We start from the raw sequence: 112,036 nt of genomic DNA on the forward strand, positions 1-112,036 counted from the left end.
AATTAATAATTTAGATCCCAGCCCTGCAATGAGAGCCATCTGGCCAGATGCCTTTACCCTTACCAGAGCCCCTTGGAGTAGCACACCACGCAGAAAGATCTGTCCACGTGCGTCTCTTAATGGCCTGAGCCTTCGGTCCCTGCCCTGGAACAAGCAGAAATGGAACAAAAAGGACTCTTAACACTTGGATTCCTAATTTAGCGTCCTCTGAAATTAAGAGAACAAATTAAACCTACAGTGGCTTTGTAAGTGTAGGCATATGTTTACTGAGCCCTTTGGTTCCAGAGCGTTACACCAACACTAATTAATCTCGGCACTCCCGTTAATTGGCGGCCCCAGCCCCTCTCCGAGCACTGGGGCTGGGAGCAGGGCTCTGCCGGGGCAGGGAGGGGTTCCCCTGGCAGGGACGGGGACGGGGACAAGGATGGGGTCGGTGCAAGGGGACGGGGCTGCAACAGGGAGGGGAGTGCAGGATCCTCAGAAGTTCTCGGAGAGCTGGAAATCTGAGCTTGGTGAGGGCAAACCAGGCCTCTGCAGCCCCAGCCCCTGGGCACTGCTGGGTGCACGGGTGGGCTCCGAGCTCGTGCTGCCCCTCGCGCCCCTCCTGCCCCAAATCTTTGCTTCAAGCAGGGGAAAAATGCCCGGAATTAGAGATGTTTGCCTACGGCTGTACCTCATCCACAGTGGTGGGGTTGAAATGCTGAGACAATTCATTATGCACATAAAAATTAATTCTCATTTCCACCCTGTGGGGCCCTTCATTTACACTTCAGTTGTTGGAGTTGTTGCATGAGATGTATTTTCCTTTGCCTCTGTCTGAAATCAACGTGGATAGTCAATTGCATTTTCATAAGAAACGTTTTTACTTCCTAGCTACGTATTAAATCCCTCTCAAGCAAGAGAGATGAAAGCAAGTCACCTCTGTATTTCAAGCAACAAAGGGGCTACAGAAAATATTACAGCGTGGGAACGGTTAACTGGCCCACCCACAGCACCGGGGAGATAAATCAGGGGTAAATCCTGATCTCAGCACAGCAACCAAGCCACGCTCACGCAGCACCTCTGCTCAGGACCGGGTTTCCCATTCAGACCCGCAGCGTAACCGTGCGCAGCCTGGCACCCCATGCAGGTCCCATGGCTCCAGGACAGAGCCCACTCATCCCTGTGGCCATGCCCAGGTTCCCCGTGAAGCACGGGGATCGAGGCCAAGGGCAGAGATCGCCCCATGTGTGGTGGCAGCATGAGAGGGAGCAGGATGGGGCTCCGGAGACCCCACGAGAGCCTCCGCGAGGGGAACGTGCAGCCAGGCACGGGCACGCGTGATGCTCGCTGCATCTCCCGGGGAGGAGACAACAGGGAAGGAGTTGGAAGCTGTCTGCAGGAGGAGAACAAAAACGCTATTACACTCGTCTTGCTCGCCATGCTCATCTAATTACGTTATTTAACAGGATACCCTCTCATTGATTTTAATTACTCATATAATTTGGGACGTTATTCACAGTACATCCCTGCAGGGCGCACGAGTCTTGGCTGGGAACAATGTGCTCAACTCTTCCTCCGACATGAAAGCAGAAGCTGGGGAGGCCGAGCCCGGCGTGGCCGGGCGCGGGGCAGAGGCTGCCCTCCGTGGGAGGCCGGGGCTCGGCGCTGCTTCTGTGCTGCTGCGGGACACACCAGCGAGGCTGCGATCGCCCTGAGGTCGGACGTTATCCCCTGCGTGTCTCGCTGCGGCTCCACTTCTGGGCATCTCCAGGCTCCCGTGCTGCCAGCCGTCCCTGCAGCCCCAGTGGCGTTTGGGGGATTCCTCGCCTGTACCCGGGGCTGGGGTCGCGTGGCCCAGCTGCTGCCTGCGGGGTGCTGAGCGCAGCCCCTCGCCTCCCCCGCCCCTCGCCGAGCAGCTGCGCATTAATTGTGCCTTTGATATCGGCCAAGGACGACGCTCGTGCGTCGCCGGCGGGGAGCTCGCCCCTGCCTGCGCCCCCCGGAAGCCGCCCGCCCCCGGGGCTCCCCCTGCGAGCACTCCGCAGCAAGCGGCCACCGAGCCCCGAGGGCCGTTAATCAGAGCCCCCGGCCATTAATCAGAGCCCCCGGCTCTGCGAGAAATGCTTCCAACCACCAGTGTGCTTTTTTGGAAGACGATTGCACGCGGTTTAGCAAAATCGGGCTGTGCATCCCCCAGCATACACTTGTCTGGTTTCTTCGCCCGCTTTTGTAAGTTCGTGATTTAATTAGGATGCGAACAATCCCAGAGGAATGTTTAATTAATATTATAAAGCAACAATGGGATGATTAAGCAAGTCTGGGCAGCTGCTATTTATGCACAGGGCATGTGGCACTTGTTGGGGGCGAGCATGTCAAGGAAAAAATCATTCTAGACTTCTCTGTGCAATTTTATTTTTTGTTTTAATTGTCTGGTTCAGTCCTTTTCTCCTCTTTGTGTTTGCTCAGGCAGAGCGAGGGGAACAGAGATTTAGCTCAGAGTCTCTTGTTCAGCTTAATTATAGAGTGAAAGCTCTCAAATGAGGAACCGCTCTCCCACCCCTTCTCCTCCTTCTCCAGCCGTGAGGTCTCCAGAAACAACCCAGCAGCCGCTTTGGGCAACGAATGCCCTAAAAGTGGTCCAGGAATAGCATCCAGGAGGTGGGGGGCTTGGCCAGGGCGCGCCGTGGGCACGGCTCTGTGCTGCGCTGGGGTGCCTGGAGCAGGCAGCACCACCTCCCTCCCTGCTTGGCCCCATGAAACTAAATGGACTCCTCAAATGGTTAAGTGAAGCTCTCCTTGCGTGATGCCTTCATGGCATTTTAGGCCAGTTGCTCTTGAGAAGATTTTTCTTGCTTCTCAGAAGCCTGCTAGCAACCTGAAGTAATTGCATTTGCCTTGGGTTGAATTCCTTTTGCAGCTTCTAAAAATAAACCCTTGATTTCTTCTATTTTCCATAGAGCAGACTGCACTGAAAGCAGCAACCAAACAGAGTGAAAAAAAAATATTAAAGGAAGCGGGAAATCCAACAGATGCGAAGCGAGAAAGCAGCAGCACATCCCGAATCCTATTAGGAACGTGCCGCTCAGCACAACAGCAGCATGCCAATTAGCATTTTCTGGGGGAGAACACACGGTGTGCACGGGCAGGGCGCAGCGCGGCCACGGATGGGTGCCTGATGCTCAGCGGGGAGCTGGGGTGGTGCAGGGCTGTGGGCAGGGGGCTGTGCCCAGAGGCTCCAGGAGGGCAGCCGAGGGGCTGGGAGGTGCCCCTGGGAGCTTTTCCCCGCTGCCCATGGGCAGCGGCTCCGCTGCCAGCTGCCCTGACTCATCCCTGCGTGCCTCAGGCGCTGCCTCGCGCTTATTCAATTATTGCTCCAGTCCTGCCCCCGCTCTGGGAAGCTAATCTCATGCCGAATGCTTCTCGGTCAAGCCCTAAATGCGATTGTTTCAGCGGGAGAGGGCCAAAGCCGCCTGTGATCTGCTCACCAGACAATGGCAACGTGTTGGGCGCAGAACAAAGGGCAGCACCCTGTGCCCAGGCGTGCAGCAGCTCTGGGGCCTGGTCTTCATCTTCATCTGCACCACGTCTTCCAGGACGTTCAGTTCTTCTTACAGCTTGGGGACGGGGCAGAAGAGCTCCAAAAGTTCACAGACGATGAGAAACCCTCTAAACAACTGCTAAGCAGCAGGACATCGAGGATTTCTTGGAGAAAAGCTCTTTTGGGGGAGTCTTTTCAGTTGAGAACCAGTGCGGAAGGAGCCAGCAGCGCAGGTCCCACGCCGTGCCCTTGATTTTCCGGGCACAGGCTCCCGGCCTGAGCCAGCTGCAAACCCGCGGCCGGGAGCTGCCAGGCTCGCTTGTCCTCGCCGTGCATCAGGGCCTTAATGGCTTTTTATGTCAGACCCAAATTGATGCATTTAGAGCAGAAACTTCACTCCGAGGCCAGTAAAACATGTATTATCGTTTGTTCAATTGCAGCATCTGATACCCTGACAGGACAAATAAATATCTCCCTGCATTAGAGTCCTGCAGAAAAGGGATGCTTTCTGTTGTTCCCATTGAAATTCATGGATGTTTCTAATGGGACTTCAGAACGCAAGAGGCTTCTGTTTGCCTTTTAATATGTTTAATTTTGCAGATTTCTGGTTCTTTGGCACTAGACAATACTGAGAGTCAGTTTGACCAAGGTGCACGTTACTGGAGAGAAACCTGTGGCCATGCACGTGCTGCCTTTCCTGTGTTGAAGAAGGATGCTCCCGTTCCGTCTGTGCTTGCAGTGCACTCAGGGCTGATTGCATCTCAGATTTAGCTGTCGCTTTGTCAAAGTCCAGCCTTTGCCCTTTGCTCCACATATCCGTGATTATGCCGTGTCTTTTACCGTTCCTGCAGATTAACTGTGACTGGTATGCGAGATGGCCAATATCGGGTCTCCCTCATTTCAAACATCATTTATCATAAAGGATTATCCCACAGGGGCTCCTGTGCAGTCATATTTAATAACGTATAGTGCTTCCAACCAAATGACTTCTGCTGTGAATTTAAGCCACACTGACACAGCAGCTTGACACTGCTTATTTCCAAAGCTAAATGAAAAACTGTAGTAGGGTACTGGATATCTGTGGCCCTGAAAATGTTACATCCACATGCTGGCCGTGTGGAAGGTGGAGTGAAGGTATAGCCCATCTGAAGTTAATTTGTCTGATGATTTGTAACAACCCAGGTAGCAAAGGGCAGCAGAGCCACAGCGCTGCTTGCTTTCACTCAGCTCCACCACCGTTCACTCCAAATGGGTTACAAGAAACCTGATTTATATGTAAAACGCTTGGGGAAAGAAGCGAAATTACTGTCAGCTTCATTCTGCTGAGAGGAGCTCGGATCGAGGCGCCTGTTGCTCTCTGTGTGGCCATCCTGAGTGACACCCAGGGCTTTTCGGGTTCCCAGGCTGCAAAGCAGGGAGGGCACCACGGAAGCGATTCCAGGAGGCTCCGTTGGCACCCTGCAAGCAGTGCTGGGCCCTGGCAGCATCGGGTGCCCATCCCCTGGTGCTGGGGCGCTGGGTGGCTGCGGGGACCCAACCGGGAGCTTGTTTGAAAAGGCTTCCTCAGCCCGCTCCTTGGCACAGGAACTTTGGAAACGCTTCTCTGTACCTCTGCTCCTGCCTTTCTGAGCCAGGACTCGGCTCAAGGCAGCGCTTTGATGGGGAGCGGGCGAGAGGCTGCCCGGGGCTGCCCACTCAGCCCCATAATGCTCGCAGTGTGCTCGGCCGCAGAGCCGCGCTCGGCCCCGTGAATTTGTCCTTTGTGGCTCAGCCTCCAGCCGCAGCCCCGGCGAGCAGCTGCCGGCTGCGGTCCTGCTGCCACCCTGCTCCGTGCGGGAGCGCAGCCAGGGCCAGGAGCATCCCCCCGCAGCACAACGGGCTCCTTATTCCCTTCCTCCCCCCGCCATTGGGGCTTTTGGCCTTACACATCCCTACCACACAAAGAAAATACCACCAGCGTGAGAATTCAGCATCGAGCCAGAGGCTGGCAGGGCCAAGGCAGCCGGACGGACACCTTGGGCTCATGCACGGGGCTGTAACTCCAGCTCCGAAACCTTTGACAAATCATTTACTTTTCCTCTACTCTCTTTGAAGCATGGCTAATTAGCCCTGGCATGGCCTCTAATTAAGGCAGTTTCTGATGCTGCCTCCAGGCTCTGCCCCACACAGCTCCTGGTCCCGCTCACAGCAGCCACAGGCTCTGGAAGAGGAGCTAGTTTTGCAGGTGATCATGGTGTGAAACCATCACAAACCGCTGCCTGCTGAACGCCTCCACTGGTAGCTAACTCAAACTCAAAGTCTGGGAAACCCCAAAGGCACCAAACTCAGCCAGGCGCTGCTTTTACTGCTGGGCCATCTTCTCTCCTCGGGTCTCAGTGAACTTCCCCGTAACAGGCCTCAGGACCTGTTTGTTTCAGCTTCTCTCAGGTCCGTTGGTCTCTGCAAGTGGTCCCGGGCTCTTCTGGAGAACGAGCCAGGCGGTGGTGGAAGGGCTGCCCCACACGGGTGTTCAGAAGTAGGGCAGCCACTGGCAGTCGGGGGGATGCTGCACCGGGCACGGGGCCTGTCACGGCTGGGTGAGGCCAGCAGAGCTCCCCCGTCCCTCAGCTCGCCAGCTGCGACGCGCGTGCAGGCCCAGCCCCGAGTTCCTCCTGAAGCAGCTGTGACGGCCCAACACGAGCAGCATGGGAAAACACTGAAAACAGGCAGTGCATGCCCCAGGAGACCCCGGAGAAGCCCACGTGGGTGTTCGAGACCATCCCAGAGCACGTTTTCCCACGACTTGCCCCTGAGCGTGCACAAATCCCCGTGAGATCGCCCAGCTGCTTCCCCAGCTGTTTGAGGATGCTGACCCGAGCACCAAGGCCACGTGAGGTGGAGGAAGCTGCTGGTTCCAGCGCCCCGTGAAGCCTCACAGGGACGTCACCAGGATGAGAAGGACCAAACTTCCTTTAGCATCCCCTGAGAAACGCAGCTGTAAGGAGTCGCAGCAGCACAGGGCTCCCGGCGATTTTGCGCTGCAGCTTCGTGATGCTGCCGGAGGGCCTCCAAAGCAGCTCCTCTCCCTCATCCTGCACAGGAGCTCCGGAGAGCTCTCTCTGTAATTTGGGGGGCTCTCCATGACACAGGACGGGCGACTGCACGGCAGCTGAACGCCTTCGCCCCGCTCCGGGTCCCAGGGCAGATAAAACAAACACCTGGCTCTTCACTGAATGGCAACCGGCCCATAGCAGAAATGAATTTTGCTTCTTTGGTGTCCAGCCCTGACAAAACAGATAAAACACTCGTTAGTTTGGGTGACTTTTGCAAAGGTCAGCTCTGAAGCTCACGTTAATGAGGTGTCTCGCACCGCTGCCGGGTGCGCTCCACAGCAGCGGGCACATCTGCGCAGCTCAGGGGCTCGGAGCAGATCACGGCAGCAGCACAGATCCCTGCAGGCACCGCAACCCAGCGCCGCCTGCGCAGCTCCCTCCTCGGCCCTGCCTTCGAATCCAGCTCAAACCTGGCGATTTCAGCTCCCCAGCACATGGGGCTCACGGCACCAGGGAGCTGCCCTCCGGTCCGACCACCTTGAGGTGGGAAATGAGTTTTAGAGTAACCTTTGGAAACACAGAAACGAAGGTGACAAACGCAGGCCGCAGGGAGCTGAAAGCACGGCCATTTGTACAACAGGCAGCGCTGAACGGCTCTGGGGGAGTTTGTGCGAGGCTCGGCTCGAAGCGAGGGCGCTGGGCCTGTGCCGGGCCGGCATGTCAGCGCGCTGCCTCCCTCGGCCGGTGCCAAAACCAGAGAGGCGCAAGGCCCCTTGCAGAAGATTTTAATTTTCGTCTTTCTTCAGGGCTCTGCTGGCCAGGCGCCCCCGAAGCCCCCCCCCAGCCCCGGCGGCTGCAGCCGGGCACGGGCCGAGGCCGCCCCCTGGCGGGCACCGAGCGGAGCCGCCCGGCCCCGGCCCCAGACCCCGGGACCGAGAAAAGGCGGAGGAAGGAGAGGGGCGAGGGGAACGCAGCCCCGGGGGGGAGGCACAGCCCCGGGGGAACACAGCAAGAGGTGGAGGCACGGCCCCCGGGGAACACAGCCCTGCCCGTGCAGCCTGGGCTGCTCCGTGTTTTACAAACAAAGCGCTTGCCATTTACAAAAGGTGAACCAAAGCAGCGCGCTGTGTCTAGAACATTGAGGTTAGGTTTCCGTTTTTCATAGAAGAGACATCTAGCAATCAAGACGTACATTAAAATTACTTTATTACTAAAATATTTTTACATTTAGTAAAGATAACCAACCTGCAAATACCATGCTTCTGCTCCTCCTGAAAAAGGAAGCGCAGCGGTAGGTTGAAGACAATCAGCTACGTAACTAAGTTTGTCCTAGCAACTTGTAAGTAGGCAGATGTTTTCACATTATTGTCATCCAAATATTCTCATCCAGTCTTGTTTGGGCTGCATTTAGAAACTGGGATCTCTGTATAATTCAACAGCTGCATCAGTAACAGTTTTAGAAAAACACATTTATAGAGATTTCTCACCCCTGGTTTCCAATAAAACTATACAACTCCAGGAACAAATGTTCACCAGCTATTACAACTTGATTTCCCATTTAAACAATCAGGACAGAGTCCGTCCCGAGTTTTCTCCACTGTGAAGATACATTTCTCTTCTCACTTACTCAGAAGTGAAGCAGGAGCAAATCCTCCAACACTGAGGGAATTTCAGCAGCATCAAACTGAAGATGTGATTTGGGTCCATCGGGTCCCAAAGGCAGTTCTTTTACTTGCATATGCACAGGAGGATCGAGGCTGAGCACCCAGCGGTCTCTTCATACCCTGCTCTTTTAAACTTGATGAAACCAACAGGTATTTAAAAACAAACCAAACAAGTCAAAATGGAAAAAAGAAAAACAAACAACCCTTCATCTGACTGCAGATCAGGTAACGTTAGCCACATTTTACCTAAAAATGCAAAGCAGCTGTTTGCGTTGTTGAAATCGTATCTATTCAGAACCAACATTCAACTCCCCAGTTTCGTCTCGAGATGCTGACCGTATGTAACATCCCCCGTGGGCTCCTGCCCGGCAGGACGACGCTGCTAAAGTAAGGATTCTACTGGTGAAGTACACAGCTGTGTGAAACTGAAGATGACAGTGAAGTCAGACCTTGATACAGTATTAAACCAAATTTGTACATATAAAAATAATTGTACAGAGGAAATATTTTCAGCAGAATACAATCTTTAAATATTCAGAAGAACATATAAAGCTAATTAAAAGTAGCCTTCTGTACTTTAGTGTGTAATATGATTAAGTACATCCAACAAGGAGGGTGCGTGAAGACATCGCATTGGCGTAACGACATACTGTTGGTATCTGTTGCAACAGTGATCTACCAGAATGGAAAAAGAATTCACAAAACATTGATAAAAACCAAAGTCTGGAAACCATAACAAAAACACAGAAACAAAATGAAAATGTACTAAAATTTAATCATTCATAAAAGCTGTAATTTAATCTGTGACAGTAAAACACAAGAAGCAATATTAGAGTTGGTTTAGTATATTATATATTTTTGCTTTTAAAGCCATAGAAATCAGTTATCCCAGTTTTTTCCTATAAAAGACCCATTTTTCCAAAGCATTATGCACAAACATTTTTAATTAGAATATAATGGCAGAATGAAAATAATGATATTCTGTAACCTTTAAATATAAAATGAAGTCAATGACTCAAAAAGTTATTTGTTGCTGTGAGTTCAAAGGGAAATTTTAGGTAATATATATCTATAGTTATAGATATAATATATAATGGTGGAACATTTTAGTGCTTGATGGGGAGAAATTATGGTAAAAGGGTCAATATGAAATTTTAATTATAGTAGCAATATCTAACATTTGAAATGCATCCATGCTCCTTTGTATAATCATACACTAGAGTCAATTATATTTATTTTCACATCTGTTAACTGCTATTGCAAAGGAGAAATACTATTGTCTTAAATTTCCAAGAGATATACACAGAGCAATTTGTTTTTCCAGGGACTGTGTGCAAACCATTTTAAGATCTAAATTCTTCTCATGGTATATAAAAACAGGAGAAGCGTCTTCAGATATGTTGCTAATTTCCATAAGGTTTTGACGTCGGGAATGCTGGCACTTTCCATTTAGGCAACAGTTCTTCATTCCTGCAATCTAGAAAAAGTAAAAAAACAAGGTGATGGTGGGAACGTTTCTCATCCTACTGACGAACAACCTCAGACAAAGGCCTGAGAGCTTCCCCAGACAACTGCCTCTACACGTCTGTAGAAACACGCAGATTTCAGCAGGAAGAGGTTATCATCGAATCATAGAATATCCCGAGTTGGAAGGGACCCGTAAGGATCATCAAGTCCAACTCTTCCTTCGCTGTTGTGGTTTGCTCCTACTGTCCTTTGAACTCTGAGATACAGAGAGAGAAAAGCCTTTGGAAAACAGAACCGTTTCAGAAACAAGTTCTTGTTTTGTCACGAACACAGCAGCAGCGACAGAGAGCTGCCTCCCCATCCCGCTGTCCTAACAACAGTGCCTTACGAGGCAGGTAGCCTCTGCTCCAGGCTGCGTCCGGCTCTACTGGGTGTTGAATTCAGCAACGGCAGAACAATTTATGGGAGGGCAATTTCATCTTTTATCTCTCTGAGATGCTGCCCAAGTATAACGAGTTGGAGACCGCCCTGAGCCCTGTTCCAGCCGTAACAAGGAGGCAATCGGTTAGGAAGAGATTTACAAACACCAGGGGAGGCATTGCGGAGTATTTCAATCATCTGGAGCAGCTCTGGAGGCACAGGTAGAAGCAGCCAGTGTTACAGGAGCCCCATCAGCAACTGACTGAACACAAGGACACCGGGTGAGCCGCCAGCAGCTGCTGAGCCCTTCAGCACTGCACCGAGGCCGAGCAGGCACCGCAGCACAGCTCAGCTCAGCTCAACATAGCTCAGCTCAGCTCAGCTCAGCACAGCCAGCCTGGCAGACAGTGCGTCCCCAGGGCTGGGGGTGCCTGGCTCCGAGAAGCCATCCTGGCTGACGCCACACTAGCTAAATCCAGATATATCGCCTGAGGAACAGGAAAAGCCACTTGAGATATACTCTTCAGTTTCTTTTCCTTAAACCATTGTTTCCCCACAGGACTAAGCTATTATTTTACGACATTCAGAGCTCAGGATAAGAGACTCAATCAATAAATAAAGCACAAATCATCAGCAGCCAGGTTAACTGCATAGCTTCACTTGTCCTGCTCAATCACAGCTAGGCTAAAGAAACATCCGCCCACAGCGTGCCCTTCAGGTCTGGCAGAAAGGCAGTTAACCACCAATTCCAGGAATTCATCCTTGAAATTCTTCCTACCTAACCAGAAGTTTGTTTTAAACGCTGCAGGATAAGGGCACTTGGGCTGCTTCGCCAGCTGCCATACCTAAGAGAACAGCTTTTGGGGGGTCACAGCAATGACCGGAGGCTGGCAGCCTGGGCACCTGTGGGACATCGACGGCCGACGCGCCGCGAATTAACCCGCCCTGACCCAGCCTGCAGGGCTGGCCCGGGCTGCAAATCTGCCCCGCTGCGTTTCCAGCCAAATGCTCTTTGCACAGCCAACACCACCTGAGATGATTTGTTTGCTTTCTGACCACTTCCTGCTTCCCAGTGCCGAGCAGGGCTACTGCCCCTGCACACCTCTGTCTCGGCACCGCCACGCAGCACACGTGTGTGCTGAGATGCTGACGGTTCAGAGGCATGGCCTGGTGGTATTCCTGTCCAAAATCTGAAGCTACAGAAATGCTGCTTGCTTCCAGGAGTGCGGCAGAACAGCTGTAAGCACACAGAGTGCCCTGCCAAGATACACAGGAAGATTATTTATAGCATATGTCCAACCTTGTTTTTTGTTGTTTTTTCCCCCCTGGCGGTCAGCTTTTCATTTTTCTGCCGTTGAAATCCATGTCCCACCCAAACCAACTTGCAATTGTCCTTGTATCAGCTAGGGCTGAGACAGCAGCTGCGACAACACTGCCAGTTACCCGAACGCCACTGAACTTCAGTAGAGGATAAAAAGGAAGCAAAACTGACCCAGGATGGCTCCAACTATGCTGTCACATGACAGAGGGAGAACCTACACGAGCGAGAAGGCAACACCTCACCCATCTCCATCAGTTCCTGCTCTAACTGGTGCATTCATCAACCCAAGCAAAAGGAGAAAGGGAGCAAGGCAGGTATTTCTCTGCCAAGTCAGTCAGTGGAACTGGTTTTCAAAGTCCAACAAATGCCGCAGACAGGGAAGGAATTACATGTTTTGGAGCAGCTCAGGGTCAGATTACCTGGGCTGCAGGTGTAGTTCAGACACCTCTTACCTGGCTCAGAGCTGCTGCACGATGGGAGTCTAAAGCAGCAGACATGATTTCTTTTTAGGCTTCTTCTTTTCCACTGGTGTTTTTCTATTTATCTGTCTGACCAGGTCATAAAAGATCTGAAAATGAAGAACACAAACTGAGTATCAAAACAATAAAACGTTATGCAAGTGTCAAAAATTAGGCACGCTGGCAAAACGATAGATACTCTTTCCTGGTGGCTGCAGTCTTACAAATTCAATCAATCTGCTTGCATTTACCTAAATGTGTTTCTCAAGCAGCTGCTTATGAAACAAGAGAGCACAGAGCTCACACCAGCATGCAGAACGTAAGGAGCTGTAAGCTCCTGCCCTGCCACATACACGTTTCCCCCTTCAGGTTACGTATGACCAAAGGCTTCAGAAGGGTAAAGCAATGAAACGGCAAAGAATCCCTTGCTTCAGACACCTGGAAGAAAACTGGGAAACAACAAAAGCTTTTGGGTTTTGTTTTTAAAAGGACAGGCATAACATCCTGAAGGACCGCTTTCTCCCTGGTGCTCCCTGGGCTGCTCAGTGTCTCTGCAGAGCACTGCGTCCTCCCAGGCAGCCCTTCTCCCTGGCTTTCACCTTCACGAGTGGTCTTCACTCACCCACTGTGTACATACACTCTTAGTTCTCCTCTTTGCCATACAGGTCAGAGCTGTTGTTCACTCACTTCTGATCTAATTTGCCTTTGTCCTTGATCTGATCTTTTGAATTTATTAATACAATCAGCAAGGAAAAACAAATCGTCTGCCCTGAACTCAGACTTTTCCAGAAGAGGATGACTACAGGGGCCTCTTTCAGCTTCAGAAATTTCTTGTGAACGCTTTTGCTGTGAGTTGTTTTCCCAGTAATAACCCATTTATAGCAAAATGAGCTTTGCAAAAATGCTTGGAGCTGGGTCATGGTACTGAGCAGAAATATTTAGACCTCCAAAAAGCTCCACCCTTCTCCTTGTTTACTTTTTTCCTTCCCAGAGTGGCTGATTGCTCACAAACTCTTGTTGATTCAAAGGAAATTCAGCAGACAAAGAAACAGGTTATAACAAATTTCAACTACTGGAAATCTAAGATTTTCTGGCTATTACATACATGAAAGCACTCGTGCCTCGTCAAATAGTTCCAAACAAAATGAACATACAGTGCCTTTATCAAGCTCTGATGTAAAATATTTTAACAGCATCTGATAGGTGCTCAGGCACCTCCTTCACTAAGCTTATTGTTGCAGCTTTCTGTCAGCCCCAGGCAAAAGCAGCAGTTTGGACTCTTCAACAGACACAACCAAGATGTTAAAAAGCATACAGATGACATAAAAATAAAAGGTTTCTGCAGAAGAAACCAATTCTCCTTCTTCTATGCTGATGCAAACCACCTTTCAGTATTTAAGCCTTTACAAACAAGAGCCAAGATAATTCAAAAGTGATTATGAAGTGCTGAAGGAGCCTGAATCTGTGAAGGCACCAACCATCTCTCTCTGGCAGATGAGGTTCTTGACTGCTTTGGGTAGACCCCTCATTCCTCCCTGCTTCTCAGGGCTAGGGTAGGGGAAAAAAAACCTTTGAAAAATCTAAAGTTCTGTCATTTAAGTGTTTGTACCGACAGTGACTACAGAAGTGAAGTCTGCAGCAAGGTTTCAGGAACGCCACTATCCCTAGGAGAAGTCGGTGCACTGCAAGAGCATCACACAGGTCACCAGAAAGAAATCTGAAGCACTGCTACTGAGGTTGACTCATACCTGTATTAAAAACATCCTATCTGTAGGAAAGGTTTAACTTTCAGCAAACGCAAGCAGAAATTTATCAGCCTTTAGCCTAGACTTCAACAAAGTCAGAAACTCCAAATGTAGCTCTACAAAAACAAAACCAAAGAGTAATGTAAACTCTTCCCCACTCCATGAGCCAGCAGAACAAATAACCAGCACAGCGAGTTGCTTGATTCATTGTGTTCCTTCTTGATTTCCTTAGTTTTTACGCTTTTCATAACCAGACAATATGAACTAGCAGAAACACAGAAAACTAAGATCACAATAAAAACAGAAACTAATCTTTCAGATAATCATTTTCCTGGCTATGATCAAGCCTGACTGCAGGCAGGAGACATCACAGGGAAATACAGATACACGATTCACTTGTTAAGGATGACCACACATAAAAACTGCAGGTGTGTATTTGTCCCAGCCCAGTTCTTTGGAGAACTTTAAAGCACCTCTGGCTACTGAGAAGTCAGTCTCTGTGGAAATCCAAATAAAACAGGACTTGGTATACTCCAGGGTACCTGTTTGATGACTGAGCCACTCATTTCTTTGTTAGCTGCCACAGCTTTACTACAGCTCAGAGACACACACAAAGCCCTGTCTGGCAGGAGCCTGGCTCAGCGAGCTATATTTACCAGGCTGGATTAGCGAGCACCGCAGCCAGGCTAATCCCAAGCACAGCAGCCTGGAGCTCCCGTCCCTCTCCACCCGACGGATGCTGTGCTGGGCATGTCACGCTGGCTGCCAAGAGAGCTCTGGGTCTAGTCCAAAATCCTCCTGCTTCTCCTTATCACGGTCTCCTAAATGGTCCCAGTTATCTCCTGGCACCAAACCAGCTCTGCTCAATGGGGTCACCTTAGCGTTTGTGACTGGAAAACCGGCCTCTGTCACTGTCAGATAACTCACAGCACAGAATAAAACCTTGCTGCCGGATGGCAAGCGGTGCCACACGACCTCAGGCAGCAGCGACATGCACACCGACTTCCGAAGGTGTTTCTCGTTTAAACATGGGAATGGCGTACACAGATAGGTGTTTGGACGTGCTCTCAGTAAATTAGCGGCTTACCAGAGGAGGACTGTGATGGGATGTCTGCTTGAGCAGCCAGATGTAGCAGGAATGTGAAAAGCAAATACTTTCAAAACCAACAATCAACACTAAGCAACATGACAAGTAATACAATGGGGCATAATCCACGTTCTGAATAGTAGTAGTTGCTATCTTATTAAAGTATGTTTTCCAGATAAAGTTTTACCTAAGGTAAGAGTCATCCAGTTAACTGGGCTTACTGATGACCCTCTGCTATCTATGCCCTCTAACACAGACCACAGAAAGCATTTGCCTGGGGATGTCACCCACCTCTTAATTAAAAAAGGAGCAGATATCTTTAAAACAAATAAAAAAACAGTAACTAAATAGACTCGTCTTAGCCGTTCTCAGACTGACACCTCAGAACCATTCTAAATCTGCCTGATAAAGGAGCGTGAGAAGGACTGCATGCTGGTCTAATGCGGTACTCATGTTAATGTAACACGGGCAAGGAACAGCTGATACTTACCTCATTAACATTGATTTTAGACTTTGCAGACGATTCTAGAAAGGCACAGTTACACCACTGTCTCGCTAAGTTTTGACCCTGTTCTTTGCCGACAACACGTTCTTCCTCCAGGTCACATTTATTGCCAACCAGAATCATTGGAACCTGGAGAGAGAGGGAGCAAAACCAAGAGATATCAGCAAATTAACATACAACACCTACTGCCCAAGTGATGCAATAGCTCGCAAAGGCACACGAAGAGGAGGAAAACAAAACAAACAAAATAACATAGTCATGTATAAACAAAAAACAAACAAACAAAAAAAAACAAAAAAAACGGAAGTTCAGCAGAGCTCACCAGCTAGGCTGGATTTTAGTAAGTCTTCCAGTAAAGATTTGTTTTCCAGTATTTACATCCAACACCATTCTATAGTCAAAAGCACAATTTACTAAAATGCATTTCAGGACATCTATGTGACATGAGGCTGAATTGCCCATCAGCTTAACCTCTTTTAGACAACAGGACATACAGCGTGTGTTTTAAGAAATACATTATATGTTTCTGACGTTTTTACCTCTCTTGTCAATCTGCCGTCAAGCCAACAACAAGTGGAAGCACCTCAGCAGAGCGCTGCCCTGGACACGGAGTAAGGAGGAGCGGTTCTGTGCGGGTAAGCATTCCCACAGCCCCATGCACATGACCATCTGCCTTCCTCATCACAACACAACATCGTACTACTGACATGCTTTACGTACAGAGACGAGGATGTCCACTACAAAAGGCACAGACACTGAGATCAATATTAACTAGTTCAGAGTAATTGAAGTTTCCAACTAACGACCGCTCATCAGCTCAGCTCCTGAAGGGACATCGCTTCCAATAAATAGCCTCATGCTGTATCAGAATAAACATTTGGTACGGGTTCAAAATATTCGTCCTACGCCCATGACGCAAATACAGGCACATCATTTGTTCGAGATGAATGAAATGAATGATGAAAGGGGATCTACCCTTCTCCTTCAGCTGCTGGCTTTGCTTTCTGAAGCATCTGGGTGAGTCAGCGTCCCACTCCTTCAGAAGGACAGTGCCTTGGGGAAGCCACATTCCTTGTGACATTCCCTACAGAAAACACTACTAATATATGAGGGCATTATTTCCAAGATGCCTACTTTCAGAAGGCTTTCCCTGTTTCTCAGTCACAGCCTCTACCATGGCTGCAGCCCACCGAAAGATGTTAAAAATGGCAAGTAGAAACAACCTTCAACAAGCAAACACCAGAAGCACCCCAAACACCAACAACCTACATCTCATACGGGCCTTGGGGGACAATGCAGCCAGAGCTCAGGTGCCAGGCGCTTTGAGGACTTTGAAGGCCGAGATCGCAGCGAGATCTGCAGTCCCTCCTGCGGTGCTTCACACGCACCCGGCAGCCACAGCATCCTGTTTCCCTCATGCTATGTAAAAGTAGAAAAAAAAAAGAACCAACAACCAAAAGAACTGCTGATAATGGGTGTGTACCCTGTTCTATTTCCTGAAGCATTTAATTCTTTGAGCAGAAAATGAGTACTTTCCAGCTGGAAAATAAATCACAATCCACTTCCTTTGATAATTTACAATGCACTGCACATTTTCTAATCTACTTCAACATTAATATTTGCAGTCTCTTCCAAATTCACCTAGACAAAATAAATTTTCGTATTTAAAACTCACAGCCATACTGATTAAAAAATGACTGCAGTTTTATTTTTGAGAAGCAAGTTTTACTTATTACATCAAAAAGCTGAAGGCTCAGAACAGATGAGGCAATCCCCCAAACAAGTTTATTTCACAGAGAGTAACAGGATATTTACAACTACACTAGTCTAGTCTATTCTTTACAGTTTTCTAGATATTTAAGAGAATTCCAAAACATTAAAATGTGTTTTGAACATGATGAAACATGTTGAACGTGAGGAAAAAAAAGGGGAAATGAGGATGTAAAATAATAGGAAAAAAGCGATACTCAGTTAAACAGTGTAGGTTTGAAAGGCATGCAACTCTGTATGGTTGTTTCAAAAGGTAGCGATTACTTAACCCAGAGCAGAAAATGGAGTTGGAAGAACTTGCTTGACCATTTCCTATGTCATGTAGGAGGCTGGAATTTAAACTTTGTTGGACATACCTTCATGGTTTAACTACTGGGATTTTAAAAGACATATTCTGAAACTAAATACAGGAAGCAGCGCCTTTTTTTTTTTTTTTTTTTTTGACTTAGCGTAACAGTTCGAAAGGTTCTCAGCCTTGGATTCAACAAGTAACATCCCCCAACACAAAATTCATAAATGCTCTTGCAGTTAAGCCAAGGAGGGCTCCGAAGCCATTCTGAGGTAGTTGGGAACAGGGAGGATGTGGGAGGAAGAAGAAACGCGAGGGGACTGCCTGCCCCCTCCGAGCACAGGAGCAGGATGTGTTGCTCAAACCGCACTGCCCTGCGGGGCGATGTAAACCCAACGCACACGGATAAATGCGTCCCGGCCCCGCGTGTGACCACTGCACGCGAGTTGCACGCAAAGGACGGTGGACACAAGGCTGCTCCTGGATTCAGTCCCCATCGCAAGAGCCACGCGAGTGATCCATGCCCATCGAAAGCCATCAGCATTCGAAGCCTTGAATGCACTCCCAGCTGTTAGGAACAACATTTATTTTCAGTGTCCTCTCGAGGAAGCCTACACGAGCAGAGGTCCCAAACCTCTGCACCGTTCACACGGCCAACATGGTTAAAGCCACCTGCACGCCCTGCTACACCACATATCTAGAAATTCAAAGCCCACGGATAAATTCTAGCTATAGCGGTCGGCGCCTGGGCTGGGAACATGGTAAGTGATTTTCTTCTGCCATAAACAGGACTGCATGCACCATCTATCTTAACGTAATTTTTTTCTCATTTGAAAAGGGGCTTTAAACAACAATTACAAGCTCAGTAAGAGCTCTGAGCACTAACTCTCCTCTCCACAGAGACAAACTCATGCATAGGATTTCTCTCGAAGCTAAGAAGAGGATAAAAAGCCCCTCTCCCCCTGCTCTGCTTTACGCTCCAGCCAGGAACGAACCTGAGCAAGGCGCGATCTGACGGTCCCACGAGACACCTTGCAACACCGCTGGTCCTCACAGAGGATGGGTTTGAATGAAACAGAGATTACCAAGAGACGGGGCAAACCAAACGGGCACAGATACAGCAAGGGAATCTGCTCTGTGCCCCTCGACCAAGGGCTCCCCCGCCCAGGGAGAGAGCCCTGCAGGGCGCAGCACTGCCCTGCTCGCCGGGGCAGCCCGAGCTCCTGCTGTCCTGTCCCCCACTGCCCGCTCACACAGCGACAAGAGGGCAAAGTCAAAGGGACGTTTTCAGCTACTTTCAAAAATTAAAAATAAAAAAGGCTATTAATACTAGTGACACTTAAATTACGGAGCAGGAATCCGGTCAATAAGCTGAACACGTCCTTTCTATTTACAGTTCAAGATCATCAACTCGGACTGCTCTGGTAGGCATGGGTGGCACGGAGGGCACAGCTCAGCCCCACCGCGGGCTGGGACTTGAGGCTTTGCAGCTGACCCTCAGGCCTTGCCACGTCTCTCTGTACTTCAATTTCCGCCTCCCAAATCTGGGAAAAACAACATTAGTCTCCATGGCAAGACAGCTGGAGATCTATTAAAAATATCATTACTGGCTAGTTCAGATATAATTTTTCCATAACTTTGAGGGAAATAAAGTACTGCTGAAGCACAGTATGAGGAAACTGAAAATACTGGAAAAGAAATAAAATGAAAGGGAAAAATGTTTTCTTCAATCAACTCCTACCATTTTTCTATCACTTCCCATCAAGACTGTCAGCTTTCCAGCAAACTTGAAATGTAACACTGAAAATAACAAATAATGCTAAGGAAATTCATTTCAACACAAAACTTTGCTATACAGCAAAGAATATTCCTGGACAGAAATTTTACTCACATACAAATTCCTGTATGCTTAGTTCCAAAAAACATTTTAATCATTTTCAAAATTAAAAAAAAAATATTTGACTTACATCTTCAGTGTCCTTAACCCGTAAAATCTGTTCCCGCAGGTCCTGTAAGTCGTTAAACGTGGACTGTGCTGTTATTGAATATACTAGTGCAAACCCTTGACCATTCTTCATATAGAGATCCCTCATTGCTGTGAATTGCTCCTGTAATCAAATAGTTAAAAAAGTACTTAGGTAGTGAATGACACTAAAGAACATTTACAAAGGAATACTTCTATTGTAATGGAGACAAGAAGGTAGTAGAGCACGGGTCATATTTACGTATTTACCCCTCAGAGAGGTCCACTGCAGCGTGAAAATCTAATAAGAACATTAACACATCTCTTTCCCTTTGCTTTTTCCCCCCTCCTAATAAGGAGAGCAAGGCTCCTTCCAAAACCAGGAAAAGGTGCAACAAAAACAATAAAAACACATGCACAGGTATACTGGGGTATGCCCCAAACCATAACACAAGCCGTTAGCATTTGGTCGACGCATTCTGTACTGATCTTCCATTTATTTCCCGATACAGCGTTGAGCAGGAGCCTGCTATCAGACCAGTTCCCCAGGTGACAGATCTGGGCTATCACTTCAAGTTCTCTAACTGCACAGACAGGCCCACGTGTCACGCGCCGTGTGGCAGTTTGTCACGAGCACGGCCGCGTGGGAGGGCAGTGCCCTTAAGAGCCTGCTGCTTAAGAACTTTTTTGGCTGTGTTTTCTGGCCACTTGCAAAGGTAACACGCAAACTTATCCTCCATCAGTATGTTGATACGGCAACCTGCTTTTGGGTTATTAAACAGAATTGTTCTATTTTAATTGTTGCGCCTGATCTATTGCTTCTTCCTTGGGCAGGATTATTATATTAAGTTCTATGCTTATCATCTTGTTTTGTTCTTAAGAAAGAAACTCTGCACCAATTACGAAAAGAAATCATACTTACTGTCCCTGCTGTATCGAGGATTTCAAGCATACACTGTTGACAGTCTACTTCCACTTGCTGTGTAAAAAGGGGAAGAGACGAATACAGTTAAAACTAAAACCTCTGAAATTAAGGCGAGGGGAATCTCACCTTAATTTTTTTTTACTTCTGCAGCAAAGACCTCAGTAAGTGAGCCAGCCACCCAGACTTTCCCAACACTAAGAGAGGCTCTGCTATTAGAAGATTAATTACACCTTAAGTTGGCATTTGGGGCAGCTCACTAGTGATCCAGGACTCTGTTGATTATAAAGGCCTAAATAAGTTGAGATATTTACAATGAGCCTCTCGAGTCAGATAAAATCCACTCCTACAAATCAAAAGGACCTTCAACTTTTTTTTTTTTTTTTTTGCTGTTGAAGAAGGAGTGAGGAAGAAAAGAAAAAGCACAATATTTAATAAACGTCACACTGAGGCTTAACAAATCTTCTGGAAGCTAAGAACTGTCTCAGATCCACTAAGGGCAATTCCAGGAAAGATGAATAAATTTAACAGCAGAACTCGTAACAGAATTTACATTTAATTATCACAGGCACAAATGCTACAAGTTTTTGTTTTCTGTTTGGTGTCTTTAATTATGGCAACAATTATGCTAGTCTGCAAAACAATGGGTTACTTGACATCAATTCCGAGAAGAAAGCAGCTCTGTTGATAGAGCTGTGTAACACCAGAGTCAGGGATCCTGACAAGTATTTCTGCTCAGCAATTACAAGCCTGCATCCAAAACAGCTGTGAAGAATTTTTATGCGCTTTCAAACCAAGCAGAACATATTTAAACTAAATGGTAAAACAATCATTCCTAGGAGAAAGCAACAAAACGCAATTGCTGTGCTACAGTACCACAACCTACTGTGATAAATGGTGTGTGTATATATATATATATATATATATATCTCCTCTATGCTAACTTTTTCAGATCGCATGTTAGCAACAAATATTGATATACTTATGCTTTGAAATAATAATTCATCAAATTACAGCAAAGAGATATGACTAACAGTCTTTGGTCCTTTAATACGTTGCCCAGGCACCAATCAACAGCACTGGCACCGGGATGAACAGTACACCAGGCTGCCAAGTGCCACAGCTCGTACCCCCATACAGGAGCTAAAAAGTCAGCGATGGCCTGGGAAAATACACAGAGAGATGTCTGGTCAGGTGCTCTAACCTCTTACAAAGAAACAGTCCAAGAGCAGAAAGCTAAAGCCTCAACATGCCTCGACTGAAGTCGTCAGATTTAAAGTGCAAGCTCCTAGTTATATGAAGTAATAGAGCTTTAATCCTCCTATTAAATAGAAGTAAGAACAGTCAAATTAACAGCAATGTTTGTCATTTCCTGATAATTCAGTTTTATAGTAGCTGACACAATTTGTCTGGTTGCATTCACAGGCCCCGAACTAGTAAAATACTCTGCAAAGCCAAAAGAAACTATCTACATGAAAGCACTTCCTAGACTGATGCTTTTTTATGCATCATTTCTTGCTGTGCTTTTATGCATCCATAACATTCTCATAAAAAAAACCTTGCTCATTTTGATAAGCTTTCATTGCATTATTAAAAAGAAGCAAGCTCCGTGAGACTTGAAAGGAATAGAAATGATGTTATTTTACCTTCCTGTATGAATCTTCTATTGTTGGGTCATATTTTTCAACAAAAATTCCCTGAACGAACTGTACAGTCTGGGGAGAGAGAAAAAAAAAAAGTGAAGTAACTGTAACAGTAACACCTAACCAAGAAACACTTTCTGAACAATTAAAGCAGAAAAAACACTCAACACTGCTGATAAACTTCAAGTGGGGAGAAGAGAAAAATACACACATTAACAATTATTTAGAAAGAAATCTGCATAGTTTCTGCTGTTTTATGAGCCACTACTCAAGCACATTTCAAAACTATGCGAGACAAATTGTTTGCTCATTTCTTCATAAAAGATGAAGGCATCTCAAAAATAAAGGCATTCTCTAAAATGCCTTTCTTTTAGTGTCTGTGACTTCAGAAGAATAAAAAAAGCACCAAATATGGAAGATGTGAAATTTGATCAGAGGAACTGGCAATATGTGTGCTATGGAAAATGCAGATTTCAATTGTGTTAGAGTTACAGTGGAACTACTCTGGATTACACACAGAGCACAGACGTATTTCAGAGTAGTGAGCTAAATCTGGAGAGTCTCCAGATACTGAGTTTGTATTAAATCATTAAAGAAGGAGACATCATTCATTTCAAAGAGGAAATCTTTCTTCTCCTATATAATTATTCCAAGTGAATCTACTCTAAACATTTCCCATCAAGCTGTCATTTGGATGCGCCCCATCTCTGGACACTCGAGCTCCATACGTGGCATACTTTGGCTCCTGCTGGTCTGTGGTTTCACTTGTCCTCTGGAAGACACAGTTTGCTTTTCCTTTTTGGTACCTTCTCTTCATAAATAGGAAGAGCACTCTTCTCTTTGGTGTCTCCTCTTACTTGCAACCCTGCATGTTCCCTGCACCTAAACAGTCGTCTGTCCTCCTTGGCACAGTGCTGGGAATCAGCAACACCCAGGCGAGACCAGACAGATCCGTACTGGTACCAGTTTGGTAAATGCTGGAATAGTTTATCTTTGTAACGCTAGCGACAGTGTTAGTTGTTTGCAGTTTATTCCCATGCAATGACTGCTGCTCCAAGCACTCCCCAGCTCAGAGAGCCGTGCTTGCAGAGCCCCAGGCTCTCCCCATCTCCGGCCGGGCGCAGCGCCGTGCTCTCACCTACGGCGTCTGCACTCACCTCGGGTGCAGCACGGGTGGGTCCAGAGGTTTGGCTGATGATGGTAAAACCAAGTGCCAAGATCACGGCACTTAATTTTATCTCTTTAAATATCAACAAACACAGCAACTATCTTTTGCCAACAGAGCTTTCCACAAATCTTTAGTACAAATTCTGCCAAGTCACTACCTGTTTCAAGAAGTTGTATTTTGCTTGGACAAAAGGCTGAAATTTTTCTGCAACAGGGTTCCCTTTTGCCACACAAAGACTTTCAGAGTGGCACGTACCAGATGCATGCAGAAAGCCTCTGTGTGTGCTGAAAACTGAGCATTTCCTTATTACTCTCCTCCTTTTAACATAAAAAAAAATAAATAAAATCTAGTACTATCTCATTCAAAAACCCTCCTATTTCACTAAATAATCCTGTATTAATAAGCCTGAACCTAAGAATCAAAGCTTTTGCTTCTCCAATATTTTCCTGTCACCCCAAACCTTTCAGGTAACAGGACTTATCAAAGCCACTGTGCAGGACACCGTTATTAGTGGGTTTACAATGTTATACCAATAATGGCAACTAAGAATTTCAGATTACAGGTTGTGTTGTAGGATTTTCAGCACAGTTATTAACCCAACCGAGTCCAAAGAAGATTGCTATTTGCTAGGAGGCTAACACTTGGACACTGAAGTCGGTCCGAGCTGTACAGCTGCACGCTGTGAACTTTCTTCCTGTTCGTGAACCAGCCTTCAGCAAGGGAATGTGACAAACCACTCGTGACATTTTGTCTTTCTGCTAAAACTCAGAGTCTTATTTCATATTCCCAAATGCAGTACTGCTGAGAAAGAAAACTAACTTAACCCACAGGAGTTAAAACAGTGAGGAGCATTCGTAGCGAAACAAGAGCATATTGTAATCTGCACTCCCAGTGAAAACACAGAATTGAAAACAAACACCATGCTCTTTGTTGGGTATTCAGCTTATGCAGTTTGAAGAAAGAAATTTTAAAGTGACCTCCATATCATTTTAAGTCTCACCTTGCCAATACCTGTCAATAAAGTTGGTCATCTTGTAAGCTAAATATTATTCTCCCTCAGCTACTAATTGGCACTTACTGTCCTGCCATAACCATAATGGATCAACACTGCATATGAATTACAATACGTGCTTACTTAGCACCTGGAACTTAACTTTGGTTTACCAGACTTTTCACAATCAACCCACCAGCAGTACGTACGTACAAAAGTTAGGGTCCTCAATGACTTAACCCAATTTGTATCTCTACAGGTGGGAGTACACAAACTCATCATATACGATAAAGGAAAATACAATCTTCAGAACTTTTTGAGAATGAATTTTGGAAAAAAAACCTATAGTAAGTATTTAGAAAAATTAAGTATTCACATTTCAGCTTTTAAAAGGCCAGTGGTGAATGGGGACTCAGAACTTTATACCAGAAATGAGGAAATTCAAAGTACTTCATATGCTGAAGAGGTTTTATGCACAGCATATTCAGAAGCGCCCTATTTTACCTAGCGAATCCTTCAATATTACGTAATAAAACCAAGATAATCAAAAAGAATGCTCATGGAGAAAGCAATGGGGATCACATAAGTTGCTGTGGGAGAACAGAGCATCAAAAATTTTTACTCGTACATCTTGTAAATATTAGGAAGGGATCTCTGAAAGAGTACCTCAAATGTGATACATAATTGAACAATCTTTCCTCTCATTCACCTAGATTCTGCAGGTGATTTGACAGGACTATTAGCAGCCCCTATCAGCAGAATAAAAAACAGTGAAAGAAGCACCCATCTACGAAATGAACGGCTGGTCAGCTATCACCCTCTGTGAAAAGGAACGTGGCGTGTTTCCTTGTCTTACATAACTTTACACTTGACCAGTTCTTTGCCCTTCTTGTTGGGGCGAGCTGCTTGACTGATTTGTGATAAATGGGTGACAGAAACCTCTCTTACAATGCTTTACTATCAACTCTGCTATGTAAACCTCTTACTAGAAACAACACAAGCACTTAAGGAGTGCAAAGTGTCATCAGTCTGCTTGTCCCTCTGCTCTGCCTGGAGGCAGCTTGCTATTCCACCCTGGGGTTTCAAGGCCAGACAGCTCCTTCAGGCTCCGTCCGTGATGGAAAATAAACCACCTTCAAGGTGTGCTCCTCGGCGGCAGCCATCGCCAATCCACAGCCACGCAGGGCAAGTCTTGATTCATCCTTCTAGCCTAGGCTAGGCTTTTCATACTTAGGGACGTTCACTTATTTACAGTATTACACATCCGCAGAAAGCAAACATGAAATGCTAACTGTTCTAACAGTGATGAATCACCCGTTTCTTCTTCAAAAACTGACACAAATTCACAGATCCTTCAGCAGCCTAACCATGGCTACCTGGAAGTCACTGCACATAATAGAAGTAGCACAAACATCCCAATACGTTCAATGAGTAATGCCTGCAGTGAGACAGGCCAGTCTGGAAGCTCATGCAGTGGTTTCAGGACCACTTCCTAAGCGACTCACCAAGGCGGACTTCCCCACACCTCCTGAACCAAGGACCACTAGCTTGTACTCACGCATGGTGTGGTCTGTTCAGACACCGACGATCTAGAAGGCAGGAAAAAAAAAGCAAATGGTTACAAGTGTACCTGTACACACACCTTCACGACACTGTCTTCTGAAAGTAGCAATGTGCTCCTGTTCTCCGGATGCTGCTATGAACAAAAATCTCTACAGGAACAGCTAAGACTGTTGTTTTCTGCGTGAATTGCCGACAGCTCCAGTTAATACCAAACAGAACAATAACCAAACTATAGATCCCCCCTCCTACATGTTCAAATATTCAAATGGGCAAACTACACGCAACCCCATACTTCTACAGTGAATCAGCCAACGCAACGCTTCCTTTGACCTTGCCATAAAGCATTTTAATGATTTCAAACTTTGCCCTGGAACTCGCTGCCTCCCAGGTTTTGGGATGCCCGGACCCGGACCTGCCAACCTTCTGCTGTTTGGAAACGGAGAGGATAAATACGGTAACAAACAGTGCCCGGGCACACAGCCCCCTCCCCGCCACACACCCCATGAGTGCCACCTTGCCTCTGCATTCTCAACATTTTACAGCATAAAGCCGCGAGTACGAGACAAGAAAATCAGGTTAGTAAGATGTAAGCAGAGAGGTTTATTTCTCCCGCAGCAGGGCAGGATTTAGGTCAGTATTTTCTCTCTGGAAAGGTCAGCCCGAGCTCGCGGCTGCCAAGGCAGAGCCTCGCTGCTCGCCCAGCAAGGCCTGTGCCTTTTTAAGGAAATCTTCCAGCTCCCCGAACGCACTGCGCAGCACCACAAAACTTCTCATTCTCATCGCGATTCCCTGACAAATAAGGCAAGTGACAAAGCTGGCGATAAACATTTTACACTCTGTTTACATTACAGGCCAGGCTGGGCTGTCCCTATCAAGGGCGCTGAGGCAAACAATGACCTCAGCCGCGAATCATCCTCTGCTCCTTCCCGGCGAGATAGCGCTTTCTTCCCAAGTAAGGATTCAGAAACACGAACACTATGAGGCTGGGGAAGTTTCATCTCTCAAAGGCATTTCAAACTAACGTTGCACAGGATTTATGGGTTCGCTGGCTACATCTGAGGACTGGTTTAAAAATAAAGACGTGTTCCTCGTAGTTCCCTGCTGAGCTGCATCACCTTGCTGGCTACCAGTAACAACCATCCGCAAAGAACAGGGATCGCATCTTTAGCCCTGCTGCTGCCTCTTTGCCACGCCGGACAGCTACCTGACAACCTGTGTTGTGGTTTATATAACCGTTAAATTGGGACTTTTATTTTTTTTTTTCCCCACGTCAGACTCCCAGGGGCCACCTGCCACACGCTCCCCAGGCACATCCCACCAGCACGCCGGCAGCCCCGTGCCGCAGCAGGGGCACACGGCCGCGATATCGGAGACCTGTCCCCAGGACCCTCCTTCCAATCCTCACCCCTCAACCACACTACATCCTGTGGTCTAAACGGGACACGTACGGGTTAAAAAATTAATAAATAAAGCCCACGTGCAGTCGCAGAGGAAGAGGCACCCAAATCCTGTGGCCAGTTTAACACAGCTTTAAGTTCACTTTTACATCTGAAGAACAGGGACAGGGGGCTCGCCTGCCTGTGCTGAGGCTCTCATGTAGCCGAGCTGCTCTTCCCTCGCCCAGACGTTAGAGGGAGAATAAAGCAGAAGTCAGCAGCAGCAGCTCATACTTTCAGGCACCTCGGGGCTGTTTTTCTTCAACCCTGGAAGCCGCTGTGAGCTTTGGTTGCTTAACTTCACAGAAATTGTGAAACTAAGTCAAACTGAAAGGGATTTTCCAGAATGCTAACTTCAAGTGTCTAAAAACAGAGCAAGCCATGTCTATGCACTATAGTACGCTGACAACAGTTTTGGTTAAGATACTGTCAGCTGCAAGCTCTTCTGCTTGAAAGTTTCCCTGAGAAGTAACATTCACTTCCTTTTTTTTTCCTCTAAGATCATGATTTTGATTGGGAAAGAGAGGGGAATTCCAATTAGCAATGCTTTTTCCTTTGACAACCTTAGAAATTAAAAGGGAATGCATTTTTTATAAAGTGTAAATGCAATCTATTGATCTAGTCTATCTTCATCTTCTACGGTTCCACAGTCTGCTCCACCCATGAATGCCCCTGAAAGTAAATCAATCTAAGGGTTAAATTTAGCTGTGAACTCTTTCACTTCTTATTTATAGTAAAAATACTTGTGGGAAACTTTCAGCTGGGAGTAGCACAAGACTAACTTCTCATTTCTTCTCTGCAATATTTGCTGATTTTTTTTTCAGGTGCAACAGGAAACCAAGATCCTGAAACACATGAGCCTTATTACTGTAAACTCCACACGCCTTAATTATCTTGTAGCTCTTTCACAAGTATGTTAATGTTATCTGTTTATACAACATGAATGGAGTGCTCCAGAAATTACTATGCCGCATCCTAGCCAACTTTTCGTTTGGCAAACTGTTTATGCCCACCTAAATACAGCAAGACACAGTAGCATTCATTTCCACCCAGAGCTCTGTGTAGTAGAGGAGCATGCTGTGAAGCAACAGCAGCATTTCAAAATGGCATGAAATTACGGGTGTTTAGTGTTTCTTTTGATTCGAGAAAAGCCTATGATCACTAAGAAGTGTAAAAAAATAACTTTTTGTCGTTTCACATGTTGCGAAACTGGTCGCATAAGTTCTGAGGGCCAAGGTGCAAAAAGAAAGCAAAAACTAAGTGTGTCATCTTGCTCACGCTCCTCTTCTTCCCTCACGCACAGCCATTGAGGTACAGCAGGACAGGCGTGGGGCAAAGAACAAATTTCACATTAAATACCCTGGCACTGCTCCAAGCAGCAGGCTCGCTCCGCCCTCAGCACCAGACCAGGCTACTGAGCACCTGCACAGCCACTTTAAAATACAACAGTAATAAATCAGTAGGGTCCAGATTGCAGCTACAATAATGAACAAACTTTGCTTCCACACTGCAAAGCACCTGACACCTCAGGATTAATCTCTTCCTTGTTTAACAGGAGCACCTCTTTGCGCTGCCACGAGAGTGCCCAGGCTGCCAGCATCAGCCCCCTCCCGAAGGAAGAGCGAAGATCTCGAGCAGCTTGCCCAAAATACCTGGCCTGGGTAACCTCCACGTGGTATCCACCATGAGAACAACTAGCCATATGCACCTCTAACTGTCTACATATCCAAGAGAAACAACTCTCTAGTGCCATTTATCTGCAGCTGGTCAGATGCTTTGAGCACTGATGAAATGATCCTACTGCAAGAGAACTATGTGGGAACATGTGCCAGGTTCAGTCTCGTTCACAACCCAAATGAAAAATTAACTGCTCCTTATACAAAAGCCTCACCAGCTCATCGAGAAGCCTGTAATTTCACAGAATGTTAGGGATTGGAAGGGATCTTGGAAAAAAAAAATTGGGTGGTTGGGGAGAGAAATGCTAGCAAAGAATAAACGCAAACGCAACCCTGGAAAAGGCTGGGTGCAAGAACCTTGCGCTAACCCAAAACGTGGTGTGCACCTTGTGCGATGCGGATGTCTGAGTTCAATTGCACACACCCAAAGAAGGCAGCTTGTATTACTGCTTGCTCCTTCCTTCTCTGAACACTGGTAGGGCCATGAGTTGTGTGAGGTAGATACGCTGCTCAGCAGGAGGAAGACAGTGGTAAAGGCACGTGGCTTGATGGTTTTGCATAACTTCATGAAACGTTGGGCATAACTGATGATACAATCCCCAGTAAGATGATAACAAAAGACTTAAATGAACAACAACAAAAAAGAAATTAAAGTAGACACATTCTTGGCTCAGTCTTGGAAAGAAAAACTGTGTACTGTTATTATACGTTTGTATTTTGTACAACAGCAAATAACATCAAGAAGGACAGAACACACTACTTCAGAGTTGCTTTTCTCCACTACAAGAAACAAAGTTCAGACAACTTTTAACTTCAAATGATGCATTATGCATTTATCAATTCTCAAATGAGAACATTAAATACTCGTACCTTGGCATAAAAGATCTCTCATCAGTGTTAACAGCACTACTGAAGTTTTTTCCAGGCTCCCTGCAAGGGACTGAAAAAAAAAAAAATTAATTCCTCAGAACATATTTTTCAGATGATAGTGTAGATAAGCATCAAATCCACTCTTCACAGCTTGAAAGCAAAATATGCCTGTTATCAAATTTGCTCTTTACTTTAATCAAGGGAGCTCTACACAATTTCTGAACACTAGAATCAAATTCCCTTAAAAACAAAGCCTCCAGTGCAATTTAACCCTGCTTCTGATAAGTGAAATGTTGGGGGGTCAGGAGAAAACCAATGGCAAAACAGAATTTCTGCTGGACAAAATCATTCAAAAATGCTTTACAAACTGGACTTGCAGCTAAGGTAAACCATGGGAAGGAGACAAAATTGAATCTATTTGGTTAGAAAGCAAAGATCAAGCTCACAACAGCAAAGCTGACACTTGTGCTCAATACAGGACGCCAGCAGCTCCAGCTGCTCAACGCGCTGCCACCTCTTTAGCCTCAGATTTCATTCAGGAGCATGGGTTAATATCACGCCTTTTTTTTTTTTTTAATTAAAATTTTGAGCTCCTGATTTTTGGCTACCAGATCTGATAGCAGTGAAATACAGTCTGCAGACACACAGTAGGAAAAGGTTGCCATCAAAGGGAAAAGTACTTCCCTCTTCCACGCAGTTTTTTTTTAAATCAGCATCTAAAAAGCTTGTCTGTTTGCCTTACATCAATTTTTATTGGCTTTGTGCTGTTGCCACTTCTGTCCACAATCCCTGAATTTGTAATTTGACAACCACATTTACAGGATGCTCACTCACGTTTCCAATCTCACACTTTTTACTGTTTCCCTAGCACTGCCTTCTACCTCGATACCACAGATCTCACCCCCAAATATATGTCTACGTCATCCTCCCTCTGCTTCTGACCATGCATTGTTCAACTGGCCAAGGGACGGGAATTTTAAAGAAGAGTTCAATGACCGATTCCCATTAAAAGCCAACAGCAGCTCAGTATTCCTCTCCCGCAGTTTGTTTTACCCCAAACAAAAAAGACAACTTCATTCTGCGGGAGAGATGCGCGCTGCTCCAGCTTCGTCCCCGGGTTTCTGATGGGCTTTTTTCTTCCCAATACGCTCTGCACAAAACCTGCACGACTTCACTTACAAGACAAGCTCAAGTCAGCCTAAACCTGCCTGAGGCTGTACCAAGTTTGCAATGCGTTTTAAGAGATGAAAATTTACTGTACCAAGAACGCAGGAAAAGCAGACTCTAGCAGCTCAGCTACCCTGAGCAATCTTGAAGGGGAGCAACTGCCGCTTAACCACACCCCGACTGCCACGGTGAAATCCAACGACTGTTGCATCCCCTACAAAGCACAGCTATTTTACAGAGCCACGTTTCTCTCTTCCGCCGCCGACGCGGTGCCCGCGGGGCCGTGCGCTGCTGGCAGGCCGAGCCGCTCCCCGGCCGCGGCACAGGAAGCCAGGCAGCAGGCACCGATGCTATCGGGGGCCTCTGAAACGGATCCCACACCTCCGCTTCCTCCCCAGCACCTGCACAGCCCCAGCCCGTGGTGGGATGAAGTGGGGTCAGTGCTGGTGGCACTCCGGGACGCCGCCTGAGGAGCATCTGTGAGCCACGAGAAAGAAAATGGCCGGCGGCAGAGCGCAGAGGTGCACCGAGATGGGGGACGTGGCACCCACCGGTCCTCCAGAGCCGGACGAGACCCAGTGCCCCCGCGCACCACAGCACGCCAACTGAAGAGCCATCCCCCCTCAACCACGTGTTTTACAAGGCCGCAGCACCCGCGGTATCACACTCCTCCACTCAGTAGGGCTGAACTCAGCGATACCACTAATGGCCGGGCAGACACGGCCCATCGGCACCACACGGCGAGCCAGGCCACCGAAACGCGTCCCCGGTCCTTAAACCCCAGAGGAGGTGGCCTGGCTTCATGTGGCTGCTGGCTCTCCCTAAGACCATTTCTGAAAGCTCCCAAGGGATAAAAGAATTGCTTGTTCCCCCCTTCAATGCTGAAAATCATGGGAAGTTTAAATGAAAGCCTAGTAATTTGTGTTTTTTTCAAAATATTTTTTTTAGCAGCTCTGCATCCAAAACTGCAGAGCCATGAGCACGTGCCACCTTGAAACCATAGAAAGCAAAATGCTTTAGAAACAGATAATGAAATTTTCAAAATCCTTCTTAAATACTTTTCCAAATACAATAGGAAGCAAGTCTACAGCCAAGCAGTTTGCTCAGGCAGCTCTTGCTGCAAGCATTCACTTGGATCCAGTTTACAGACACCTGAAAATAGGGAATTTTAGCGAAAGTGTTGACACAAGCTCAGCTATGGGACTGAAGACAGATGACAAATCAAGAACGCAGACTGCATTTGCACTTGAGATCAGCAACGCACAGCCCTTGGTTAAAAAGGGGGGGGGGGAGGCGGAAAGAGAGAAGGAACAGAGAAAAGCGAGGCACTGAACAAGCACAGACAAAACCACAGGCAGAAGCATCAGTTCCTACAGACACAACGAAATGGCCTCTCCACGTGCAGCTCAGCAGCGGCGTGCACCGCCGGCCGTTCGGTGTTTTGCTCTGTGCCCAGGAAAGATTCCTGGTGGTGCGGCCAAGACGCGGGCGCAGGGACAGCGACCTCCTCCGCCAGCCCGGCTCGTTAACCGTCCTCACCTCCGTCCTGCCAGCGGTCCGGCCTGCACACACGGAAACCAAGGCGTCTGACGTCCTCAAGGGGAAGCGTGCTGTCAGCATGTTACGGGCTCGGGACGGAAGCACACCGATGGCTGCGGGATCATCGCCGCCCCGCAGCCCGGCTGCCGCCACCGTGCCACAGCGGGGCAGGTTCCCGGTGCTGCAGCCACGCGTGGTTATTTTTACCCTGGCAGCTCAGCACTGAATCACGGCTACTATAAACAAACCTGTTTAACTTTGAACTTGTAAGTGTTCTTCATGCCAGCTTTTTGAATTACTACAAACTAGGCCATGAAAAGCTGAGGTTTTTTAGTGTTTTTTTTTTTTTAATGTCTCCTAAACATTACTCAATGCTCCAAAATCCCTTCTTTAATCACAGCCATGTTTGCAAAACAAACTCAAACCCATCACAAAGGGAAGATTCAAAGCGACCAAAGTGACACCAAATCCAGCAGATCCCCTCTGCGCTGCCACCACCCAGGCGCAGGAGGCAGCGGCCACGGCTGCGGCACCAGAGCCAGGGCAGCTCCCGGCCGCCTGACGGCTCCATTCGCCACCTGCTTTCAGCAGGAATCTGTTACACACCGTGTTCTTGGATATTAAATTACTCAATCAAGTCAAAAGTACATTAAATACTTCCCTAATATTAATCAAAGCTGTCAACAATTATGCAATGGTGGCACTTAAGCTACGGAAACACGATGGGATGAGGGATCACAAATGAAAGGGTGCCTGCAAATCACACAATTAATTAGCAGAGGGCTCTCCCAAAAAAACACTACCATGGACTTACCCTGCTCCTTAGCACAGAATTTACTTACAACATCAGAAATTGCTGCCATGGACGCACTTGCCAAGTCACTGCACCAAGGCAGTCAATCTCCCTCTGCCTTTAAGGTGCACTGAAAACCTCCCCCGCCTGCCCTGACGCTGTCAACATCAGAAAAATGAGAGGGGAAAAAAAGACAAGACCAAGCAGAAAGCAGGGCTTCAATGTGATTTTCATGCACAGTTTGACAAACTTCCATTCACACAATCTTCAGAGTCTGACTTGACATTATTACTCGTTATTGCAGCTTCCAACACCCAGGTAAACATATATATCACCACTAAATAACCCAACAGGAGGATTATCTTATATATTATGACAAAAATCCCATTCTCAGTTCTATGAATTTAACAGTAAATTATTACCATTTCCACTGACTGCTTTCAGCATCAAATCAAATATAAATCAACGTAACAAGCACGCAGCTAGCTGTACATGTCACCGTGCTGTAAGACGAGCCACCGTACAATGGCTGCATGCATTCAGCCCCTTTAGCTTTATAAGCTTTTGTTCTCCCAAATTTAACTCAAGCGAAAGCCTAAGTTATTTCTGTTAAAAACAAGGAACACATTTCAGTTCCAGGGAGGAGCTTACACTGCCAAATTAAACTGTTTATACAGTTTACACAGTTTTTATACATTGGTAACTTCACCACTGGAGAACAGGGCATTCTGGACACTCGGACCCACGTACTCCTCCGTGGAAGTACAAGCACACCCAGGAACTGAAAAAGCCATAAATGAGATGTGATTCCCTACAGTAGGAATTGAACCTTATCCTGAGCCATTATATAATAAAGTATAAACTGAATTCACTGTTAATAGTGAAAAGTGGAAAAGTGTTTCAATATTACGATATTTCTGAAAGAGAACTTTCACCAAGAATTCATAAATTTACACAAGAGAAGGCAGCAACACCTTAATTACATACCTTGCCCAAGTGAGAGGCACTCACAATTCAGTAATTTAACGCTAAAAAGACATACTTTGTTTTGGGTTTGACAGTAAAACAAAACAAAACAAAACAACAACCAACAGCTCGTGGACAGAAGCACATGCCAAGAATTCAGCTAACAACAAGCTAAACGAACAAACAGGTATTTGAAGAACGCAACAGAAAACTACACTGCTCCGAGATATTACTTGAAGTATTTAACTGGAGAAGGTAGGAGACCGACCTTCCGATCCTGCACACATCCATTCTTAAAATCTGAAGTCCCGACCGTCTGCTCCTCCTGAACCACGTCCAAATCGCCAGTTTCTGCATAATTTCACATCTTCTGCGGCGTGCTGTGAAGATTACTGATTCAGGGCCAAAGCCATAAAAGCCTCAGCTGAGAGTAAAGTCCTCTAGCAGCAGAGCAATCCTTTTCGACTTCAGTGCTTTGCTGAAGCGGAGCTCTGAACAAATTAACTGCAGCACACACAACCAGGTCAGAGAGACGACCGTCTTTGAAAACAGCAATCGAGTTGCGGTGTGAAAAAGCGATTTTGTGCACAAACATCTTGAGAACAATCTTCCTCAATCCGTAACCTTTTCTGCAAGCAGCTTCATGCTGAACTTGCAGTTTTAAATATCAAAATGTTTACTTCCATGGAGGCGACTGCCTACTTACTCACTTTAAATTGCTTCGCCAGAGAAGCACTTCAGACAAGGAACAAGTACTTCGGGCAGCTAAAGCCTGCCGTGCTCAAACGGCTAATTTAGTTTTTGTCCTATCGGTCTGCATTTGCAGAAAGTTGCTAGGGACATGCGCCAAGCAGACAAAAGGCAGTGAAAGGGAAGCCAGAAGCAAAACTCCAAGACCGACACACACAGCAGCCCTGAATTAGAACAAGCCACCACGTCACCCGCGGCAGTTGGCAGCCTCCCCCCGGAGGGGCTGCAGCGCTGCCGCCAAGTTCACACCAACGAGCGCTGAGCCGCAACAGGACGGAGGACATCCGCGCACACCGGGCAGATTCAGGGGATAAATGACTTTCCTCAATTAAATACGTATAAAGCACTCGGAAGCGCTGTGCCGCCAGGCACTGGGGCCTGGATCAGGCCCAGCCAGGCGGGTATGGGGGCAGAGGTCCTGCAGCACAGCGCGGCTGCGCTCGGCCATTCCTCCCGGCTGCTGCAGCGAGCTCGGCAGAGGGCACCGCCACAACACACGGCAGCCCTGGACAGCAGCTCTCTTCCGGAAGAAAAGTCCTTCCCTTCCCTCTTCCCCATCAGCAAAACATGCAAACATTAAAGGGCATACACATCAGGTACAGAATCAGTTTATGGGACTTCCTCCCATCTGTCGTCTACCACGTCCACCACTTGCCACTGATTTTCCTTCCCTCCCCCTTGGAAAAAATGTTCTGACCTTTTTTAATAAGGATTAAATTCCAGACAGAATCTAGGAGGCTCAATCATAGCAAAACATGAACTATATTATACTTGGTAAGAATAATTTGTTGTGCTGATAGTAGCTTGGCAACATTCTTAACTATGTTCTTCCTGGTTTATACAATTAGGGTAAATAAGTGACATGAGGTAGGTAGATTGTCACTGCAATTTTAGCCTGCACTTTAAGTAATTATTTTTATTTCAGCAGTAATAATGACCAGACACCGCTAAATCCCTGTCTTTTTTCTGTTCAAAAAATGGCAGCACGCCCTAGGGAGTATCTTTTATACAAATGACTATCTAGAGTTAAAGTTTGGGGGTTGATTTTATTTTTTTTGTTAACCTCCGTTTTTGTTAAATAAACACAATAAATTTGTTTCACATTCGGAAGGATTTAAAAGTTTTCTTTATCGAAGAAAACACTTTCTTCCCCAGCAAAGAAAACCACTCGAAGCACTTCAGAGCGCCTTGTTTGGTGAACATCCTTCTCCGAGCAGCAGTGCCGTGGGACACGTGTCTGCGCCCAGCACAAGCAACAGACCGAATGCTCGCTTCCCTTCTTTAACCAACGCCTGCTTGCAAGGCCACGCTATGATTTTGTAAATGCTTTTTGAGATTAAACTTGAAACTGATATGTAACTTATGAAGGAATATTTTAACATTCCTTCTGAGCATTCTTAGAAGTCCTGCGCTGTAGAAAGCGCTTGGAACTGATGAGAACGGGGAAAATACATCAAGGCTGCACCAGCAGACGAGGATGCAGCCGGGGCAGCTAAAGCTTACTCGGCTCAGGGAACTCGCTTGCAGCGCAGCAGCAGCGAGCAGATCCAGCAGCCTGGACTGCCACCAGCCACTCGGTTTTATGCAGCAGCTCCCCCCATCCTGCACAGACGCTGCAAGGTGCTGGGACACAGAGGCAGCGCCAGGCCTGCACGGGAGGAACAAACGCAGAGCCAGGGGAAGCGGCACGAAGCCGGCACAGCAGCGACCAGGGTGCTGTGACGGCAGCACCCTGCCCTGCAACCTACGGGGTCTCACCTGCTCGTCCCCTCCCTGTCCTTTCACCCCAGGAGGCTTCAGGTGGGTGGTGGCACCCCAGGGGCTGTGGCCACGGAAGCGCTGCTGTTGTGCTCGCTACCAGAAGCTGCCCTGCACCAGGAACGTGCCCGGAGCTCATCAGATCGCACTCCAGGACCGAGGTCAGATGGAGAGCGCAGCACAGCTCCCCCCTGCCCCCCCCCCAGCTTCTTTTAAACTTGCGGAAGAAGCTGCAGAGGTTTAAACGCTTGAAAACATAGTTCTACCCTCTGCTGGTAAACTGGAAGCCCGGTACTACGCCCTTAGGAGCACGTCGCAGGTTAGCGCGGGCACTGCCTGGCCATTCAGCGCAGAGGGCTAACTTGCAGGTCCCGAAACCATTACCGCCTTCAAACCTCACTAGCAAAGCTTCAAGAAATCAGCGTGTGCATGCACACCGAACTCGCAGACTGATCTAAAGGTCAGGTTTGCATACGCAGTCTAGAGATTTTCACTGCCTAAAAATACTTTATTGTACGTCAGCCACGAGCAACCAGTGCACCTTTCCCGCACAACTGCAGCCCCTGGAACATCTGCTTTACCCCGGGTACTTCTGGATGAAAGGGCCCACTCACCACTTGTCAATGCTGCGCTGCTTGTCAGTTCATACACACCCTCAGCGATGAGCACCCTTGTAACGAGTACCTAAGCGGAGTTAACGATGGATGCATTTGAACACCACCAAGTAGAAGCGTACCTCTTGAGATGCTCTGACGGCAAATTTTCAGGCTCAATGGGAACCTGAATAGCAGCAAGTTGATGTACAGAATTAATTCAAATACAAACAAACCCGCACACCACCAAGGTTTCTTTACTTTTTAAATAACTTCATTTTAGTACAATGTGCTATCTAATCCTTTAGCATTTAACTCAGTCCTGTAATGCTGCTTCCTGGAACCTGGGGACAGAAATTTTCTTGTACAACGAAAGTGAAATTCTCTACTACATGAGGATTTTAACCAAAGGAAGATTCAAAATTTTATTAACAGTTCAGGGCTGGTACCTGAAGGGCATCAGTGAGAACTTTTTTGGCCAGAAAGGCCCAGAGCTAAACTGCAGGCAGATCTGCACCGGGACTCTTACGGCTCTGCACTCTTAAGTTTTTTAATCCTTCCGAATCTGCAAGGCTTAAAAGAGCAAAACAGCTTTGACAATTCCTCCTGGAATGTCCTATATGGAAGAAAAGAGGTGACACTAACCCATAATGGAAATAGCTCCAAGTGATTTAAACATTTTTATATGAGCCATTTCAGTATTTATAGGTCAAGCTTGAATACAACCAAAATAGATTATTATACAGCTGTCTTAAAAGAAAAAAAAAGTCACGGGCAGTTGGACTCGTGCTCCAGAAGCAGAGATGCTATGTTTAACTCACAGGGGAGGAGACAACCCACGGCAGCTAACCAGCGAGCAGGATGAGCGTCGCTGCCATCAGCCAGTTCCTCCCCTCCACCTCAGTACTCAAACAGGAACAAAAAAGTCACTCTCTTTTTAGTCTTTGAAATGATAAGACATAAGGCAATAGGAAAAAAAAATTCTCTCCCATATTAGTATGCAAATGTGTTAAACATATGGCCTGGAGACAGTCAGTTCTGTACTCTGATCGAGACCTTAGAACACGCCGCACTCAATCTGAATGTTAATTGCCGTTATCTGCAATTCCTGCGCTTCCCGTTTTGGTTAGGACACCTTTTCATCAAAGTCAAACCCCCCATTTCACTGTTTTTTCTCGAGCAACTCAAAAATGCTAAATCAGCCATACAAACGCCGGGACACTACAGCCGCTGACTTTAAAAGATATTTATTTCAATAAATTTTTGTCTGTACAGACACGGTTCGTATGAACTTGGCACTGAAGTGCCAATAAAAAAAAAAAAAAAAAAAAACAAAAAAACAGAAGTTTCAGCCTCGCAGTTCCATGGAGATTCCTTGGTTTTCCAACACCGGGTCCCTGACACCTGCTACCAGCATGCTCAGTCACCCCGCTGCACTGCTCAGACCGGCCTTAGTGCTAAATTGCCTCGCGCTCAATGCTGTGCCCGTGATAAGGGTTTCGAGCAAACAAAGATAATAGCAAAAAAAATATAAAATATAAAAAAAATAGCAGAGACAGGCTGCAGAGCACTGAAATCACAGAATAAAGGGAAAGACATGCTTTCTCAGAATCCACACCATTGAGGAAAATGCCCTGGAGCATTAAAACATCTCTTTGATCATTTTAAATGAGATTCCTGAAAAAGCTTTATTCTAAATTTGAGTGCATTCTGGTGATCAATATGCCAATGCAGTGGATTCATGAAAAAACACAAAGCCAGAAAGTCATACTGATTACAATATTATTATACGTAATCTGATGAGTTAAAAGCCCTAAATGCATGAATATTTCATGAGAAAGGCTGTTTGGAATGGTTTCAGTCTGTAACTTTAATCTTAATGTTATTTTCATCTACAATTAGTGTTATAATCCAAAGCATGTGAAAGCAACAATTGGCTAAGTCTATGCCATCTTCACCTGTGTTTGTTTCCTAAATCCATCGGATTTCTGTTCTTCACCCCGGTAACAGGACAAACACATCAAACCCCAGGGCACGGCAAGACGTGCTGGGATGGGACTGCTTATGCAGAAAGGAGAATTGCACCAGAAATAACCCTACCCAATGAACTACGGTTTACTTTCAACTATCATGTGATAGGTGACATATAAAAGGCGTTATTCTGCACGTCAGCTGTCTGTAATGAAAGTTTTTCACTTCCCAGCAGCCCCTCCCTACGACTTTAAGTTTATTTGCATTAGAGAAAAGGATATTACATAAAAAGCAACATAAAAGGCACTGCAACCAATACAGCCAGCCCAACTGCTCTTCCCACATACCTCGTGCTTTCCAGAGTAAGGGTCTACTTGCAACTAACGTGTTAAAAAAAGAGAGAGATCCAATTCCACAGGGCACATTCGCGTGGACCAGCGCTGGCAGCGGCCTTACTCCTGGAAGCAGAGCCGCTCACTTCCACTGCAGCCAGCCAGAGCTGCGGATGCGCAGATCTTCTGAAGAGCAGATTTTACAGCTATGAGCTCACACACAACACCCTCATCTAAATATGACAAATACGACTTTTTCTCAGTATTAGAACGCTCCGGGACACCACTTTGGATCCAACAAAACTCCCAAACGTTCCAGCAGGCCTTGAGTTTGCAGCTCTAGCCACTCAAAAGCGAACTGCAACCGGCCTGCTTTCCGGCACCGCTCCAGAAGCGGCGTTACGCAACGCGACCGATTGACAAACCTGCCAGCGCCGTGCTGCTGGTGCAGCGTGTTTGCAAAAAGCACTCTTCTGACAGGGCGACAATTACCCACTGCAGAAACGCTCGTCCTGCTCCTTACGCGAGCACTCGAAGCACCACGGCAGCGTGCATTTTGACCGTCTCACTTCGGTGATTAATAAAGATGTTTCGGTCATAACACAGCCACTGCTGGGGACGCGCTCAGACCTCCTGTTTCAGTGCCCAGATGGACGTAAACCCTTTCAATCTTATCAATATTTAAAATAAATAATAAACCGCAGTGACTCAGGCCACCTGCTCAGCAGGACTGCTATTGCCCGGCTGCCCCTGTTTTCAGTCAAACACAACCAAAGGGACGAGGAAAGCCAAGTTACCCGTCCGCAGTCACGGCTGCGAGCAGCCCTGCACCTTCCATCTCCGCTGCCTGCCCTCTGCTACCCGTTTCTCCCTCGTTACAAAAACCTGCGGAGGGTCAGACCTTCCCTCCAACAAAGGGGTTTGTTCGGTAAAAGGAAACAAACAAACAAGAGTTTTCAAAACACAGCAAGGCCTGCTTTTGTCAGCATCTGGATTTCTCAATCAAAGGAATTAAATATGCGCCTTCGCCGAGGTTCAGGTCAAGCCACTACAAATGCAGCGAGGAAGCGCCTGTTCAGGTATAGCAGGTATTTCCCAACACCCAGCACCCAGTACCTGCTGGACCACTTGCAGCAGGAGCAGCAGCGAAGATCAAAACATTGTCTTCATGTGGCCGCATTCAGATTCATGCAGATCTCTCCTACCTGCTACAATCAGTTGACACTGTGAGAAAAGAGCACGCCGCCGTGCCCAGTGGACTACTATCACAAACAGAAGCAGAAACAACGCAAACAGCTTTAAATCTCACCTTTAATTAGATGTACTGCCTGCTACAGTGTTCTGAGTGTAACCTGCAGATATAGAAGTTATAAAACCCCAAACAATTGGTGATCAAAATGAAGGAATGTTTCTAGTGTCCCATTTCTTCCCACACACACCTCAAAGGATCTTCCCACAAGAGATGAATGCAACGTAAGTTTAAACACACCGTTTCTGATTAGGAATGTAACACTCGGGCAGTGCCTCCTCCTTGAACACCACCCATCTTCCCACAGCCTCCTCAATTTCAATATCATTAAATGGACTACCTGAGACAACCTTAATTACTGCAGCATTTGCAAAGGGAGAAGCGATCTCAGTAACCAGTTTCTGCCCCGTGCAGAGCTTTAGAAATCAAAACTCGTTGCACACCGAGCCTGGAAGTGAAATAGCATCAGTAGGCCTAGCACCGCAGGGACGTGCTGCAGCACAAACACCGGGCACCAGCAGCGGGGCGGGCACCGTGCCCTGCACGATGCTCCACTGCTGCTCGGGTCCGTACAACCTCCCTGCACTCCCCCTTCTCCAGAAGAGGGGAGCTCAGAAGACAGGCAGTAATTAACAGAGTTATCACTGCCACGGGAAAGCAAGGGTAGTTTCCAGTAACGAGCCTTTTATCCCTCTGAGAGGTGTCGGGCAGCCAGCAGACGTGTCAAACCAACACACAGGTGATCTCTGAAAGGTCACCAACACAAGCAGCTGAAAACAAGCAGCAAGGACCCTGAAGTTGTTGCAACAGAAAGGCAGCTTGGTATCAACTCCCCAAAAACACAAGCTGCTCCTTGCAGACCGCAGCCTGTTACCACTGGGGGGAGGGGGGCAGGAAAGCAGGGAGCCGCTGCGTTACCTGTACTGCAGTACTGACAGAAAGATGCTGCCGAAGTCACACGTAGTCACGAGCAGCAGGTTTTGACCATTTTAAGTCAATTTAAGTGTCAGCTGCTGCCGAAAGGGGTATTCTCCTGTTCTCTCTGCAGCTCCTTCCCTCCACCAGCACTGGTGCTTGCACAACCACTCAGTGAGTCAGAGCAAGCACCGATCTGGCTGAAAACTACCTCTGTATTTCTTGGGCAGGCTCAGCTTTCAGCTAGCTCAGCTCCTTGAGTTACCCCAACAGCGAAGAGCACGAGTGGCACAGCATGGGAAACGCTGGGGTGCACGACACGTACAAGCTGCGTGCGGTGACCACAAAACTCAGCCCGAAGCTCCGAAGGCAGCGGTGCCGCGCGAACCCTGCGAACCCGAGGGCAGCCCGGACCACAAAACACCTCTCCTAAGGCCTCTGCCCCAACCCCTGCTCCAGAGGGGGCCGCCTGCCCTTCCCTTCCTCTGGCGTCCCCCTCGCTGCAACCCGGGCCGCTCCTGCCAAGCGACGTGTCCAACGCACCTCGGGACCTACCCTGCTCATCTGCACAGCAGCGTCTGTCAAATATTCTCATTTTCCTTTGCTTCTAACACTACAGGGTAAACCGGTCTGCTCAGGCATTAAAAACCTCCACTTTGTGTGCCATGCCACAAGTCATCGGAAAAACCATTTTTTGCACATGGAAGACGCTACCTACAAAAACACAAGTTACCTCCTCTGCCCCTCCGGGCTGTCACCCACAGCGAATCCACTCCGACCCTGGAGGATGCTTTTCCATGGCCAGCTCTGACACAGGAGGGAAAACAAATTAACCCTGAACACACGAGGCTGGCGCCTCAACGCTTGCTCTAACGCTTTTTAATCTCGTAGCTGCTTTCAGTCCTGGTGATACTTTATGAAACACAACATCCCGTTTCATGCACTATATAACCAGGTTTCTCCTAAAAACCTTACATTAACAAATGCTAAGTCGAATGCCAGGTTTTCTAGCTGAGTAGCAGCCTTAAAAGCATATTATTAAAAAAACTCAGCAATATAGCTAGGAAAAACAGCACGTACTCTAAAAATCTTGTCTGTTTTATAAATCAAAGGAAGCCATTCATTCTGGAGAGCCTGTTTAAGCACAAGCAGTCGGTCCCTTTGCCGGTCTCAGCGCTGCGACCTGGCCCGAAGCTGGCCACCTCCCTCCGCTGGCAGCTGGGACCTGCCGGGCACCCGGACGCAAACACAGACCGCAAAACCTCACCGGCCACACGGCTCAGACCAGGGCACGACAACCTCGGGTCAAGTCAGAACACAGGACTGTCACACACACAAATCTAAACTGCATCAGGCCTGGACTGTCAAAGGATATTCAAGTACGTTATCACTCTTGCACTAACTTTCCTAGGGGGTAGAGGGCTTGTAGTGAAGAAAGCTAAGCACTGATACACAGAAATAACGTCATATGTGGCTAGATTCTATTTTTTTCAACATGTGAGTTTTAAGTAAATACGCAGGCTAATCAAAAGTTATTCCTATGTCAATATATTTATATAAAAAGTACACCCACAGACAGCGTACATTGCTCCAACGTGGATTTTTTTTCACTCTACTATTAGTCAGTGTTGGGGACGCTAAAATGGATCAGTTGGTCTCCTAACTGCTTCCTGCTTCCAAGTGCTCCTGACAGCTCAACGATAAAAAAAAAAAGAAACTGACAATGGAAAGCAAAGGAGTTAAATCTGTGACATGCCTTAGAGCTCTAATCTCATACACAACTGCAAAGGATGAAAACATCTACTACTGCTTCTAACTGTACAGCTTTAGAAAAAAAAAAAAAAGTCAAGCATTCTGGGAAATGCTTTACCCATGAAAACTGTCTCTCCCCTACTGGACTACCTAATGAAATTTACCGCTTGTATACCTAGGACTGAAATAAATCTATTTCACCATTTTTATGAAACAAAATAGACTGAACCTGATTATATTTGCAACACTAGCAGTGGAGAGCATACTGTATTTTCTACTAACATCAGAGAGCTCAGAGCCGTACTCGCGTTCCAATCTGTGCCTTTACGAACAAAAAGCTAGGTCCTCCTTTACCCTTTCTGCACTCGTGATGCCAGGATATAACCCACGGAGAAGGTTATATGGTTGAGAGGTAAACTTTTTAGGACATTAACACGCACCCAAAAAGCAGTCCAGGAACCGGAATGGTCTCAAATCCTGGCTGCCACCACACTTCAGTACCGTAACAAATAAAACCAAGCACCTCACATGGGTTTCAGCACCTCAACAAGACAGGCTGGATCAAACAAGAGAGCTCAGCAAGAGGAAGTTTCCTTTCCAACTTCCTAACATCCTTACTTATCTGAGCCATTAGGAGTCACGTCTGCATGATCAGTAGCTTTTGCAAAGTGCAAACACAAATGCACAAGTAAAAAATTGACCCTGGGGTTTATGAGCACCCTTTTAACAGGATGTTTTCATTACAGTTCTGTTTAATAACCTATCATCTACTGAATATAAGAAACAGTTCAATTAACCTAAGAAAAAGATCAGCAAACTGAGCGTAACTACTGGACATTAGGATCATGCACAACTGCAGCTGAATTGTTACGTGAACTTATGCTGCTACAGAACAAACAAGCCCTTTAATCTGAGTAAAAGCAAATCAATAACTACTACAGAGCTCAGCATAATGTGAATTCAGGCTGTACTCTAACCCCCACACCCACTAACTGCTCTTGGGGAAAAAAAAAGTCAATGCAAAAAAAAAATCCAAACACAACCCCAGGACTTGGCTGGGTTTTAAAAGTCAGGTCTCTCTCGAATCTGCTTCTGCAGAATGAAACACGCCCAGTTACTAGAAGTGCTTGATGTTTAACATTACTCTGGCACATCAGAAACGAAAAGCAATAAAATAGGAAGTCTCTCGCATTAATATCCTGAAAAGTTTTCATGTGCCACCAAGTACACTGCGCGCACACATGGTTCAAGACGAAACACTGCAACGTATTAGTACAAACAAATGCTTGGAGTTGTTTATGTCTCCAGATTGTGATTTAATATAAAACTAAAACTTTGACATTAGAGTAGCTCCACATGTTTCACTGCTGTCATTTAATTACAGTTCAATTTCTCTTAAGAACAGACAGTGCCCTCAGACTGGATGAGCAAACGTGAAATGGATCACAAATAGTTTGTGTCTGTATTCTTGCAGCTTATGGTTTCAAATATAAACTATTTTGATAAATTGCATAAACATTAGTCTCTAAATAAAAGCATTAACGTGTCACTGGCATTACACTGTGCTAGTAATTTAGTCCCTGTTTGGCACGCAGTCCTCAAAATCTTCGGCAAAGCTACTTACCCTACAAACCGCCAGCCCAGAGCCAAGATGCATGACGACAGCCCCGGCTCCTCGCTTCGCCGAGGCTGCGGACGGCACCTCCGGGCTCTTCCAGCCCGCCTGGGCCCCCCAACACCTCCCAAATGTCTTTTGCACCGCGCACAGGCCCTGGCCCGGCCAACTGCGCCCTGCTGGACGCGCTGTCCTGCGAGAGCGGGGCCGTAGGCAACATCTGTTTGTAGGAAGCACAACTCACTTCCCTGCGACGATCTCGGTCTGACAGAACACAACTACTCCCCTCTGCCTGCTGCGTGATGGGGCGAAAATCCTGCGCATGAAAACAGATTATTTTTAGATCCGTCCACGGGAGCGCAGCGCTTCCTGCCGACTCCGCCTTGGCGAACGACGGGCGCGTTCGCAGCCCATCTCCACGCCGAAGGGACGCTCTGCTGGGCCAGGACGGGCGATTCCCCATCTCCAGCCCTGCATTAAAAACTTCTGGCGGAACCCGGGGTCAGGCTTCAGGCAATCGTGTCAACAAACCGATGACTTTTTTTTTTTCTGCCACGACGATGAACAGAACCTTCAATATTTTTATTTATAACGCTGATTTTTTCCATAGCAACACGACGCGAGCATGGCATTCCCAGCGTAATGAAGTCACTATAGCAACACGATAATGATGTCAGAACAATCAGAAAGTATTTCATACTTTGGGCATGGTGACCTACACCGCTTCTGTGAAATAATGAAGTCGCAGATACCACAAAAGCATGGGTGTTGCATTTAAAACTTCCCTCTGCATTGCCTCATTTCTGATAACTTCTCAGACAGGCACACGCCTCTGACTGGTAACGCATTACTTTCTGTTTCTCCCTGGCTGTGTCCACAACTGTCCAAAAGCCTCAGAACTCCCACGTTAAATGTCTGCCTGAACCTGAGGGCCGTGCTAGCACCAGTGAGAACTCCTGACAGATTGCTTCACGCAGAAAACGCACCACCAAAACCCAAACCAGGGGAATATTTCATAGTAGAGGCAGCGACTCAGTTAAGCAGCCAGTTCCCTCCACGCAATAATCCGCTGTCTCTTTCTATTTTGAACAATACTGCTACTCAAACAAAATTACAGAAGCGACAGAAACGATAAGAAGCGCTGACAGGACGCTCTGAAAGCGGACAGGCACTTTCAAACGAAACAACTGCTTTAAGAAATGCCGTCGCCCTTGTCAAGTCACTGAAGGAACAAGCAGCAGTTTCCATGGCGTGCCCTTCCTGCTCGCTGCTCTGCCCGGGCCGCCAGCGAAGCAAAGTCCCGAGAGCCGCCCTCAGCTCCGCTCCGCAGGGCCAGGCCGAAGTCCTCCGGCCGGAGCACGGGGCGCTGCTCGGGGCACGGCACCCAGGGGAGCCCCGCACCCAGGGGAGCCCCGCACCCAGGGCCCGGCTCCTCCCGACCCGGCCGGGGGAGGCGCGGCGGCCGCTGCGGGGCTGGACGGGGCCGGAGGCCGCCGCCGGGCGGGAGCGGCCTGCGCCGGGGCCCGGCGGGGGGGCCTCGGCCAGGGCGAGGAGCGGAGCCACCGGGCCCTGACCGAGCCCCCCCGGCAGCACCCAGCCTCTCCCCGGCCCCTTCTCCCGCTCGGTTCCGGCCTCGGCCCCGTTCGCCTCCGGTGTCGCCGGGGCCGGGAGCGCCCCTCGCTGCGTTCCGCGCCCCGTGGCACCGCCGGGGGCTGCGGGACACGCACCCGGCCGCGGCAGGCACCGGAGGAATCCCGGTGATTTCCCGGGGCGCAGCTGCACCCCTCCGGGGCTGGGGCCGGGAGGCTCCGGAGGCGGCCTCAGCCCCGGCCCCGACCGCGCTACACCCCGCCAGGGCCGGCCCAAGATGGATGGCCGGGGGCCGGGCAGCCCCGCAGCGGGACGGGACGGGACGGCAGCCCCCCGCAGCCCCCGGGCACCCGCCCCGGCGGGCAGGGGCCGTGCAGCCGCCGCCACCCCCCGGCCGCGGGCAGGGCAGCGCCGCGGCCCCCCGGGAGCAGCGCTCGGCCCGCCCGCGCTGACACCGCCCCGGCCCCGGGGGCGAGGGCAGGGCGCCGCGGCCCCCCCTGCGGCCCGAGCCCCGGGGCCGTCCCCCCGCCCGGCCCGCTCCGTCCTCACCGCGGCCGGGGCTCAGCGGGGGCGCCCGGAGCCGCCCGCGGGACCCCCCCCGCCCGCGCCCCGCTTCCCGTCCCCTTCCCCCGCCGCCCTCCGCCCCGCTCACCGCCGCCTGCCGGGCCGCCCGCCGCCGCTCGGCTCGGGGCTCGGCTGCTGTGCGCGGCGGCGGCGGCGCCTCCGCTCCGCCCTCACCGGCCGCGGCCTGGGGAGGAGCCAGCGGGGCGGGACCGGGCCGGGGCCGGGGCCGGGGCGGCCCGAGAAAAGTTCCGGGCGGCGGCAGGCGGCCCTGCGGAGCCCCCGCGGGGACCGGGCAGGTGTCGGGGTCCGGACCGGGCACTCCGGTGCCGCCCCGGGTGGAGGCCGCCCGGCTGAGGGGCCCGGGCCCCGGCCTCCCACTGCTGCCTTGGGAGGCCGGACGGTGCCGTGGCCCCGCTGCTGCCTTTGCACCCCCTGCTCCGGTCGCAGCGGGACCCCCCCGGGCCTGCGGGGACCCCCGCAGCACCCCGCTCCTCGCCCAGCCCCGCACACCGCCACAGCGGGCGAGAGGGCGCGGGTGCTTGGGCAGGCAGAAGGGAAGGAGCGCTGGCTCTGGGTGACAACAGGCCTGGCAGGGACCGAGCAGATAATTAGGCCGAGAGCGTTTCTTTATCAAGGCAGGCGTCCTGACAGCAGAGCAGGGTGGGGTGCGCTGCCCGCGCAGGGCGTACCGGGGCTGGGAGCTCCCCCGGCGGAGCTGCCGTCATCCGGGCAGCTTTTCAACCTAAAAAGTGTTTTCTGAAACAGCACTTTAGTAATGTAATTTTTTTAATAATGCAGCCATAAAGGATTAAGAACTGTAATACTGAAATATATGTATAATAGAGTTGTAATCAAGGAGAATATGAAATGCAGAAAGTGGAAGCAATACATACTGCGATGTCATCTTTCTGTCACTGGGACTCTGAGTGGCAGCAGCTATGCCTTAAAGGGTCAGAAGTTCACCACATTCACTGCATAGGGCCCTGTGTTCTGTGACCAGTTAGGTCATTTCCCTGGTCCTAGCACAAACTGTAATTCAGCTGTACAGTATAGTGTACGTACACTTAAGAAAAGCTAATGTCAACAATTAGTTTCAATAAACTGGAAATAAAAACGTTACTGCTAGTTGAAATGTCTAAGTGCCCCATGAAGAGCTGTAACTGCATGGTTTGGCTGTATAGCTCTGAGTGCCACAATGCAGAGCTGGTGCACGCCTGCAAGCACAGCGTCGCCTCCTTACATAAGCGGGGACACAGCAAGGACTGCAGCCGTCCCTGGGGACGCTCAAGGTGAGGCGTAGACAAAGGACGAGAGCCGTGGCAGCGGCAGGGGCACAGCAGCAGGGGCAGGGCAGCAGGCAACACCAGTGCCCTCCCAGAGCCCTCCGCTGCATTCACTCACACAACTTCAGGGCACAAGCAAATCTGTTAAAATCTGAGCATGGAACAGTATTCTTGTAGTTACATTTCCTTTCAGCCTGAGCTCCAGCCAAAAAGCAAAATTTTATTCCCCAGGCTTTACAGATGAGGAAACTAAGATGGAGATTAAATGACTTATCCAAAATCCCTAGCAAGTCAGTGGCCCGGAGGTGAATGCAGCTCTGAGTCCCCACTCCTGTCCTCCACTGTAATCAAAGCAAAACAGTGCTTTAGCTCTGCTCACAGTCTGTGCATGCAGTAGAAGTATAGCGCGGAGAATTTTGCTTCCAGGTATTACTCATGTCTGCTGATACTGATCTATAAATCCCTGTTCTTTATAGCTCAGGTCCTAGAGAGGTATCTCCATCTCTAGGGACCACCGTGCTGGAAGCGAGCAGGTGAATCGCTGTCTCAATTTGTATAGCTGGAGGCAGGGCAGTCTCAGCGGGATTTCCACATTCTCTTTCTCTGCAGGACTCAGACTTGCCAACCTCAGCAGCAGCGCTCCCAGTCCCTCCTCTTGCAGTGGGGCCGCTGGTGTGGGTGGATCATCCCCGCCTTTAAGGATGCTTGACATTGGTGGCTGTACAACTTGCTGTTTCCTCTGAACTCAAGTATTTCATCATGGAATCTGTAAACTTAGTAAGTTACTAGCTGTATGTTGTTAAAAATACAAGGCTGTATCTGGAAAACAGGCAGGAACAAAATATCAGTAGTAACTGCTTTTTTAAAAGCTGCAAAGTCAGTAAAAAGAAAAATCATTCTTGGGGATAGAAGCTGTAGGAGGAGACACTGCTCAAAGCCTTTAAGCAGCTTGGTATACTTGGAGGCGTTATGAGCATTCTGCTAGGCTTTACCAGAGGAACATATTTTACTTAGATTTCCTTTAAAGCTAAATTTCTAATAAACTTTATCCCAAATATCAATACATCTGCAGCTTTTCCCACTCAGCACTACTGCCTGAGGAATTTTATTATATCCAACGAATCGTGCGCTTTTATCTATTTCATTGGTTGTGGGTCATCTTAAGTTTCAAAACAATAGGGGTCCAGGCACACTCAGGGCCTGATTCAGCAAAATGAAGGGCTTATTTAATGTTTGTTCTGGGAAGGTTGACTTTTTTTTCCTCTCAAGTTTTCTGCAGGTTTAAATGGAAGCCGATAATATTTATTGCTGAGTCAGACTTTGCAAGTACATGAAATTAAATCTGGATGAATATGAAACTGGTTATGAGAGGATTAGAAAAGAAGGAAAAAGCAGTCCAAGCTCAGGTACAGCCAGAGGGACTTCTACTGACTTCAACAGCGAATAAATCCAGGTGCTCGTTTCTCCCAGCCCCACAGCCTGCCCTTTCTGTGAGCAGAACGGGTATGGTCCCACAGGCAGACTTCCATCACCAGGCCAGGTTCACCTCTGTGCTCCTGCGCCTTATCTCTTGTGCAACGGGTGCTTGCTCGTCAGCAATTTCAGGCTGTCAACACATGGTGTTAAATCCCACATCTGCACCTTCCACACCTTGTTCCTCCCTCAGAGCATTTCCAGTTTACAGCAAACCCTGTTATTTCAGGGACCTCTCTGAAGTCATCACCTGCACCTGCTAGGAGGGGGTGCGATCTGCTCACATCCCAAAGCTGCAGATTCCTACTCCACACCACTTCAGCAACAACACAAGGTCACAGCAGAAAGAGAATTAAGCCTACATCCTGCCACATGCAGGATACAACCTGTTGTGTCCTGGACACAGCCCAAGGTGTTCAGTGGTCCTTAACACTGTAGTTTTATTTAAAAACTTGACCCTTCTATTTAAATAAAATATGAACTGCCACAATTTTTTTTTTTTTTTAAATTCCCCAATCTAAATCCATTGACATTAAGTTGCACCAGCATTTCACTCCCCCTTTCCCATGTGGCAGTAGTGAAAGCCTGGATGGACAGCAGGACAATTGCCGGCACCTGCAGCAGGACTGTGATTCCTCGGTCATGCAGCTGAGCTGCAGGGGTTGTACTGACACTTATCCAGGCAGATGAAAATGAATCATGATCCCTCAGGACATTTTTTTTCTCAAATAACAATTGTCCAATTGGATAAATTATCACAAGTTGAGCTGATGTAAATATCTAGCTAATGCCCATTGCTGATTTAATGAAATCCAGAAACGACTTGCAATTGCATAATGAGCCTGGATTCCTAGCTGATAGAATCACAGGACTAGAGAGAAGTCAGCTCAGTAAAACACATCAGCAGTGCATTTAAACGAAAGTGCATCTGTCACTGCACAGAATGCTAGTACATTATTATCACTCCTGTTGTTAAAAGATCCTGACTTTTTGATGGTTGTGTTCTGACCACTTGAATTTACTGACTGCACAAAGAGGAACTGGTCCCCTCTAAACTTATTTAAAAAATAGTCATGAAAGAATCAGAAAAAAATACTCATTACAAAGAGCTCAGCGTGAGCTTTTGAAGTGCAAACATAATATTTTCTTTACAGTTGAGACTGCAGCATATCATTAGTCCTAATGAGTCAATTATGCTCTGAGCAGTGCATGCCAGCAGCCACCGACACTGCACTGCCAGCAGCTCCCTTGGCTGGTGGTGTGGCCGCAGGGGTCCCCGAGCCGCGCTCCCTCCCGCACCATCGCGCAGCGCTCACCGGGTGCCGCAGCCTTGTTTGGGACATGGAGGATGGTGGAGCACCACCACGCCTGGCAAGGCCCCGGACAAGAGTTCCCTGCCCAGGGCAGCACTGGCCCTGCACAAAACACTGCTCCCTGTGCTGCAGCAGGCTCCCTGTGCCCGGGCTGGTCCCACCGTGGTGCTCCATGAGAGGTCTGGGGTCTTCCGAAGGGAAAGCCTGGCTCTTCCACGGGCTACATCCCAGGACAACTGGTGCTGCTGCCCTTCTCCTCTGCCAGCTCAACCAGAATCAGTGTTGTTGCCTGAAAACAGAGGTTGAACCCGAACAGGGACTGCAGCAAGGATGAGGCTCCCTGCATCAACAGGACCTGGGAGCCCAGAGCTTCCTCCTCCATGGCTCTTGCTGATCTCTCTGAACAGGAGATAGGACCATGACTTCTCATGCAGCTTCCTGAACATCATCCTGACTTGCAAGCACGCCAGAAGAGCCTGGTGTCAGCCTGGTGTTTGCTCTTTGCAATTCTGCAGGGTAGGGAGAAAGGCAGAGACCAGTGCAGGTTTCTGGTTTGGGGTTTTTATAAATAAATACCATAGGAGGCTGTGAAACTCGCTGGGGAAGGAAGCACAAATCACACTTCCTGCTGCTCAGGTACAGCAGGGAGCTGCTTATTATCATACACAGCATTTCCCAGTTTTTAGTCTAATGGCAACATAATGGGCTGATTTTACTATTTGCTTTCTACAAGCAAGAATTTACTTGTCCAAAACTGTAGCAGCCTAGAATTTACTAGGCAAGGAGGCTGCTAGCAAGAAGTGGCCCTGAGAGAGCTAAAACAGGAGCTGAATGTAAGACCTTGGCCTGTGTACCCCTTCCTTGCTTTCTAATCGCAGGTACTTCCTAATCCCAGGCTGCACATGTGGGGGTGACAGTGGGTGACAGCCAGGTCCCCTCTTTATCCAGGCCACTCTCACCGTTCCCTGCAGAGAAGGGATGGAAACACTAGAGTTTCTTGCTGGGATGGCACCAAGCTGAGCAGAAGTGTGCCCATGGTCCTCTGCATCTCAAGGGCAGCGCAGAGGATGGCCAGTACGCGCACACCGCTTTCAGCTGGACACTCAACTCTTTGGAGAGGAAAAGCTGGAAGAGGTATTGCCTGCAACTGCTTTATCAGGGAACTCTTCTTCAGTTATTAAAGCTTCATTCCTCCCCCCAGCCCAGCTGTAAACATGGGTATCAGCAAAGGGGAAACACCCAAGCAGCCTCGCCAAGCTGCCAAGCAGAAAGCCAGCCCTGCCTCTTCCTTGTGCTGGCCACTGAAAGGGAAAACAACAAAAACATTTCACTCCCCCATGAAAGGGAAGGATGCTTACCCCAGGCAGGGTGCACAGCACACTCCGGGATGCAGTCACACAAAGGTGAGAGTGTAAGATGTGCATTTGTAGGATACACAACAAACTCTGACAAGTGCGTGGCAGTTTGGGCCGGCATCCATGCAGAAATCCACATTTTGTGTTCCTTGTACCACAGCACAGCCAGCAGCCTGACCTCACCTATCCCACGCACAACTCGAGAGTGGCCTGATCCGACCTGCAGGATTTGCATTGCACAGAGCCAAGTGAGGAGACTGAACCTCGTGGTACCCTCACAGGAGAGGAAACACCTCGAGCACAAAGGCTGAGACAGCAGAGTTCAAAATGAGCAAGCATCGCTCCTGCAGCTGAAACTGTGCTCACTGCTCAAATACAGCTGCAACCGCATGTTTTCTGCTGTTACCCTGCTATCACCCCTACTTCTTCCTGTACGGTACTTGAGCTCTGAGCACCCGCTCACCCCACACAATGAGGTGGTGCCTCCACGTGCCTCCCAGGTACCAGGGCTCATCCTGCACAACAGCTGCTGCCTGCTCCTGGGGCAGAGGCAGTTGCCACTTTTCTATCACCAGTTTGTAAAAATGAAAAATGAATCAGGCAGCCCAGAGAGTGGGAAGGCAGCATAGGAAAAAGAAAAAAAAAGAAAAACAAAAAGAAAAGTTAAGTTTTAAGTACTAGACAAAGTCAGGGACTCTCCTATGACTTTGCAGGTGCATTAGCAACCCCACACAGTGAGACAAACAGTGCATTGGGATTAAATATTGCATATTCTGAAATGGTAGAAAGCCTAATTCAACAAGTTCTTTCTGCCATGCTTCCTTTCATGGGTTTTAAGTACTTTCTTTGCTTCAACAGCATTGCTTAATGACTGCAGTATAGCCTGGGGGTAACTTTAGGCAAGCCACTAGAAGTAGCAACCCAGCCACATGCCTGCAAGCTGCAGGAACCCCCTTGAGACATACGAGATTATTTCCTCTTTACCAATCCTCGATTCCTCCCAGCTGAGAGCTGGTCCCTTCCAGGGTCAGTGCCGGGGGATGCCAGCACTCTGGGATCAGAGGTGTAGGAACCCCAACACCTTCAGACAGCCCGTGGGCTGCCCTCACCCCCTTCCAGCTGTCCCAGAGCCCCCAGGCCAGCAGCACCCCCAGGAGCCAGAGCACACCTAAGGCTCAGGACAGGGTTTATAAAGGCATCAGTGAGCTAATAACGAGCTCACCTGCACCTGGTAAGAGTGATGTGTTTCCAATTAGTGCTGCTGTGCTGTCCTAGGACATCTCACGGCCTCAGAGCCCCTCTGGCATGCCCCGGCAATGTCCCAGTGCTCCTGCCATCGGTGTCAGCAGGAGCTTGTTGTGGGATGGCTGCTGCAGGAGAGGCTGCTTCTCAGCTCCTTCTGTTGTAATTACAATTACAGTAACACTTAGTCTTATGATAGCATTCTCCATTTTCTGATTGTTTCCTGAACGTAGGCTAATAATGCCAGCTTTATACTCCTTGTTCAGGAAAGAGTAGGTGTTTTCCTACAGAAAGGCCATTACTTTACATTAACAGTACAGCAAACATTGAATAAGAGGCAGCACAGAGCACCTGTGCCTCCTCACAGCCTGTCCTGGAAAGGAAATGTTTCACCCCACAGGGAAGACCCCTTGGTCGTTTTGGACAGGAGTAGCACATCGCAGCCACCATCAAACCGGCAGCGAAAACACGACTCCTCACTGAAATCAGCTGTTGCCTCCTCACCAGATTACTGAGTAATTTCCCCCGCAGTCATGACTCAGTTGACTGGAAATTTTGCCTGAGCAAGGACTGGACGTCTGGCGCGAGGTTCTCCATCCCCGGGGGTTTCCCCTCCCACGGAGCCCCTGTGGGGCAGCTCTGGTGGCTGGCGAGAGCTGGGCACCGTGCCGAGGGGTCGCCCCCGTGCCCGGGCACCGCTGTGCTGCGGGCTGAGCTGCCCGTCTTAGCTAAAGAGCATGGAAGGAGGCAAACTCTCCAAAAGTTCAGCTGCCGCGTCTGTCGGTAGCAAGCAGCACGCGCGTCTGCATCGCCAGCAGAAGAGAAGCCCCGTTACATCCCAGAAACATTTGGGGGTGCTTTGGCTTTCAGCACTTTCCTCTGCTTGCCCTTTGAAAGGAAAGTGTTTGTATAAATAACAGCAGATGCATTTTAAAATAGCTCATCTCCCAGCCAGTGTTTAGCAATAGAAATGAGCAAAGATAAAACAGTTGCATATGATGTGAGAAACACAGCAGATGGGGAGCGCGGAGAAGCAGGCCAGCCTGCGCCTCGTGTCAGTGCGAGCCGCCGGTGCCGCTCGGTGCCGCCGGTGCCACTCGGTGCCACTGCCGCCTGCAGCGTGCAGGGCTGCTCCAGCTTCCTCGGACAAGAAGGGGCCGGCAGCGCTTTGGGTGCTTGCCTGCTTGGTTCAGCATTAACGAGCAACTTTGGCTCCTCTGCCCACATCCACATGCAAAAGCTTCAAGAGCTTTCCCTTCAACTCACAAGCCTTCAAAGCAAATGCAGCCACCTGGGTCTCCTGCACTGCGCTTTGTTTCCCTCTTTGTACCCATCACCGAAGCCTCTTGCTTTCCAAAGGTGTGCCCACTCGATTATGACAAACTCTTGCATGTGGACGTAGCGATGGTATCGGTGTAGGACGGATGGGGGGGGAGACTAAGGTCTTGTGGGCTAAAATTCAGCTCCCTCTCCTTGTGCCTCACCCACAGACCACAGGGATATTTTCTTTCTGCCTCAGAGCCACAGCCCCGAAGAGCTGCTGGCTGGAGCCAGCCCTCGCCTTCAGCTGCAGATGGCAGGAACGCAAGGACCCCACATGTGTGAGCAGCTGGGGCAAACACCGGGGTTTGGGCCCCCTGGTCTCCTGCTTCCCACCACACGCTGCAGTGGGTGGCTGGATGTCAGAGCGAACCACAGGCAGCGCCAGCGTGCAGCGAGTCACCAGCGTTGTGCCTGCATCGTGGGGAGGACGGGAACGAAACCGCAGTCCCGAGGCTGTTTTCTCAAGGAACAAGCATGCCATGGATGAGGGTATTTATCTTCCCATAAATCTCACATTTATTCAAAACAGCCAGGAAATCTCCCAAGAACTGCTGTCCCATTGGACATACCCGCGTCTGAAGGTGCTGTAATATTTGCCAAGTTCATGGGGTAACTGGGGCCAGTTCTGAGCGCTCCCATAAAACCAGAAAACTCCACCTGGATTTCTAAAGTTACAGAAACCACAAAGATATCAGCCTGTCCCATCAGCTGTTTCACTGCCTGCGCTCTGTTTGTGGTGCAGGGCCGCGTTCCAGGCGGGCTGGTTCTCGCTGACGGCTGCTGCCACCGGCAGGCGCAGGCAGGGCTCCCAGCCCGGCTCCATCACCGGCCCCACGCTGCTTCCTCCGGCCCCGCACACTGCCCCTGCTCCAGATCCCACCCAGCTGCCATGCAGGTGGGAAGTGGGGACGTGTCCCTCTGTCACCCCCGCTGGGAGCTTCCAGGCACACCAGTGTCACTACTGGGACCCAGGTCAGTGAGCAGCAGCTCCGGGACGCAGGCTGTGCTGGCGCTTGGTTGCTTTCTGCTGCTTTACCAGGAGCCTTCATAACTAGCAGGTGTCCTGGCTCGCATGCTGTTTTTTTCCATTGAAGCTTGCTGCAGAAACAGAATGACTAATATCGCTATTTCAATTGCTAAGAAATGTCCTCCTTGTGGTTCTTCCAGTGTCACCACGTCTGCTCTGTGCACAGTGACTTGCGCTGTGACCTCTAAGTCCCCGCAGCACGAGCCCCCCTGCTGCCTGCCCACTGCCATCGCCCTGCTGACGCTGCGACGCTTCCCCGCTGTGCGGTGCCGGTGGCAGCAGTTATAGAGGGCAATGGATTTGGGGTCCAGAGCCCCTGGCTGGGAGCTGCCTCTCTTCCACACCCCAGCCAGCTCCCCCCCCAGCGCCACGGCACGGCCCGTGCTCCTGTCCCCGTGTCCCCTGCTGCGGCGATGGGGACAGGAGCTGCCGGCGCTGGTGGGGCCGAGGCAGGGAGAGGAGGGATGGATGGGGCCAGGATGAGCTGCGCTGGAGGAGCCCCGCTCTGCCAGGCGGGCTGGGAGGGATGTTTTCCTTGGACTGCGAGCGGGCGAGCGGTGCCAGCAGCGACTTTGTGACCCTGGAGCAACGCAAGTGCCGCTCCCTCAGACTCATCTCTTCCAAGTCCTGCAGGCGGCGGCTGCTCCGTGATCGTCCCCGCTCTGCCTGAGCTGAGCCCCGGGGCAGACAGAGGGGCCGAGCTGCGGCGCCAGGATCAGGAGCTGGAGCCGGACACTGGGATCACCTCCAACCGCTGATGCCCACAGCTGCTTCCTGGCGGTACCTGATCCATGTGGTGAAGCTGCTCACGCAGCCGCTGCTGCTATTTTCTTTAAGGCCGGAGGAACAGGGAGCTGGCTGTGGCTCTGCACAGGCCACTCGAGTCCAGCCCTGGCCACGGCAGCCCTGGTCCACACCTGACACGGGGTGTGAAAACACGGGAGGAACTGGCCAGCGGGCTTCCAGCGGCCCCAAGAGCCAAAAGCGAGATGCAACCCTTTGACAGCAAGGGTAAGCACCTCTTGAGGTGACTGCTAGTGTGAGCCGTGGTTTCCCCACCCTTTAAAACACAAAATCCAACTGACCCCCTCCCTCCCCACCACGCCACCGGGCTGGGTGCGGGTGCTGGGCTCTGTGGGTGCCCAGCGCCACGCGCTCACCGCAGGCACCGGATGGCACCCGCAGCCCCCCCGCTCCCGCAGAGTGCTCAGGGTGGCAATAAATCGCCCATTTGTCAGAGCGGCCTTTCTATTTTGAGAGCCGATTAAAGTGTTTGCCTTGGGTAGCCAAGTAACCTGAAGGGCCGTGATTTACCCTCGCGCGTGTTATCTGCGCGGAGCCTCGGCCGCGCTCGCCCGCCCGCCGGTAACGCGGTGCCCTGGAAACCCTTCCTGCCTGCACGGCTGCGAGCGCGGCACGAGGCTGCGCCGATGCCAGCCACAGGATTTCCTCTGCAAATTAAACTTCCACGAGATAAGGAAACCAAACACCGGCCGGGGCGCAGCAAGCAGCTTCATGAGGGGCAGGGGTGGCAGTGCACCCCAGGTCCGGGGCCCAGGGGCGGCTGCGCTGCCGGCCCCCTCCCTCCGGTGGCGCAGAAAGCCCAGCGAGCACCATTTGCGTTTCCTGCCTCAAAAGTGAACAAAGCTGAGCTCAGCAGCTCCCTCCCACCCCCGCCCCGTGCCTTCGAAGTGCAGCGGAAACTGTGAGGAGCTGAGGAGATGGAAACACTGCTGCTTTATCTCACCGTGCTTCCAGGCGCGCACGTCCCATCTTTCTTCTTCGGTGAGAAATGTGATGGTTGCACCATCAAATCTCGCATAATGCAGCCGTCCCACTACCTTGTGGCTCCTTATTGGGCTCTGAGGTGCTGTAAAGCTGCGCAAAACAGGCTCTAAATCTGATTGTCAGGCCAGTAACAAATGTTTCATTATTATTTAGCCAGCAACACGCTCAGATTAACTTCCCTTTCACTGCAGAATAAGCACATCGCAATTTCTCCAGTGCCAGCCCAACTTATGGGCAAACTCCTGACGTATTGTTCTGAGACTCAGAGCCTGTGTGCTGAGGCTAGTGTTTAAAAACTATTTATTTCCCTAAAAATCAGGGCAGCAATTGTGGCAATGAGTGTGATCAGAAAAGCTGAGTTTTCCACTTTATTGAGAGATCTGTGCGCATTTCGCTGCAAATAAGCAGAAAGGAAAAATGAACCCCGTTTTTCCCAAGCAGCCTTTCTGAGTTAATCACAGAACAAAAGAGGCCTCAATTGCTGCCATACATCATGGAAAGGGCTGGATCCAAATACAAATGAATTAAAAATAAAGAGATACAAACAGTGCTTCCTTCCTGCAGAGCCCCCCGCGGCCGCTGGCCGCTGCCCAGCTCCGGGCTGCATCCAGCCCCCACCGCCCGGCCGCCGAGGTGCCGGGAGCCGCCGAGGCGCCGGGGGCTTTGTGCCCACGCAGGAGCAGCCCCCGGGAAAGGCGTTGGTTTTGGCAGCGCCCCTGGTCGAATACACACCGACAGCCTTTCCTTCCTCCCAGGCACCTCCGTTTGTGTCTGTCCTTCACTCGCTGTCGCAGGAAGGTGCTGCGGTGAGTCGACAGCCCCTGCCCGCTGCGAGCCGCACCTCGGCACGTCGCGAAGGCCTGGGTCCCCCAGCAGCCCCCAGGCAGCAGCCCCTGGGGGGACGTGGCAGGGGTCCAGGGGTCCTGGGCAGCCCAGCCTCATGGCCACCCCGGCACCAGGGCCGCTGTGCCCGTGTCATGGAGCAATCGGCTCCAAAATCTGTCCAAAAGGCACCGGGGGGTCACTGCTTCCGTCTGCGACAGGACTGCTGCGGCCGCAGGACCAAGTCCGGCTGCTTGCTGCACCCATGGGAGTCCAGAGCCGATCCTTCCAAGCCACCAGGGCTGCTCTGGGCTTACCCAGGCATAAATGGCCGTACTATAAATAAAACCTCAGTTTGATTAGAGAACTTAAGGCAGGAAAAAAGCACTTACAAGCTATACAAGGAAAACATAAACTCCCCCCTCCCACCACCTGTGAGTAGTTACACTGCTGCTGCTGAATGAGTCCCCGAGTGCCAGCCTGTGACCGAGTCATGCTTCATAAATAAATTGCACAGAGGTATTCCCTGTCCCGGAGCACTCACCCTGTGCACAAGGGCAGGTGTGAAGCCAGTCCTGGGGAAGGGGAGGGCAGGATGTGGCATGGCTGGGGGCGGCTGAGGAGGAGCTGAGCTCTGCACCTCTCGTGCTGCTGCCGCTGCGCTCAGGTCTGCTGCAACGCGGGTCCGCGACTCGCCGGGTGTTCAGTGGAAACACAGCGAAAGATGTGAACAAAACCGCTGGGCAAATCTCATCAGCAAACCAGAACTTTACAGATTTTTCATCCAGTCCCAAAACCAATAAAATAAAAAGTTGCTTTGGCTTAAGCCAGGCTGGGGCTTTTGGAGCTGTGGCCAACAAACCTCGCCCATTTGCACTTGTGAGCGTGGCTCCTCGCTGCCGGGCGCAGCGGGCGGCTGGAAGCTGTGAATGCAGCCACCAGGAGTGGCAGACCATCCGCGCACAAGCTGGGAAAGTGGACAAGGGCGGAGGGGAGGCAGAAACCGAGCGGCCTGGTGCGGGTCTGCTCACTGGGGCAGAAGCCCTTGAGAAGGTGTCAGAGCGAGCGTCTCCCTGGGGGCAGGGGGTAACCGAGCATCAGCAGCACGAACAGGAGCTCAGGAGAAAGGATGGAGGTGGAGACGAAAGGAAAAAATGAGGAAGCAACGTGGGAGACAGGCTGGAGTAGGAAACAAAGCAGAGCAGAAACCTGCTGGAGGAGGCAGGCAAGTCCTTGGGTGCCATTGCTGCGTCTGTGAGGCGCTGTGAAGCCGCCTGTTCCTCCTCGGTCTCGTCACCGTGCGGTTTACAATGCGCCCGAGGCAGGGCAGAGGAGGGCTGGGGACACGGCGCTGTCACCTGCCGGACCCACTGGCACCCGGCAGCGGGCACAGGCTGCGCCCCTCCGCCACGGCTTTGCTCAGCATCAGGGCCCCGCACGCACCCAGGGCACCCAGCGGCTGCAGGAGGAGCGCTGGCACAGGCGCCCTGCGGGGCAGCGGGGCCGGACCAAAGCCAGCACCCGGGAGGGAGGCAGCTGCGGGCGGGGGCCGGGTGGGAAGGTGAAATCCGGTCGAGTACGCGCAGAGCGTGGAGAGGCTGAAAATAATTGTCTGGCTTGAACTGTAGCCAGGGCAATGGAGCCAGCGCTGCTCTTCAGAAAGTGTTAATGGGGTTTTAAATGACAACAAATGGCCGTGCCTTCGGTTTTTTTGTTGGATTGAAGAGCCTATATCTTCAATAATTTGTCTAAGTTCTGGATTTTTGCTCTGGGAGACGAAAGGCAATCATGTACTGTTCAAAAGCAAGCAAATGCCAGTAAATCCCTGCTTAATCCATGCATATGGCTTGTTTCTGGAGGGCTTTTTAGTGTGGTTGCAGTCTCAATGTGCACCTTAATACTCATGCTGAGATGCAGTCAAAACTAAGAACCATTTGGTGACCCCATAACCAGCACATTTATTGACTGTGGTTGGTGTTCGAGCCGCACATTTCAGGCAGGGTCCGTTCAGCCCTTGCTGGAGCTGAGCTGTAAGGAGAAGCCGCTGAATTTCTTTTCCCCGCATGCTCTCAGGCAGCCAGGAGGGGGTCAGGACGGGGCTGTTGCAGCCCGCTGCAGCGAAATAATTCCCTGGGGGTCAGAAGTAAGAGCTGGGGAGAGAGCTCAGGCCCTTGGCTCCTGGCCCTGGTGTTTCCCCCTCATTCTGCCTCCCGCAGTCTTGCCAGGCTTAGATGTAAAATTATCAGCAGAATGGTTTATAAAACGTCAAAACAGTTCCTATCACATCAACTAGACAATTTGTATAAATAGTGCCTCTTTAAAGAATCTTCTGCCAGCTTGAACCTCCCTTTCATCTCTCCGTGATTTATTTTACGTTATTTTAATGGGATTTTAAAACAATCTCTAATGAAGAGAGTGAATGGAAAGTTCTGTCTGGTGAGGACGCGCTCGGCACGGCGCGGTGACTGGCAGCTGCTGAGCCCTGGCAGGATCGAGTGTTTGCTGCCACCTGTCAGGTGCACGATAACAGCTATGCAGAAAGGCTTTTACAAAGAAATTGAGAGTAATTTCCTCTAATGGTGTATAGGAGACGACTACTCAAAACTGTGATTGCTCGATGGGTGAAGTCTGTGCATCGCTGTGCAACAAGTCGGAGAAATCACCTCTGGGAACGAAATATTTCAAAAAGTTGTATTTCCTGAGTATTGCAAAACAGCTTGAAATAGCAGAAGAAGCCGTCTCAGTTGTGTTGTTCTGCAAAATAAATAGGCTGTCACCACGCCAGACATCCTCAGATAATATGGACAAATTCTGATTCATGGGAGACTGGCCAGAGACAGCCCTTGGTGGGGTACGGGAGCCCGCAGCGGTCACGACGGCAATATCGGCGGGGAAAGGAGGTTGCTGGGCTGTCCCTTCGCGTTGCCCAGCCTTTGGTCTGCCAGGGGCGAGCACAGCGGGAGAACGCCGGTGATGCAGGCGGCCCCCACGCCGCTGGGCTCCTCGTGGCACCAGCAGGCTCACGGACCTGCAAGCACCAGAAGAGGCACAGCATCGGCATGGCCACTCCGGTGTTCAGCTTTTCATATCTTTATTTATAATGTTCAGGCTCTGCAAGACTGAGGCTATGCACTGCTCTTGCATGCACTGGGGAGCAGTTAGGAGCATACATATTTATATATTCTTGCACTTTTTTCTGGCTGTTCTTTGGCACCTATTTCCTACAGAGTGTGCATTTATGAAAAAAAAAAAAGAGAGAGAGAGAAAAAAAAAACCCATGTATTTTCCATAAAAAGCAATCAGCAGTGAGGAGTTTTCCAGATCTGATTCTCTACTGACAATTTGCTTTTGATAGTGGTTGAAACCATTTTTGGAACAAAATCTGGATTCTAGGAGTAATGAATTTTGTCTTTCAGTAAAGCTGTGTGCAGACTGGGGGAAGCATTTCCCTCAGCTTTTCCCATCTGTGAGAAATATTGACTGTGTTTCTCCAACATAACTGCTCTGTACCCACGGGGCAGGTGGAACGACGCCCCAGTGGGAATTTTCAGCAGTGTCTGGGGAGCAAGACGTCGCTGCTCCTGTCCAGCTCTTTGCAGCTCACAGAGCGCCGGGAAGGTCAGGTTCCCCATCCTCTTCACAAGGACAGGGAAACTGAGGCACGGAGCAGTGACATGACTTGTCCTCAGGCACTAATGCCAGGCTCTGGAATCTCATTTCAGCTCATTATTCACCCAGCCACAATCACTCTCTGTTAAACCAGATGTGACCCTGCTTCACATTCACATCCTCTCTCTGCTTTGCTTTCACTTCCTTTAAAGGCAAGGAACAGCCAGGAGGGGCATCCGTCTCCAGTCGCTGGGTCTCAATTTATCATCTTTTCTTTTTTCTTTTTTTCCTTTTTTTTTTTTTTTTTTTTCTTTTCCAGGTAAACGTTACATTTCAGAGCCCCAGCAAAAAATCCCCCCACCCCTTCTGGCCCAGGGGTGGGTGCTGTGTGCAGGGACGCGGCCACGTCCCCATCGCGTGCGTGCAGAGCGTGGCCGTGGGCGAGAGCGCGCCGTGCCGTAGCCAAACCCCTGCTGGGCCCTGGCACAGGGCTCGGGGCCGGGCTGGCATCAGGGGTCCCTCCTGCATGCTCAGCCCATGTGTCACACGTGATGGGGACACCACGCTGACAGCCGGGGTGCTGGAAATGCGAGGAAACTCTGTACCCTTCCCATCTTCAGAGCTGAGGTCTGCAGCTGGCAGCCCCGGCTGACGAGGAGCAGGTACAACTCGCTGGGTGTCCGGTGCTGGACGTGGCTTTGGGGACCAGGGGGCACGTGTCCCCTGGCAGAGGGACGGAGAGGGACGGCTGAGCCCCTCCTGCAAGGCAGGTGGGCAGGAGAGGTGGGCAGGTAGCGCTGGGTGGTCCCTCACGTCCCGAGGCCCAGGCACGCACAGGGCGCAGGCTCCGCACGCGAGCGCAGGCGCTGGGCACGGCTGGAGCGAGCCCAGCACGGGGTCCCTGGGCAGCGCTGCCTGCCAGGAGGCCGCTTTCTGTCCCTGCAAGTGTTTTACATCCCTGCCAGAACAAAGACGGACTGTTGCTATTGTTGAGTCACACGATAAGATCATTGTTATGGGATTTTTTTTTTCACGTGTATCACTTAGAAATATATTTTTTTTCTATAAAATCTCTTCTCTCCTCCACCCGCAATGTGAAAAGAGAATCTGTGCTCAGAGCCCTGCTGAGATTGCAGATAGACCATTCCCTTCCTGATCCTTATCTCACCAGGATGTAGGAGGATCCTTGGGGAATAGCTGGAAGCCTTTCGCTGGAGCCATCCAAGAAACAGCAAGCTGACTGCAGCCTTTAAATGGCAAATCCATCGAGCACTCAGGGACCGGGATCCGAAGCGCTGTTTAACCCCACCGAACTACGGCACCCCTGAACTGTGCCGCACTGGATCGTGCCCCTGTGCCCACCCTGGCACCAGCGTGTGCGCTGTGCACCGCTTAGAGCTCTGCAGGCACCAGGGAGCCAGCTAAATAGCAGGATCTAAAAATACACCTTTGAATCCTAATCTCGAACAAAGCCTTAAATTGCTGGCTCACAAACTTATTCCAGCTGCAGCCCGCTTACAGGCGGGTGATTTTGAACGGCAGCAAATCCCCGGCTGAGTTTCTTGCCCTGGGGATGGCCCCAGCTCCATGGAGCTCAGCCTGCGCCCTGCGTCCTGCACCCGTGCCCTGCACCACGAGGCCAGCTGGATTGAGCCTACAAGGTGCTGGGGAAACAAGGAGGGGGGGAATGAATGAATCCTGCACCTCTGCGCAGCCAAGCCCAACATTTCTTACGCACAGCTCCTCCTGCCGCCAGCTTCATCATCGCATGCAAAAAGGCCTGCTTCAAATCACAACTATTTTTATGAAACACAATATGCTGTGTTTGGCAGCAAACGGGTCCAAATACTCCAAGCACATCAGCAGAAGGATTATACACTACGGCAGTATATATTTATATGTACACACAGTCTAGACATCAGCAGAGGACTGTCAGCCCTGCTGCACAGAGCTTTGCTGCCGGAGCTCAGCCATGTGCTTCTCTAAGCCAGCAGCAGTGAGCTGCCGTCCTTCGCACGGCCCAGCCCCTCGGCAGCAGCACAGCTCGTGCTCACAGGAGCACAATTCGGTGCAGAAGTGAATGAGGGAGCCCGCGGGTCGGTGGCCGGGGTTGGATGCGTGCAAGGGAATGGCGAGACAGGGATGAAGAGGTGGCTTCCACGCCACAACAGTCCCCGACCCCACGCCGGATCCGGCCCCATTTGGCTCCTCTGTTTGGGGAGTGTTTAATCGCTTTGCAAGCCGTACAAACCTCCAGCCCTGTGTTTCCTGGTGTGGGGGCTGGAGGGGGGCAGTGGGAGAGGAGCCGAGCGCCCGCGGTGGGAGGCAGCGGGGCCGCAGCACCCGGGGCTGGGCAGGGCGCTCGGTGCTCGCGCGGGGCCACAGCACGGGCTCGTCCTCCCTTAGTGACAGAGGAGTTGCAACAGCCTGGCAACCTGGTTGCTTTGTGTTTAGGACAGGAAACAGATGCTGCCTGGTGGAGGAAGCATCTGAAGAAAATAAGCACGCCTTGTGCCTCCCTGGCAGAGACGCGGTGGGAACGGGGGGTGTGCGGGGCGGAAACGCCCCGGTCCGGCCCCGGCCAGGGCAGGTGCAGTTCAGCTGCATTTGACGGCATCGCCCTTGGCCGAATCAGTGGGGATGGGAAATCCCAAAGGGATTTTTCCCTTTGGATTTATGTCCCCTTAGAAGCGCAGGGGCTGGTGCTCACCACGTGTGCTCTCGCCTCGCTTTGCTGACGGAAGGTCCCCTGGCTGTGCCTCCCTGGGGGATGCGCTGTGGGGGAAGGAGCAGGTCTGTGCTCTGCCTCCTGCCGTGGGACTGCACGGCACAGAACACTCCTGGCCTTTTGCTTTTGGGCTCGGAATTCGACACAGTTATTCAGCGTGATCACTGAACAGGCAGCGGTGTTGCTGATCTCCCTACTGCACAAAGCATCCCACAGCTCCCTGGTGTGCACCTCAAATAGCTTCACAGCTCTGCAAAGTCTCAGTTTGCTGCTGTGCCCAGCATGCTGCCCTGTCTCCTCACGGCCCCTGGTATGAACAAACAAGTTGCAGGGAAAAGGAGAAAGTTCTGAGGGCAAGGAAAGCCCAGGTTAATTACGTACCTGTAGGGAACCTGACAGCTCAGTCCTCTCACAGTAACGCCTGCAGAAGCCTCTTGTGCAGCCTGGCCTGAGGGTCCTGAAATGATGAAGCATTTCTCACCCCACCTACGGCCTGGGAAACGCGGGCTGTGTGTGTCACACGGGCTGGGCATGCAGCCAGATGCAGCCACGCAGGCAGCATGGGCACCGGCTTACGGGCGTTTTCTGCAACGCATCTCCAGTCCTCAGCTGCTGAAAGGACAGACAGAAAGGTGGGCAACAGCCTGCGTGCTGGTGGGACGAACAGGGTTACATGGTTTTAGGCAGGGACGGTGTTCCCTTTGGAAAGCAAATGCCTTCTAAGAAAAAAGTGTAGGAAGATCTAATGCTATTAACATTTATGGGCTGCTGTAAGCAAAACTTCATACGAAGGCTGCTCATTTACCTTCCTGCTCAGCTTTCCACAAGTGGGGGCTGCTGCCCCGTTGAGCTGGGTCGTGGTATTTTCAGGCTGTGCAACCCCCGCTGAGCCCCCACCTGCAGCTGGGTCCTCATTTTGTTGTTCTGTTTTCTGTGCAACCAGAAATCTGGCAGCCAGGATCTGGCCTCTTGTTACATCCTACACTACCCCAGCATTTATAGGGACATTTGTTCTGTGGCATCATGCCAGAGCATTTCTTTGTAGCTTCACCAATTTAAGAAACACTTCCCATAAATAGATCTGAAAAGACGAAGCAAATACTTTTAAAGAAAGAACGGTTAGCAGGGGCAAAATTAGTGCAAAAGGTTAATGTCAGCTCTCCTGTCAACCTGCTGGATTCAACCGCGGTGCGCTGCAGGAGCTTGACACAGGGTTACAGCAGACAAAAGGGTGGATTTGGGTATTTGTGGCAGTTCAGGATCAGCAGTTCCTGCTCTCCCCGGCTGTAGCTGCTTATGTCTGTTTGGGGGCTGTCAGAGCCTTGTGCTGTATCTCAGGGTCAGCCTGAATGTCCGCAGAAGTGCCTCCCGCCCCAGCTCACCTCCCGGCTGCAGAAGAGGCTGGGGCTTGGGAAATGGGTGCCCGGGGACAGTGAGGAAGAGCCTGCAGCCTCTCACAGCACCCGCTGGGAGACCCCTCTGAGCTCCGGTCCATGCCAGTCTGTGAAAAGACGCCAGGCACGTGCCTCCTGCCCCAGGACACGTCTCACCGCGGGGATGGAGGGACCACAGGCCCAGCAAGCAGCCAGCCCCCCCAGCACCAGCACTGCTGCCACGGAGCGCTGGGAGCCCCGGGAAGGCAGGAGCATCGCGCTCCGGCCCGGGAGCCTTGGGCACCGCCTGGCAGGGCTCGCAGGATTCCCCAGAAACCACTCGCTCTGCACCGTGCTTTTTATTAACAGAGCAAAGCATCTATGAACATGAACAGAACCAGCTCCTCATCCACATCTGTCTAGCTACCACTCTTTTCCAGACTTCTAAACCCTTTTGCCTCAGAAATGCAGAGGTGTTTTGTTTTGTTTTTGTTTTGTTTTGCTTTGCTTTTTTTTTAATTAACTAGGATTCTGAACTAATCACCTCACTGCTCACAGCTCAGTTAGCTTAACAGCAAAATACAAGCACAGTTACAGCTCCAGAAGGCACAAGCTGAGAAATACGCCCAGGTGCCTGTGCCACGTCCCCCCTGCTTGCTGCTCCCTGGCTGTTTCGGTTGTACGCAGCCTGGACACGGCCCCGGTGCAGCACTTGCTCAGATCACGCTCATTCTCAGCTGCTCTGTCGTGTGCTCTGCGTTAGAAACGACCAACTCTGACTTCTGGAACAGGACGTAAGTCCTCAGAATGAAAGTGCATGTTTCTTTGAACTTCTGTATCTTGAAGGCATAGACAACGGGGTTCATGGCTGAGTTGGCGTGCGACAGCAGGATGCTCAGGTACATCAGGGTCCGTGGGATGGTGCAGGAGAGGCAGAAGTATGAAATGCAGTTCAGGATGCCCAGAGGCAGCCAAGACACTGCAAAGAGGAAGAGAAGGAGGGCCATGTATTTGGCTGTTTTGTACGCCTTCACATAAACTGTTCCTCCATCTGGAAGACTTGCTGAGTTTCGGCTTAATTTTGTCCACATGATGTAGAAAATCTTGGCATAGAGGGTACACATGATAAGCGAGGGGAGGAGGATCCAGGTGAAGAAGCTGAAGTACACCACGTAATCCATTCTCATCACAGCCAAATAGTGACACTCGATGTAGCCAGAGTCACCCGCGCGCTGGTTCCACCCCAGCATGGGGACCAGCCCCACCAGCACAGACACGAGCCAGCAGAGTCCCAGAATCACACAAACTCTTTTCTTTGTGATGGTTGCCTTGTACCTGGGTGAGTAGGAAGTAGGAGTTACGTGGGATTCTTCAGAAAAAAAGAACTACAATATTCTGAGCTTGTGCTTTTAATCACTTATTTCTGGTTGGCCTAATTAGGGTTAAGCACAGTGCTGTGCAGCTGGTCCTTAGCAGCTTCTGATATTTAAAATGCATTTTGAAATGACAGAGGAACGCCCACATGGCCAGCGATCCTTTGTAAATGAGAAACCCAAACCCCTTCCTCACCAACGCTGCTTCATTTTCACTTGTCTCAGCAGAGCTGCGTGGCTGCCTCCCAGGGCAAAGCCTAAAAACCACCACCTCAGCCAGACCTCAGGCACATACGCATTTGTCAGAAACCCTTTCCTAACTCTCCATAGGTGAAGATTTTCAGGCATTGCCAAATTTGAAGGAGTGCCCAGACCACCGGTGTTCCATTGCCTGCAATCTGGGAACATCTGCACTTGCAAGAGTACCTCTGGAGAAATGAAGGTGCTCAGGAAAGCCCTGCAATGCTGCAAGCAAGGGAGAAGGAAAACACGCAGGAGGACAGAAATAGGGAAAAGATGCTGAGATGGGACCTTTGGTTAGGCTCACCTGGTAGGCAGCTTCACTCGCAGGTACCTGTCGATGGTGATGGCCAGGAGAGACAGGATCGAGGCATGGGGGAAGATCATCAACAGGCAGCACATGAACAAGCAGGAGTAGAAGTGGATGACGACTCCTAGGCTCACCGTGATGGCCAGCGGAATGACGAGGATCCCCACGGCAATGTCAGTGAGTGCCAGGGAAATAATGTAAAAGAAGGTGGTCTTCTGAAGAGCCGGGTTCAGCTTCACCGCCCAGAACACCAAGGCATTGCCCACCACCGCACATATCCCAATAACAGCCTCCACCATGATATAGACCACATCCAGGCTGTCTAATGACATTGTGGACATCCGAGACTGTGTCCACAATGAAGAAAATGATGCGGCGAACTGTCCTTTTTTTTTTTTTTTGGCCCACTCCCCACAGCTAGGTCAAAACCCAGCTCCTCTCTGATCTGCCTTGAATTAAGTGTCTCAGTCAGAATTTTGCACTTTCTAATGTGCATACAAAACTCACCGTTTCAAGATGAGCAGAGCAAACTGTTCATAAAGAAGCATATATCACATCTTTCATCACAATTTCTAACAGCTTTCCTTCCGTCTTCTTGAGGCTTTAGCACATTTATGTGTGTTCCTCTGAAAGGGTCAAGGTAAAACAGTGGCATCATCGCAATATGAGCAAACCACAGGTGCTACTGCTGCATGTAATTCTGCTAGTCTGCTTTAACCACTAACAGAACCTCCCTTCCCCACGTGGCTCAATGCCTAGCAGGGTGAATTAACCAAAGCACAGCTACACCGCACTGCAGTTAGTGTGCTCCTGCCTCTACGTTTCTCTAAAGCTTGCTCATTCTATATTGCCTGCTGCAGAGGTGTAGTATCAGAGAAAATAGGGCCAAGGGACATTGGGTGGTCTAGTCCATTCCTCTGCCACAAAAAAGGGGTGGGGAGGGCAAATAGGAAGTCTGGATTTGGGGTGAGTAAAGGCAAATGGAGAAAGAAACATCTTCCTTTGACTTGGTCACACAAGCTGCTCCCCCGAGGTCCCATGCAGAGCTGTTTTTTTTCTCAGCTCTTCATAGCAGGCACCAGAGGTGAGTGGCCCCTGTCAAGGTCACTATAGCTCTAATATCAGCTTTGATACAGGCACCTGGCCACAACGAATGCCACAAGCAGTAGGTGACAATGAAAGGAAATTAGCAGCTGAAGTTAGAAGGGGAGATGCACAAGTGCAGGAAGTGGGGAACTTTGCCCAAGCACCCCCAGAAGCCAGGAGGACACAGACTTTCCCCACACCTGCCCAAAACTGCAGCATCAGCTGCCTGCCCCTGGTCAGGGACTTCTCAGAGAAGCAGCTAACTCAGCTTGCAAAACCTAGCACGCATCCCAGCCGCAACCTCACACACGCCTCTGCTGGGATTCGTCTCCTGCACCCAGGGCTACCCCATGTCAGCTTTTTTAGAAAACCAGCACCTCCAAGTTTGCTTGCAGACTGGGGCTGCCCACAGACAGGTTCTTCTCCACCATTTCCCCAGCAGCAATTGCACCAAAATGGCTCCCAGTCAGGGAGCACGAAGTCCTTACGTGGGTTTCAGGGAAGCAGAATTCGGCCAACCCTTTTCAGGGCAGAGTATGAAGTCTCATTTATTTCTGGCTCTGTCTTCTCCCAGGGTTAATTTCACTTCCCCAGCCTCAGTTCTGCCAGAAAGCTGGGTGGCAGAGATAGGAGGACACTGTGACAGGGAAACAGCGTATTTTCCATATTTTCCACCTTTACACAGGACCCTGCTGCACTAACACGGCGCCACACCACCTCATCACTCGCCTGCTGCTGGCTTGTTCCTGGAGAGCACTCCCTGCCACTTGCCCGAGACGGCTTACCCCGGGGCTTGGGCTGCCCCCAGCTCATGTTTGCACCTCCTTGCCTCTGTCCAGAGCAGGAGCAGGAGCAGCTCGTTCACTGCAGACACCTCGAGGGGTCCGCAGCTCCCACCACGTCTGCGATTGCTGCTTTCAAACACTCCCCCGCATCCCATCGCATCCCACACCTTGTCTTTGTTTCTCTGTGCTCCATAAACTAACCTTGGCCTTTCTTTTACTCTTTTATTGCGAGGAGGCCTCTCCATACCCATTGCTCTAAAGATGGGGCAGAGCATGGGAAAGAATGCCCCCCTGAACGTGGCTAGGGTGGCCAGCGTGCTGGCACTTCCACTGAAAAAACAACGTCACCGGCATTCGGCAATGTTCTTGTCACACTGGGAAAGGTCTGAGTAAGGGAACTCAGCCATCTCAGGGCCTTAACTGATCTAATATACCGTGAATTAAGTGAAGTACTGGAATTTAGCTTAATGCCCTTCTAGCATCCCCTGAACAGCCTCATTTCCTACAGTGACTACAGAGCGATTATCTAGGCTGATAAGTGGCAGCTTTGCACGGTCAATTCTGGTTACAGTTCTTCCACTTCTAAAACCGTGGCTAGGAAGAGGAAGCAGCTTAACTATTTGTTTGTAGGTTGCTGGTAAGCAGTCTTGAGAGAACTTTTCATTTTTTTCCTTTTCAAAGTAGCTTTCCAAAGTACTTTACTGCTACCAGGCCGCCGAAGGGGTACTGTGAGCATCAGGAGACGTGTCCTAAGGGGAAAATCTTTCCTGGATGCTGAGATATCTGCAGGCCTGTGGAATGGAAAGAGCTGACTTGCTGCCCGGGTGCTGAGGATGTGAAATTCTGGGGGTTTGCCCGCTGGAACGTCACTGGAAGAAGCGAGCAGTAGGCACCGCGGGCAGATCCCGCAGGACGCCTCTGGTGCCCATGTCCGCCCTCTGCAGCTCGAGCCAGGACAGGAGCGGCCCCGGCGACGTGCCGTCCAACATCAGCCAGGTGCTGAGCAGCATGGATGCCATTTACATCGGGGCCGAGTGCTTGGTGGCTTTGTTCGCCGCTTTGGGTAACATCCTGGTCATCTGGGTGGTGAAACTGAACTCGGCCTTTCAGAACACGACCATGTACTTCATCGTTTCCCTGGCGCTGGCTGATATCGCCGTGGGGGTCCTCGTCATTCCCCTGGCCATCGTGGTGAGCCTGAGGGTCAGCATTGACTTCTATTCCTGCCTGTTCATGTGCTGCCTGATCGTGATTTTCACTAATGCATCCATCCTCTCCCTCCTGGCCATTGCAGTCGACAGGTACCTGCGAGTGAAGCTGCCCATCAGGTGAGTGCTGCCCCGTCCCGGGCACCTCCGCTCGCCCGCTCCTGCACCGTCCTGCACCCAGCCCCTGCCCCTGGGGCGCTACCTCCTCCCTCCTCCTTAATTCGGTCCTTTCTGAACCTGTTTTTATTGTAGATGCATGCTTGTGGATAGAGAAAATAGCTGTCCCTACCGGCCTGCCTGAGGCGAGCTGTCTGGGGCAGGACCCACGCTCTGCAGTCAACGCAGCACAGGCAGACCCCGAGGGGGTTCGTGCAACACCAGTAGCTTGGTGCTGTCGCTGGTCAGAATTCAGCCACAGGCTGAGTCTAAGGTCAAACAGTTCAGTTCTTTGGGTGTTTTGTAATTGTGCAGGATGCTGAAGGCACTATGAATTTCTTTGGGTTTCTGAGGATAGTCTCCTAAATACAGTTTCTTATACTGTTGGCTGAATATACAAAAGAAGTAACAAAGACTTATGAAGGACTGATTTACGAAGTCTTTCTATATTTCAAGGGAAAAAGTATGTAAGCTAGAGATGCATATCATAATTTCAGGCATGAAAAAAGGCCATATCTTTTGTGGGGAAAGGACCTACAAATTGAAGAGCAAAAAAGTAGTTTGGTCTTACAAATAGTATAAACCAAATACAGAGAGTAAGGGGCATCCAAGAAATTTGAGAAAAGATAGGACTGCTAGTAGTGGAAATATATTTTATATATATATATATAAAATAAATAAATATGTATGGAAATAACCAGGCAAGAAGAACCCTGACATCTTAATAAAACAAGAAATAAGATAGCTGAAACCTGATAGAATTATAAAGAGGGGAAGTTAAGCATAGTACATCTTGTTCAAGTGCTGCAAAGTAACTGTTACAAATGAAGAGCAATGGCTTATCTCAAGATAAGCTTTTCCCTCCAAAGAAAAGGAACTCAGTACTGCAGTTTGTCATAATGAACTTGTAGTGTTTGAACACGAGTTCTTGAAATCATCCTCAACTATTTTAAGCACTTCTGTTTAACATGAGCTGGGTTTTCTTCCTCAACAGATATAAAATAATCACTACAGAAAGAAGAATTTGGTGGGCACTGGGTTTGTGCTGGTCTCTGTCCCTGCTGGCCGGATTAATCCCCATGTTTGGATGGAACAAGCTAAAACAAAGGAACACTGACTCTCTAACATGTGAATTTGTCTCTGTGATGAGGATGGATTACATGGTATATTTTGGGTTTGTGACATGGACCCTTGTCCCTCTGACCATCATGTGTGCTCTGTATGTTGAAATCTTTTACATCATCAGGATGAAGCTAAGCCAAGGTGCAAACAACGTGAGAGGGGCAGGAACATTTTATGGACAGGAGTTCAAGACAGCCAAATCTCTAGCACTTGTTCTCTTCCTGTTTGCAGTATCCTGGTTGCCTCTGTGCATTATAAACTGCATCTTCTATTTTTACCCTGAATGTAAGATCCCCAAGCACTGGATTTACTTGGGAATCTTGCTGTCCCATGCCAATTCTGCCATGAACCCCATTGTCTATGCTTGCAGGATAAATAAGTTCAAAACCACTTACCTTTTAATTTTAAGGACCTATATCCTATGCAAAAAAAACCCAACAACACCAGACCCAGTTCTTACAGAAAAAACAACACATCGATAGTCATAAATATAGAATGAATGTTGGCCCGTCATTGTATACCAGACCATTGATAAAATGCTTTAAAAAAACCATGGGAATTTTACCTACTGTCTTACACAAACCGTTTTATGATAAGGGCAAACCCCTTGTACTCTATCTGATGTACATTTGACGTTAAGCCTAAAAGGATCATTCACAATCTTCTGCGTTATTATACCCCAGCAAATTCTGCTTGATTGTAGCTGTACACCAAGCCCAGATCTTCCAGATAAGCATCTTCATTTAAGAGCACCTTCTAGTTTTTACTTATTGGTTTGAGCATTATTTGGCAGACCAGTGGCCCAAAGCACTGTTAACAAGGCAGATTTTTTCCTCCTAGTTCCCTAGGTCAAATCTATGGCCAGCTGGTAAACACAGTGCTTGTTAATTTCTAGTTTTAACTCAAGACCAAGAGGTCTTTTTGTTATCATTTTGGTTTCTCTTTTTGTCCAGTTACAGGCCCTTTACTTTCACACAACCACACTTGCCCCCAACGTTTTGTTCCAGGAGCATGTGTTCAATAAGGCTATAGCATTTCGTACAACACCTCCACCTGTGGATGAAAGACTGCATCATGAAATCATCCTCACCATGGGTCCCACTGCTGACCATCTCAGCTGAAAGGACAGAAGCTGAACTGCCTTTGGTGACTCTTCTTCTTTGGGGAAGATCCTGTCGTGGGAGTCTTTCATTATTTGGAAATTAAGATAGTGCTCATCCCAGAAGCCTGAAAAATGGACCTCAGACATAAAGCACCAGGCAGGAGCCAAACTACACAAGAGCACACTTAAGGTACTGAGTGATGGGACGTGCTGGGGATAGGGGAGCATGCCAGGAGGAAGTGACTGACAAAAGAAAATAAACTAATGATATCTTTAGGTTATTCCCTCCTACCCCAGCTCCCTTACCAAGGATAGAATCAACTATGCCTATACAATCAAGTCTGCATTTTCCTCATTTGTTACTGAAAAGCATCCATTTTGGCGATTTTCCTGTACAGCATATTCCCATGATCTGTTCTCCCTACAACCAGAAACTGTTTTCTCAACACCTGACAAAAATGCAATTTGCTGCAAATCTCCTTTGTAAACCAGTTGCTTTTTGCAGCTTGTTACAGATCTGAAGACTTACTCTGAACTGTATCTGAAGGTGTATGCAAATATATATGTCTATATACGTATTTATTATATCATTTCAAAATACAGAAAAGACCTGAGACAAATTTTGTCCATTTTTTCCCCACAAGGATTGGCTGGGTCTACTGACAATAGGATAAATGCGTTTTTTTGTTATTGGTAATACAGCAGCTCGCAATGCAGGCATGTTGTCACTGACTGCTCTTACACCCTTTGTCTTCTGTACAGCTAGACGATAAATTCAAGTCTGGTCAACTTGTGCTGCAGTCATTGTGCCACATTTTCATGAAGGACAATAAATATTATATGGATTTAATGTGAACTCAACCTGTTCTTCTCCATGACAATCTAAAAAACAGCCTGCACGAAATCCTTGCACTGCTTTGGTACGTGTCCTGCCTAGGACAGCTCAGAAACTGCAGTAAATATTACACCACAGTTTGCACAGTCTGTTTTTAGGGAACATGGGTCAGGCTGAAAATAGATCTTTGAAGACAAGGCTATTTTTTATCCATCTTTAAATAACAAAAGCGGTCTTTAAAGAAAAAAAAAAAAAGCAATGCACCATTCTGTGTTATTTGGTTCAGTAAGCTGAAAGGAAAAATGTTGGTGTCTGTTCCTTTAGCTAAGATCAGACATCTCGGTTTATATCTGATGTAATCCTTGTCACAGACCAAAACTGCCCTGTTACACAGTTTCACTCTATTAATAAACAAGCTAGTGAAGGAAGTACATAAGTACATCAGAATTTTGCTGCATAACCTCTGTTTATCAGTAGATGGAACTGATTGCTTTCAGCAGAAAAAGGGGGCCCCAAACAAGCAGCAGAAAGTTATGAATAATGCAAGGCCAACTTTGCCCATGCGTTTCTTGAAAAGCGCAAAAACCGGGGAACAGCGTCCCGGCAGCGCACCCCCGGCAGGCTGCCCCACGGCCTCCACGCGGCCGAGGCAGGCGGACGGGGAGAAAGCACAGTGGGGGGAGCGGGGGAGGCCCGCGGGAGGGAGGCGAGCAGCTCCCGGGGGGAGCCCAGCGGCGGCTCCGCGCATCCCCACGGGGCTCGGTGCCCACCGCAGCCCGAGCCGGGGGCAGCCCCCCCTGCACGCAGCCCCGTCCTGCCGCGGGGCGGGCTCCGTGGGCTCCTGCCGCTGGCTCCGGCCGCCTGCAGGGCTGCACCGTGCGCTGCCCCGGCGGTGCCGCGGGCGGGAGGAGCCCCTGGGGGTGCGGGTCCCTGGTCCTCACCCCCGGCAGCTACCCTGGAGGCACCGGCGGTGGCGCTCAGCCCCGACGGAGGGCTGCGAAGCCCGGGTGCTGCTCCCGGCCCCGTAGAACGGCAGCAGCTTTACCCGCGCCGCCTCTCAGGCCGGCCTCCGGAAGGTAACCGCGTTCGCGCACCTCATTTTCGGTGGTCCCCAAAACCCGAGGGGGGGTGGCAGGGGCGGAGCAAACGCCCCGCGGCTCGGAGAGCCCCGAGCCCCTTCGCGGCCTCCTGCTGCCCCCCAGCGGCACGGCCTCGCCGCGCGGGGGAGGCTGCGCGACCCCGGGGGGCCGCTCCCCGCGGGGATGCTCCGGGCAGCATCGGCCGAGTTGTTATTCCATCTGTTTCCTTCACTGCAGACTGTCACGGTGAACGTGCACGTCATAGGCGAACCAGCGGGGAAGCAGGCGTTTGCATGCAGGTGGGGCATTATCATACCTTAGTCCGGTTATTAACTAACCGGAGCAGCTGGCAGTCCAAAAGGCAAGAAAAATGCTCTAGTCGGTGACTGAGCAAGGAAATAAGGGCTCAGACGTGAACAGAGGCAGAGAAACATTCCCATTTTTTTAGTTCTCCTCGGCCATCCAAAGCAGCAGACAAAACACATGGAAACTTTACAAGTTTCTTTACAACCCTAAAGAAACTTTACGACTCTACAAGTAGTCACTGAGATGTCTACAGGTGAGGAAGCACAATGCAAAAGCAATTTGCCTACAGCTGTTGGCAAGGAGACAGGAACAGGAGACATTATTTTCCCCTTACAGCTATAAAATCAGCAGACGTCACAGATGTCAGTATTGTCATTGCGTAGAGCACTGCAGGCCTTGATGCAATGCTTGTGGCAGCGTTTGATGTGCAGAAAGCGCAGAGGTCTTCGTTTCACCAGAAATTTCATCATCACACTGGCCTCACTTTTGGCCTGGGCTTGATGACCACAGTGGTGTAGGAAACCTCATCCTGGGGATGTGAAAGAAGTTACAAATATTGGAGAAAGTGCAAATGTTACATTTCAGCACAGATTTCCTGTTTTTAATTTGTCCTCAATGCTACGGACCGTGATCGGTCACAGCCTGCCCCTGCACATGGGAAAGCCACTGAGTGCGGTGCTGGATCAGGGTGGTTAGCCCACCTCGGGATCCTGGATCGAGTCTCAGCATTAGGGGCTTGCAGAGAACTGACATCATGAAGGAGAACTGCAGAAATGCTTGCCCCTTAAGAAGATTTTCTCCTAACCTCCCTAATTAGTGGTTTGGTTGAACCCCAGAGTCCTTGGAATACGTGTGGAGTACGGCACTCAAGCCCCATGATAACAGAGAAGGGTTATCTTTCCTCCTCCTGCCTAGGTACCGAAGTGGCTCCCAGGACTACTACAAACAGCCTTGGATGCACAAGCTGAATCCCTTTTCCTTAGTCTTAGTCCGCTAATACTTGAGTCTGCAAGAGCAAACCTCATCTCTCTCCCAAAATTAGTAGTTACAACTCTATCAAGAACTTGAAGTCTGCATAAAATAATAGCAATAATAGTTTTGACTTTTACCTGGACGTTTTCAGCAGATTCCTCACGTGGTGCCTGGGAGGGAACTTGCTCTTGTAAATTTTCCTGGGATCTCTTACACTCTAGAAAGGAGAATAAAAGTCTCTGCTGCCTGTCCCATGCTTGGAGAGAGCAGCACGAGGCACACAAGCCAGGCATCAGAGTGGCACCAGGGTGCACAGCTCAGACATGGCTGGTAAGGTATGGAGGTGGGAAGGAGAGGGGAGGGCAGGGGAAGAAGGAATGCTGTGGATTGGGATCAGCTGGGTGGAAGGGCAACTTATTCTCATCACCTTTCTCTAGTTACTTGTTTAAAAGATAGCAAAATTTAGTCCACGCTCCCTGTGACAATCATCATTTTAAAGGCAAAACAACAAAATCCCTGCTCTTTCTTGGAATTTAGGATGCTTTAACTACAGGACTGAGGAACAATTAGCACCCAGTGCGTTAGTCTGTCCTGGGTGCAGGACAGTTCATTCCTCCCTTCCTCCTCTGGTGCAGGGGCACTGAGGTTTGTCTGGTTGTCATTTGCAGCACAGAAAGAGGAATCACCTGTGGTGTTCTGCCTGTTAGCTGCACAGTTCCTTTTCACAGCTAGGCAACAAGTCCTGGACTCTGTTGCAGATCTTCACTGCAACGTGAGCAGTTTGGCAGCACGAGCTAGAGGGTAGCCCAAGCCCCAGCCCAACTGCTACAAGTGGCTAGGTGGGCATGAAAGCAACTGACGCTGCAGCCAGTGCTAGAAACCAACCAACAAAAAATAACAAACACAAAAAGAACAGAAAAGCAGCCCTTGTCTGCGCTCAGGTTAATTCTTCTGTGGAAAGAGCTCCTGGGCTGATTAATGAAGTTACTGCCAGGAGTGACCTGTTCATCAAAACTGTAATGAACTATACAAGGGGACACAATCCAAGCCTACTTCTAAAGGGACGGTGCTAGAGAAGTTACTTTAAAACTCTCCTGCTTGAAGACGCAGCCTGAAGAGCATGGAAACCTAGCACCACCCATATTCAGATGTACAGCATGACACGTTAACCACTTCCCTGCTGCCAGGGCTGAATCATCAGGATGCTGTTACTCCCTCTACAGTGCCACTTACTTTTTCTCAGGAGGTAGATGACTGCGAAAACCATAACAGTTGACAGGATCCCAGAGACAAAGGCTAAGGCTAAGTAGAGTATGTCGTGGCTGCCGATGCACAGAAAACAGTGTCAGAATCACCAGTTTTTAAGGAAGTGTTAAAGAATCAGTTCTCAAATTCTACAAAGCTTAAGAGATATCTCATTTATGCCAAATCCCGTGAGATTAAAAGGTGCATATCTGCACTAAGTACCACTATGAATTAAATATCTAGAGCCCAGACTAGAAGATTCTAAGCAAACTTGTAAAACCTTGAGACATAAATTGCATTACATACAACTCCCCCCTTGCAGGAGGAGTTTGCAGTTTCAGGGAACTTGGAGTTTAAAGTCAGGAAATAAAGGTGAAGTATTTACTTATCAATGAAGGATTGGCCTTCTGAATCTCGTAAGGCAGCAGTAGAGGTATATACAGTGGTACGTACAGTGACAGTAGTGGAAATGGTTGCTGGTGTAACTAGAATTGTGTAAGAAAGAAAAGTTTTTAAAATGTGTTAATATTTCCAGTACAATTACAAGCAACAAGCACTATGTAGAGGTGTGTGCCTATTCAGGAATTACTGACATATAATGCAAATAAATATTGTAAGTATAACATTTACTTATCAGAGGGCTGAAATTGAAAATACTACGTAGAAAAAAAAAAGATTCACATTATTACTGTTCCATGGCAGCCTTTGGGAGTAATGCAGTTCTTTCCCAAATGCACGCATCTGCAAGGCTGCCCCCACAACAGCCCTTTCCGAGTCAATAAAATGTCAATTTAGTCAAGAACACTGGATCTAAGAAAACTCCTTTAATAAAGAAAATACCTGGTTTTACTTTTGAGGAAGAACCTCCCATTCTCTCCAAACACTAATGAACAGCAAGGGAAGCTAAAGGGAGAGGAAAAGCTTTGTTTATATATATGCAAATACACACACGTGCACAAAACAAATCTGACACCCTCATCTATTGCACGGACTTTATTAACAGTGTTTATCAGTGTTTCAGGCATCTTGCACAAACTAGCACAAAACCACAGCAAGCAACCTGGAGATTACTCAGCATGAACCCTACTTCCCAATGTCTTGGTCCCATACGTGAGTTCACAGTTGCTCACTACACTTTGACAAACATACCGTCTTCTCTAAAAAGGCTGGAGTGTATTTCATATTTAACTAAAAAAGCACCCACAGTATTATTTTTGCAGCAGCTAGAATAGAGTGAACTTTATGAAAATTTCCACAATCCGAAGCTTTGATAAAATATCCCTTCAAGTTTTTCCTTTCTCAAGATTTTTTCAACAAAATAAGAATTAAAATATTCTAAAATTTGGGGGCTGCAAGCGTAAGGACAGGGAAATACCTGTCTACTGGGAAAGTCCTGCCCTATTTCTCATTATGTGGCTTGCAAATTGCACATTGCGAATAACATCAAAGTATTGCTGGCAACATGAAAGCAAACACCCTGTTCTCACCGTTGCCGTCATCTTTTTCTACTACATGCCCACTGGATGCCCACATTCCAGAAGTGAAACCTCCACGTATCCTGTGCCAAGTCTAAAAGCGCATTGTGCTAGCAGTAATGGAAATAATGACGGTAAGCGATACAGCTTCACCTTACCTCACACCATAGAACTGCGGCCTAGCTGGTGGCAGAAAGATCCTGAAGCGTTAGCACCACAGTAAATGCCTGCTTTGTGAAAAGAATCTATGTCAAACTAGCAAAAACTTGTGTCATTCAAATATACGGTTGCACCAGTGCGGAAGTTGAGCAACTTCACCTTTTTTTTTTTTTTTTTTTACCCCTGAGCAGGAAACAATATGAAAGACACCTTTATTTTCAAGAACTGTTGAACTGAAGAAAAAGTCATGTTTAGCTTAAATTAGCTTGCTTTCGCCTTTAGGAGTACGTTACCTCTAAAGAACATCTTGTGTTTTTTTTTGCTGAAGTGTTGTATTGAAAGGGAAAAACTGAAGAAACTTCTGGTATTTTACTAACCCCACTAAAAATGTTTCCTTATTGTAGTAACAATCTATATTAAAAAAGGTGCATCAGCACATTCTAGTCTGTTTACTTAAGTTTATTTCTTAATAAATCACTTTCCAACGTAGAAAGGATGAGATTATACATATGTACGTGCTCTGCTGAGACACAGATTAGACATACACCACCATCCCTGGGCAAAAAAAAAAAAGTTTCCTGGAAATTGAAAATCTTACACTATATATTATTATAATAACCAAAGTATTTTCTTCGTTACACATAATAGAGGGCAACTTTTTTTTCTATGAAAATTCAGGAGAAAATCTAGAGAAAACTTATCCATTTCACTGTTTTAATCTTTATACTGGTTAACGGAATGGAAGCTAAGTTTTAGAGTAGCTTCTGATATGCTTCCTGCCAGCCACATCCTCTTTTCCACAAAACAGGAAGGTACTTGTGTCATTATTTAATGCTTTGTTACATCTCTTCTGGGTTTGTTTACAAAATGAAAACATCAATTCCAAGCATCTCCAAACATTGGACAGATCGCCGACAAGGTGAATGGGAGCACTAGCAGTCATTTTGATTTTAAAACTTGTTAACAGTTACGGAAAATAACTGTAGGGCATTATAACAGAGGATTCGAAACCAAAAACTGATGAGTGTATTAGCACCACAGCGGACAAATTCTGCATCTCCGTCAGGACCATACAGAACCATACAGGAACCATACAGAGCTTCACAAATTGTGGTCGAAAGTAACGTGCCACTATAATCTAATTTCAGTGGTTTGTTTACATTACTGATCAAGCTACTACAAAAACAGAAAGGAAATCACTGTTACTACTGGCAGTCAAAGACAGGAAAGTTGTTTGTTTGTTTGTTTTAATGACATTTTAGAATCATAGAGTTTCCAACAAAAAGTCAGAAGACATGTCAGTGCATTCAGTTGCTACGGGGTTACACTGCCACCTGTGCACTCTTTGATAATGCCTTCAGGTCCGAAATGCACTTTGCAATACTATCCTTCTGCTGCAAAAAGAAAAGAAAAAAGCTTTCAGGAGAAAGACTTTATGAAAGACAATTAAACAAGCAAAACAGGTATTCTAATGCATTTTAGATTTTCTTTTTAGACACGCAAAATTTACAGATTAAAGTTACAGATTAAAAGGGATATTGCTACAGCTCATGAAAGCACATTCAAATTCCGGTAATGACGTGCATTAGAGCATCTACAAGCAGAACTAAGAGAATGATTTGCTGTTAACAGGTACATTCCTTAAAAGAAAGGACATCCAGAGTCCATCTGTAGATCTTAAGCCTCCATGGTCTTACACAGAGAATTTTAGAAGTAAATTCCCCTGCCTGTTAGCTACATTTTAATCACAAGCTGAGCTCTATGGTGCAAGAACAAATACCACAAATGTCTAGCTCAGTTCACCAGCAAACATGAGCATCTTTTATCTAATATCTGGGCTTGTTAGCTTTTAGACAGCAGTAGGAACGCGTTGCAGCCACGCTTGCAAGTCACCCAGAGATGATCTAGCATTTTCTGACTGAAGTCAGAAGCACTGTACAGCACCTATGTTTATAGTCTAAAACATAAAACAGATGAAAAAACAACAAAACAACAACAGTACCTGTTGAGGTGTGATGCTCTGAACAACGTTTTTCTCCACCCACTGAATCATGTGATCTTGTTCTTTTTGTTGCTTTAGATTCTGCATGGCCACTTGATAGTCCAGCCTTTTCTTTACTTCATTGTACACCGTTAATAATCTTTCTCGGTAATTGGCTTCCAGCAACATTGCTATGTTATTCTAGACACAGAAGACGAAATCAATGGATTAACACTCGGCAAAAGTACAGAACAGCAGAGCACAGTTCCACAAAGTCATCCAACCAGGTGGTGGAACTGCCCCTGTCTGCAACACAGAGATTGTAAGTGATTTATTGTTACTTGTTAGCAGTCCAAGAGGCACCCAGATTATGTAGTGGAGGCAGCAGTTAAAAGCGAACAGTAGAGCTGAAACTGCATACCCGCTTAGCATCAAAGAGGTAACTGCGGCCTTCAACTCTCCATTGCTCCTTTTTCTCCTGCTCAATGGCAGTCTCAAGATCTCTAATTGCATCATTTTTAATAGCTAAAGCCTTGGCAATTTTCTCCTGGAAGAAGAAACAAAAAATATGGTTCAGAATAAAAATAAGATGCAAAGAAAACAAGTGATCTGCAACTATCTTCTGATGTTTTGCGTTATAAATTGAGAAATGTCTGCATCAAGATGGACTGTGTCAGGTTTGAGATTAAAGGATGGCAAGACAGAAGAATTAGTGTTCACAATTAACTGTACTTAGAAAAAAATAATTACACTAAATATTTGTTCTTGAATAAGGTGGTTTTCTTTTTTTTTTTTGAAGGCCCGTGTAACAACATAGATGTAAGACTTAAAACATACTTTATTTAAACATTATGAAAAGATTAGGCTCAGATTTTATTACAGCCAGGACATATTTAAGCAGGTTAATTAGAAGTTTTTAGATACTGCAAAGTTGAATTATGAATTATGACTTTTTTTTTTACCTCATTAAGTTTGTCAGCAAAAGCTGCTACATCAGCCCCATATTTTTTAATGCCATAAATGATGACTGACAATATGCAGGCAGCTGCAACTGTCTCATGGTTAACTACATAGATTTCCTTAGAGAGAAAGTAAAGCAGGAGTCCAGTTCCCAACATGTAAGGCCCTAAAGAAAAAATAAAGCAGCATTATTTGTACAAAATATAAAGCGGCTTATTGAAGTCAAACACATAAGATGTAAATAGTTTAAGATCAGGAATGTTCTCTTGTACCATGACCAAGAACAGAAACACACAATTATAGAATATCCCAAGGTGGAAGGGACCCACAAGGATCATCAGTTCTAACTCATGGCTCTGCACAGGACCACCTAAAAATCAGACCATGTCTGACAGAAAGCTGTCCAAACACTTCTTGACTTTTCACCATCTTTGTTGGTCTCCTTTGGATGCTCTCTAATAGCTTTATGTTCTTTTGATATTGTGGCACCCAGAACTGCACACAGTGCTCCCACACAAACCCAATAACACCAAGAGGGAGGTTGCAGGGAAGGTGCTCGCCACAAGTGGAAAGCAAGTTGCACCTTCTAGAAGACCTGCAGCTTCTGCTCATTCAGAAACCAGCAGAAATATCTATGTTTATTGGTTTTGAGGGCCAGCCATCAAATCAACCTTTCTACAAGATCAAGCTCACGATACACTTTTAACATTTCTTTAAAGCACAGGTGCCCAACTTTAAAGTCAAGAAGTGCTGCGCTGGCTCATTCTTCATAATCTTCTTCTACATACGCAAAAGCGTCTGGTGCAGGCCGTTGAGTTGACCAGGCTATTCTAAGGCACTTCAGTCTGAGGACTACCACACAGGTTTTCCCCGTCTCATGTCCAAAGAATAAAACTCAAAGATTCCAAGCTCCTTAAAGAATTTACCTTGCAGAATCAATATTTAATAGAAGATAAAAATTCTTCCTCTCCTCCCAAGGTAAAACGCTGTGCTTTGAACGTATCCAGGATACTGACCAGTGAAAATCCCGTGTTTTCCTTGGTGTCTTACCTTTTTACTAGCCACAATTGTGAACACAATTAAACAAGCGTAACTAAATGCACACTGATAAGACATACATGCATATATTAACCTGTGACTCCTGTTTTAGGGTAAAGGAACTGGAAGAACTCCTCAGGGATCAAACCATGACGTACTTCTCCTCCCTTCTCAGGCAAAGGAGGCACAGGAGCCAAATGCTTCTGACTCGTATGAATCTGCCTTGCAACGTGCAACACGCTACAAAAAACAAGAGGTTCTGTTAAGCCTATTACTTTGCAAAAACCACCGCGAAACACATTTCCAGTTACAAAGCCGGGCACGCCTGAGCTACGCCCGCTTTGAGGAAGGGCCAGGATTGAGATAACCTCCTGCGATTCCTCACGGCCTTTGCCCTTCCGTACCCTTGCGGCATTTCTTAAGAGACACGAGGGCAGAACCGCGCTGTCCGCGGTACCCAAAGCCAGGCGGCGACCCCGGTCCCCCGGCTCCGTGCCGAGCCCCCCCGGGCCGCCCGCCCCCAGCCCCCGGTACTCACCCCACGGAAGCGGCGGGCCGCAGGCTTCTCAGCAGGGCCGGGGCTGCGGGAGGAGAGGGGCAGAGCGCTCGTCAGCACACGGCTCCCCCCCGGCCCCCCCCGTTATCCCCCCCACCCCCCCCGGCCGCCCCCGCTCACCGGCACCGAGGACGAGGCGGGACAACATGGCGGCGGGCCGCGACCGCTGCGTCCCGGTGACCGCCGGCCGCCTCGGCACCAAGATGGCGGCAGCGGCGCGGAGCTCTCGCGATACCGAGGCGGGGGGCGAGGCGGGCGCCTCTCGCGATAGGAGGCGGCGGCGGCGGCGCGCGCGGGAGCACGTGGGGGCGGCGGTGCCATGGCGGAGCCGGGGCCGGGGCCGGAGCGGGGCCCGGCCGGGCAGGGGCCGCCCCCGGAGCCCCCCGCGGGCGGGGAGCAGCAGCAGCAGCAGCAGCAGCAGGAGGAGGAGGCGGCGGCGGCGGCCGGCCCCGAGTGGAACATCCCGCCCAACGCGCCCGCGTGCATGGAGCGGCACCTGGAGGGCGCGCACTACCGCGCAGGCAGGCGGCGGGGGGATGAGGGGGGACGGGGACGGGGACGGGACGGGACGGGACGGGACGGGGGGTGCTGAGCCGCTTCTCCCTCAGACGGAGCCCTGCTGCTGGGCGCCTCGGGGCTGAGCGGCCGCTGCTGGGCCGGCTCCCTCTGGGTGTTCGCCGACCCCCGGCGGGCCCCCAGCGAGGGTTTCTGCACCGCCGGCGTCCAGACCGAGGCGGGAGTCGCCGACCTGCGCTGGGTGGCCGACAGGGGCATCCTGGTGGCCTCCGACTCCGGTAAGCCCCGGGGTCGGCCCCCTTTTCCTCCCCCCTTTTCTCCCCCTTTCCCCGCCCCCCCCCTCCCCCCCCCGCCGGTGTCCCCCGGTGAGGCGGGGGCTGCCCCCCCTGTGCCCCGCAGGCGCCGTGGAGCTGTGGGAGCTGGACGAGAATGAGACCCTCATCGTCAACAAGTTCTGCAAGTACGAGCACGATGACATCGTGACGACGGTGGCCGTGCTCGCCGGCAGCACCCAGGTGGTCAGCGGCGGACAGGACTTCTGGTGAGTGCCCCCAGACCTCCCCCCCCCCCCGCCTCGCCCCACACCGGGCTGCGGTGCCGGGCCCTGACCGCTTCTCTCGTCTGCAGTGTGAAAGTCTGGGACCTCCCGCAGCAAACGGTGCTGCGCTCCTACAGAGGTGAGTGCCGGCTCCTCCCGGGCTGCACCTCTTGGTCGCTGGTCACGTCCCCGGGGCCAAGCCACGCTTGCTGCCGTGACCTCGGGTGAACCAGGCTGTGGAGCTCCCAGCACAGGCGTGTTTCTTTCTGTTGTTCTTTTCTCCATGCAAAAGCCGCGCTGTAAGACTCGTTTGCCTGCATCTCCAAGTGTGTTCTAGAATCTCTCTTGTATACTGAAATTTCTTTCTCGCACCTGCTCGTGTGATCAAAGCTGTATTGTTTTGAACTCCAGCTCACCAGAGAATACAGGTCTCTAGAGATGTCATAGTGTGATATCCAGTGCCAGCGGAGGCTGTGTTTTGCTCATCTGGCCTCTTCCCCCCAACTCTTTGTAACTGGCCTCTTGTCTGGAGAGGCTTCAAGCTCGTTCTATCATAGGGATGCGACTGTGGTGGCTGTGGTTGCGTTTGGCAGCTCATCAGTTTGCTAGGAAGTAACTTGGGATGCTCAGTATCTCAGGATATCTGTCACTGACTAGAAGTTATCCTGGATCTGGGCATAAACTATTACACCGCTGTGCCTTCAGAGAGCCTCATTCCCTTGTCTGTGTTCTGTGATTGGGCACTGGGAACATGTGGGAAGTCTGGGTACAATCTTTGAGGCTCTTTATCCTTCTGTGCTTTTGGTAGCTCACTCCGATGCAGTGACATGTGTGGCTTCCTGTCCTGGTAAGGACACTGTGTTCCTGTCCTGTGCTGAGGTAAAGCTAACTCTGCATGAATCTACCTGATAAAAATGAGATTTAACTTTAATTATTTATAGTCAAATGCGCTTACTGAGAAACCACCTGTTGTGTTCTAAGCTGTTTCTGTGTGTTGTTTAAATGTTCCAGTGGTTGTACCAAGCTGATATGTACAGGTTTGTATTAAGATGTGGGTGTTCCTAGCTCTGTCCTGGGGATGACTGAAGGAGCTAACTTCACGTTAATGTCAGCATCATTTTAAACACGGGAAGAGACAGTGTGGGTTTGAGTGTGGGTCAGTAGCAGTAGTGCAATGAATCTGGGTTTATGTCTACCCCTGCTGCAAAACCACTGTAAAAACCTTATATGCTTTGAATTTATAGGATGGCAGAACGTTACTCTGGGACACCAGATGCCCCAAACCAGCTACTCGAATTGGTATGTTTCTGAATGCAGTCACTGCTTGTGTATTTGTTTTTTTTTTATGAAGAAATTGTTTTATGCCTAAGTTCTCCATCTAACTTCAATCTAGTGATCTGACTACTTGGTCACAGAAGCCTATTAAGCCCTAAGGAAATCTAACACTATCACAGGAGTAAAATCAGCTTTTAAATAATTCTTAGTGCAGTATCAGCCCTAACTGGGATGGGGTAGGAACGTCTTTGCACTGACTGCTCTCTTTACACTTACCCCCCTTAACTTTCAGTTTGCAGTGCCTGTAATTACCTCCCTACCTCAGTCCTGTGGCATCCACAGAAAAGTGACATCTTTGCTTTGGGTAAGAAGTGATCTTTAGCTTTCACCAGACAAATCAAGGTCTTTCTTTTCACGACAGCTTTGCTAATAACCTCATTCTCCTTTTCTCTTTTAAAGGTGATGAAAATGGAACAGTTGCACTAGTAGACACAAAGAATCCTGATTCTGCCCTCAGCTCCACTGTGCATGCCCGACGTATCACGGGGTTTGCATTTTCTACACATAGGTACGGTCTGAGATACTGATGTAGAGCGTGTGACTACCTACCCTTGAAAGCCATACCATTTTTTAGAGTAAAACATATGGGAGTATTAGATTTGGTCATTTTATAGAGGAGGATTAATAGTGAAGAATACAGTAAGCCAAATAACGTCTGATTTTGGAGATGTGTGAACATACAGCATTTTTGTAGCATTTGGAATTGGCCAATTCACCGTAGGGATTTTTCTTACTCCAGTCACCTCACCTTGACGAGCTTGCTTGCTTTTTGATGCTAATAGCACGTTCTTGCATAGTGTACTGACAACCTGACAAAAAAAATCTGTAAGATTCGGTGTCTGTTAATTCAGTTTACCTGGGTCTGGCTTGCAAAGACATGTACTTCTCACACATCTTCCTTACAGCTTTCTTGTATTTGATTGTTCTGACTGTGTCTCATCTCTATCCTCCAGTTCACCCTTACTGGCTTCAATTAGTGAAGATTGTTCAGTAGCTGTTCTGGACTCAGACCTTTCAGAGGTGTAAGTACCCGAAGGGGCGTATTCACTGTGGTTGTTTGTCATGCTGATTTCTCATTAAGTTGTTTATATGCTGAAGGGAAGATGAAAAGAGTCCTTAAACTGGGGAGCATCATCCTAACAAACTAGCAGTTAGGAAGTGCACAAGCCCATAAATTCTTAGTGACAGTGCTTTGTGGCTAATAGAGTGTTCATGTTTTCCAGGTTCAGAAACCGTTCTCATCGAGACTTTGTAAAAGGCTTATCGTGGTCTCCTTTAGATAATGCCTTGCTCACTACAGTTGGATGGGATCATCAGGTTTTACATCACACTGTCCCCATACCAACTGGTGAAGCTTCTGGAGTCAACTGTGTAAAAGAATAGTTTTATAAACTCATCGGTCCAAATTCCTTCCTGGCATTACTTTGATTCTCCTGAAGTCAAAGGTGTTTGTGAACTGGATTGGTTACGGACTGGTGTCTGCCTTGAAGCTTGTGACTAAGAAGGTTTTTGTAGTAATTTTGAATTAGGCATAACTTAGTTACAAACCAGCCTTTACCCTCTCCTCAGGGGTTGGCTTCACCTGTGATAAGACTTCAGTATTTTACCCAGAAAAAAATATTGACTTCAGGCACAAAGGAGTTTTGGAGACGGGATTAGGTATAATAAAACTAAATCAAAAAGACTTGATTCCTCCCTCGGTTCTTCAAGCTACCCACAGAACTAATAGAAACAAATTATTTGGGGAGGTTTAAAAAAAAAAAAACACACAAACCCACACCTCTTTACTAAGGTAGATGCAGAAGCCTTACCTGAGCTAAGTGTTTGCTGTGTAAATACTTCCTTTCAAGTGAACAGGAAGACATGTAGGCATTTAAGACCAGAAAGGTTTCCCTGTTGTCCTTAGTGCAGCACGCAGCGCAGAAGGCTGGCTTTTGCTATCTACTGTTGTGGATAATCCCATGGTGAGCACTATTTGTGTACTTCTCCATTAGTATCAGAATACCAGTGCTTGGTGTGACGAGTCGCATATGCTGTATGACAAGGATCCCAGCTGCAGTCCTATAATTAAACAGCTTTGTGATGGTGCATGACATGCTGAAATACCAGGACCTGTAAACGCTCAACCATTGGCTTGAAGCTGAGGCCAGCTCACAGGGGCTGTTGTGTAGCATGCTGAAAGCCAAGAGAAGTTAGTAGCTTGACACCGTGTTTCAGCTCCTCTGCTGAATACAACATATTCAAAGATAAGACTTGTGAACAAAAAGTTATGTAAGGGAAAAAACTGGACTAAGGATTTCAGTCTTCATTTGCTTGTTCCTGTAATCAAACTCTTGGTGATAAATGAGACTCCTCATGCACTTGCAGTTAGTGACTTTTTTTGCTGGAGACTTGAGAGGTTCAAACATTCCTGTAATCCCCTGAGATGGACTCCACATAAACCTTAGAGTTTTTTTTTTTGTAATATAACATCTTGAAAACTAAACTGTTTCCCTGGAACATATTTAACTGAAAATAAATCGCTTTGCTCTACACACATTGCTACTGTTCTAGCTGTGGCTCGCTCCAGACTAATACTTGCTAGACAGACAAAAGTGGGTCTTGGCTAATGAAATAAAAAATACTGTTACAATAATGCTACTTTAGAATGATAGTGACACTAAACTGTAAATGGGCTCATCTCTCCATAAACCTTTATTTTTGTTGATCCAAATCATGCAGAGCCCATCATTAACTTTTAGGCCAAATAAGCTTTCTCAGTCTCTGTACTTTTTCTCCTTTTTAAGCTTACTTTGCTCCCTTTTGAATTCCACTGTCGTAACTGTTTACAGAGCAAACTTTCTGATCTAGAGCAGTGTATCGTAAGGAAAAGATAACTGATTATAAAAACTGACAAGTTCCCTCAAAACTACCCCTTAAACAAGCTAAGCAAAGTTTACGAGAAAAAGTTACACCTGTTACAGATCTCTGATTGTGTATTAAAAACTGAAACAGGTCTTGTGCTGGTTGTGAAAAAGGTGTCTTGAGAACAATGGAAGAGTTTTAAAATAAATCATAGTGTTCATTAATAACTGGCTATAAGTTTCACTGGGCCACTTCCATAATATTAAAGAGCTAGCTGAGATCATTGATACAGCTGAAGTGATTTCAGCCCTGAAGTTGCAACCATTCTTAAATAAACATGCACCACAATGCTATTTAGTGCAAGTAGTGTTTCCATTGTGTACAGCTAAAAGAAACAAGTTTGCAATATCAAGTGTTAAACCAGGTAAGTTCCTCGAATTGTGATGCTGTGAGTACACCACTACTGTCCATGGCAAAAATAAGCATAGTGGTGGAAGGTGAAAACCATATGGACAAAAGGTTATTACTGATACATTAATCCTGTTCTGGTACAACCGCTTAAAGACTTTGTCAGAGTGATAGCATACAAAATGTTTCAGCGTCCTGCAAATCTGGGTGAAGCTTTGTGTTCTGCCACGGGAGGGCAGCAGCTGCCAGCGTGACAGTAGTCAAAAGTTTGCACGTTCCTTTAGAGCATCTACCCATTTTACCACTTGTCTTTTTCACCATGGTAAGAGAAGCACAGAAGAGCAACAGGTTATCTAGCAGTCACTAACGTGTTGTGTTAGCTTAGCAAGGGTATAATCATGAGGAGCCAGCAAGGCCATGTTAAATAGTCACACCAGCATGCAGGCAACACAGCAGAAACACTGACAGCACCACATCAATGCTTGTTGACTTATAAGCTATCTGCAAAGGAATTGGAGAATTCTATGGGTTTTGTGGTATGCTAACCCTGCCCGGGCTACTTTACATGCTGTTCAGGTTTAGGGACACTAATATATTGTGGCCACAGTAAAAGCTTCAAGATACATTGCACGCTTCCCTAATGAAGAACCTTGTTCTGTAGCCAGGCCTGGATTAAAGAGATGAGAATGCAAATAAACAATTTGGAGGAGTGGAGAGAGTAAGCCACTATGAAGACAAGCCTGCCTTTTATGTTGTTGCTTGCATTACTCACACTGCATTTTCAATTTTAAGTACAACGTTCTAGTTAGGACTTGCAAATAAATATGCAAGTTGTATTACTAATGAAAAGTTCAAAACCAAGAATGCTATTTATAGAAGCACAGGTTGAAGTGTAAAAGCTCTCAGCCTGCCTAACCAGCTGGATGCGAGGGGTGTTTCCAAAGCGAAGGGGCAGCTAGGGCTAGCTGCCTGTTCCTTCCTTGATCAGGCTTCTGGAAACACTTAAATTGCCAGTGTCTTGTATCAACTGCTACGTAGGAATTGGACAAAGCCCTAGGAAAGGTGAAATTCAGACTGTTACTGAGGCCAATTTAAGACTTCTTCCTGTCCTGTTAAGCCTACACGCAAAAATCTCAATAGTAGATGGACAATAGAATACTAAAAAAAAAAAGTCAGACTGCATGTAATAAAACAATACATCCAGACGTATTTAATGCAAGAAGGTTAGTTTTCAATGGCACTCATAAATAAGAGACTTTGTTCAGACCAAATGCTTTACAAGTAAAGCTATCAGTTATGCTACATTAGCAGGTACTTTGAGGAGAAGACAGCTGCAGGGGATAATTTATGTTGTATCAGGACTTGAATGACCAAACTCGGGAGAGAGTTGAAGCGTTAAGAACTCCATTGTCAGGTGTCAAGATAACTTCTAGTGCTATGGCTGGTCTATAAGGTAGGTTGCTTTGCTCTGTTAATACCCCTCAGTTTCCTCCTCTAAGTTTTCATCGTGAAACAGCTGGGGGAGAAGGAGGAGGAACAGGAATCGTACTTGGTACAGCACACAGATCACCTGGCCAGGCAAGAGGGAGCTCTTCCCCACTCTGGCAGCTGCAAACAGTCCTCGCTCTTCATTACAGGTTTAACTCTTACACTTTTGTAAGTTCTTTGGCTGTCAACAGCTCTGACAGTGATTTCTTTGTAACATGAACAGTTCCCAGTGGCTTTGGCATGTCTAGTTGTTACTGAAATTCTAGTATTTTCCTAATGCATTCAAAAGCAGCAGGGATAGCCCAAAGTGTCTAAATAGAATAGTTTCGCTGCTTCAAACATTCTGGTTAACCAGTTTTACAACTGTGAACAGTCCTACCTGATTTCATTACAGCTTAGTCTACCATGCATTCCCAGAATGGGTGTTCTTTGAATGAATAATGGCTATTACATAAAACTGGACTTACATTCTCAGGCTTCTACTATTTAATATAAACAAATATACAGCTACCAGAAACAAGACATTCCACACTATATAACACCGTATGTATTACAACTACTTATGAATTGCATGTGTGGGTGAAATAGTAAACACGAAATTCAAAGTAAGTGCCAACATTGGAGTTTCACATTTTGCTCTGGAAAAAAAAAAAAAAAGAAAAAAAAGAGAAAAACTTTTGCTGGGGCTATGTTCAGATTTAGGAAAGTTTATAAGAGGAGGAAGATTGTCCAGAGACTGTGCTTGTGTGAATTTAATATAGGCCAAAGTCTCCCAACAACTGTTTACATTTAAACTAATTTTAGGAATTAATTTTGCAGTTGTAACTGCTCATTGTGCAAAAATCTAGATCAGGTTGCAGTATTATCAGTGAAGCTTTGTTTTAGGTGAAAGTGGTGAAATTCCATTGGATACTAAAACACAGCCCTGAAGCTATGCAAACATGATCACGGCTTTACCTCCATAGATAAATAAGAATTCTCAAGATGCTCTTCATGGGAAACTTCCTCACCAGGAGAGGGGGAGGAGGGCAAATGGCTATTCTGCATGACACTGGTACACTTAAACACCCAGACAGTTACTCCATAGTTCCTTTTCTTCATAAATGAACATCCAGTTATTTAAAATGTGTTATTTCAGTACCAGCTGGAGTGAACACGTCTGGAAATACTCCTAGTCACTGTGACTTACTGGCATAACAACATCCTATGAATTAGCTATTAGACTGATTATGGTATTTGTGTTCTCATTTTATTCACAGCAAAGTAAAGTTCAGAATACTTTGAAGCCCCTGCAATATTTGAAACAGCTGTGAAATTATTAGGTAGAGTTGGGAATAACATAAAACAAATGTCAACAACGTGACATTAATGAAGATAACTGTTTTGAAAATTGCACTGAGGGAAAATATATCACTGAGTTTTGAGTCAAACTGTAGAGCAAAATCTGCTTGCAACACAATGCAAGATAAGTTTGAGTGGAACTAATGATACTGTATAATATTGAGAATAGAAAGTGCTTTCAATAAAAGTAGACTAATGTCTCAAAGTGCTTTTAGTTTGTCAGTGATTAGAAAATACTCTCTACAAGTTTTTTACATCTATCTTACAGTGATTTTCAGCAAGTTTACCTATGAGGAAGATTGTGTTTGTTCCTAAGTTCCGGAGGTTAGCTATTCAAAACTTGGTCAGTTACAGTGAGAGCGCATTGCTCTCTAAAGCGTAAGATACCCTCTTTCAGACTATTCTATCCCATGGCACAACATGGCCATCGCTAGCTCCTTCAGACAGATCCGCACTGGCAGAAGCAGAGACAGGCTTGCAGGCACACTCAACACCCAGACAAGTGTTCACAATGTGCTAATGGAAATAGCTGGAGACAGGTCCCTCAGGTATGTCACTGGAGACATTTCACACCCAGGAGTGTCAAATACTTCACAACTACCAAAATTTAGCTTATCAGTCCCCTAAATCAAACAAAGCCAAGCCTCAGTTTATAAGAACTAAGTGGCTTAGCTATTAGAGGTGGGGTTTACAGTGGGTATTAGGAGGCAAAATAATCCTGGAAGAAAGCCTCATCAGTACCATTCTGTTGAGTCACTAATACCTACCACCTCTGACAAAGGAAAAGAAGAATTGCTGAATGTCTTGTATTGCCAGAGTGCTTTACAGTCATCCAGTCTGGCCTCTCAGCCTTCCACGATGACTAATTAGCAACAGAAACACTTGCAGTGACCAAAAGGAACAGGAAAGCAAGGCCCCACACTCCCAAAGCTGCTGACCCCTGTGGTCACACCCAGGGGAAGGGGGCTCAGACCTTTGTGGAGCTGCTGACCCCAGCTCCTGGGGATAGGCACAGAGAGCCACGAGCTGTTTTTAAGGCACCAAGCTGTTTTTAAGGCATCGGCATAATTGATTTGCTTAAGGCTATTGAGGGAGGTGGTGATCTAGTCATCCTAAACTATTTCTATCCAATTGACCTCACATTCTTATTTTAATTCCCCTAGATTTAGATATACACCAGCTTGCTTCCATTAGGTATATCTCCCAGTTGTTTTCTCCCCACTCCCGAGCATGTTGCATTTAAACCAATTAAAAAAAACAAAACTGAAAACAGTCTCTCCAGTGGTGATGCTCTTTAAAGAGAACTAAGGCTCTTTATGCTCTTTCACTTTCTTAGAAGACCTATCAAGCTGCAATTTTGAAAATAATACTGGGGGAGTGGGAAGAGAAGGAAAAACACGTTTGCTCACGAACAGCAGCCGGTCCTCTGTAGTAACTACTCTCCATGACAGTCTTTTGAGAAGAGTTCAAGTCCAAGATTTTCTCTCCGCCTTCACCCTCAGTAGTTTCAAGCAGTGCATTTGCTGGCTGGGTTGGGACTGTTTCTGGTGCCCAGGGAGAAGGTGAGCCACTGAGGCACCTCTTCATCTCTTCCCAGCTGAAGGACGAAGGCGGCAGAGCAGCCCCACGGACAAGCCTATCGGTGACCACTCTGGTAGGCGTAGGAGATAGGCTGCCGTGTCCCGGGTCTGACCGTGAAGGTGTTGGTGGGTCCGCTGTACTGTGAGCTGCCGTGGGCAGGTCTGGAGGGAAGACAACAGGGAAAGTCACTGAAAGCCAAGGAAATCTTTATTTCAAATAGCAGTGCGTTTCTATCAGAGCAGGAAAACTTTCATTCTCCCCTGCAAGGAGCCTCCCAGTAGCCCCTCACCCACATCTGTGTTTGTAGGGACAAGTGTGGCAGTGAGGTGCTGGCCCCAGCTTGTGATCAGCATGGCCACCGTGCTGCCATTACATCCCCACCACAGAGCTGGTGGAGCAAGAGCCACTTTCAAAGCTCTTTTCTCCACTGCTTGTGGTGGATGACCCAAGGTGGTGCTTTCATGCCAATTTCTCTAGGGTCTTTATAACAGCCCCGGAGCAAGACCAAAGCCGTCCTTTGGTCCTGGTCCAGGGCTGTTACAACGACCCATGCTGCCCAGCCACACCATGCAAGTCCTCCAAGCACCAACAGGAGGTCAGCTCAGGGAAGTACGTACCTGCCGGCTGCCGAGAAATCCCCATTCTGCGCCTTGTACTTGGCGTCAGCACTGCTGTACGGCCCGGCTTTCCCAGCCGAATCGATGGATGTCCGCCTGCCCTGTGTGCTGGCGGGGCCATTCCGGTGGGCAGAGCCCAGGCGGCGAGCCCCCTCCCCAGCCGAGGAGCTGTATGCCCCAGGGCCATAGGATGAGAGCGCGCCCGCACCCCGGGCAGCTGCTCTGGGGTAGGAGCGTTCAGGCTCAGAGACGTAGAGCCGCTTTTTGATGAGCGGGCGGCTGTTTGGACCACGGCCGAAGTAACCAGCGGAGCCACTGTAATCTGGATAGTGGGGTGTCAGGTCGCTGTTCCTCCTGCTCTGCTCCAAGGGCTCCTGTCTGTTCCCGTAGTTGTAGCCACGGCCGTAGCCGGGCCACCTGAAGTACCGTGGTGCCTCCGAGGTCCGGCTGCAGTCGGGGAAGCTGGGGCACTTGCGGTTCCCCTCCTGGCTCTGGGGGATCCTGTCAGCCTCATCTGCCTCGTTGCTGAACTCAGGGGGTGGCGGGATGATGGCGTAGTCCAGCGTCATCTCCCCGTTCTTCTCCTCCTCCTCGTCCTCCCTGGGCATGGCAGAGCTGGGGGGCTCGGGGCGTTTCGGCTGACCCGACTCCAGGAGGCCCCGCAGCAGGCTGGAGGCAGTGGCCCGCTGGTGCCCGGGGGGCTGCCCCTCACCCACCACCCGTCCCTGCTCCGAGGAGCTGGAGAAGGATGGCAGCTTGCTCTGTCCTGTCCCTGACAGAGGCCGGGGCACCACGGTGAACGAGTATGGCCTGGACTCGTGGCGGTAGAAGCTGGTGGTGGAGGTGGTGTCCGACGCGGCACTGCTGAGTTTGGGGGGTGGCTTTGCCCGCGGTGGGCCCCCCACCTCGCTGCCCAGCCGGCCCCGCTGTGCACGCTGCCGGGCCGCCAGCAGCAGCGCCATGGGGGAGCCCCGCTCCACACGCTCACCCGTCACAGGGTGGATCAGCACCTCCTCCTCCCCTGGGCCCGAGGCTCCCGGGGGGCTGCCGGATGAGTTTGTGGGGCAGGGAGGCTCAGCCGAGCCAGCCCCGGCCCGGTGCACTTTGTACTGGAAGATGGCAGCACCAGGCTGTGGTGCAGGGGAAATGGGGGGCGATGGGGCAGCGGGAGCGGGGGGCTCCTCCTCTGGCTTCTGAGGTGGGCCTGGGGCACTCACACTGCTGTCAGGGGACTGGGGAGCAGTGGTTGAGCTCTCCATGGCTTTGTTAGCAGCAGGGGTGACAGGAACGGGATGTTCCTCCTGCCTTGTCGTCTCCTCTGCAGCAGCAGCAGCCACCACTGGGGCTGGGAGCAGGCTCGGGGCTGGTTTTGGCAGCACTGCATCACCCGGGTCAGGGGGGCTCGGCCGCAAACGTGGGGTGCTGCTGCCATCCTCGGGGCCCTGCTTCTGGCCAGTGAGCCCCAGGGCAGGCTTTCTTTCTTTCTTCAGGGAGAACACCGCTTCCAGCTCGTTCCTGATTTTCATCACGCTGCGGGTCTGCACGGCCGGGTTGCTCTCGGGAGCTGGTTGTGCCTCACTGGGGGGGCTGCCCATGGCACTGGGGGGGCTGCCCATGGCACTGGGGGGGCTGCCCATGGCACTGGGGGGGCTGCCCATGGCACTGGGGGGGCTGCCGGGCCCCTCCTTCCTCTCAGTCTCCCCTCCAGTGGGTAATGGCGAAGCCTTCCTGGGAGGCCCGGTGAGCTGGGGCCCGCTGGGGCCAGGCACATGGTTGCCAGCATGGTTGGTGCTGCTGTCTGCGGGCCGGGGAGCTGCTGGCACCTCCGGCTGCCTCTCCTCCCTCCTGGGGGAGTGCAGCAGGGCTGAGAGCTCATGCTGCAGCCTGCTCAGGTTGCCGGCATCCTTCCAGCTATCCTCAGAGGTCGGGTAATCCGGAGGAGGCAGCTCCAGGTCATTTGCAGTGAGAACTTCGGGTTTCAGACGAGAGTCTTTGTTGGTAGTTTTTGGCTGGGGACTCTTCTCTGACTCTGAGCTGGGCAGCGGGGAACGGCCAACGATCCCTGGACCTGGCTTGGGGCTCAGTGGTGGAGGGGCCAGCACGGCCAGCTTGGTGATGGGCTGTCTCAGCGGGGGATTTCTTTCCTTGGCTTCTCCCGTGTGAGCCTTGGCCGCAGGTCTTATGGTGAAGCATGGCGGGAGGGGAGGCCGGGCATGGGGCTGCCTGGTGAAGGGCTCCTGACGGGCGGGCTGATTCTCCTGCACGGGGATGGAGGAGGACCGGGCCGGGGCTGGAGGGGGAACCTTGAAGGACCTGGGGAAGGTGAGATGGGGCTCAGGGCACTGCTTGGGGGGCTGCAGGCTCTCCGTCGGGCCGGGGGCAGCTGGCACCTGCGCCTCACTGGTTTGGAGTGGTCCCTCAGCGTCCGCCTGCCTCGTGTTCAGCACAGTCTCAGACTTCCACTTGGAGATGCCGTTGGTGAAGGGCACAGGGGCCTTGGAGAGCGGTGGGGCTGGCGGGATGAAGTCCGGAGGGGCCAGCGTGCCAGGGGAGGACAGGGTGGAGGCTGGGGGTGGTGGAGGTGCCATGGCAGGAGGTGGCGGCACTGTCTCAGGTGGTGGCAGTGGTGGTGAAGGCGGCCGCATTTCAGGCGGCTGTAGGGCTGGTGAGGCTGGAGGCGGTGGCGCGGGGGCCCATGCTGTTGGAGGGGGTGGTGGGGGTACTGATGGTGGCGGAGGGATGTCTTCATCCAGCTCATCCCCGTCAAGAGCCTGCGGGCGCAGGTCCCCCACTGAACTGTACATTCGGTAGTTCCCATTGATCTGGGAGCCAGGGCCTGCAAGGAAGAGCAAAAGCATGGTGGCATGAACACCTTCTCTGCCAGCACTGTGAAGTCCAGAATCGCCTCTGGCCAGCCATCCTCCTAGGAAGCCGGTTTATTTTGCTCAACAGCTGTCTAAAGCTTGCTCAACTGTAACAGCCACTATGCCTCACCCCTTAGAAATGAATTCATTTTCAAGAACTTCAAAAAGTTATTAATAGCAGGCTTGATTTTAGCATTAAAAATCTCATGACCAGACTGTCTGCTCCAGAGAGTGGTACATGCACGCTTCCTTCACAGGATCCCCCGAGCCCAAGGGCAGGGCATTGCTGAACATGTCTTCACTTAACAGAGAAAATCCCTTACCAAGAGCTGCTTTTTCTTCAAAGTCTTCTGGCACTGACGGCGTTGGCACAGCCACCCCATGGGATTCCTGGGCATTCTGCAATAGTTGAGAAAACAGAGCTGTTAGTTTTATGCCCAGGGTATTAGAACAAAGGGCAGTAGGCTGCATAGCTGGTAATTCATCTAAGCAAACAGGAGCCTGATGGGATGCAGTGCCATTTCCTAGACACGGAGGTACTGCAATAGCTGCTGTTGACACCATTTAAGGGGACAAGGAAAGCGATCAAGGTTGCACAAGCCACAGAGACACAATTCCCCACGCTAGTCAGGTACAGACAGGCTGTATAGGAGGACGGCTGTTTCACATCCAAGCTTAGAGCTCCACAGAGTGGGATCAGCAGGATTAGTTTCTCACCATTCACAGACCAAGCCAATTTTAATAGCTCCCACTGGTTTTGTGGGTATTACTCTCCAGCAGGCACTGACAGCCTCTGCCACAGTCACGTACACACCGCAGTCACTGAAGTTGCAGAAAGGCTTCCAGGTTTTTGGGAAACTCTGGCACCAGCATATCTGAACAGTCTGGGGAAAACTGCTACTTGTGTGGTTTGTTTCACTCTCAATTACTCCCTTAGCATTCAGGCTGAAAATTCAGCAGTGCATTTAGCTGGTATAGGACCATGCAATTTAGCAGCCTACACATTTGTGAGGGTGCTTACAGCTAGGGCAGTTCAGATAATTATAACCACCCACTGTGAGATATTCAAGGCATGTTGACTCACCTAGAGTGCTGACCAGGGCTCCTGCCTCATACACCTGCCAAAAGCAGAAAGCCTCTCCTCTTTCCTCCAGTGACTCACTGCTGAGATTGCTCTGCAGAGGGATTGGAGTTGCTCACGAAACGTACACTAACGCACCCACGTCCAAAACACAAACTGATGCTGAATCAGGCTGTCAGCACAGACGTAAGTGACCGAAGCAGTTGACTGGGCTTTCACATACCAGCGTTGGGAGAGACCATAGTGAGGAAATATCAGGAGCTCCCAGGCCCCTGGGCAGCAGTCAGGGACACACCGTTCAGCGTTGGCTCCGTCCTCGCAGGGCCAGCCCTGTTGCACTGCTCCTCACCCCAGGCAGCTGTTTGCATTAGCTGTTAACAGCCCATTGAGCAAAGGAAACATCCTACAGTCAGTCTGCACCACGTCTGTGCACTGGTTTTCTGTACACAAAAGCCTAGATAATAATCAAGCCGGTGCCCTTTGCCTTTCACTGGTATTAGCACTATTTTTACAGGAGATTGCTGTAGGATTCCAAAGTCTCCTTGATCAAAGGTTAAGCTCGGTGTATCCAGCTAGCAGGCTGCAGGCAGCACGTTAATATTACACACTGCAGTGGGTGTAAGAAGTTCAGGAACGTGAGAGCTGCTGGGGCAGGGCTGACTTTAGCAGCGGCAGCAGCCAGAACTCCTTCAGAAGGGCCCTGGGACCCCCCTACCCACTAACATACAGCAAAATAAGAAGAAAATACGCATGCTTTGGTTGCAAAGCCTAGCACCCTGCAGGTTACCAAAGATCCTCTATAACCACAAGTGAGTGAGCCAGTTATAGATCAGCCTGGAGAGAGTGAATGGGAACGCACAGCTCACGGGATTGCACAACTGATCAGGCAGATTCATGTTGGTGGAGAAGCCAAGGTCTGCTAAAGCATAAGGACGGGTCTGTTAGTTAGTAGCAAAATAAACGAGGTGAGCCTTACAACCTCATCTAAGACCTCCTTACTGTTCCTAACATACAGGACGATGCAGGGGAGAGATCCTTGGGCCCAGCTGAAAGCCAGAGGGAAGGCAAAGGGTAACAGAGGCACTTCAAGATCTGAGAATGAAATTTTCCAGTGCAATGAGATACCAAAGGCCACACAGAAAAACCCCAGCAGTTTCCATTTGCTGTGAAAATTCATTGCTGCCAGTCTTCCGAGCACACTGAGGATACCTGCTCATTTACAGAGAAACAAAAACGTCTGAGCACTCATTTGACCTGAATTAAAATCAATGTATGCATCATACATTTGGATAGGAGTAGAAAGGGAAGAGCAGACAGAAGAGATCTATGCAAAATTGGAGGAAACAAAGTCCACACGTCATAGATGAGTAGTTTTGGACATGTCATTTCATGAGGTCCTAAAAACTGGGCGAGCCTGTTTCACACTAAAAATTTTTGTTGCAGTTGCTAATGCTCAGCATCTCCAAAAACACCCATCTTCATGTCATAAGCTGGCTTCTAAAATGGAAAGCATCTCCAGTACGCTGCCAGTCTTGAGAGATGACCAGAAAGATTATTTTCCTCTTGTATGTTTGCTAGGGGTGCGACCAGCTCAGCAAAGCTCCAGCTGATTCAGAGCAGGCTGCTGCCTCTGGTGGGTGGTGCAGCAGGAACCTGCATTTCCAGTTCGTGGTGCTCAAATCAGATTTGTGTGTGCTGAGGATCCCGCTGGGGGTGAGCTTTCACTGGGATGACCAGGAATCTCTGAAACAGATGCCCTCAGTGAAAGAGATCCCTTGCCCTCAGTGAAAGAGTTTGCCTGTCCTTACCACCCGCAGCTCTCCCAATCCTTCCCATGGACTTCCCCTGGAAGCCCATGCTTCCCATACATTAAATGAGCTAGGGTTCGAGGTCACTCCTTCTAAAAAAAAAAAAAAGGCACCAAAATATAACTGCCTTACATCTTGGACATCTTAAGAAGGCCAAGCATTTCTCCAAATACGGACAGGTACCTCCAAACCCTTTGTTTTGAAGCAGAGCCTGGGACATTTGGTGGTTAACCAAAGGAATTTAGTCCCCTAGGCTGCCAAAGCTCTGCCCTCACCTGCAGCTCCCAGGAAGCCGCAGGGGAAGGGGAAAGGGGACGCTGTCCTGTGCCCACGGGAAGGGGACACTGTCCTGAGGGACAGCTAGTGCCTGGCAGGGTAGCTCGCTGCTGGGGGCAGGCAGCAGAAGAGCTGCCAGGTGCCCACGGATGAGGCACTGCATTGCCCTGGCTCACACCCACCATGCAGGTGCCACAGCCGCCCCTTGCCAGGGAACACGGAGGGGTTGGATGGGAAGAAGGGGTTAAGGCAGGAGAACAGCCCAGTGGCTGCACAACAGCCCAGCGCCAATATGGATGTGGCAGCAGAAGCGTCTGTGCCAAGACAAATCAGAATCAAACCTAATCAAAATAATGCAAATGTCCAACACAGACTGGTCCTTAAAAAACGTAGCTTACACCTACTGATTTCATCAGTTAAACACGGTACTCTTGGAAAAGGAGCAGGGTGAGAGGGACCCTCAGAAGGGCCATCGTGGGGAACCCCCCACGGGCCAGCTGTGCCTTTGAAGGCTGCAGGCAAACACCACTGCCAGGGTGACAGCCCTGAGTACTTATCCCATTTGTGCTGTTAGATCCAGAAACACATTCATTTCCACTAGTAAAACATTTGGAAGCTCTGAGCAGATGCCAGAGCCCAGTTGTGCTCTGCAAAACCCAGTCCCAGTACGGTCACACACTGAAGTCCGCAATACCAGGAGTTTCTCACGCACCACCCCTACTCAACTCAGCTCACACAAGATTTCTTTCACCTGCTGTTGTCTTTTGGAAGGCATCACAGAGGGCACAACCCCTTTGTGCCCATAACCTCTGTAACTTGCTAATTATGCACCCAAATTGATGTATAACCCCCACAATTGTCCTCCAAATGACACCTGCGCAACCCCACGAACTCCTAATTGTAGCTGGCTGACAGCAGACCAGCCCATTTGCTGCTGTAGGTGATGACTGCTCTAAAAGGATGAGGATGTACGAGGAAAACATCCCTTGCTCAGAGAGGATTTACTTGTCAAGACAAAGGGATTTTAAGTGTTTTACTGTCTTCAGTGACCTGTCTGTATCACTTCAGATTGAGCTGTTGCTCTCTCCAGAACACCTCCGAGCAGTCATGCACTTCCCTGTCATCTTTATGAGATAAGACCTTCAGAAAGGTGCGTTCCACAGGAGGAAAGCTTGGCAGCAGAGCATCGAAGCCAGCAGCAAGCACCTGTGGCTTTTGGAGGCAGTGGTGAAGGGGTCTCAGCTGGGTTAAAGACAGCTCCAGGTCCGGCTGCATTGGTGCTCACTGCTGTGGTCTCCATGTCCAGCTGCTGCTGGAGCACTGGTAGCTCTGCTCAGAGCTGTTTCGCCCACCCAGAGACTGGGAAAAACAACAGTCTAACAGCCACGTAAAGGTTCACGAGCATGTCCTGATAACACAGGTGTGACAGCCGCCCACAACTGCTCAGATGCAGAGAGAGAAACCTAGAAACCACGGCAGCAAACCTCCGGCCTGCTCCCACTCCCAGCCTCGCCCTCGGTGGAGCTCCGCATCGCCCGCTCGCTGCCAGCGGCCGCCTTCGCCTTCTGGCGTGCGCTCGCGGTGCTTTGATGCTCACCGTCAGAGCTCATCAGGTACGCGACTTCAACCGCTGCAAACTCAACAAGCCACGCACAAAGATGTTGTCTTGGGGTTAACTCCATCTGGCAAGTACTTGCAGATCTTTCCTCCCTGTCGGCCTTTGGAGAGCGACAGTCACAGAGGGAGCAACAAGGTCCCTGCAGAAGCCGATCTTCTTACAGAATAAGGAAAAAATGCAACCTCACCCACCCCCCAGTTTGCACGTTTGCTGAGCTTGTGATATTTGACATTCGTGCCTACTGTTTGCTATGGGACAGAGGAGACACACAAGAAGGTGTTCTGTGTGTTGGACAAGATTTCCTGTAAAGTTTAGTAATGGAGAACTTGAGGGTCCTAGAAAGGAGCATGCAGTTAGGAGTAACTGTGCCAGGGGCTTCGGTGTCCCTGCGTTCAGAGGAATTGCAACAGAGCCAGAGAGTTACTTTTCTACGTGCTTACACTCAACACTCCCTGGTCTCACACCAGGATGAAGTGTATCTGGAGCTGGTGCAGGCAATCAGCCTCTGCACAGACACCTGCTGCATCGCCTCCTCACTCCCATGCCAAAAACGTGACAGTTCTGCTATCGCTCTATCCAGCAACATGCCTGATGCAGAGAAAGACTGCCAGTAGCGCTTACAAAAACTGCAGTGCGAGCCAGTTCTATCACCTACGTGCTCAGCGATTTTTTTTAATTGAAAATACAAGTCTGATAACACTCACGTCTCTCACCCAAGTACCTTGCCTATGTCCAACACAAATCCTGAACTTGGATCACCTATTAATCCCTTGTATCCACCATCATTACAGAGTGGTTTGGCTTTTCATTTATTTTCTTCCCCCAGGTAGAGGGTGAGAGAAGCAGCCAGCCCAGCGGGCTCTGGGCACCACCAATGAGCTCTGCTGTAACCAACCTCAGCAGCAAGCCTGATACTCACGAGGGGTAAGAAAGTCAGCAGCGGCCGGACTCTCGGACGAGGCTTGAGTGTTGCTGTTCCAGAGTCGGTCATCGTCCCAAAGCGATTATCGCCATAATACACTTCGATCACATCACCTGAGAGGAAGAGAAAACTGTTAGCAGCAGCATTGCGTTCGAGGCAACAGGGAAAAACAGTGCTGGACAACATCTCATTTCAGGAAGCGCTGTGAAGGATTTGCTATTTCAGCTCCCAGGAACCAGCAAGAAACATCAGACTGAGGAATATCTGGGTGTTTGGAGGCGAGCTGAGGACGGGAGGAGGCAGGTCCAGGGGCGCAGGACCCAGCCGGGCAGCCCTGGCACCCTGTGACAGCAAGAGCCTTCCCAGAGCTCCCGATGCTGGACTTGAAAGAGCACGGGGCAGGCCAAGTCCCTCTGAAAGGCTTATTTCTTAAATAACTTAAATTTCTTAAAACTTAAATTTACCTCAGGAGAGTCAGAAGTCAGTACAAGCATTCAATTCACTCCCCACTCAGGATAGGTTTGGGGAAGGAAAACGTTTCAGGAGCAAACGGATCAGCTCTTTATAGGGTGGTGAGGCTCCAGCCCCCAGGACCGTGGCTGTCCAGAGACGACACAACAGCCTCTACGTACAGGCAGGAATTTATTTTGGCTCATTTGTCAGCGGCTGGTACTGGGGGGAGGCCGAAGCCAGGAGTGGAGCCACGGCCCACACCAAACCAGGAGCTGCTGCCTGCGGGCAGAGCAGCTGCATCAAGGCACAGAGCTAATTATGGGTTCTTCGCTCAGCCCCATCACGACAGCACGACCCTGCCACCTGCACAGCAGGGAGGGACAGCGGACGTGAGCCGGAGCCTGGCTGCCCGCTGGCAGCGGCACGGTCCCTTGGGACTCAGGTGGATGAGAACGGCTCACTGCTCCCTGTGGGACACAGTGATGGGCACAGGGGCTCCCCCAGAAAGTTTTCTTTCTGCCTCCTGTGTGTTTTGCTGCCAGCAGGACGGGTGCCGAGGGCAGTGGGAGGGAGATGCCAGACAGGGGGGTGCGGGGGACATCACATCGCCCGCAGCATCCTTCTGCACGCTGCTGGAGCGGTTCGTCTGGCCTCCGATGCAATTGGCACTGGAGGACAGATTGTGCTTGCCACAACACTCTTAGACTCCTGCCCTACGAAGAAAGGCTGTGAGTGTCCTTCCATTAAATGCCACTATGAATGGAGAAACTGTGGCAGAAAGGCTGTCGCAGAGCCCTGGCGTCACAAGCAGGGGAAGCTATCAGGTCCTCCTGGTTCCCAGCCCTATGCTTTTACCTTCAACCACACCTTTTGGGCCGGTTTATTTCTGACGGTGAATAAAGCTCATAAAATTACTTTAATTACGTTCTTTGTGTCTGATTAACAGCATGAATTAACAAGCAGAAGCACTGAAGCATATAAACCCCACCTTGGCTAGAAGGAGATACACAAATAATTCGCAGCCAAGGAGACCAAATTACAGTACAAGGGTTTGAGAAAGGAGGGGGAAAGTGTGCAAAATGGCTGTGACCAGGGAGAAAACTCAGCCGGAGCGTTCCCACCCAGCAGATTTCAATAGTTATTTCAGAGAGAGGAGGCAGCAGCAGACAGCCAACCCCTCCACTCCAAGACGCTGACTGAGAAGTAAACAGATTTTTCTCCTCCTTAAGCAATTTGGAAGCACAGTGCTCAAACTCCCGTGCCAAGGTGTGAAGCACACAAATAGTTTCTGTCAAGTCCTGTACGGACATTGAAGGCTGAGGAGCAGAAGAGAGAGGGTTGCATAAGCCCCGCGCAGGCAGAGGGGCCGGGCTGCATTTCCAAGCCTCCCAAACCTCCAGGCAGCGCTCGCCCGAGCAGAGCTGCCTGCCCTGCCAGCCTCAGTGACCGAGATGGTCCCAACAGCCGCCCGCTGCCCTGGCCCAGCAAGCGCCCCCGCTCCCCGCTGCGTGCCTGAGCCCCCCCTTGCCCAGCCTGAGCCCCCCCTGCGCTGCCAACCCTGCTCGGGCAGGGGAAGCCCCCGGCTGTCGCGGGTTGCCACGGCACTGCTGCGTCTGCTGCTCGGACTTGATAACCTTAAAGCAGGATGGAGAGAACAGGCATTGCAGACATGTAGAGGAGACCAGAAGGCATAGCGGCTTTTCTCTGTAAAACAAACTCAAACCCCTCAAACAGAGGTTATAGAGCCTCCGGGTCTTCCTCTCATCAGACTACAAGAAGCTCTCTCTAAGTCTCTGCCCTCTGTGGACCAGCAGAGATCAGGCAAGAAGCTTCCAAGGAAATGCAGCTTTACGCTTAGTTTAGTGGCAAAAGGGAAGGGCAAATGTTTATGTGCATCCCTGCAGAAGAAAAGCACTTGTACAAACACCTGAAATGAAGAACTTGACCATGCTGGGGCTGGACATGAGATACCCCAGGCTCCAGAAGGGTGAATGAATCCAGAATAGCCTTGAGACATAACACCTAGCCTAGCAAGCATGTGAGCTTTTCCTTTCTCCCATCCAGTACACCACAAGTTACCCTGGCAGACATCCAGCAGTATCCATCATCCTGCCGCTGTCCTTGCGGTCAGTCATGACTTCCTTTTTTCCCCTTATCCTAAACCTCTCTCACAAGGGCGTCTTTACAATAGGGGCATTTTCTTCACCTTAAAAAATACTAATCCGTGGTGCTTTGCTGATAGTAGTCCTACCAACAGCTTACAACCTCCCTGCCTGTAAGGGGCCCAAGTGGCAAAGGAGAAGCTGCCTGGATCCCCGAGATGCCAGCAAGTAATTATTGTTATTGTTAGTTTTGCATAACCCCTCGGGTGACCCCACATTCAGCAAATAGCCAGCAAGAAATAAGGCCAATGCAACATGAGAATTTGGATTCAGACAGCTTCATTGAGCGGAGGTAGAGTTCAGACACTTGAAATAACAAGAATTTTCTATTAAATAAGTCACTGAGTAAGTAAACTCAGTGAGAAACTGGATTAAAGATCACAAGGTCTTTGATCCTAGATTACTAAGCATCTCTAACCTGAATGCATTTAATTAAAGTAAAATGAAGTGCTTGTAGTTGTGTTTTCTTTGCTAGATAAACAGGACTTGCCTGCTGAGAGCCTGTCACCGGCAAGCCCTTGCTCCGCCAGCTTCGTTTCCTGGAAGGAGGCACAGGAAACAAACGCACCTTCCTTTGGAGGCTGTCGGAAGCGGCTGGCCCCGACTGCGCTTTCTGGTGCTTTCTGGTGTTCAGCCTGTTCTGAAGATAACTTGCGTCCTCTCGGTCATGGGAAATAAAACAAGCAATTTGCAACACACGCAGTGGAACTTCTTCCTGCTCCGCGGTTGCATCACCTGGAGTAGGTGCAGCCTGCCTGACACCGGGGTATCCACAGCTCGCAGCGAGGAGGCGGCATCAGTCACTATATTCAGGAATCTCTGAGTCAGTGACATGCAAACCTACACCCATTGCACATTGCCTAACTTCTGTTTACTTTGTATGAAAAACTAAGGTGGGGATTAGCACAGACAGTGGACTCCTTTTGGCAGCAACAATGGCACGAAACTATGTGGCAAATATTCAGAGACAGGGCCTGGGATGAGGCTTCAGTGGGTACGATAGAAGAGCCGAGGATGCCGTAAAACCTGCCCCTGGGCCCGCCGGGCTGTGGGCACGCCACTCCTCGCCACGAGCACGCACCTCAGCACACGCTGCGCTAAACGTGGTCACTCAGCCTGTGTGTGTCACACTACCCCATATAAATGGGATTAATGGCATAAACGCCAAGAGGATGTTAAGGAGTGATTCAATGGCTCTTACTTACACTTGATTTCAAAGACTCCTGGCTTTTACTTTGCAAGTTGATCCCCACAGCAGCTCCCTACACCTGAAAGGAATGCCTTTGTACTGCAATTGCAGACACGGAAATCAATCTTGTAATAAGCAGACACAGCGACTTTTTCTTCCCCCCCCTTTTTTTTTTTAAATCCAAACCACATCAGAGGGAAGCTTGAGTTCTTCTCAGGTTTACGACAGTTAGAAATCAGCAGTTTTCCTTTTGTGTGTAAGAGCTGCGTGGAACTCCCCACCGCGTTCTCACTGAATCTCAGCTCCTCCAGCTGCCCTTCGGGGTGTCACCGCCTCGCCACGGCAGCGGCACGCCGCTTCGCCCCGCGCTCGTTCCCACTTCGGAGCCTTGGAAGCGCCTGCTGGAACCTCGCAGCCACCCGACTTCGTCCACAGACGGCTATCTTTTATCTGCCTGGCTGCTTAACCTGGCTCCCTCCTACACGAGCCTGCAGGGCACAGCATTGCGCTCAAACCCACGGAGAGCGCAAATAAACCCCGACGGCGCGCCGGCCTCCGCTCCCCTCGCGTGGAGCCCGCCGAGGAGCAGAGCTCGGGAGCCGACAACGCGCTGCGGAAGGCGGGGGCTCCGCACCGCGCCCCCCGCACCTCCCCGCACCTTTCCGCACCGCACCGCTCCGCACCTCCCCGCGCCGCACCGTCGGGGCGCGGGGGCGGCCTCCAGCGGCCGTGGCGGAGCCTCCCGCAGCCTCCCCTCGCCGCCCCGAGGGACGAAGCTCGCGGGGCCGGGGCCGCCGCCGTCCCCCCGTCCCTCCCCGTCCCCCCGGAGGCTGCGGGGCGCGTTCCCACCCCCCCGGGACGCCCCTCCAGGGGCACTGACCGGTGCCGCCCGCGCTGTCCGAGGTGACCTCCTGGGTGAAGATCCAAGGCGGGTTGGTGGCGAAGAGCGAGGTGGTGGCGGCGGCGGCGCCGTGCCTCTTGCCGAAGAGGCGGCTGAAGGTGCCCTGCACGGAGTGGTGCTTCTTCATGGCGAAGGGACGGCCGCCGAGCGGCTCCGGGCCGCGCCGCCGCGAGGGAGGCAGCGGGGCGGCGGGAGCGGTGCGGAGCGGTGCGGAGCGGTGCGGAGCGGAGCGGGCCGGGCCCACCTGGCCCCACCTCCGGCCCCTCCTTCCGCCCAGGTGCCTCCGCAGCACCGGGCGCGCCCCGGGCGGCCTCCCCCGGGCGGCCTCCTGCCGGCCCGGCCCCAGCCGGAGCTTTCCTCTCGGGTATGCCGAGGGGTCCGGAGGCTCCTGGGGAGCATAACCGAGAGGGACGGGCTGGGCCTCCCTGGTGGAGGCTGCCCAAAGTCCGATGCCTCTCAAAAAATCGGGACTTTGCAAGTTGGTGGTGCGCTGAGCGCTTGCACTTGGTGCTTTCCCATCTTTCTCACGCTGCCTCTTGGATTTGTTCGGCCACCCGCTGCTGCGGTCGTGCCCCGAGGGCCGGGCTCCCCTGCCCCAAGCCTTTCCACCTGCCTGTTTGTGCAGCATCGGGACCCCAAATCCCTGTCTGGGCCTTGCAGGCGGTACAAGGAGATGATGGCCAGAGCCAGGGGCAGTAGAAGTGTGATCCCTTTGCTCTGCTGCATGCTAGAGAGCAAACGGCACCGAGCTGTTCGGAGGTGCCCCGCCAGGCAGTAAGCCCCAGGCCTCCACGCTGCGAGCCTCGTTTCCTGGTACAAGAGCCTGAAGACGGGGCCTTGACCCCAGTTCGTTTTTTTGTGTCGGGTACAAAAGGAAGTGTCACAAATTTCCTGTCACACAAATAAAAGCCGAGAGTTAATGAGTAACCTCGGTTATTAATAAATGCTGGGATTTTCGGGAGAACTTTAAACCCCCAACAGCCATCAAAACGTTAACTCTGAAGCACAGAAGCTTTAGGGTAAGGTCCTCCTGCCTTATGTTTATTTCTACCTCCGCTATATTTTGAGGGTCAAAATGATGTAGTTTCTTTTTCAGTGATAAACATTTCTCATTTAATCACGTTTTGAAATCACGCTTCTCACAATCTTTTCTAGCCACGAGGCGCCTGGGAACACCAGCAGGCGCGTACTGCTGCGGCGTTGCGAAAGGGAAACCCGATCACGTCACAGACAGGCAGCGCCCGAGTGAAGCGAATTAACGTGACGGGCAAACGGGGAAGGGAAGGGGAGCTGGAACGCCGACCACGTGGACCCTGTGGCTGCAGCTCGGGGTGATGCCACCCCGGAGGTCCTGCTGGGACCCAGCCGGACCGGCCGTGCTGGGAGCTGGGGGCAGCCCGCACCCTCCCTGCAGGTGCTGCCGCCGGGACGGCTCCGGGCCGGGAGTCGCCTGTAATTAGTGGGGCTCGCACCCTTGCTGACAGTTAGCCTAACTGCTGCTTAAGCCGAGGCAGGGAACGGAAACAACCTGCAAACATCCACGCGAGCACAGCTCCTGCACTCCCTGAGCACCACAGCGTGGCTGGGGGCCCAGCAGTCGTGTTTTAGCCAGGATCCCAGCTGAAAGCACAGCCCTGCCCGCAGATGCGGGTGGTAGTGGGATGGAGACTGTGAAACTTTCCTTCTGGGAGCGCGGTGCTGGAGAGAGCCCGGCCAGCTCTCCGCAGGAGCCCCAGACATTTAAAGCAGATTCCTTGGCACCTCTTGAAAGCAGAAACCAGATGGGATGAAGGAGCCACACAGTACCGGAAAGAGCAGTTTTATTCCACCTGCCGATGGGCAAAAAGAAAGGCTTGTATGTTTCGAGCAAAGAACACAATATCTCTGCAAGATACGCAGGGCACACGTGCTGGCTGATATTTACAATCCTTGACTGAACAAACTGAGCAGGGTATACAGAGAGACAAAGAAAGTCAAGGAAAAGGGGAAGGGGAAGAGGAACTGTTCTAAGAAGAGAAGCCAATAAAGCTGTGTGGAATGAGGAAGCCTGGGCCTCTGCACAAAGCTGTTCCACAAAATGTCGCTGCACTGCAGAGGCCTCAAAGGGGCTGTGCGGTAGTGGGAAAGGATGGTTCAGCTCCCTGGCGTCGCTACCGGGACATTCCTGCACCCCAGAGATGGGGACCATGTGAATACTAAGGTGGGAGAGCAAAAGGTGCAAGTGCTGGGGAAGTCAAATGGCAAAATTCGGGCTGAGAAAGTGCCTTGCACTGGTCTCTGGCACATCTCTGCTGCAGAGCAGAGCAGAGGAGGGGGCTCCAGAGCAGCACCTGTGAGCTCGGGGGCAGTGACCATACCTGTGCCTCACGCGGGTGGGGAGCATCACAAAACATACTCCTCACAACATGAAGGGATGGGTGTTCTGGAGTGCATTTATTATCCCAGTGAACACAAGCAGCTAAACAAGTCTGCAAGTGCTCATGCACACTCCCTTACATTTGTTCCAAGTGGAAAATTTTGCTCTTTATCCTTGGCCTCCCGTTAATAAACACAGACCATCCCCTTTGTGTGCTTCACCCTCCTGCAGAACGCCTCAACGTTCATTCCACGCTCCCTGCACACAGCTGTGCTCCTGCTCAGCCATTTCCACAGCGTTTGCCCTTTACAGCTGATTTTGTGGCACAGAAACAGCCTTGTGAGCACTGCTGTGACGTAACACACCGCAGCGTGGGGCTGTCTTTGATCCTCACACGGGCAAACACCCCGGAACAATCTGCCTTTGCATCAGCGCGTGGAGCTGCGCCCTGCAGATGCAGATCTCCCCGTGCCGCCTTCGCAGGGGTGCGAGGTGCTGGTGCAGCGAGGCTCCCCTGCCAGGCCCTGAAGCAGGGAGGGAGGAGGTGGGAGGAGGAGCCCACGCGGAGAAACAGCTCGTGTCTCTAGGGACAGCAGGTCCGTGCCACCAGGGCCATGTTTTGGTGGCAGCAGAGCACATTTCAGGACCAGCAGAGCAGTCCACGGCTGGATGGGAGCAGTGGCAGGCACCGTCCCAAATCCCATGGCCAAGCCCCCGCGATCCTCTGCTCCTCCACACCCTGCTCAGCCTGGGCACCCCTCGCCCGGGAACCACCACCCCGGTGACACCACAGTGGTCACAATGGCCCTGGTGGCCCCAGAGGCCCTCGTGGCCAGCACAGTCCTCAGCAGCTCCGCCGTCTCCAGCCTCTGTCCCAGATGTCCCCGCACACTGGGGTCCCCGCTGGGAAGACGTCCTTGCAGGTGGCAGCCCAGCTCGTGGTTTGCAGGAGGGATGCACGGTGCCCCCTTCCTGTGGGACAGGGGGCTGGGAAGCCCTTGTCCTGAGGGTGACCGGGGCAAAAGGGTCCTGAGGGGGGACGGCTGGGCTGGTGACCCCATTGCAGTGATGCCCAGGGGCTGGGGTGGCCAGGGGACTCTGCGCTGGTGGGGTGGGATTTGTCCCTGCGTGTCGAGGAGCGAGTGGTGCCAGTGGGAGCATAGCCTGGGCAGCAGGACACGGCGTCACCCCAGAGCATGGCCCCAGGAGGGTTTTGCTGGCAGGACCTGGTGGTGCCCGGGTGCTGCACTGCACTTGGACAGCTTCATCCTGCGGGCACCGAGGGCTCACAGGGAGGCACTGGCGACGAGCTCGCCACAGTCCCCATGTAGGACGGTGATGAGCTGCCGG

At 49.7% G+C, this 112,036-nt stretch overlaps 7 protein-coding genes and 1 long non-coding RNA gene across 13 annotated transcripts; 2 read left to right on the forward strand and 6 right to left on the reverse strand.

Moving 5' to 3' along the window:
• Positions 1-7,741: 7,741 nt before the first annotated feature.
• RAP1A (RAP1A, member of RAS oncogene family) lies at positions 7,742-47,299 on the reverse strand. Of its 3 annotated transcripts, none has more exons than XM_080569433.1 (9): positions 47,153-47,299; positions 29,511-29,580; positions 25,471-25,554; positions 21,810-21,878; positions 20,164-20,220; positions 19,246-19,386; positions 15,205-15,348; positions 11,877-11,992; positions 7,742-9,693 (listed from the first exon to the last, which is right to left on the reverse strand). In XM_080569433.1, exons 3-8 carry the CDS (start codon positions 25,525-25,527, stop codon positions 11,906-11,908), a joined length of 555 nt encoding a protein of 184 aa, XP_080425559.1. In that variant the 5' UTR covers positions 25,528-25,554; positions 29,511-29,580; positions 47,153-47,299; the 3' UTR covers positions 7,742-9,693; positions 11,877-11,905. The 3 variants fall into 3 exon arrangements, with proteins under 3 accessions (XP_080425559.1, XP_080425560.1, XP_080425561.1); XM_080569434.1 differs by lacking the exon at positions 47,153-47,299 and adding an exon at positions 34,244-34,737; XM_080569435.1 differs by lacking the exon at positions 29,511-29,580 and having other exon boundaries at positions 47,153-47,240.
• A 4,130-nt stretch (positions 47,300-51,429) lies between these two features.
• Positions 51,430-65,444, reverse strand: LOC308183404. 2 transcript variants are annotated; one of them, XR_013942429.1, is made up of 3 exons: positions 53,473-65,444; positions 52,492-52,708; positions 51,430-51,642 (listed from the first exon to the last, which is right to left on the reverse strand). It is a non-coding gene; the product is annotated as an uncharacterized lncRNA (long non-coding RNA). The 2 variants fall into 2 exon arrangements; XR_013942430.1 differs by having other exon boundaries at positions 53,454-65,444.
• Positions 65,445-66,206: 762 nt separating this feature from the next.
• LOC308183415 (adenosine receptor A3-like) lies at positions 66,207-70,483 on the reverse strand. 2 transcript variants are annotated; one of them, XM_080569455.1, is made up of 3 exons: positions 68,831-70,483; positions 68,321-68,670; positions 66,207-67,735 (listed from the first exon to the last, which is right to left on the reverse strand). In XM_080569455.1, the coding sequence occupies exons 2-3, from the start codon at positions 68,662-68,664 to the stop codon at positions 67,117-67,119; spliced, it is 963 nt and encodes a 320-aa protein (XP_080425581.1). In that variant the 5' UTR covers positions 68,665-68,670; positions 68,831-70,483; the 3' UTR covers positions 66,207-67,116. The 2 variants fall into 2 exon arrangements, with proteins under 2 accessions (XP_080425581.1, XP_080425580.1); XM_080569454.1 differs by having other exon boundaries at positions 68,321-70,483.
• Positions 70,484-70,617: 134 nt separating this feature from the next.
• LOC308183414 (adenosine receptor A3-like) lies at positions 70,618-74,196 on the forward strand. Its single transcript, XM_080569453.1, has 2 exons — positions 70,618-71,522; positions 72,553-74,196. The coding sequence occupies exons 1-2, from the start codon at positions 71,122-71,124 to the stop codon at positions 73,160-73,162; spliced, it is 1,011 nt and encodes a 336-aa protein (XP_080425579.1). The 5' UTR covers positions 70,618-71,121; the 3' UTR covers positions 73,163-74,196.
• Positions 74,197-76,184: 1,988 nt separating this feature from the next.
• On the reverse strand, positions 76,185-79,198 carry LOC308183423 (transmembrane protein C1orf162 homolog). Its single transcript, XM_080569475.1, has 5 exons — positions 79,060-79,198; positions 78,605-78,704; positions 78,208-78,296; positions 77,112-77,191; positions 76,185-76,531 (listed from the first exon to the last, which is right to left on the reverse strand). Exons 1-5 carry the CDS (start codon positions 79,088-79,090, stop codon positions 76,472-76,474), a joined length of 360 nt encoding a protein of 119 aa, XP_080425601.1. The 5' UTR covers positions 79,091-79,198; the 3' UTR covers positions 76,185-76,471.
• A 1,099-nt stretch (positions 79,199-80,297) lies between these two features.
• ATP5PB (ATP synthase peripheral stalk-membrane subunit b) lies at positions 80,298-84,862 on the reverse strand. Its single transcript, XM_080569474.1, has 7 exons — positions 84,509-84,862; positions 84,371-84,413; positions 83,927-84,072; positions 82,797-82,960; positions 82,256-82,381; positions 81,856-82,035; positions 80,298-81,247 (listed from the first exon to the last, which is right to left on the reverse strand). Exons 1-7 carry the CDS (start codon positions 84,534-84,536, stop codon positions 81,176-81,178), a joined length of 759 nt encoding a protein of 252 aa, XP_080425600.1. The 5' UTR covers positions 84,537-84,862; the 3' UTR covers positions 80,298-81,175.
• Positions 84,708-89,978, forward strand: WDR77 (WD repeat domain 77; the record flags this gene model as incomplete). The annotated part of the gene is made up of 10 exons (XM_080569452.1): positions 84,708-84,909; positions 84,997-85,182; positions 85,304-85,445; positions 85,532-85,581; positions 86,251-86,321; positions 86,687-86,741; positions 87,010-87,081; positions 87,177-87,285; positions 87,731-87,799; positions 88,001-89,978. The coding sequence occupies 10 exons, from the start codon at positions 84,708-84,710 to the stop codon at positions 88,158-88,160; spliced, it is 1,116 nt and encodes a 371-aa protein (XP_080425578.1). The 3' UTR covers positions 88,161-89,978.
• Positions 89,979-91,209: 1,231 nt separating this feature from the next.
• On the reverse strand, positions 91,210-109,227 carry LOC308183409 (uncharacterized protein C6orf132). 2 transcript variants are annotated; one of them, XM_080569440.1, is made up of 6 exons: positions 108,310-109,227; positions 103,623-103,738; positions 98,244-98,319; positions 97,780-97,892; positions 95,057-97,389; positions 91,210-94,600 (listed from the first exon to the last, which is right to left on the reverse strand). In XM_080569440.1, exons 1-6 carry the CDS (start codon positions 108,956-108,958, stop codon positions 94,495-94,497), a joined length of 3,393 nt encoding a protein of 1,130 aa, XP_080425566.1. In that variant the 5' UTR covers positions 108,959-109,227; the 3' UTR covers positions 91,210-94,494. The 2 variants fall into 2 exon arrangements, with proteins under 2 accessions (XP_080425566.1, XP_080425565.1); XM_080569439.1 differs by having other exon boundaries at positions 95,057-97,892; positions 108,310-108,604.
• Between the last annotated feature and the right edge of the window lie 2,809 nt (positions 109,228-112,036).

Source organism: Anser brachyrhynchus, assembly GCF_964034855.1.
Source record: "Anser brachyrhynchus genome assembly, chromosome: 27".
NCBI classification, from domain to species: Eukaryota; Metazoa; Chordata; class Aves; order Anseriformes; family Anatidae; genus Anser; species Anser brachyrhynchus.

Excerpts from the sequence above, each read along its gene's own strand:
- RAP1A (XM_080569433.1), bottom strand. The coding sequence starts at position 25,527 with ATGCGTGAGTACAAGCTAGTGGTCCTTGGTTCAGGAGGTGTGGGGAAG. Across the intron at positions 19,387-20,163 it reads TCCTCGATACAGCAGGGACA|GAGCAATTCACAGCAATGAG; the intron begins GTAAGTATGATT and ends ATTTGATTACAG. Across the intron at positions 11,993-15,204 it reads CTAAAATCAATGTTAATGAG|ATCTTTTATGACCTGGTCAG; the intron begins GTAAGTATCAGC and ends CTTCATTTTCAG.
- LOC308183415 (XM_080569455.1), bottom strand. The coding sequence starts at position 68,664 with ATGTCCACAATGTCATTAGACAGCCTGGATGTGGTCTATATCATGGTG. Across the intron at positions 67,736-68,320 it reads CGAGTGAAGCTGCCTACCAG|GTACAAGGCAACCATCACAA; the intron begins GTGAGCCTAACC and ends CTACTCACCCAG.
- LOC308183414 (XM_080569453.1), top strand. The coding sequence starts at position 71,122 with ATGTCCGCCCTCTGCAGCTCGAGCCAGGACAGGAGCGGCCCCGGCGAC. Across the intron at positions 71,523-72,552 it reads CGAGTGAAGCTGCCCATCAG|ATATAAAATAATCACTACAG; the intron begins GTGAGTGCTGCC and ends CTTCCTCAACAG.
- LOC308183423 (XM_080569475.1), bottom strand. The coding sequence starts at position 79,090 with ATGGGAGGTTCTTCCTCAAAAGTAAAACCAG. Across the intron at positions 78,705-79,059 it reads TTCCTCAAAAGTAAAACCAG|TTACACCAGCAACCATTTCC; the intron begins GTATTTTCTTTA and ends ACACAATTCTAG. Across the intron at positions 76,532-77,111 it reads AATCTGCTGAAAACGTCCAG|GATGAGGTTTCCTACACCAC; the intron begins GTAAAAGTCAAA and ends TCACATCCCCAG.
- ATP5PB (XM_080569474.1), bottom strand. The coding sequence starts at position 84,536 with ATGTTGTCCCGCCTCGTCCTCGGTGCCG. Across the intron at positions 82,382-82,796 it reads TTGCTGACAAACTTAATGAG|GAGAAAATTGCCAAGGCTTT; the intron begins GTAAAAAAAAAA and ends TTCTTCTTCCAG. Across the intron at positions 82,036-82,255 it reads ACCTCTTTGATGCTAAGCGG|AATAACATAGCAATGTTGCT; the intron begins GTATGCAGTTTC and ends TTCTGTGTCTAG.
- LOC308183409 (XM_080569440.1), bottom strand. The coding sequence starts at position 108,958 with ATGCTGCACAAACAGGCAGGTGGAAAGGCTTGGGGCAGGGGAGCCCGG. Across the intron at positions 97,390-97,779 it reads ACATCCCTCCGCCACCATCA|CCCCATCTCACCTTCCCCAG; the intron begins GTACCCCCACCA and ends CAGTGCCCTGAG. Across the intron at positions 94,601-95,056 it reads GATTTCTCGGCAGCCGGCAG|ACCTGCCCACGGCAGCTCAC; the intron begins GTACGTACTTCC and ends TCTTCCCTCCAG.